We start from the raw sequence: 144,179 nt of genomic DNA, 5'->3' as shown, positions 1-144,179 counted from the left end.
AATTCCAAGTCAGGGATGACATACTAGCAGTGGCCTCTCCCACATAAAACTTGCTATCGGTCTAGTAAAGTAGTCAATTGCTTAGGGACAATTTTGCGACTCCTACCACCACTTTTCCACACTCGCTATACTAACTTTATTGCTTCTTTACCTAAACAGCCCCTAGTTTTTATTTCCGTACTCTTTATATTCTTGTAAACCTATCCAACAACACCTACAAAGTACTTCTAGTTTCATACTTGTTTTAGGTGAAGCGAACGTTAAGCATGCGTAGAGTTGTATCAGTGGTTGATAAAACTTGAGGGAATATTTGTTCTACCTTTAGCTCTTCGTTGGGTTCGACACTCTTACTTATCGAAAGAGGCTACAATTGATCCCCTATACTTATGGGTTATCACTCCTCCGAAGGGGAATATGAGTTGGACAAAGACGAGGACATTGCGGTGCTCATGGTTCTCCACATGCTGAAGAACAGCGGCCAAACCATGGGGGCTATGGTTCTGGTCATGTGGTTATTTCCAGAGAAGGCTAGATGGGCACAACAAGCTCATGATGGATTATTTCTGTTCAAATCTGATGTATCTAGAGCGATACTTTTAACGCCAGTCTCAAATGGCTCTGGATTTGTTCCTCCACATTGCCAACTCTGTCCAATATCATGATCGATTCTTCTTGCAGAGAAATTGTATCGGAGATCTTGTACATATCACCATCCAAAAGGTAACTTCGTCCGCATAATGGCATATGGTATTTTCTGCAAATTTGATTGATGACCATGCAATGGGTGATAGCACTTCCAATCAGTGTGTGAAAGAATTTGAATGGTGATTGTTGAAGTGTTTGGTCTAGAGTATTTTCAGAGCACCCAATGCTCAGGACACTCACATGCTTCTAGACATGAACAAAGCATCTTGGGTTTTCATGTATGCTCGACTCAACTGATTGCATGCACTGGAGGTGGAAGAACTGCCCTGCGCGTGACATGGCCATGTGAACTGCCCTGTGATTTTGGCATGTGACATCAATGTGCCCCACCGACCACACTCTTTTGCACGGTTAGCCAATCGAGAATCACCACGGGTGGAGTTACAAGCAAATGGCCACACAAACAACATGTGCTATTACCTAACGGACGGGATATATCCAAAGTAGAAAACCTTTGTGAAGCCTTCCAAGCCCCCAAGATAAGAAACAACTTCAATTACATAATGCTCAATCAGATGCTAGGAATGATGTGGAGTGGGCATTTGGGATTTTGCAAGCCCAATTTTCTATCGACGTGTGAGGACTGGCTCCATTTTGGGATCAAGAAATCCTTTGATACACCATGACTGTCGCTCCGATCTTGCACAATATGATCATTGAGTATGAGCGAGGCCAAGAATTTGGTTCACTCCTACTATGAATTCATGGGAAGGGCGGCGCATCCAATTAGAAGGGAAGATTGCATCCGATTTTTCTTCAAGCTAATCATCAAATTTGAGATGTGGATGATCATGAAAATCTTCAGCAAGATCTCACCAAGGAGCGATGTATGCATAATGACCAACAAAACAATTAGGTCTACCTCTATGTTTTCATGAGTGTGATGAAGTTTATGTTATCTTTGATGAACAATTTGTGTTGAATTTGATGTTGTGGACTGAGTGTGTAATAATTTTCTATTGTTTCAGATTAATTTGACATGAGTTTAATATAATTTAATTTGGTATTCTGAAATTTGTGTGGTAGATGAAGAATGCCAAATTTAAGGCATGTGAAAAAGCAAAGTAAAAAATAAAAATGTTGCTGCCCAAAAAGTTTTTTCCTCGTCTAAATGCATTTTTAGGGTACTAAATTTTACATCTGTTGAAGATGCTCTAAATAGAACTCCCAAAACGAGCAGCTAAGATTTTTTTTAGACAACCGTATCTTCTAAACAGGATTCTGTTGTCTACGAATTTTGCTTCAAATAGAGATAACGTATCTTTTTTTTTTTTGGAGCAATAGAGACAACGGTTTTTTTTTAGCAATAGGGACAACGTATCTAAGAAATTTAAAGGGCAATGCCTGTTTGTTAACTATTTTGGGCCGTGAACTGGCCCAGTATCTAGGTTCTTTTTTTTTCGAGAGACCTTAGGCTTTAAACTTGCCCACAAGAACTGGGAAATAGGCCCAGTTGTCAGGGCTTCACGACTGAAGAACAACAGCAGCGTGGAGAAGAGAAATGGCCGAGAGGTGGAGGTCGCCGGCAGCGGCGGCGGAGGCTTCCTCGCCACCGACGCGTTACTCCGATGAGATTCCTCCATCGCCGTCGCGCTCCGTTCGGAGGTAAGTCAGCGTGTGTGCTCGATCTTAGATCCGATCAAACCCTACCATGCTCGATCTTAGATTCGATTTCGTCACGGAAATGCATATGCATTCAGAGGTCGCAGGTCTTTACTTTGACAAATAGGCCAGCTGCTGCAGACAAAACGCTTAGTTCTCTTAGAATCGAACTGAACACTAATTCTCTTCTCTTCCGCTGAATATGCGTATGAACTGACGGATTGTTTGAAGTGCTAGTGTTCAAAATGTTCAGCAAAAAAGGAGGAGATTTTCAAGATAAATATCAGATTTATTTCGCTTAATTTTAATATCATGGTTTTTTAAAATGTTCAGAATAAAAGAAGGAAATATTTTGCTTAAATATCTATTATACCATGAATTTTTTTAGTCCAAAAATTGTTAATTTGTGCTCCATCCTGACTGAATGGCGCTTCATCCTAATGCATGGAGTTGGTAATACAGCAGCCAAATGTTTTGTGAAACTCTGGTGTGCACGAGGGCTGGGTAACGAGCATGATCTGTTGTAGGATTTTTATTTCGTGTTCAAAGGAGACTGGCACCTTCACCTGCAGGATCTCTGGATGTACCCCAGCACATTCTGTTCCGCGCAAACATGGCCTGCTGCCCTGCCAGTTTTTTCTGAAAAAAGTTCTTTGTTTCGACACACAGAGCAGAGACTTCTGCAACTTGGTTATGAGTTGCTTATCATGGCAGTGGTCGCTTGTTTGTGCCAGCTTGGGTTTATGAGTTGGTTAACTCGTTTCATCTGTTTCAGAAAGTAGAGGAACCAGAAAACATTTTTTTGTAGGTGCTTGAGCTTTCTTCTTGCGACAAGCTGACGATTTGGTAATGATATGTCATATGTTTTCGCAGATAAGATTGACAGCTTTCTTGTGTTCATCGGTTTACTTGGATCTGAGGACTAAATCAATAGCAGGTACATGTCTTATTTACTTGGATGCATATCCCTCACCCTCACATGCTAGCTGTTTCCTGTGCTACTCATTTCTTTGGGATTGAATATGTAGTTAAAATATTAAAGGAATCTTCTATAAATTTGAAGTGCTAGCCCAAGCTCATTGGCCAAAAAGGTTGAAAACGTTTTATTCTCAAAATTTTAACCAATGTGTCAGGAGCTGTCCCTATGCTTTATAAGGAATAGTAAAACACTTGTAATTCATTCAGTTTACTATTTGCGCAGGAGAAAAAAAACAGTGAAATAAACACATGATATCTACGGCATTAACCAAAATAAGTAAAAAAAACACAAACAAGGCACAATGGAGTATGTAAGATGAATCTCTTGCCCTGTCAACTCCTGGTGCATCATTCCAGTGATTTGAGCAACACGGCAGCAGGTCTAATGAACCCTATAATGTGTATAGCAAATTGTGGGATGGAAAACGATTTTCTAAAATGCAGTGGTTGGGGCATGATTGATTGGAGCACGCTAGTAGAATAATTCAAGGACAAAAAGAATACATATAAGGTGGTTGTGCATTTCTAATGCAAGTTGGATTTAGTTGACTGTGTTTAATTATGTATCAAGCGAATCAGATTGAAAGTCATCGGCCGAGTTTTGTCTTGCTCGAACTGGTGTCGAATATGTGCTAGGGTTGAGGTTGGACTTAGCTGAATATGCTAGGTTTGGTTTTTGAGTCGAACACATATTCCCAGGTCTAACCTATAGAGTTACTGGTCGTAGCCAAAATAACTATACAAAATTGGCAGGCAAGACACAAAATCACGAGCGGGGTGGTCCTGACGCCTATGGCAGGGATGACTGGCTGTGGCGGGAATTTTTTTCCCTTGGTGTAGTTTGTCAATCTACTGCATGAGGAGGAACATCCATAGTCATGGCCTGAGAGCCTTCGTACAGTCTCGTTAACAAATATCGGCTCGTCATTAACTATTCAGCAATGATATGGTCACAATAATTCTGACGTGTGTCACCACACAAACTATTTTACTAAGCAAGAAGATATAAAATTGACCACCAAGCGTGGACAAACTACAACTAAGCAAGAGGATAGGTCTTAAATTGACCACCGGGCAAGCGACCTAGCTAGTCTTGTCTGGCCAAACAAACTATAGGAATGGAACCGATTCCAAGTGGACATGTGGGCGGGCCCTCAGTTCCAACTAGCAATATCGTGCACTGACCCTAGACTTGGTAATATATAAGTTAGTTGCTGGATGATATAAATTGAAGCCAGAGCTTATCAGTTCGATGGCAAAGTAGCAAATGGCCTCCATACCCATTAACGAGGTAGCTACAGAAGCATCATCCACTGAGCGTCTGGAGAGCCAGAGCCAGGGCAGTGGTAATGGCAGCTCTGCAGGCGCCGACCCAAAACTGTACGAGTTCAAGGAACAGCTCCTGCTGCTGGCGACTCTGGTTGCGACGGTGACCTACGTCGCAGGGCTGAACCTGCCAGGGGGATCCTGGCAACAGGATGGCTCAGGGGGTTACATCGTGGGCGACCCGATCCTCCGGGATACGCACTACCGCCGGTATCTCGCCTTCTACTACTGCAACGCCACCGCGCTGGCGACATCACTCGTCATCTCCCTCATCCTCATCATCCTGCCTAGGAAAAGCACATCCTGGACAGTGGTGTTGCGGGCGGTGATGGCGCTCGACCTACTTGGCCTCATGGGGGCCTACGGCGCTGGGAGTAGCCGGGATACATTCACCACCGTCTACTCGGGGGTGGCCTTCTCCTTTCTGGTATACGTCATCCTCGCTGTCTTCTTCTCATACCTCTGGCTTATGGCCAGGAACAGGGCCAGCAACAATGGTGATGATAATTCCCGCTCCGACCCCATTCCCGTCAATGGTTACAATAATGAAATCATCTCTGACCTCATTCCCATCCTCACCAATGATGATGGTAATGAAATCCAATCCGACTCCAACCGCATACGCCCCATTGGTTTTGATAATGAAATCAACTCTGACCCCACCTCCATCCCCATCCTCACCAATGGGGTTGAGAATGAAATCCAACCCGACTCCATCCACATCCCCACCAATGGTGTTGAGAATCAAATCCAAGCCAACTCCATCCGCATCCCCGCCAATGCTAATGGTAGTGGTGCCCAATCCAGCTCACCCTCCAGGAAGCATGACAAAGAGAAGATCGACTTGTTGATGCTACTCGCAACCTTCGTGGTCACCATCACATACGTGGCCGGGCTTAGCCCGCCTGGTGGGTTCTGGAGTAGCACCCAGGACGGCCACCATCCGAGTGATCCAGTGTTACAAGCACGTGGGAGATTCCGTGCTTTCTTCATTTGCAACACCACCTCGTTTGTTGCATCCCTGCTCATCATTGTGTTGCTCCTGGAGAAGAAGCTGAGCAAGACCATTTCCGTGCGGTTCGTGGCACTCTATGGGTTGATCGCCGTCGCTCTACTAGGCCTCATGGGGGCATATGCTGCTGGGAGCTGCAGGGAGGCTGACAACACCATATTTGTCCTTACCCTCACCATTGCGGTTCCTGTCTGCGTATGCCTCCAGCTGTTGATTACTTACACCATTGGTTGGAAACGATGTGCGGATGTGCATAGTTCTGTCTTAGCATGGTTCAAGAAGCATGTCAGCATTCCTCGAGGTATGCCTAGCTACCCAACCATATGTTACTCCATTTACAAATGCTTACCGTTTTCATGTTTTGGGTATTGGCATGCGAGCACTTCGATATGGAGATGCACGATCTCTTAACACAATTTTCTTTTGGCATTAATTTCTACTCCATCTATAAACTAATATAAGAGCGTTTAGATTACTAAAATAGTAATCTAAACACTCTTATATTCGTGTATGGAGGGAGTATTTATAAAATTTAATAGAACTATGTGCATAGAAGTCCTTTTACCACTGTCGTCTGTAGTTGTACCCACGTGTATTTCATACAATTTAGGGAATATCTAGCATAAACTAAAGTATCTATATTCTCACATAAAAGTATCTAACAATATGTATGTATTATAGACACTGTCTGTCTGGTGGCATGTCACATACTTCTTTGTGTACAAATACCAAAGTACCACAGCCCAGATTTTTACGGCCGACGCATGCACGACACTAGCTAATCAATGTTATTTTAAATTTCTCCGGAAATAAGGAACTTGAGATCCTACCATCGTATACATGCCGTCCAGAAAATATCATGTGTGAAGCTATTCCGCTTCAAAATATGCCAAAACTAGGAGCTCACTTGAAATTTTGTTAGATAGTTCATTTAGTGCTATCTTAAAAATAGTATAAGCACATAATCAAATGGTAATATAGATTACCCAGATATGGTCTAACTACATCTAAAGTGAAATTTTCATGTGTATATTGTGCGATCACATTCAAACAATGTAACAATGAGTTTTTAGAATCTATTATTTATATTATTTTTGTTTATCTATTTGTTAGTTAATTAGTTGACTTTTCTGATCGAAAAATGCATGCAGGCACCAGCAGACGCAGGGACATCCTACACGAAGAAAACACTCGCTATCTTGTTATGCTTCTTGCTACTCTTGTTGTGACCATCACCTACCAAGCTGGACTTGATCCACCAGGCGGCCTCTGGGAAGACGATCATGATGGGCATAAGATAGGCCATCCAGTGCTCCAACTAACACATCCAACTCGTTATAGAGTGTTCTTCTACAGTAATTCGGCAACTTTCGTCACATCCTTGGTCGTCATCATGATGCTCCAGAGCAGGTTTTTGCTCAAGCGACACACACTTGAAGCAGCTCTGGTGCTGGACCTTTTCGGCCTCATCACTGCCTATGGCGCTGGGAGCACCAGGGATGTAAAGACATCCATCTACATTGTTGCCTTGGCGGGGCTTGTCCTCGTCTACGTCATCGTCCATATCACCATAAGAGACCATGATCCTGAGCCGGCGGATGATGCCGCAGTGAAAGATTTGGATAGCAAGCGCAAGTTGCTACTTCTGGCTGCCATCTTGGCTGCTACTCTCACGTACCAGGCAGGTCTCACCCCACCTGGTGGCTTCTGGTCATCAGATGATGAGGGGCTCGGACGTCGTTCGGGCTTCCCGGTACTCCTCGACAATTACCCTCGACGTTACGAAGCATTCTTCTACTGCAACTCATTGAGCTTCATGGCATCCGTAACCCTAATCCTTCTTCTCGTAAATCCGAAGCTATATAGGCCAGGGATACGTTGTTATGCGCTCTATGTGTGCATGGTTGTTGGCATGTTTGGCCTTATGGGTGCATATGCTGCTGGAAGCTCGCGCCATCTCAAGACCTCCCTCTATGTATTAACCTTGGTTGGTGCAGTGTTAGCCTTCATAGCCTCACAGGTAGCAATTTTCTGGATCATCCGTCATAACCAAGCTGACTCACCGCAAGCTGATCTACCAGACAGGCAACTCAGACAAGGTGAAGATGGAGAAGCAGATGATAACAGCAACAAAGAGAAATATATGCTTGAATACTTGATGTTGCTAGGAATCCTGGCTGCAAGTATGACATACCAGACTGGTTTAAAACCACCAGGCGGCCTGTGGCAAGACAACGACAATGGACACTCTGCTGGCAACCCCATCCTCCATGACATTAACAAGCACCGGTACCATGCTTTCTTCTACAGCAACTCCACTTCCTTCATGGCCTCGATCGTGGTAGTCGTCATGCTGCTTCCATTGACGACATTTCACAATCACAATCTGCCACTTTGGCCGATGCATACGGCCATTCTACTGGATATGTTTAGCCTCCTTGTGGCCTATGCAGCAGGCAGTAATAGAAAGTGGGAAACCTCCAGAAACGTCATCCTTCTCATCATCCCAGTGCTGGCCTACATTGCAGTCTATGCAACAATGTCAGTCTTCTACCATAGGAAAGACCAAAGTGCTAGCAATGAGAATACCAATTCCGACGCCAGTGATACAGTGAACGACACCACAACATGATATGAGGTGCTTCTTTGTCTGATCGGATTCATCAAGGGGAACATCGTAAAGAAACATGTGGAAGGAACTATTTGTGTGTAAATTTACGATGTAGTTCATGACAAATTGAATCCAAGTGATCACTTAGGCTCAACCCTGAGCACCCTATGTGTATTTGAGATATTGAGTTGGTTATTCAAATCTTTTACCATATTCTTATATTGCATGCATGGACATATCCGTGAACTAATATTGAGAACAACTGTACAGTGACATTTGCCCATAACCTAAAAGAAGTGTTCACAAAACTGTGAACAATGAAAGAAACCAGAAAAATCCAGGAAACAGAAACCCAAATACAACACACCCTGAAATGTGTGCTCCTCCCTAAAGGGAGTGCCGCATGCATGATGTCGCTTCGAGAGCATGCCGTTACTCCCGCTCGCACCCTATGGCAGTCATCGACATCCTGTGAGACATCGGAAACAGCCACAATTAACCTCTCCCTTCTGCTGTCAGGCAAATCATCGCTGCCGACGTGCTGTTGTGGCACTGGAGATGCTCTTCTTCAATCAATTAAGTTATTTTAATGGCCTGGATGCAGAGTTTACCAGTGTCGTGGTGATACCATCTGCCCCATGTTCCCCAAAAGTTCGGATGGGCCGGCTTCATACCCACCATAGGACCTTCTAAAAAAATAAGGAATGATCAATTGCTGTTACAAAACACTTTTTTTAATACCTAGCTTTTGCTAGTGGATGTGGATGTCAAACATCCATTGATCCAGCAATTCCTCAAGTAGTTCGCTAATGATTCAAATCAACTAACTCATGGATCGTGCATCTACGTGTTGTAAATGACAAGCATGCTTGTTCTAAATTGTGTAGAATTTGCCTGTACCACTGAATATGCATTTTGATCAATAGAATGCAGAAGTTGTTCTTACAGACAAATGGTTATTTGATTATCTGTGCTAACCTAATTTCACGTATGGAAGGCGAAAATAAATCCACACGCAGACCACCGCTCATATGATACAAAAACATCGGCCTGCTGCCTTGACAATCCAAACTTAAATTCCTTATAAACAGCGCATGACAAAAGGGTTGGCCAGCTAAGATAGACATTACATCTACTACCAAATATAATGAGCTCAATTAATCCGCGTGCCGATCTAGCTATCAAATGAATTAAATACGGTCATCTACAGTTTAATTTCAAGTGTGTCAGTATGTGCAAGCTTGATGAGCTAAGCATCTACAGAATATATTAATAAAAAAAACAGGTTTTCAAATAATATCACCAACTGGTAGCTAGATGTCATCTCGACGGGCAAGTTGCCATACATATATGCCAATTTGTAAGCTAAGCATCTTCATATAACAAATGTCTTGTCTTCTTGTGTAAGCATATATTTAAATCATTTGACAGCTCGACTATTGCTGTCGACAACATGCAGCTAGTAGATAAGCAGTGATTCTTTGCAACAGTTGACTTGAATTTGTTAAGAGTCTCAGGCCAATGAAACAATCTGCCGGCCGACCGGGTCAGTCGGTTCTTTTTTCTTTTATTTCTTTGAATCATTCGCTTTTTAATTTCAACTTGTAATTAGTCTCCGTCGAATGCCCGCAATGAACTGGGTGGGTGGGTGTTTAATTTGTGCTCAAGTCGGTGAATGGAACACACAAATTAATCCACAAAATGAGTACAATGATAGCTCAATTTGGTGGGCTCAATTCGGCCCATGAGTACGATGGTAGCTGTCTAGTTTCAATCTTGTTTCTCGTTTGCTCTGCTTTGTTGGTTAGTGCAGGATACTGACAAGTGACCAATATTGCAGGCATGGTCTTGATCTCTTAAAGAAAGGATAGTTATGCTACGTGATGATCGCATTATCACAAGCCAAAAACTGTTCTTCTACCCCTTTTTTCCTGTTGGATTGGAAGATAATCACAAGCCAGAATAACAAAGCTCTCATGCAAGCGGTCTAGGGACCAACAGTACTAGGCAAGTCAGCAACAAGAATGCAGCTTCACCGAGGCATCAAGGGTGGCTGGGGTGGCACCGCCGCGGCCGACACCAGGAACAACGTCACGATCATCCATCTGGTCACCTCCAGCGGCTCCTCCGCATACGCGAGCAGTGAGCACAACCACCGGAGCGAGTATTTCAGTTGTTTACCGACGTCAATTCGGGTTTTCAGAACACACAAATTAAAATTGTGCATATGTAAAGCAGTTTGTAACAGGGGACGGGATACACATTTTCTAACAGCACCATCATAGCATAGCAGTCTGAGAGAAGATGTTCATGTTCTCACAGACACATTAATGCCATTTCCTCTCGGAAGGACCCCAAGGGTAGAGTACAGACTACTGAATCTCAACCAACATGCTACTGACACTAGTAGAAAAAAGGCCATTTGTCCCGGTTCATAAGGGCCTTCTGTCCCGGTTTTGAAACCGGGACTAAAAGGTCGTTACTAATGCCCTAGGCCTTTAGTCCCGGTTCTTAAATGAACCGGGACAAATGGGCCTCCACGTGGCCGCTACGGCTAGCCCAGGCAGGAGGGCCTTTAGTCCCGGTTGGTGGCACCAACCGGTACCAAAAGGCATCCACGCGTCAACAGCTGGCAGGAGCTGAGGTTTTTGTTTTTTAAAAGGGGGTGGTTTAGGGTGTAATTTAGGGTGTGTAACCTAGCTAACAGAGAGAAGTGTCCTCTTTTATTTCCGTGCTTGGTTTACCAACGCTACTGCTATGCCTAAACATGGCTTAGATTAAAGTGAAGGCAACATGTGGTCCAGTTTGGATTAATACTACTTTCGACATGCACCTTATGCTTGTTGCCTTCACTCTTCATGCCCGCATCATGCATCATCGTAATAATAAGTCCAACTAATCATCATCATACAACTTCTACTCGTTATTAATAACAACTCATACGATCATCATCCTGATAGTCATCGAACCAACCCTACTTAATAGTTCTAGGCACATGATCATCAGTATTAGGTAGGACCTAAATACCCTCTTTAAGGTAAAATAGCATAAAATAATATAGACCCTGACTCTCCGTTATGGAGAATGGAGATCATCCTGTCTCCAATTTTTGCGCTTCGCTTCCATTTGCTTCCAAGAACTTCCTTACGACTGTCCATACATTTTTTTTTCATTCTTTGATTTTCATGTCTCCACTTTTTTTAGAAATCCGGTATGGACAGTTGAGATTCGTAGGATGACCTGGCCGTATGTTCAAAACATCAAGGCGACCATGCTCATACATCAGATGAGGCACACAATCATTCGGGATTATCTGTTGAAAAACATAGTAATAACTTCGTAGTTAGCAATGATGTACCAGTTTTAGAAGTATGCAAAAGATGCAAGGATGTCGTAATAGTAAAAAATCTTACCAGGGTATCTCCATGGAAGTTACTGTTATTCAACACGTGCACTAGTGGCACGTATTGACCATAATGTTGAGGAGTTTGATTGTAGTGTTGGGGAAAGTTGCAGAAAATAAAAAAAATTCTACGGTTTCACCAAGATCTATCTATGAGTTCATCTAGCAACGAGTGATCGGAGTGCATCTACATACCTTTATAGATCGCGAGCGGAAGCGTTCAAGAGAACGGGGTTGAGGGAGTCGTACTCGTCGTGATCCAAATCACAGGAGATCCTAGCGCCGAACGGATGGCACCTCCGCGTTCAACACATGTACGGAACGGATGACGTCTCCCGCGCCTTGATCCAGCAAGGAGGAGGGAGAGGTTGAGGAAGATGGCTCCAGTAGCAACACGACGGCGTGGTGGTGGTGGAGAGGCAGTACTCCGGCAGGGCTTCGCCAAGCTCTACGGAGGAGGAGGAGGTGTTGGAGTGGGAGAGGGAGGCGCCAGGGGCATGGTTTCGCAGCCCTCCCTCCCCCCCCCCCACAATATATAGGGTGCCTAGGGGGGGCGCCGGCCCTAGGAGATCCAATCTCCTAGGGGGGCGGCGGCCAAGGGGGTGCCTTGCCCCCCAAGGCAAGGGTGGCGCCCCCACCCCTAGCGTTCCCAACCCTAGGCGCATGGGGGGCCAAGGGGGGGCACCAGCCCACTAGGGGCTGGTTCCCCTCCCACTTTAGCCCATGGGGCCCTCCGGGATAGGTGGACCCACCCGGTGGACCCCCGGGACCCTTCCGGTGGCCCCGGTACAATACCGGTGACCCCCGAAACTCTCCCGATGGCCGAAACTGCACTTCCTATATATAATTCTTCACCTCCGTACCATTCCGGAATTCCTCGTGACGTCTGAGATCTCATCCGGGACTCCGAACAACTTTCGGGTTACTGCATACTCATATCTCTACAACCCTAGCGTCACTGAACCTTAAGTGTGTAGACCCTACGGGTTCGGGAGACACGTAGACATGACCGAGACGGCTCTCCGGCCAATAACCAACAGCGGGATCTGGATACCCATGTTGGCTCCCACATGCTCCTCGATGATCTCATCGGATGAACCGCGATGTCGAGGATTCAAGCAACCCCGTATACAATTCCCTTTGTCAATCGGTACGTTACTTGCCCAAGATTCGATCGTCGGTATCCCAATACCTCGTTCAATCTCGTGACCAGCAAGTCACTTTACTCGTACCGTAATGCATGATCCTGTGACCAGACACTTGGTCACTTTGAGCTCATTATGTGCATTACCGAGTGGGCCCAGAGATACCTCTCCGTCATACGGAGTGACAAATCCCAGTCTCGATCCGTGTCAACCCAACAGACACTTTCGGAGATACCCGTAGTATACCTTTATAGTCACCCAGTTACATTGTGGCGTTTGGTACACCCAAAGCACTCCTACGGTATCCGGGAGTTACACGATCTCATGGTCTAAGGAAAAGATACTTGACATTGGAAAAGCTCTAGCAAACGAACTATACGATCTTGTTCTATGCTTAGGATTGGGTCTTGTCCATCACATCATTCTCCTAATGATGTGATCTCGTTATCAATGACATCCAATGTCCATAGTCAGGAAACCATGACTATCTGTTGATCAATGAGCTAGTCAACTAGAGGCTTACTAGGGACATATTGGTGTCTATGTATTCACACATGTATTACAATTTCCGGATAACACAATTATAGCATGAATAAAAGACAATTATCATGAACAAGGAAATATAATAATAATCCTTTTATTATTGCCTCTAGGGCATATTTCCAACAGTCTCCCACTTGCACTAGAGTCAATAATCTAGTTACATTGTGATGAATCGAACACCCATAGAGTTCTGGTGTTGATCATGTTTTGCTCGCGGAAGAGGTTTAGTCAATGGATCTGGGACATTTAGATCCGTATGCACTTTGCAAATTTCTATGTCTCCATCTTGAACATTTTCACGGATGGAGTTAAGCGACGCTTGATGTGCCTTCTCTTCTTGTGAAACCTGGGCTCCTTGGCAAGTGCAATAGCTCCAGTGTTGTCACAGAAGAGTTTGATCGGCCCCGACGCATTGGGTATGACTCCTAGGTCGGTGATGAACTCCTTCATCCAAATTGCTTCATGTGCTGCCTCCGAGGCTGCCATGTACTTCGTCACCTCCATAAACGAGAAACATGTCCTTAGTCCTTTTCAGGTACTTCAGGATATTCTTGACCGCTGTCAAGTGTTCCTTGTCGGGATTACTTTGGTACCTTCCTACCAAACTTACGGCAAGGTTTACATCAGGTCTGGTACACAGCATGGCATACATAATAGACCCTATGGCTGAGGCATAGGGGATGACACTCATCTCTTCTATATCTTTTGTCGTGGTCGGACATTGAGCTGAGCTCAATTTCACACCTTGCAACACAGGCAAGAACCCCTTCTTAGACTGATCCATATTGAACTTCTTCAATATCTTATCAAGGTATGTGCTTTGTGAAAGACCTATGAGGCGTCTTGATCTATCTCTACAGATCTTGATGCCTAATATATTAGCAGCTTCTCCAAGGTCCTTCATTGAAAAACTCTTATTCAGGTAGGCCTTAATGATGTCCAAAAGTTCTATATTATTTCCCATCAAAAGTATGTCATCTACATATAATATGAGAAATGCTACAGAGCTCCCACTCACTTTCTTGTAAACGCAGGCTTCTCCATAAGTCTGCATAAACCCAAACGCTTTGATCATCTCACCAAAGCGAATGTTCCAACTCCGAGATGCTTGCACCAGCCCATAAATGGATCGTTGGAGCTTGCATACCTTGTTAGCATTCTTAGGTTCGACAAAACCTTCCGGCTGCATCATATATAGTTCTTCCTTAAGATAACCGTTAAGGAAAGCAGTTTTGACGTCCATTTGCCATATCTCATAATCATAGTATGTGGCAATTGCTAACATGATTCGGATGGACTTCAGCTTCGCTACGGGAGAGAAAGTCTCATCGTAGTCAACCCCTTGAACTTGCCGATAGCCCTTAGCGACAAGTCGAGCTTTATAGATGGTAACATTACCATCCGCGTCCGTCTTCTTCTTAAAGATCCATTTGTTTTCTATCGCTCGCCGATCATCGGGCAAGTCTGTCAAAGTCCATACTTTGTTTTCATACATGGATCCTATCTCGGATTGCATGGCTTCAAGCCATTTGTGGGAATCTGGGCCCGCCATCGCTTCTTCACAGTTCGATGGTTCACCGTTGTCCAACAACATGATTTCCAGGACAAGGTTGCCATACCACTCTGGTGTGGAACGTGTCCTTGTGGACCTACGAAGTTCTGTAGAAACTTGATTTGAAGTACCTTGATCATCATCATTAATTTCCTCTCCAGTGGATGTAGGCACCACAGGAACATTTTCCTGAGCTGCACTACTTTCCGGTTCAAGAGGTAGTACTTCATCGAGTTCTACTTTCCTCCCACTTACTCCTTTCGAGAGGAACTCTTTTTCCAGAAAGGATCCGTTCTTGGCAACAAAGATCTTGCCTTCTGATCTAAGGTAGAAGGTATACCCAATGGTTTCCTTAGGGTATCCTATGAAGACGCATTTTTCCGACTTGGGTTCAAGCTTTTCAGGTTGAAGTTTCTTGACATAAGCATCGCATCCCCAAACTTTTAGAAACGATAGCTTAGGTTTCTTCCCAAACCATAATTCATACGGTGTCGTCTCAACGGATTTAGACGGTGCCCTATTTAAAGTGAATGTGGCTGTCTCTAGAGCGTATCCCCAAAAAGAGAGCGGTAAATCAGTAAGGGACATCATAGATCGCACCATATCCAATAGAGTGCGATTACGACGTTCGGACACACCGTTACGTTGTGGTGTTCCAGACGGCGTGAGTTGTGAAACGATTCCACATTTCCTTAAGTGTGTGCCAAATTCGTGACTTAAATATTCTCCTCCACGATCTGATCGTAAGAACTTTATTTTTCGGTCATGTTGATTCTCTACCTCATTCTGAAATTCCTTGAACTTTTCAAAGGTCTCAGACTTGTGTTTCATCAAGTAGACATACCCATATCTACTCAAGTCATCAGTGAGAGTGAGAACATAACGATATCCTCCGCGAGCCTCAACGCTCATTGGACCGCAAACATCAGTATGTATGATTTCCAATAAGTTGGTTGCTCGCTCCATTGTTCCGGAGAACGGAGTCTTGGTCATTCTGCCCATGAGGCATGGTTCGCATGTGTCAAATGACTCATAATCGAGAGACTCTAAAAGTCCATCAGCATGGAGCTTCTTCATGTGCTTGACACCAATGTGACCAAGGCGGCAGTGCCACAAGTATGTGGGACTATCATTATCAACTTTACATCTTTTGGTATTCACACTATGAATATGTGTAACATCACGTTCGAGATTCATTAAGAATAAACCATTGACCATCGGAGCATGACCATAAAACATATCTCTCATATAAATAGAACAACCATTATTCTTGGATTTAAATGAGTAGCCATCTCGTATTAAACGAGATCCCGATACAATGTTCATACTCAAACTTGGCACTAAATAACAATTATTGAGGTTTAAAACTAATCCCGTAGGTAAATGTAGAGGTAGTGTGCCGACGACGATCACGTCGACCTTGGAACCATTCCCGACGCGCATCGTCACCTCGTCCTTCGCCAGTCTCCGCTTATTCCGCAGCTCCTGCTTTGAGTTACAAATATGAGCAACGGCACCGGTATCAAATACCCAGGAGCTACTACGAGCACTGGTAAGGTACACATCAATTACATGTATATCACATATACATTTAGTGTTGCCGGCCTTCTTGTCCGCTAAGTATTTGGGGCAGTTTCGCTTCCAGTGACCCTTCCCTTTGCAATAAAAGCATTCAGTCTCAGGCTTGGGTTCATTCTTTGACTTCTTCCCGGCAACTGGCTTACCGGGTGCGGCAACATCCTTACCGTCCTTCTTGAAGTTCTTCTTACCCTTGCCTTTCTTGAACTTGGTGGTTTTATTGACCATCAACACTTGATGTTCCTTTTTGATTTCTACCTCTGCTGATTTCAGCATTGCAAATACTTTAGGAATGGTCTTTTCCATCCCCTGCATATTGTAGTTCATCACAAAGCTCTTGTAGCTAGGTGGGAGCGACTGAAGAATTCTGTCAATGACAGCCTCTTCCGGGAGTTTATTTTCCAGCTGAGTCAAGCGGTTATGCAACCCAAACATTTTGAGTATGTGCTCACTGACAGAACTATTTTCCTCCATCTTACAGCTGAAGAACCTGTCGGAGACTTCATATCTGTCGACCCGGGCATGAGCTTGGAAAACCATTTTCAGCTCTTCGAACATCTCATATGCTCCATGTTTCTCAAAACGCTTTTGGAGCCCCGGTTCTAAGCTGTAAAGCATGCCGCACTGAACGAGGGAGTAATCATCAGCTCGTGACTGCCAAGCATTCATAACGTCTTGGTTCTCTGGGACGGGTGCGTCACCTAGCGGTGCTTCTAGGACATAATCTTTCTTGGCAGCTATGAGGATAATCCTCAGGTTCCGGACCCAGTCCGAATAGTGGCTGCCATCATCTTTCAACTTGGTTTTCTCTAGGAATGCGTTGAAGTTCATGTTGACATGAGCGTGGCCATTTGATCTGCAAGACATTTATGCAAAGATTTTTAGACTAAGTTCATGATAATTAAGTTCATCTAATCAAATTATTTAATGAACTCCCACTCAGATTAGACATCCCTCTAGTCATCTAAGTGAAACATGATCCGACTCAACTAGGCCGTGTCCGATCATCACGTGAGACGGACTAGTCATCATCGGTGAACATCTTCATGTTGATCGTATCTTTCATACGACTCATGTTCGACCTTTCGGTCTCTTGTGTTCCGGGGCCATGTCTATACATGCTAGGCTCGTCAAGTTAACCTAAGTGTTTGCATGTGTAAATCTGTCTTACACCCGTTGTATGTGAACGTTGGAATCTATCACACACGATCATCACGTGGTGCTTCGAAACAACGAGCTGTCGCAACGGCGCACAGTTAGGGGGAACACTTTCTTGAAATTATTATGAGGGATCATCTTATTTACTACCGTCGTTCTAAGTAAATAAGATGCAAAAACATGATAAACATCACATGCAATCAAATAATAGTGACATGATATGGCCAATATCATATAGATCCTTTGATCTCCATCTTGGTGCTCCATGATCATCTTGTCACCGGCATGACACCATGATCTCCATCATCATGATCTCCATCATCGTGTCTCCATGAAGTTTCTTGCCAACTATTACTTCTACCACTATGGCTAACATGTTTAGCAATAAAGTAAAGTAATTTACATGGCGTTTCTCAATGACACGCAGGTCATACAAAAAATAAAGACAACTCCTATGGCTCCTGCCGGTTGTCATACTCATCGACATGCAAGTCGTGATTTCTATTACAAGAACATGATCTCATACATCACGTATATATCATTCATCATTCATCACAACTTTGGCCATATCACATCACAAAACACTTGCTGCAAAAACAAGTTAGACGTCCTCCAATTGTTGTTGCAAGTTTTACGTGGCTGCAATAGGGTTCTAGCAAGAACATTTTCTTACCTACGTTAAAGCCACAACGTGATTTGTCAACTTCTATTTACCCTTCATAAGGACCCTTTTCGTTGAATCCGCTCCAATTAAAGTGGGAGAGACAGACACCCGCTAGCCACCTTATGCAACTAGTGCATGTCAGTCGGTGGAACCTGTCTCACGTAAGCGTACGTGTAAGGTCGGTCAGGGCCGCTTCATCCCACAATACCGCTGAAGCAAAATAAGACTAGTAGTGGCAAGAAGGTTGACAACATCTACTCCCACAACAAATTGTGTTCTACTCATGCAAAGAGAACTACGCATAGACCTAGCTCATGATGTCACTGTTGGGGAACATTGCAGAAAATAAAAAAAATTCTACGGTTTCACCAAGATCTATCTATGAGTTCATCTAGCAATGAGTGATCGGAGTGCATCTACATACCTTTGTAGATCGCGAGCGGAAGCATTCAAGAGAACGGGGTTGAGGGAGTCGTACTCGTCGTGATCCAAATCACCGGAGATCCTAGCGCCGAACGGATGGCACCTCCACGTTCAACACACGTACGGAACGGATGACATATCCCGCGCCTTGATCCAGCAAGGAGGAGGGAGAGGTTGAGGAAGATGGCTCCAGCAGCAACACGACGGCGTGGTGGTGGTGGAGAGGCAGTACTCCGGCAGGGCTTCGCCAAGCTCTACGGAGGAGGAGGAGGTGTTGGAGTGGGAGAGGGAGGCGCCAGGGGCATGGTATCGCAGCCCTCCCTCCCCCCAACAATATATAGGGTGCCTAGGGGGGCGCCGGCCCTAGGAGATCCAATCTCCTAGGGGGGCGGCGGCCAAGGGGGTGCCTTGCCCCCCAAGGCAAGGGTGGCGCCCCCACCCCTAGGGTTCCCAACCCTAGGCGCATGGGGGGCCAAGGGGGGGCACCATCCCACTAGGGGCTGGTTCCCCTCCCACTTCAGCCCATGGGGCCCTCCGGGATAGGTGGCCCCACCCGGTGGACCCCCGGGACCCTTCCGGTGGCCCCGGTACAATACCGGTGACCCCCGAAACTATCCCGATGGCCGAAACTGCACTTCCTATATATAATTCTTCACCTCTGGACCATTCCGGAACTCCTCGTGACGTCCGGGATCTCATCCGGGACTCCGAACAACTTTCGGGTTACTGCATACTCATATCTCTACAACCCTAGCGTCACCGAACCTTAAGTGTGTAGACCCTACGGGTTCGGGAGACACGTAGACATGACCGAGACGGCTCTCCGGCCAATAACCAACAGCGGGATCTGGATACACATGTTTTCTCCCACATGCTCCTCGACGATCTCATCGGATGAACCACGATGTCGAGGATTCAAGCAACCCCGTATACAATTCCCTTTGTCAATCGGTACGTTACTTGCCCGAGATTCGATCATCGGTATCCCAATACCTCGTTCAATCTCATTACCGGCAAGTCACTTTACTCGTACCGTAATGCATGATCCTGTGACCTGACACTTGGTCACTTTGAGCTCATTATGATGATGCATTACCGAGTGGGCCCAGAGATACCTCCCCGTCATACGGAGTGACAAATCCCAGTCTCGATCCGTGTCAACCCAACAGACACTTTCGGAGATACCCGTAGTATACCTTTATAGTCACCCAGTTACGTTGTGACGTTTGGTACACCCAAAACACTCCTACGGTATCCGGGAGTTACACGATCTCATGGTATAAGGAAAAGATACTTGACATTGGAAAAGCTCTAGCAAACGAACTATACGATCTTGTGCTATGCTTAGGATTGTGTCTTGTCCATCACATCATTCTCCTAATGATGTGATCTCGTTATCAATGACATCCAATGTCCATAGTCAGTAAACCATGACTATCTGTTGATCAACGAGCTAGTCAACTAGAGGTTTACTAGGGACATATTGGTGTCTATGTATTCACACATGTATTATGATTTTCGGATAACACAATTATAGCATGAATAAAAGACAATTATCATGAACAAGGAAATATAATAATAATCCTTTTATTATTGCCTCTAGGGCATATTTCCAACATGTAGATATTGTAATTCTCAAGATCAGTATAAAATGCGATCAGATGATTTTTCTCCTGATAAGTTAATTCGCAGTCATTGGTGTAGTGGGTTTTGTCTACCATCTTCCCCACATTCTTTGAAGAATGAAAATAAGCTGTTAACATTTTGAAATAAACAATATAAATTAGTTAATTACTATGTTTGAGAAACTCACATAGCAGTAGAATTGGAAGCATATCAACAAGGACCCAAATATCCAGATTGTTTTGCTCGATTTCAGGATCACCAAGATCCATGGTGACAAGCATATCCTCATGAAAACCATACATACTGAAAAGTGATTCCCAATTTTTGCAACCAAAATGGGTTTACGCTCTCAGAATTGTACCGTTTTACTTTGAAATCCATACCATGATGGGTCCTTAGGTGAATTTTCTTTGTTTCGAAATTTTCATGGTCTTCAAAACCCATCCTCTCCAAGACATAGCGTCTTGCATAGCATGGGATAAGCTAGTCGAATTGTAAAAGATGATAAGTACACGGTGAAATATATAGTTGAAGTCGTGCTTAATTACGAAAAAAAACGTGTCGTCGTTGCGTACCATTTCAACGTCGAAGGTCTCCTCGAGCTTAATGCTGAAGCGTCGATCTTCGTCCAGCTCAATGAACCTGTCGCACAGACCTCGGTCGTCGTGGCACCAGTCGCACTCCCCTGGGAGACTTTCGTCGTCCGAGTACGACATTTCCTATGTTCATAATTCAAATATTAAACGTCTACAATTAAATATATGTACTAAAAAACCTAAGTTAGATCATTATTATTCATCATGGGTTGACTATCGGTTTGTCGAGTCTTTTCTTGAAAACTCTAAGCTCATGTGGTGTATACATTCGACCGTTAGTGATGGTCGCTCCTCCATTCATCCACGAGTGCATTACACCAAAATGTCTAGCACACGGGAATGAAGGAAAAGCGACCCCCACAACAATAGTCGGGATTCTTCGTCCTCTCATATATATATATGGTGGAACTCTCCCTCTCTGACATTTGCTTGCTTGCTTGCTTGCTTGCTTGATGGGTCGTCCTTGGCGTTGATGAATGAAGACAAGGGAAGAGATGGAGGTCCATCGTGGGGGCTGGACATCAAGGGGGTCCTCGTCCTCCTCCTCCGTCGGGTCCGTCCTGCAACCAAGCCAAGCCAACCCATCCCATCCATCAGAGAAATGCATCAGGGAAGGGAAGAGGAGGGGAGGGAAGAAGAGGAAATCGATAGAGGGGGCGGACCTTGGATGCTGCTGCTGCTTGTCCTTGTGGTGGAGGAAGAAGTTGCACAAAGAAAGATCCATGGCGTCCTGGGCGGGCAGAGGAAGCTCTGCTCCATAGCGCCTGCCTACCTACACAGAGGAGACGAGACGGGGCGAGGGTCAAAGAGGGAGAGAAGAAGAAGGAGGAGGAGGAGGAGGAGGAGGGACCATACCATAGCAAGCACCACCGTTGAGGCCCTGTGGCTCCAGTCGGCCGATCGCCATTGCCGGCGGCTAGGGTTTCCGGCGCGAGGACGGAAGGCGAATCTGATCGCGGGATGAGCAGCTGGAGCGGATCCGCGTCCACCGTCCAGGGCGAGAGGGGGAGGGGCCGCCGGCGGCGGCGGGGTTGGGAGCGACGCCGGAGTTGGGCGGCAGCATCGAGAGGGAGAGGAGTTGGACTTGGGTGGGGAGAAGACAGACTTCCCACAAGCTGCGGCCTCCTCTCCCTCCCTTGGCTTGGTTTTGTTTTGTTTTGAAACAAAAATAATAAAATCTCTCTCTTTCTCTCTCTCTCTCGTCCCGTCCGTGCCGGAATTTTCGCCAAAGTCAAAAGTTGTTGGCGCGAACTGCCTGCTTTTGAGTTGAGCGAGCGCGCGCCCGGAGGAAACCAATTCGACGCGGGGCGACGGGCCAAGACCCCTCATTGGCCAGGCGCCGGCTCCCACGGATCATGGGTTGCCTGATTCTTGTCAACCATCCATTCATTTGCCTCCCTTTCAGATCCGACGGCAGGCACCACATGTCACGCGGATCTTGCTTCTTGCTCTCTAATCTATACAAAAAAATACCGATGACCAACTCTAGCCTGATTAGGTTTCTTCAAGCATGCATTGTTATTATTTGTTTATTATTATCGGGCAGATAAAACGAGTTTGGCAGTATAAATAAATGTATGACTTTTTAATCGCAACCGCTATTTCTTTTCCCGTCACGTGGGACCCACCCATCAATGGAATGGGTTAACATTTACTATTGTTTTTCTCCTCCTCTGCCGAAAAATGACAGCTGTGCATGAGCCGATCGGCAACGCCAAACTCTCGGCGTCCTCCGGCTCCGATGCACATCCTGTTTTCGCCATCATGCATGGAGCACCCGGTGGCACGGCGAACTGATGGGCGTTGCATGTGTGACATTGGATTGCCGCATGTTCCGCAACCCAGGTAAACCAAGGCTAGGTTTGGCAATGGGTGCGTCGGGAGTAATAATTCACTAAAGACGTCTTTAGTTGCGTGGTTAACAGGCCAAGATCTCTCTCTCTCTCTCTCTCTCTCTCTCTCTCTCTCTCTCTCTCTCTCTCTCTCTCTCTCTCTCTCTCTCTCTCTCTCTCTCTCTCTCTCTCTCTCTCTCTCTCTCTCTCTCTCTCTGATTGGCCACGCTCCACCTCTTGATCACGACAAACAACAACGACCTGGCGTGCATGAGGTACTAGATAGCTCGCGACGACGACCACGAGGGTTGAAACATATACATGCGGACCAACCCGTTGTTTGGTTGGATGGTCAGGAGGGATGGGGGGATGCATCCCGGGCCCAACAGGGTTCAAATCCTGGTGCTCTTATTTATAGTGAATTTGATTATTTAAGGATTTCCGTTAAGTTCGGTGGGAGGAGACGTTGTGGTTGTCAGCGACGAAGGCGAATGTGTCCACTTGATGAATCTGAAGATGATGTGTCGGCTCGGTCTCTCAGAGGGGTTCATATGGGTGGGATGTGAGTGTATGAGCGTTCTGCGTCCACACTGTGTTGTGTTTGGCGTTCAAAACGTACGTACGCGTCATGTGTCCACGAACGAATGAATTCGGTGGTTGCGTTCAGTTCAATTAAAAAAAAGTGATTTTTTTTCTTAGCCGAAAAAGAAAAGAGAGAGAGAGAGAAGTTGGGGCGCATGACGACGGTCCGATCGATCGTGCACGTGCACGGCAACACAAAGAAAAGAAGAGGTGTACTCCATCCAAAAGAAAAGGGAAGGTTTTTATCAAAAAAAAGGGAAGAAAAATGAAGAAAACGAACGGTTTTAACGTGCGGAGCCGCGACTTGTTGATTTTGGTTTTCTTTTTTGAAGCAAGTTCGCTCGCGTCGCGCCTTCGTCAGTTTGGAGCTCCAGTCCGGCTCGCCATATCTCCAAGCCGGGAGATGGCCTGCGCCTCGCTCGGACGTCAACGGCTTGAACGCGGCGAGCGAGGAGCTCCTCCTTGGTCTCCACGGCGTGGAGCTCGGGCGAAACAGCGAGCGGTCGTGGACCGGCTGGGCTCCCGGGGCGAGCCTGCCCGTCCGCGCGAGCTCCGACAACCCGCCGACGAGCCCGAGCATCGCGTGGCCGTCACCGAGCAGGTGGTTGTGACCCCACGCCACAGAGAAGCCACCGCACGCGAACGACACCAGCTGCACCGACAGCGGGACGTCGCCGCCGTACGGCAGCGGGATCTTACTTATTGACAAGTCCATGCTGCTAAAGTCCATGGTTGTTGCACCTTCCGCCAGAGCGACGTCGGCCACGCCGACGATGAGCTCCGCACCTTGATTGTTGCAATGGATCTCGGGGAGGCCTGTGCGGGGATTGGCCACGATGCGCCCAGCATGGGCAAAATAGTAGTTGAGCAAGGGCGGCAACCCGGACTCGAAGGCCGCAACGACGGCGTGGAAGCCGCCGGCTGGAGGTCTCGGGTATATGCACACCAGTGACACCGGGAACGCGCCATGGAGAAGGTCAATGTTGGACGTGCTCCTTGATGGAAGAGTCGGAAGCCGAAACGAAGCGCCGGCTCATGACTCGGACATTCAGATCATGGCCCTTGTTGACGAAGGTGGCCATTACCACTCCAATATGCGTGTGCTTAGTGCTAATTAAGGCTTGGCAAACTACATATCTTTACTCATAATGGACGAGTTGGTTGAATAGTCCCACCATTTTCAACCGGTTTATTTTCAACCAGTTATTTTTCGTCTGGTTTTTTTTGTCCCACCTCCCACCACCCCCTTCCATCGGTTTTCCTCCTCTCTCGTTTGGCCGGCAATATCCAACGTATTTATGGTAATCAATCACAATTAATCCACGCATGGAAAGGCTATAAACTCAGAAATCTCATCAATCCAAATATGGTAAGGTCATGACTCAGAAAATTTTGAATATAGTAATTATATGGTAATAAATTTAAATTATCCTAAAGGCTATCAATCCAGGTATGGTAAGGCCATAATCCAACGTATTTATGGTAATCGATCACAATAAATCCACGCATGGAAAGGCTATAAACTCAGAAATCTCATCAATCCAAATATGGTAAGGTCATGACTCATAAAATTTCGAATATGGTAATTATATGGTAATAAATTTAAATTATCCTAAAGGCTATCAATCCAGGTATGGTAAGGCCATAACTCAGAAAATTTCGAATACGGTAATTATATGGTAATAGATTTCAATTACCTCAAAGGCTATCTCTACTCGTAATGGAGGAGTCTGCGGTCGTGATGGTCGGTTTCGTACTTTCGTTCGTCAGTCGTTGTCCCTTCCAATTATTTCGTCGCACACGAAAAAGGAAACAGATCCCGTTTTCCGATCCTCTCCAAACCAAATCAATGATGGGGCACCCCTCAAAAGAAAACCAACGCCCACATCCTTTGGGACTTCCAGCGAGAGGTCTAACCTCTGCTCGCACGCAGCCCGCCGCCTCTCCCGTTGCAGAATGCCGCCGTCCTTTCGATGGCTCGCTGCCACCGCCACCGTCCCGCTCGCTGCTGGCCACCTTGCTCGGCGCCTCCCAACGCCACCTCCCCTGCCTCCGTAATGGCGAAGGGTCCGATTCCATGGACACGGATCTGGTAGAGTGGTAGTGTTGAGAGGAGACCAAAGAAGGAGTAGGCGAATCAAGAAGCGGCAGTTGCATCAAGTCAACTCCAAGTCACAGGTACACTAATTATTTGGATTTTTGTCAATCCTCCTGATCGTGCTTACGCATTGGATGCAACTTTTGCTTGGCCAGGTGAATTGAAACTGATTTGCGACTGGAAGTAGTAAACCAATATAGCTTCATAGTTTTGGCGTACTCAGATGAAGCGACAGGTTAAGCAAACATGCAGTTGCAGAAGTGTCTTGGCTGCTGGTCGTGTGGGGTTAATTAGCGCATGCATTGGCACAGCCATCCAGCTGCAACGGCGTGCTTTTTGTTTGGAAAATTTTCTTTGGTCAAATATGAGAATGCTCTTGGTGACCAAAATGCACTACTTCTCAATCTCTAGCTGGTTTACCTGTGTGATGTGTAAGTTTAGCTAACATGATGTTAAAATTGTAAGACAAGATCCTCAAAACCATGTTTACTATTTCAACAAAATTAAAGAAACTACCAGGATAAGCAATGCCTTGCTTGGTGCTGATTTCCCAAAATTAGCAAAAAAAAAAAAAAAACCAAGTACATAAAAATTTGGATGTGCTCCGAGAGTCAAAGCGAGGAGCGAAGACCCAGAAACAATTAATGTGGAGATAAGGAAACCTGCGGAGGAAAGGAAAATAACAATTTCCCATTAAGTTGCCATATATTTAACTTCAATGGTTGCAGATCCACTGTTTATTTGTCTCTAGGTTCCTTGTGGCGGTATTCTTCAGGGTGACAATTTCGTTGCTTATAGTATAGTACTAAAAACCCCAGTGGGATTATATGACTGTCATATATATAAATGAACTGTTTGTTAAAAACACACGCACAAAAGTGGAGCTTCTTAGAGGAAGTCATTATCTAATATATATACTATTAAAGAAATGTTGCTACATTGCCATTTCACACACAACCATTAATGCAAAAACAATTTAAAAACCAAGTGCTGAATCAATTTCAAAATCAAGCCATTAATGTAATTAGTTAGTCAGGCAGTTAATTATGTGTGCAATTAATTAGGTCTATTTAAATAAGCATTTTTTTGCATTGAATCAATTCAAAAACCGAATCCTTAATTCAACTAATTAATTATACATCCAGTTAATTAGGATTGTGTACAATTAGAAATAGGGATTTTTTGAATTAGACAAATAATTAGTTAAATAGGCAAACAATTAATAGGCATTGAGATAATTAGGCATGCCGTTAATTAGGCATGTTATTAATTAATTAGGCAGACAGTTAATCGTGCCGAATCAGTTTGAAAGCGTTTGTGGGCGAGGACGGCCAGTAGCTAGGCTATCGCTGCCATTGGTGACTGCCAACATGCTCTCAACGACATGGTTGGCCAGCGTTTGCCAACATAGATAACAACCACCACGCCTCGTGACATGAGCGACCAAGCATTCGTAAAAGATGGATGATGACCGTCGTCCACACACTGATGGTTGCCAAAATGTTTGTGGTCGAGGATAACAGATGCCATAGAACAAGGTCAACAGTCGCGTACTTGAGGACGACCAAGCACTAATGGTCGAGGGTTCCGACCGCACCTGCTAGGACGATGGTGATGACCTACGACAATCGGTCACACGCCACCACTACCACTCTTTAAATATTATTTCATCCCGTAGCAACCCACGGGTATTTAGCATCATATATGTGAGATCACTTCGCTAAAAGACAGATATAAGTTTTTTCTCGATCTCCTTTCATAATAAAATAATATATTACTTCATAACAAATTGCTAATCCCCATGCTATATTATTTATTATTATCATTATCTCTACTATTAATTGACAGTCACAAGTTTTCTATGGGCGTATGCATACGCCCGCTCTTGCGGAGGGACGTCGTGCACGACACCATGAAAGATGTCATGGTTGGGTCTAACCCTGGCGCGATGCTCGAGAATGCCAGGGAGTGGATCACGGCATCAAGGACGACCGTGACGGGAGGTGGCTCGTCAGACCGCCATGTGGACGCGGTCATATTATATTTTTTGTCAGTCAAATAAAAAGCTAGACGGCTACATTCTCAAATCAAATGTGTCCATTTAAATGTCAAGAAATTTATTAAGGAAATGTGTCCTACATTACTCGGTAGTCATCGTCATAGTCGTTTGGTAGCAGCCATTCATGCGAAAATAATTTAGAAATCGAGCACTAAACCAATTTGGAAATCAAACCATTGATGCAATTAATTAGGTCCATTTGAATATGAATTTATTCGCACTGAATCAATTTAAAAATTGAGTTATTAATGCAATTAATTAATTTGTTAGCCAATGCTTACAGATAATTAGAAGTAGGGATATTTCCAATTAGTTAGATAATTAATTGATTTGGTTGGCAATTAATTAGGCATGTAGAGAAATAGGCAGGTCATTCATTTTTTGTGTACTTAATTAATTAAGCAAGCAATTAGTCATGGCGAATCATTTTGAAAGCGCTTGTGGGCAAAAACAATCAACGGGCTCTCAGTTACATTGCAAAGCACCGAGCACCGCTTGCCAACATGGACAACGACCACCATGCGCTCGCGACATGGGCGACCTAGCATTCACCAAGGTGGATGAAGTCTATGCTCCGCGGGATGTCCACTCGATGACGGTGGCTGAAATGTTCGCGGGTGAGGACAACATGACACAACACTGGCTAGGTGGTTCATGCTATAGTAAAAAGGAAGAGTGTTCCAAAAACAAGAAGGAAAAAGAACTGAAGCCAAAGTGGTGCATGGTGTTGGAGAAAGTAAGAGTGTTCCAAATAATAAGAGAAAAAAAAAGAAAGAGTATTCTAGGAAATAAGTAGGAACGAGAACTAAAGTTGCCGAGGAATGAGAAAGAAGAAGATGAGGCATCGATGATGAACACATTAATGTTGACGTGGTGCTGGTTGGTGCCAATTAAACGGATTGGCGAAGAGGCATGGAGTAGAAGACGTAGGGAAATATGAAGAAGAGAAAAACGACAATTATCCCTTCTAGCATATGTGGGATGGAGGTGGAGCTTATTGGTGACTAGGAAAGATCTCTATAGTTATTTGTTGTTTTGTGTCAATAGTATGTGTTAGTTTAACCCACTCTATTATATCGTAAACAAGAAAATTTCATCCTTACTGCAATGCATGGCGAAGATGAGTTGGCTGTCATATGCTTTTAAAGGAGGTGGCGCCAGTGAGACAAAAAACGATAAATGTCTCGCTACGGCGGAAAATCGGTCAAGAATGAGGGGTTCCGACAGAAAAAGGGAAGGTGCGTCATTGGATAGGGTTTTTGTGTTGAACCCGGATGTTACAGATATTGCGGATAGCCCGTAGCAACGCACGGTCATTCTGCTAGTAACAAGATGGGATGGAGCAGCAAGTTGTTGGTACAGTCCATTAATCATTCTTCAGATTTCAACAACCTTAACTATGAGTCTTAAAAAACACATTCTTAACTATGAAAGTCAGCTCTCTTGGATCACTAATTGTAATTGGATGTTTTTTTCTAGCAAAGGAGATTCAGATCTATAAAAATTCATTAGAAGTACAAAACATCTCAAACGTAATAAAAATTGCATCAAGATCTCTGGACCATCAAACGACCAGTAATCCACACGCCGCTCTCGCTGCTCCCCTTCATAAATCGGAATCTTAACTATGAAAGTCAGCTCTCTCGGATCACAAATCTGGATGAAGAAAAGTATTGACTTGACTAAATTAAAACTTCTCTCAAATCTTTGTATAGTATTTATTAAGACGAGACAATCTCTAACTAGATCTGGAATTGCTCACCGCATCTTCACTCGGCATATAAAATATTCCTTTCATAAATCGGAATCTCAACTATGGAAGTCAGCTCTCTCAATCACAAATCGGGATCAATAAAAGTAGGTATCGACTTGACTAAACTAAAACTTCTCTCAAGTCTTTGTATAGTACTCCCTCCGTTCCTTTATCTAAGGTGCATTTTTTTCAGCTCGGTGACCAAGGCAGCAATTTTTGGAGCATCTGGGACAATACTACCCCTGGTATTAGCTTAGCGTTGGAAATCAATTAGGTGAGCTTCCACTGATTTGGCCGCTGCATGCAGATACGCTGCCGGCCTTGCATGGCACATGCAATCCCCGTATCCCAAGAAATCAGCGATGCAAATAACTCTGTTGCCTCCTATAGGAAAATGAGCTCGCGCGGCAGAGAGAAAAAGGGAGGGAAGTCACTTGGCGCCAACAGAATGCAGATTTTAAAATATGTTCTCGTGTACAAAATGAGTCAACTCCCCATGGTTTTCTTCATTTCCCCCTTCTTCCAGTACTTGGCCAACAGAAAACATGGTTGATCTAGACTTGCATCCAGCACCTAATTGGGATTCAATTGAGGAGAACGAAGACCGGGTCTGTGATCTTGGATACGACTATGACTGGCTAGCTTCCGATGACTCCGACGACGGTATGTTCTTGTGCAATCTCACCTTTTTGCAGTAATACTAGCAGGATAATTTTTTATTGCGGGCTCCATGTAGAAGTTGAGCATTCCCTCCATGACGGCAATGGATGCGAGCATGATCGACTTCATGCCAGCAAAGAAGCCGACGATGAGGCGGACCTCCTTGAACACAGGCGAGCTGCTTCTGCGGAGCACGGGCGACTTGACGTACGCACGCCGGCGGAAGACGCGGGGCGCGGCCAATGCGCCGGCGGGCACGGACGCGGGCACGGCCAAGGCGCAGGCGGGCGCGGACGCGGGGACGGCCACGGCCAACGCGCCGGCGGGCGGGGACGCGCGCGAGGCCAACATGCAGACGGATCCGGCCATGCAGTGGACGCAACGCAGGCTTCACAGGTATACGTACTGTATGTATTCCATACTCCTTGAACCAGATCATGTACTCCAGGGTAGTACTTGAACCGTTGTGTCACCATCTCTGCTCAGGTGGATCACCGAGGCGCTGGTGGACGAGGCCACGCAGAGGATGGAATACAGTGCAAGCCGCCGGTGAATCCAGCAGAGAAGTGGTGGCCAGTGTCCTTTTGCACGATGGTTTCACTCAGAAGTAGGAAGACCTTCTATCCTGGGGCGATCCGGCTTGGTACAACCAGGGCCTATCTCTTCGACAGCGAACATGTTCTTATAGATTCTCGTGCGCGCCGGACCGGTGAAGTATTCATCCAGGGATCGGTTGTCATGTTCCCCTGCCATCTTGCGAACATCACCACCGGTGACCAAGGAGTTGATGCGGCAGGTTCTATGTGCGCACACGACTCAGGCCATGGAGAAGATGCTGCTGGTGGATGCGATGGCTCGGAAGTGGAAGAAGCTGCCAGTATGCACGCGGGCCTCGGACGTGCTCGTGGTGCACATGATGTCGTGCTTAAACGCGTGCGTGCGGCGCTACTTGCTGGTCCTGTCGTCGGGCGTGGCCGTGGAGGTGACGACAATGCCGTCGGGGACGCCAGTGACGCTCGACGTGGTCGTCGACGCTTGGGCTTGGCTGGTCGCAGCAGAATGCGCCCGGCTCTGACGAAGTGGCAAGGCGGCCTTACCGAAGTTGTTCCATCTTCGCTAAATGGCAGCAGCAATGATGCAACCAGCCCTGCCGACGTTAACCAAGGTGACTGTACAGAAAGTGTTCCATCTTCAGTAAATGACAGCGGCAATGATGCAACCAGCCCCGCCGGCAACGTTAACCCATGCATCCGTGTGGAGTTGAACAAAGGTGTTGTTCCAGAGAGTGACCCTGGAGTACAAGCTGAAGTAGCTGACACCGGCAGCAACAATGGTTAGTCTTCTGCATGAGTTATTTCTGTAGAGAATGTTAGTTCTTTTTAGCTGAAAGTAATTCAGTTCTTGTTCTGAATATTCTGTAGGCTCAAATGCTAATAAAAAAAAGAAGCGAAGATGGTACCCAGACCATTAAAAGCAAGAAATTTATGCTATGCTATTAGAGCGGACAAATCAAGGCGTACTAAACCAAGGGGTGGTTGACGAGGTGGCAGAGCTTTGTCAAGTTAATTACCGGACTGTTCAAAACATATGGTCGAGAGGCAAGAAAGCCGGTGGTATTCATGGAGTAGCAAACAAAAGGGTGAAAACTTGTGGCCGCAAGAAGATACCGTTTGATTCAGATGCCATAAAAAAGATTGAATTGAGCAAAAGAACTACGCTCAAAGATCTTGCTAATGAGCTTCAAATGGCGAAGACAACTTTATGGAGAAGGTTGAAGGAGGGCAGACTGAAGCGCCATACAAATTCAATTAAATCCACATTGACTGATGACAACAAGGTGGGTCGGATTCGGTTTTGTTTATCCATGTTGGATGAGCTAAGTGTGCCTGAAGAACCTAGATTTAAAGGCATGTACAATGTCATTCACATTGATGAGAAGTGGTTCTACCGCACTAAAGGTACCCAGAACTACTACTTGGCACCTGATGAAGAAGAACCCTATCGCAGCACACAGAGCAAGGGATTTATCGAGAAAGTGATGTTCTTGGCAGCAGTAGCAAGGCCTCGTTATGATGATCATGGTGTCATGACTTTTGATGGCAAGATTGGAATTTGGCCGTTCACATATCAGGACTTTGCAAAGAGGCGTAGCCCTTACCGAGAGAGGGGGGAAGAGGTAACCAAGGTTTTGCCGTCGGTGACGAAGGATGTCAGTAGAGATTATATGGTGAACAAGCTGCTACCTGCCATCAAGGCTTTGTGGCCGGCTTCGGAACGCGGACGCATAATATACATTCAGCAAGATAATGCAAAGACCCATATTGCTGTGAATGACAGTGTGTTTTGTGCAGCGGCACAGGCGGATGGATGGGATATTAGGCTTACATGTCAGCCGCCGAACTCACCTGATTTGAACATTCTTGACTTAGGATTCTTTGCTGCACTTCAGGCTTTTTTTGAGAAGATGTCCCCCGGTAAAATTGCTGATATTGTTGCAAAGGTGAAAAAAGCATATGACACCTACCCGGCTGAGAGAAGCAACCGTATTTTTCTTACCCTTCAGTCATGCATGTGCGAGGTACTGAAGCAGAAAGGAGGTAACCGGTACAAGGTTCCGCACATGAGGAAGTCATTTCTGGCGGCACTCGAAATGCTTCCGGACGTAGTACCCTGCGATGCTGATGTTGTAATTGCTGCTATTGAAGCCCTTCCAGATGCTTGATGTACTTCTTGTGGCTTGTTATCAGTAATAATCTTAGCAACTTCATTACTTATACAGTCATGAATTTAAACATACTCGTACTGTACTTGTAGCCTTATTCATCTCTATTCCTAATGTCTGAGTTGGTAGAATTGCGTCCACGGTTTATTTTCGACCGGTTTATTTTTGACTGGTTTATTTTCGACTGGTTTATTTTGGTCTCACCTTCCATCTTCATATCCTCATGTTGATTTTTTCACCATCCCAATAAGAACTTTCTTAACATTTGCAAACTTTCCTAACCAGGCACGTCACAAATAGGCAGGTACTAATATCACCTTACAAACAATAAAACTTTATTTTCATGAAAATTAATTCAAAATCCTAACTTTCCTAATGCATCGATTGTTACCTTTCCTAATCTCTACTCCCAGAGGAGGAGTCTGCGGTTGCGATGGTCGGTCATAGGTTGTCGTTTTGTTCGTTCGTATCTCCCCCCCTCGCCGAAGCCCATCTCTTCATGTTTTCTTTTTCTCTACTACTCCTAACGGACGAGTTGGTTGAATAGTTCCACCACTTTCTTCTGGGTTTTTTCATTTCACATCCCATCACCATATCTTCTCATGTTGAATTTTTTACCCTCACAATAAAAAACATTTCTAACCTTTCCAAATTTCCTAACTAGACACGTTGCAAACAGACATGAACCGATAGCATGTTACCAATGAATAAAATTCAGTTTCATGGCAATTAATTCAAAACCCTAACATTCCTAATGCATTGACCTTTGCCTTTTCTATAATAATACTCCTTAAGGAGGACTCCGTATGTAGTTCGTTGGTACTCCCCCGTCGATCCCGGCACAGCCCCACCGATCGATCGAAGGCTCTTTCCGGCCCTGTTCTATCTTGGCAAGTTCTGACTCAATCAATCGAGCCTTAGCGAGATTTGGTAATTGGTACTAATTGAAATCGTTGACAAGAGATCTCCTCTTCTCAAAAAATAAGAGATCTCCTTCCTTCACTCCCGTAATATCCTCCTTTGTTCCTCTTCTCCCTCCCGCATGATCCTCTCCTCTCCTGTCGCCTAAGCGCTTTCTCTCTCTCTGTCTCTCTCTCTCTCCCCCAAAACTGTCGTCGGACTCATCCCGATCTCCTCCTGATTTTTCGTGAGAAGTAAACCTCGTTCATTCCCATCCCCCGACCATGAGCAGACGAGTGCCGCCTCCGCCAGCCGCCGTCGTCGTCGACCACCTCCTGGTGTTGCCATCATCAACTACCTCGCCGTAGACCACGAAGCTGTAGGACTGGAGGGAAGGAGGAGCAGAGGAGGGAGCGCCGTGTCTACAGTTGCCCGCCATCGAGTCGAGGGTCGACCGCTGCCATCTCCTCCTTCCCGTCGTCGACTACCTCCTCGCCGGCTCGCCGCTGTCGATTAGAGACGACCGCCTAGCTGGAGTAGGCAGAGGATGCGCCTACGCCTGTGCGCCATCTCCCCTACACCTGTTCGATCTCCTCAGTCCTCTCCTCTGTTTGAGTTTAGTCATGAAAAGGACTCAATGCCAAGGACCTGGACAGGAAAGGAAGATGTACGTGCAATAGCAAAGGAGGCGAAGTCTGCTGTACAGGACTCTCGCCTTTCTTGATGACAAACAATATATCCCTTTGTTTTATTGTTAAGTGCTCTTACACTTACATAGCAGGCTCTCAAACTTCTGTCTGTATTAGCCATCATTCGCTGGGATGACAAGCCAGATAGGATTGAAAACATTCTGACTTCCACACTTCTAGATGGTTCTGTTGAATCAAAGAGTTCAAGCGCTTCTTCTGGTGACCCACTTGCTTCAACTACCTGGGACGGGGTACCTTCGTGTTTATTTGATCTCCATGCAGCAAAAAGTGGAATTGCTTATACCGAGGATCCCGTCACTTTGCCAAACAACTGAAACAGGTTCATCCAGAACATACGCTTATTACTCCAGCTCAGTGCAAGTTAGTGTGGAAGCAAAATTTTCAACAATTAGTACTGAATTATTAGAAGTTAGTACTGATCTATTGAGTGTTGAATACACAATTCTTAAGCTTGTCATTGTAAACCTATTGCAAAACTTGCTTATCTATTGTCGATTCCAATTTTTTTTGAAAAAAGATTCTGAATGCTCAGAATTTATCTCATATATGTTGTATTCTTGGTCCATTTGTTTTACAAAACATAAAAAATTGGTCTGTTTGTGCAGGACGTCGGTAAACACCGGCGTAAGAAGAGCAGGCTACTAGCGAGAGTCGTCCAAGAGGGAAGAGAGAGGGAGGAGGAAGATACGTCCGTGTGCGCGGGTGCTACTGGTTAATCTGTGTAATACTCCAGTGGACTGTCTGCTAATGCTAGATTGTGCCTCGCATCTATTCTTTATATATAAACCATTTATCTGAACTCTTCCGTTACTACCTGATGAGAAAACTAAGATGTGCAGATGCATGGTGTTTATCTTATGTCCATACTGTTTTCAGTTAGCTTCTAAGAATAGGGTATAATACATTAGAAAATATTACATCGTGCAGGCATCCAACTTGGAATGACTCATGAATTCTGCTGAAAATACACTCGCTCTAATTAACCTTCCAATGGAATTGTTTGAGTTTCTGCTGGGATCGCACAAATGGCCTGCTACTCTGTGTTCATTGTGTTGTTTGATGAGCACTTGGGTGCTTTTTCTGGCCCAGGCGCCCAGCGGAGCAAGTGCCGGAGCCCGAGTGGCCTACTAAACTATGTTTTCTTAGCTCTACTGATTAGCGTCGGTGAACTAAGATTAATCTGGATGTGTGCAAGATATGTATTGTTTAGCAAGAGGAATTGTAGTTATTAAATTGTTTTGTGCCATCTGAAAGGGAAAATGATATTGTCATTCGAGGAAGCTAACATTCTTTCTCAAAAGTGCAGGGTTTCCTTTGTTTTTGCTTGGCCACTAAACTGCACGCCACTATGTCCTTTGTATGTTCTTTTGAAGAATAGATGTTTCCTGCTTACTGTACATCATGCTACGACTACACGCATGTGGTAAGTTGTTTAGCAAGAAGGCAACTCAAATTACTTTCAGTGCTCTTCAGTGCAGATCGGTAAGTTATTTATCTTACTTTCACTTTTAAATTGTTTGCTGAATCACTACATGCATGTGGTCCCTACTGCATTTCTCTTAATTATAAGATGTTATCATTAGGTTTTGAGAGTGGATTTTCTACTCTAGGGTGTACTACACCTGAGTATGCAAACAATTGGAAAAACGTGATCAAACAAAGTCGAAAATATCTGAAAATTTTAGACATTAGACTTTATCACACATTTCATGGTTTTGTAACTTATGACTTGGAAGTTTTTTGGCATGAAAGTGGCAAAGTCCTTTCATTTTCCTTCTGTACTGTAACATTTGACAGAAAGTACCCTGTCCGTTTCTTTTTAGTCCGCATATAAGATTTGGTCAAAGTCAAACTTTGTAAAGTTTGACCAACTTTGTAGAAGAAAATATCAACATCTACAATACTAAGGCTATATAGTATGAAAATTAATTTTATGATGCATCTAACAATATTGATCTAATATTGTGAATCTTGATATTTTTTTCTATAAACTTAGTCAAAGTTAACAAAGTTTGACTTTGACCAAATTTTATATGCAGACTAAAAAGAATGGAGGGAGTATGTGTTGTGTTGTTCTCACTGGGCTGGCACAGTTACAGCCAAAGGCTATGTTTACAAAAAGAAATTAATGATTCAAAGAAGAGGAGCAGAGGGTGTACGATATTTACCTCAAGGTGATGAATCACTGAATCGAGGGACTTATTTTTCGGTGACGCCAGCAGGCCATTCCATTTCCTGCATTTCCTCTTCAGTATGCTGACCCCGATCTCCAAAATTTTGGATGCTTATTTAGTAGTCTATTTAAATGGGCAATTGTATTTACCGGTTGGTACACGTTTTCTTTCAATATGCACTCTCATATACTTTTTCTGTTCTGGAAAGTGATTTATTGATGGCACATGGGAATCATTGAAACAATGTTTTCTCATCAAGGATTGGACTGTGTTCTCATTGTAGAACATAATTTATTATGTGAGGCATTTGCCATTGCAACATCTTGTGCATGGTATATTTTTTCCACTAAACTGAACATAAATAAATGACATCTGCTTGGGCAATAGGTCGTGCAAGCATCGCCTCCTCCCGGTGTTCGGCACTCCTGGAGGAATTGAGCGCCAGTGTGGTCGAGCCACATAGAACACCAACAAGTGACAACAATACACCATCCCGTAAGTTATTTTGGCTGATGTTTCGATAAATTTGAAAGTGGAGATCTGCATGTGTATATAACATATTCTTGTCCTTGTGGAAATTCAAGTTGCTATTCTTCATAGCATTAAACACGCCGAATTTTACAAGAATATTGATAGAAGGATTCTATAAATTTATTTATGACTTTATGATCTTGTTTTTATTATAGTTTATGGTTTAATTTGTACCTTGCAAATTGTGCAAGTAAAATATCACTTATTTAAGAGCCAGAGAGTGTTGTTAAAATGTGGCTGATTACCTTTTAAATGTTTTACAGGATTCATTGATATATGTGTATACTTCCATGTCTACTTGATTCTTTTATACAGAGTCTGGGGAATGACAAGAACGTGGCTTGGTTTACATGATGTTCATACTACGGATTGTGGAGGCATGGTTTCCGTCAAGGAGTGGTGGCGCAGCAACGCTTCCGGGAGGTCGCAATCTCGAACGGCCCTTGTTTTCCTTATGCTTCTTATCTATTGGGAAATCTAGAACGAGCGAAATGCTCGGGTGTTCCGGAACAACGCGATTCCGTCCGGTGTGCTTGTGACACACATAGAAGCGGAGGCATCATTGTGGTGCCTTGCCGAGCGAAATATCTGTGTAATAATGCTGCGAGAGCGATGCTTGTAATTTGGCCTTTGACCTAGATTCTTAAAACCTTCTTATTATTCAACGAAATGCCAAGCATTTTGACTTCTTTTAATAAAAAATATGGACCCAGATGGAGCGAAATGTTTAATATGTGCAGAAATGTATTCTCTGATGGCTGGTTTTTAAAGATGTCTTATAAAGTTGTGAACTTCTACGAGAAAAGGCTTGTGAGTGGAATTAATGAGTATGGCGCTTGTGATGCATCCTCCATAGGTCTTTCGCAATCAATCATTCTTCTGTTATTATGGGTAAATGGTTGTCCAAATTCGAAATACACAACATATTTTAGGTTGCATACATCTGTGTGTTACAATCTATTTCTGTCATATGTTTTCAGCTGTTCCATTGTATGCATGCACATTTGAAGGCATAAATTAATGTTGGCTGGTTGCCTGAGAAGTAGAAAAGGCTAAAATCTCGAGTTGTATGAAGCATGGTTGTTTTCTTGAAGTTTCTGAAGGAATGTATACCATTGACTGAGAGGAATCATTCATTCCATTAGATGGGAGTAGAGCACTCTTAGAGGGAATTCGGCAGAGTGTAAGTACACATGAGAGGTGTGTTTTTATTGATAGAGGAAGGGCGAGAGCACGACACTTCTACGGGGAAAAAGAAAGAAAATGGAATAAAAAGATGAAAAACTAAAGAGAAAAAATGCTATGATCCCATGAAAAGATGTCGGCCACCAGCGCTTATTAATGGGCATAATTGGATTAGGAGTTCAGATAAGATATGCTTCTTAAAGTATATGCATTATAGCCCGTAGCAACGCACGGACTTCTACTAGTAATCTCAGTGAACTTGTTCTTTGTTTTCTGATGCTTATTACTCCATGCCATCAAATAATCTTAAAAGAACTTGTTGTTAATTTTTTTGGTGATTTTTATTACTCCATGACTTCGACTTATCTATTGCTTTGAGAGTAGAACATTGCAAGTAACAGTAACCAACAAAATGAGCTTCATTCATGCCAAAGTATGATGTCACTTAACAAACTCATGCAATAAAAAAAAGACTTTGGGCACATTGACAATTTATGAAATCACACCAAATATTTAGTGCTAAGCGGAGAGTAGTTGTGTTACTGATTATGTGGTCATTTCTTCATCATCTTTGGATCATACGATGTCATCAAGGACTTCAGTATGAAATCCCTATATGATTCCATTCCTGGGGGTACCGAGTCCGGCATTGAATCTGGGGCATAAAATCGTTCCACACGCACTTCACTTGCTCTGGCAGCTTGCATTGCTTCAAACTCTGAATCGATGGTCTCGACATCGCTATCGACCTCATCATTCTTGATGGCCTTGTCATCTACCGCGTTACTCTTATCGTTCTCCTCGCCATATTGGTGCTCCCCTTGATCGACGCCTCCAGTTGTGTCGCTAAAAGTTAGAACAAGGCATGTCATACTAGTACATGTACAGATATGATGGATAAGAGCAAACGTATAAGTGGGACTAACCAAAAATCGGTGATGTTATTTGACATGACGGATATTCCGTACATACGGCAAAGGACAGTGCGCCGAGCATTGCTTGACATGGCATGCTTGAAGAGGCCGATGCGGCGTATGGTTCGGACACCACGCAGTTCACGACCTCGTTGACGGTGGCGATTCCGGCCTTGGAAGAAGTTACAGACCGGATGTCGAGCAGCATGTGTGCGCAATAACCCGGCTTGTTGGACATCGCCGTTGTCGGCCGTGGCCACATCATGCAAAATCTGGTCGGCGAGCTTCACGTCGGACAACAGAGGCGACGAGTCCTCGGCGAGACACCGGCCGTGGTCTTGCACCTCACTAAACAGGCCCAAGGACTCGTCAGTTTCTTCCACCTGACTGAACAGTTCCATAGCGGGATCATCCTCTTGGATAAAAACATGCAGCAACGAGTTGAACCTATCTTCCTCTAGCGTGAACGGATCCATGGTGGAAGAGAAAAGGCGTCCGTTCAGAAGTTTTGTTGGTGTGATGCTTTCTGTTCTCAGGAAAATGCTTAGATCAGGTAGAGAAAATTGTTCTATACGCTCTCAAAGAGGAAACAATAAAATAATGGGATTGCATGGGACGGGAGGATATACATTTTCCTAATTAATGATGGTTCCCTTTTTTTCACAACAAAACGCATTAAGTGCTTGGCTTGATTTTAGCATCAGGATGATAGCTACCATGTATGTCGGCCGTGGAGGGGTAAAAGAGGGATTAAGTGAGATTACAACAAATACACCTTACATTGTGAATTTTTTGTAAAAAAAAAAATGCACCTTAGATAAAGGAACGGAGGGAGTAGTATTTATTAAGACGAGACAATCTCTAACTAGATCTGGAATTGCTCACCGCATCTTCACTCGGAATATAAAATATTCCTTTCATAAATCGGAATCTCAACTATGGAAGTCAGCTCTCTCAATCACAAATCGGGATCAATAAAAGTAGGTATCGACTTGACTAAACTAAAACTTCTCTCAAGTCTTTGTATAGTATTTACTAAAACAAAAAAAACTCTTAACTAGATCTCGGATTGCTCGCCGCATCTCTCCACCGGGCATATAAAATATTCCCTTCATAAATCAGAATCTTAACTATCAAAGTCGGCTCTATCAGATCACAAATCGGGATCAAGAAAAGGATCGACTTGACTAAATTAAAACTTCACTCAAGTCTTTGTATAATACTCCCTCCGTTCATTTATATAAAGTGTATTTGTTTTTTGATAAAATTTCATAATGTAAGGTGCATTTCTTCTAATTTCTCTTAATTTTGTTTTTAGCTCTCTAAGTAAAAAAGGAAAGTAGCTCTCCCGATTGCATGTATTTCTCCATGTGCAAAAGAAGAAAAGTATCCCTCTCTCGATTGCGTGTATCTTTTTTCCTGGACTAATCAATTTACTTGCCACTAACCAATGAATTTGCCAAGGGTAATTTCGTTCTAAATTGTCTATAATTCCATGCCTATGTCTCCATGCCAAAAATTATACACCTTACATAAAGGAACAGAGGGAGTATTTATTAAGACAAAACAATATCAAACTAGATCCGGGATTGCTCACCGCAGACAAATAAAATATTCCCTTCATAAATTGTAATCTTAACTATGAAAGTCAGCTCTCTCTGATCACAAATCGGGATCGAGAAAAGTATCGACCTGACTAAATTACAACTTCTCTCAAGTTTTCGTATAATATTTATGAAGACAAAACAATCTCTAACTAGATCTGGGATTGCTCACCACATCTCCACCGGCCATATAAACTATTCCCTCCATTTTCATTTACTTCACATATTAGATTTTCTTGACGAAAAGCCTAAGGCCATATATTAAGTATCATAGGTCCTTACAAACCTACCTATATAACTGTTGGAATTACTGAGCTTTAGCCCATTATTATATTTAATAATTCCTAGGGAAAATTCCTAAAGGCCAGTATGACACATTCATGCAAGGCAAAGGGTGTGGAAAGTTTAGTCCCATCTTGCTAATGGATGGTGTGGGAGACTAACATATAATGTTGTTCCATAGACCACATGCAGGAAAAGAGGGAGTATTTATTAAGACAAAGCAATTTCTAACTAGATCTGGGATTGCTCACCTCAGGCATATAAAATATTCCCTTCATAAATTGTAATCTTAACTATGAAAGTCTGCTCTTTCGGATCGCAAATCGGGATCAAGAAAAGTATCGACTTGACTAAATTATGCCAAAAATTATACACCTTACATAAAGGAACAGAGGGAGTATTTATTAAGACAAAACAATCTCTAACTAGATCTAGGATTGCTTGCCGCATGCATATACAATATTCCCTTCATAAATCGTAATCTTAACTATGAAAGTCAGCTCTCTCGGATCACAAATCGGGATCGAGAAAATATCGACTTGACTAAATTTAATCTTCTCTCAAGTCTTCGTATAATATTTATGAAGACAAAACAATCTCTAACTAGACCTGGGATTGCTCACTGCATCTCCACTGGGCATATAAAATATTACTTCCATTTCATTCATATTAGATTTTCTTGACAAAAAGCCTAAGGCCATATATTAAGTATGATAGGTCCTTACAAACATACCTATATAACTGTTTGAATTACTGAGCTTTAGCCCATTATTATACTTAATTATTCCTAGGGAAAATTCCTAGAGGCCCATATGACACATTCATGCATGACAAAGGGTGTGGAAAGTTTAATCCCTCCTTGCTAGTGGCTGTTGTGGGAGACCAACATATAAGGTTGTTCCATACACCATTAAGAGCTTGAAAAGAAGACATATACATGTGTGTGTGTGGTCCTCCTCAGCCGTCTGCCTTGCGACGCATGTGTGTCGTGTTTCGTCATTAGGCTGAGTCTGGCTTGAAACTATGCAACATGTACAACCTTAACTTTATCACAAAAGAAAAAGAAATTGCAACGATTTTGGCTCTAGTGGGAAGCGAATCTGAACAGTCATCCATTTTCTATGAGCAATCAATTTCTATAGAACCAATCATCCAAATGTATTGCAACCAATTTGTGTTGCAAAGCGCGACGTATTAGCTAGTCAATGAAATCCAACAGTCATGATTTGATGAGAATACATATTGATGGTCCGATTTTTTTTGATTAACTAGATGATACCCCGCGCGTTGCTGCGGAACTTCTTGCCCTCTATAAGCGGCACAAAGGAAAGTGTGTACGAATAAAATATTGATATTTATGTTGAATGAATACAATTTGGAATAAGTTTATAAAGACTTGGCACTATCATGGCATGACTGTCCTCAATATTCTGGTTAACATTTAAGACGATTGAAATAATTTTGGTATACTTAGTTGGCTCGTAGTAGTGGATTAAAAAGAGACATTTATTCACCTGTACAGGAAATATTAAATTTATCTAGCCGAGTCGTAATCACTGAAAAATGAAATTCAGGGATATGCCCATATGATAAGAGAGGTAACGCATACCAAGTAAGAACTGAGCAACCATCTGATATCTTATTTATTTGCAGCACCAAGATTTCGTACAGTTTCTGGTGTGTTAAATCAAGTTCAACCATCCATGTACCATAGCAATTTGTGCTTTATTGTTCTGATATAAGAAATCTGATAGAACAATTTGACAACAATCCAAGAGACCAACAAATAAAGATGCATTGTGAGATTGCAAATAATACAAACACGTTCACTATCTATGAACATAATAATTACAAAAAGGCAGTGGATAATCAACAATCCTATATGATAACCTCATAGTGAAGCAAGATGGTAGAGGAATTTGGAATGGAGCCATGGAGAAATGAGGAACGTAGTGCCAGCAGAAGGGCGTGATGGCATGTAGTAGAAGGCAAAAGGGATTCCTCATTTGTCGTGCCCAGCATCACTTGTAGGAGGAACACAGTCAGACCGTGCGGGGGTGTGAGACCAACAAAGGTGATCAAGGGGTTATCTACCTGATCACGGACAAAGTCCTCAGCACGGTCAATGTATTGCAGACTTGTTCTTGAAGTCATTGGGAGTGGAAACGCCACAGGCAGTACACAACATCGTTCGTAGAGCGCATCTGACTTGAGGTCACACTGTCATTCGTGCATGAGGTCCAGCTTGTGCCCCAACACGATTTCCAGTGCCTTGATATTATTCTATGTACCGTTAAACACATCAGCAAAAAAAATTGATGTCCTATTCAATCTATAGCACTACGAACCTGAGCATGGGAGGCTGTAGGTAGCTGTTAGAATAATCCAAACATACGACAGTTACGATTAGGTAAGTTTGACCAGAACGCGTCCGAGTTGGATTTTGCATGACACGTTCGAGTAGTAGTACCAAGTATTTGAGTCTGTACGTGTAGAAGTTGGAGTTGGAGTCATGTTATGGCTTGTGATCAAGCTTGCCGGTGATTAGATTAGGATAGAAATTATGTTAAGAGTCCGGATAGATTTCTTGGTGCGTCCGTATTGGAAGCCTTGTACGAGTCGGATAGCTAGATGGTGCGTGAGACTGTGTATATATATACACTAGGTCGCGTGAGTTTTGTAATACCGTGAGTAGAGAAAACCAGAGAAAAGCAATAAAGAGGAATTTAGAGGGTACGAGACGTACCCTTGGCTAAAAGTGTTTACCGCATGTGTTCGTGGTGTTTGATGTGATCGATCCTATGAAAGAATTTCCAACAGTAGCATCATCACCTAGGAGCGCCGGATCTTGGGGAGCCTTTAGGAGCTGATTCGTTCCAACCTCTTGGTCATGTTGCAGGCATACACCGCGTCTGCTACTTGTTCTTCAGTAACCAACTCTATTGTGCGATCAATGCCTCAAAATTCAAAGCGGAACTATATCAAAATTACCTCAAGTACAATCAAACTAACAAAGAAGGCCATGATAGTGAGATCTGGGGAATCAGGACCTGGATGAGGTGTTGGTGGCAGTGAGGGAAACGTGATCCGAGAAGAGACCTTGGAGAGGCGGAGAAGAGATCCTTGGGAGGCATGGTGCGATGGCGATGATGGTGCTCGGGGAGGTTGATGTTGAACTTCAACTTTTATGCACGTTGGTGGTAAATCCAGTGGTACCAGCAGTACGAGCAATTGATTCCAACACGAAACTTAATACTGTAGATCTTTTAAAGGGATGTGGATACCCAGCTTTGGTGTGGGCGGCTTAATAGGGAGGCCCATCAGGGAGAAGATGAAGAGAGAAACAAAGGTCTATCGGTTGCAAAATGGAGGAGATGAAAAGGAAGGACGTTTGGAATGCCTTGTGTGGAGGAAGAAGTAATGAAAAGATGTAAATGGCGGTGATTATCACCAGAAACTTAAATGTTACTGGCGTTCCACTCTTGGGGAAACGATGACGTTTTTTTTCTTAGGAAGAGACGCATTGGCTTTTTTCTCTGTGGTTGTGCTCTGATTAGTTGTTACGTGTGGAAATTAACTACTGGTCGGACCAGGGCTGCTGACATGGCACATGTGATGTGGTGGCATGGTGGCATGTCAAGGGAAATGAACTAATGGACCTACTTGATGATGTGGATAGTTTGCATGTCAAGAGAAATAAGATAGTGGGGATAAACTATTTAGGGCATCTCCAGCCGTTGGCCCCCCCAGGACGCATAAAAATCGCCCCTGGGGGCGAGCCGGCGATGCAGTCGGCGCTGGGGTGGGTTTGCGCCCAGTCGTCGCCCCCAGGCGCCGAAATTGGCCCACTTTGCAGCCCAATTTCGGCGAATAAACGGCCCATATGGGCGAGAATAGGCCCATATTCGGCGTGGTTTCGCCGTGTCTAGGCGTTCAATTATCAACACAATTATTTCTTATCACATATTTCATCACAGAAAAATCAAATACTTCAACAAAATACTACAACAACAAATAATTCAATACAAATTATATTGTTCAACAAATAAAAACTCGTATTTCATCACGAGGCGTCCCCCTTGAACCTCCATAGGTGCTCAATCAGATCTTTCTGCAGTTGATTATGCACCTGTGGGTCTCGAATCTCCTGACGCATACTGAGATAGGCAGTCCAAGTTGCCGGTAGCTGGTGATCAACTTCGGCTAGAGGACCCTGCCTGTAGTATGGTTCAGTGTTAATCACTGGGTCTTCTTGCTCGCTCTCGATGATCATGTTGTGCAAAATGACACAACAAGTCATGATATCCCACATTTGATCTTTCGACCAGGTCTGAGCGGGGTACCGAACAACAGTGAATCGAGATTGGAGCACACCAAATGCCCGCTCGACATCCTTCCGGCAAGCCTCCTGAACTTTCGCAAACCAGGCGTTCTTGCCTCCTGGCACAGGGTTTGAGATCGTCTTCACAAATGTCGACCATCTTGGATAGATGCCGTCAGCTAGATAGTACCCCTTGTTGTATTGGTGCCCATTGATCTCGAAGTTCACCGGAGGAGAATGGCCCTCAACGAGCTTGGCGAAAACAGGAGAGCACTGCAGCACGTTGATGTCATTGTGAGTTCCTAGCATACCAGAGAAGGAGTGCCAAATCCAGAGGTCCTGTGTGGCTACCGCCTCAAGCACCACACTGCAACCGCCTTTGGCGCCTTTGTACATCCCCTGCCAACCAAATGGGCAGTTCTTCCATTTCCAATGCATGCAGTCGATGCTTCCAAGCATCCCAGGAAATCCTCTTGCTGCATTCTGGGCTAGGATCCGAGCAGTGTCTTCTGCATTGGGTGTTCTCAAGTATTGTGGCCCAAACACTGCCACCACTGCCCGACAGAACTTGTAGAAACACTCTATGCTGGTGGACTTGGCCATGCGCCCATAGTCGTCGAGTGAATCACTTGGAGCTCCATATGCAAGCATCCTCATCGCTGTCGTGCACTTCTGGATGGAGGTGAATCCAAGAGTGCCAGTGCAATCCATCTTGCACTTGAAGTAGTTGTCGAACTCCCGGATGGAATTCACAATCCTGAGGAAGAGCTTTCGGCTAATCCGATAACGGCGCCGAAATGTTCTCTCGCCATCAAGTGGAGCATCGGCGAAGTAGTCGGAGTAGAGCATGCAGTAGCCTTGCAGACGATGCCGGTTCTTTGCTTTCACCCGCCCCGGCGCCGAGCCACCTCGCCGCGGCTTTTCACTGCTCGCCAGCAGCTGGGCGAGGGCGGCGAGCACCATGAGATGCTCTTCTTCCTGGACGTCGGCCGCGGCTTCCTCCTCCAGTAGCGCGGCGAGCTCTTCCTCCTCGTCCGAGTCCATCGCCGAGGCAGGCAAAACACCGAACACCTTGTGCTCGGTGGGCGTGTACCCGCCGTTAAACCGCGCCTTCGCGGCCGGAAACGGCGGCCGGAAACGCCCAGCTGCTGCGGGAGGGGCTGCCGCGGCGAAGTGCTGCTATTTTCCGGCGGGGAATGGCTATCTAGCGGAGTAGGGCGGCGGCCGTCGCTGGGATATAGCTAGTGGTGGCCCAGGGCACGGGGGGTGCGAGGCGAGTCGGGGGAAGAAAATCTTGACTTTTCCCCTGTCGGTGTGGGCCAGGCGTGCTTTTCCCTAGCGCCGAAGCCCCCAACGGCTCCCCAGCGCGCCGGGTTCGGCCTGTGACCGCCGGGCGGAAAAAAGATCCGAACCGGCGATTTTCGGCGTCCTGGGGGCGCGACTGGGCCGTTTTTTCGGCGCCGGCGCCAAAAAAGTGGCCTGGGGGGGCCTGTTGGGGGCGCGGCTGGAGATGGCCTTAGGTATTATAGATGTGGAACTTTCCATCGAATTTATATTTTCATCCGTATTACGCATTTATTGTTGACTTATATGAATTTAAAGAGGGACAATGTTGTCCACCCGGGTGATCTTTATTTAGCAAATTAGTAAAGAAGGGTGTTCTGCTCATTTTCCTACTTTGTACAGACAATTGAAACAATAAATTGTCCTACTTTGTACAGACAATTGAAACAATAAATTGCTTCTTATAGAAAGAAGAGCAATTTGTTTCGATTTTTGTAAATAAAGTGAGATGCGCTGGCATCTATGAAATAGTAGCACAAAACGGCCGGCACTTAATATTTCGATCTTATCTCAGTTCCACTTTTTAATAAGATGTTATGTTAGACTTTGATCCGTCTCGACCAATGGAGGAAAGAGCAAGACTGCACAGGGTCATCAAATATACAAATTGTTTAATTATCTATGTAATAAGGGTGGCAACCTGCTTTTCTACAAAGAAAGATAACCCTGGCCTCTGCATGATGTGATGCACACATTCATCTTTATTGTACGAAAATATCAAACATCTGGCACAAAGAAGAAAACATAATAACGAATAAGTACGGCAAAGCACAACAGGCCAAAAACAGGATTACATTACTCTTACACATAAAATGTTACCTTTTTATGGAGAATAAACTACTAATGGCTCGCCAGATAAACTAATTGATTTTAGGGTTAATTGGATTCATACCACTGCAATTTTCACCAGTTGATTCCATGGAGCCGCTGATCCCCGAGACACCTTGAGGTCGAGTTGATTCCGCCAGCCGTCAACAGCGCGCTGCCCGTCCACGCCCCGTCGGCGGCCTCGCGCTCCCCGACCGTGTCACTCATCGCCCGACCTGCCCGAGCTCCAGCCACATCTCCGCCCCATCGAAGCTCCGGCCCCGACGAACTCGCCGTCTCTGCCCGTCGCGTTCACAATCCCCGACAAGCTCGCCACCACGCCGCACTCCGCCGCCCGGGACGAGCTCGCTCACCATGCTGCATCCGCCTCTAGAGTGCGCCCAAGTCCCCGGCCCCGTCGTGTTCTTCGCACCACTACGACCTCCGCCCGTGGAAGCTCGCGTGCGTGCGTTGTGTTTCCGGCCGACGGCGGAATCGCTGTGTACGTGCGTGTGAGCCAATGAAGGCCAAGATCAATCTGTGCTTGAGAGCATCTTGCCGGTGCTAGGTGCGTGCGGGTTCGATCTGGAGCGGAAGTCAGCTTGCTAGCTGTGTACGCCGGAAGTACTCGGCGGCTGGGCAAGAGAAATCGCGTTTTTCAATAACAGTTCGAGACAATTACAAAAAACCATCATATTTGGAGCATCGATTGCAGAAAAGCACCTAGTCCTTAATTTTGTGTAAAAATCACCGCGTTTCTAGTAATTTTTTTGTAAATTGCACTGACCAGGTGATTTAGCCTGACCGACCACTTTCTGACAAGTGGGGCCGGATTATAAGGAGATGATTTGGTAAAAAGTTGACCTACACCTCCCTGGATTTCACAAAGACACCCTTATTCGAAAAATGAAAAAAGCAATCAGCCCCCCTCCCACCCCCGCCGCCTTCCTCCTCTGAGGTGGTGGCTGGCCACGGCGAGGCAGCCTCCGGCGGGACGGCCTCCCTCCTCCCTGGCCTTGCCTCGTGGGCGGGGCGGCATCCCTCCTCATCTCTACGTCGCGCCTCGCCTCGCCGAAGCGGAAGGGTCACGACGTGCAGGAGCTCGTCCTCGCCGGAGCGGAAGGGTCACGATGGCGGCCCAGAGAATCACGGCGGCCTCGTCCGTGGTCGGGGGCTGGAGGCGCGGCCACGGCAGGGCAAGGCGCCGCCGGCGTTCAAGACCACGAGCAGCAATCGAGCTCGCGCTGCTAGCTCTGGACGGCAGGGCCACGGCCGGCGCCCTGGCCGGCTGGCCCAAGGTGCTCGCCGCCCAACTGCACCACCGCTGCGGCCTGGGCCAAGGTGCTTGCCGCTTCCTTTCAGCTGGCGGCAGCAGCGAGGCGGCGTGCAGCGCGGCCGCAAGCAGCAGCGCGCAGCTCAGGCACGAATAGGAGCGGCGGGGCGCAAGCATCAGCGGCGGGGCACAAGCAAGCTGCGGCCACAAAGCACAAGACTGGAGCAAGCAGCGTCTTTGGACGTTGACCTCCGAAGCCGCTGGAGCACGAGCACTCGGTGGCCGGCGGCAGGAAACCGACGGCCAGCGCGCCTCTGGCCGGGGGGTGGGGGCTGATTGCTTTTCTGTTTTAGATCGAGGGGTGTGTGTGTAAAAATTTTGCTCTTACAATCTGGCCCCACTTGTCAGAAAGTGGTTAAATGGAACAAATCACCTGATCAGTGCAATTTGCAAAAAGTTGACTGGAAACGCAATGATTTTTGCACAAAATTAGGGACTAGGTGATTTTCTGCAATCGATGCCCCAAATATGGTGGTTTTTTGCAATTAACTCATAACAGTTCGGTGGGCACATGAATAGTATGGTCGGTACTGAAATACACATTGGAATACAAGTCTTTATTGATCCGTTATTCTATTAAGTCAAGATAATGGCGTATATAGAGGTATGGAAAAGTTGTAGTGGCATATTTCCAGCTCTGGCTTTTGTAATGGCGTTTTCCATCTTCTGAAAGTTGCAGTGGCATGAATCCAATTAACCCTTGGTTTTATCCCGTTCTATCATCTGTAAAAGGCTTCACCCAAAGCTAAGGGCAGCTTCTCCGTACGCTGCAGGGAGGCAATCCGTAACATCTTGAATTTTACGTGTTGAATTGTTTAGATGAAAACGGATATCACAAACAATGCAAGTTAAATAAATTGGACTGTCTAACAACTAGTCGGCTGATTTTCAGTTGAGCTTAGGCCGTTTTTAGCCAATGTAGTGTTGCCACCAGTCCTGATTTGTTTCAGTACCGTCCGGAAATAATCGACTGATTTGAGCTCCCCACGTGCTAGCGGGCCGGGTTCCCCTTCATAGCTACTCCCTCTGTCCCATAATATTAGAGCGTTTTTTATACTAGTGTAATGTCAAAAACGTTCTTATATTATGGGACGGATGGAGTACAAATTTACCCCAGCCAACCCTGGTACGAAAAAACGCTCAACGCTCAACCCAGGGGCGCTGGATATCCAGGGCTAGGCCAGATGTCCGTCCGGTGCTGACTTCGATCAGCATCGGTTCGGGACTCCTCGCACCAGATTTCCGGGGATGCGCCAGATGTCAATTCCAACAATTGGTATTAGATCAAGGTTCGACTGAAGTTGCGCTTGCCCCGGGGTGGCATCTACTTGCGCCTTGGGGCGGGCCATATAGTCGTTGGGTGGTACAACGACGAGGAGGAGCGGGCGATGAAGTTGTTGGGTGATGCAGCGGTGAGGAGGATCAGGCGATCGTCGTTCGGCGGAGCGACAAGGAGGGCGACGGCAGGCTGTCGTCGGGAAGACACTGGAAGGAGATCGTTGATGGGAGAGGTGGTGTCGATGTGCGGCGCTGGAGTTCATCAAGATCATCGTACGGGGGAGTCGGATGAGTCAAGGAGTCGTGCGAGTTTGCACGGTCAGTCGTCGTTGCGTCTATGAGTCGTCGTCGTGTCCAAGTGCTTGTCTTGGTGATGATTCTTGGAGTTGAAGCGGTGTGCACGGTGTTCCGTGAGTCATGTCCATGTCCTCGTGGAGCGTCCTGGTTGCGGCCAGTGTGGGTTCGGTGTTATGCCGAAGGCGGACGATGGTGGCGAAGCCATCGTAAAGCGAGGAGGTGTGCGAGCAATGGAGAGTGGATCTATTGCAGGCAAGTATAAGGAGTATGGTGTGGACCGAGTGCAAGACAACGGCCAAGCAATGGCGGTGGCACAACATTGTAGAGCAAGGAGGTTTTGCATGTTTCCAGGTGGGTCGTACTCAGTGTACGGATATGACAGTTGAAAATCAAGTTCGGCGTGTAGTGAGACAGTAACCAGTTAAGTTGATGACTTGAAGATTGATAGTGCGTCCAATCTTACACGTTGCACGCGTAGATGCGACCGTGTTGGCAGGTAGTCCGGATCATCCGTCGGAGTTTGGATCAACAAGTCATGGATCAACAACGAGTCAAGATCAGAAGGAGCACAAAGAGATGACATGCCAAGATTAGAGAGAGATTGTTAGCATAATCTTAAATAGTGTCAAGTCCAAGTAGTATTTGTGTTAGTGCAGGAAGTCCTTACGTGAGTAGGAGTTAGTAGTACTAGTCCGGTTTGGACTAGATCGATCAGGTAAGTTGTCTTTTAGCCTAGGCTGAGTCCGGTTTGTACTATTAAGTACTAGTACGTGTAGGTCTAGGACAAGTTGAGTCGGTTAGCTATAGGCTTAGTTTGTGTATATACGCGGCTGGCCGTGAGTCTTTAACGAAAAAGGCTTTCGCCCCCGCTATATTGATATAGCAACCGCCTGATACAATAAAGAGTCCAATGCTGGGGCAAACAACACAAGCATGCCCAAAAAAAACAAAAGAGAAAGAAGAGAGAAAATAATGTCCGCAGCGTCGGATCGACGAAAACGATGATAACCCAAAACCGTTGCGCCCACCGGAGATGTACCACCTCGCTCCAGGCACCTCGAACCTCCGCATACCAAGCAGCACCTTCAGGAAGGAACACGACGACGACGACGACGCTGCTGCCCGGACAGGTCCTAGGATTTCCCCCGGTACGCGGAGAGGCGTGGGGAAGGGGAAGACCCGACGCCCTTCAGGAAGGAACGATGGCGCCCACGGGCGTCACCGCGTCGGGGCCGGCAAGCCGGCCCGTATTTCTCCCATCCGCCAAACACCCACAACCCCGAACGGTCCGACGCGCACCACCAGACAAGCCACCCACGAACGTGCGCCACCACGGACTTGCCATCATTACCGCCGCTTCACCGTGGTCATCAAAGCGAGACCGACAAGGACGAGAGGGAGCAGCCGGGAACGAGGAACGGCAGCGAGAGCAGCCACGCCGGAGGACACAACCTCCACCGCCATCGGCGGTCACCGACCGGACGCGGCAAGGGGAGCGTACCAGGCCCTCGAGGCCCGGCCAAGCCCAAAAGGGGCTCGTGAAGCACCCGTCGCCGAGCTGCAGTAGACGTGCCGCCGTCTCCACCACCCCCCGCACGAGCCGCACCACCACCCAAAATTTGTAACATTGAGATCGTGTGGTGAAGAAAACAGAAAATAAAAAGAGGGAAATCAAGGGTACGAGACGTACCCTCGGCTATCAGTTTTTCGTGCACGTGTTCATCGTACTATGATGTGATCGATTCTGTAGGCGAATCCCAACACGGACCTTGCCTATCTGTCCTGCTCTAATCCAGGCACACAGCAGCTGCCCTGCCTATAATAATAAACTAAATAATCAGAGCTAGTGTTTGGTCAGTCTTCTCATGTTCACGGTTCAGCTGCCACGCCACTGGTTTCTAAACAATCAAATGTTTACCCAAGACTTGTTCAAAAAAATTCTGGAGCATATTGAGGACAGATTATGGATGGACAATACTGCTCCTCCCAAAATAAAACTACTGTTTTGGGTACCGCCGTGAGGCTCTTTGCTCACAAACTGTAATTTGCAAAGCAAAACTAATGAAAACCACATAGTTAATTACATATATATGGCTGGTGCATATTTCATCGACATAGATCTGCAGAACATGGATAACAACATATACAACCTATGAATACTAGAAATTATGTCTAGAAAACAGCACGAGTGCTAGTAAAAATATAGTGGCAGCAACAAATGAATACTAGAAATTATGTCTAGAAAACAGCAAGAGTGCTAGTAAACGAAGTGAATCTGCATTCACAAAAAATAGCACGTCTCCAAATCAGGTTCATCCATTCTATGGTATTCCCCAAGAACCGATTGTCATGATGGCCAGCAGTTTCCACTTGTAAAATCCTTATAAGGTACCGAAATGGCGTCGTAGCATGCTTCATGGCCTATGTTATATTGACTACAGAGCCCCCAAAGAGCATTGCACTCTGATATTTGCAGCCTATGAGCATCAGGGTGTATCTCTTCTCAGCCTCACTTTGCGGCATATAGAGGCCACCACCATTGGACTTGGAAAGATGGTGTGATTGCCAGTTGCGGCAGAACAGCGTCAGCATCATAACCAGTAGCAGCATCTTGCGTGGTGTACTCCGTTGCACCTCCCATGTTTTCTCTGCAGCTGAAATGCATATATAAAGCACTTCAAAAACTGCAAGCGTATATATGGAGAACATGTAACATGGTAACTTAAATAAAAAGGAGTTTGTTGCTTGCTGAACTAACCAGCTATCAGCATGATCACTTCACAGTTCGGGAGCTCTTGGATTGTAGAGGCACCATGAACTAGCTCTCTTCGTAAGATTAATGATTCCATGGTTCCAATTTCACTCGAGATTATTCACTGTCCTTGGCCGCAGTTGCTAAGATGTTTGTTCACTTCAGTCTTCAGTTGGACACGCTCCATGCTCAAACTTTAAATAGCAAGCAGAGTTACTCCAGGCCCTTCTAGATATTAAGAATTTTGACATTTAAAAACAGTAAAGTGATGTTTATCTTTAACTGACAAACACCAAGATTTTCTCTCTCTGCTACTAAATGTATTATATGAAAGAAAAGCTCAAAGGAAACTGAAGAAAAGCAACAACCTGCTGGCTGTTATATGACGGTTGACACTATAGATAATCCTTACATGTGCAATCGGGTATGTGGAAACGGAGGGCCATATCGTCACCAGCAACAAGTGCAAACGAGCAATACCTCCTGTTACAGAGAAACAAATATCGTCAGAAACCCATACCGAATCGAGTGAAACAAACCGAGGGGTATTTGATAGAATGGGTACATAGATGCAAACAAGGCCAGCAGGTAGCACGGGGCAATCGAATTCGTCATTCAGCGTAGAACATCTGTGCTGCTTGAGACAAGATATTAAACAAAAGATGAGAGGGATAGATTGTAAGTGCATATATACAGGACATCATCGGTTGAGTTTATAGCTACTACTACTGAACGGAAAAGAAAATTAGCTGACCTGTCGGCATGACCACCGGTCATGAGCCCTCCCTCTGCTGAGGACTCCAGTTCGCTAGAGCACCACTGAGGTTGCAGTGGCAGTGGCAGTATTATTTTTAAAGGTTGCACTAGCAGTGTCACTAGAGCACCACTGAGGCACCATTAGTGCCTGAAAGAGTACACATATACTACCATTGTCATCACTGTACTTTAAGTACTACACATATACGACCATTTGTGCACCACGCAGGCACCAGTTATTTTCTGACACTGTAAAGGTTAACCAACGACGTACCAGAAAGGTTCGTTTGTAGAAACACACTAAACAAATATCAGACCAATTTGAGGTTCCATATATCTTGCCTTTTTAGAGACAGTGGTATGATCAAAGAATGCAGGTTGTACGTGCACCACGAAGTTGATCATGACGTGCTCCAGCTTGACCCAGCTATAGGTGACAACTCTAGCAATATCATGTCAAATAATTGACTAGCACGAGAAAACAGACTTAACGGATCAAAGATATTGGATCCCTACCGGAGAAGACGTCAACCAGTGTTGGAAACTTTGAGAATAAGCGGCAGGAACAATAAGCCCAAGAAAGAAATGAGCGGCATTTTATCGATCACCAAGCATCGTCGTCGTCGTATTTGCAGGAGCAGAATTCGTCGTCGTCACAGTCTTGGCTGGTACGAGAACGAAAATACGTGAGTATGCGCACGTTCAGTTGTGCAAAGCGTATGAAAGGGCATCATCAGTTGAGCTGATAACTAGCTAGCTACCGCTACTGAACCAAAGAGAAATTAGCTGACCTTTCGTTCCCCGTCACGACCACCACCTGCGAGGAGCTCTCGCTAGTTGTTGCAGGCCCGGGATGGAGAGATGATTCCTCCGCTTGTACTGCAGTTGTGTATGTATCCAGGTCGTGGTGGCTCCAGTCCTCCTGCAGTCGCAGCACCGGATGGTTGGGATGCGCCTCCATCTCACCTTGCAGCGCACCAAGCTTTTCCACTTGACCATCGTAATAAAGGAAAATCTCGGTGAGCTCGGGAAGGTGTTTGATACCAGCAATCCCTGATTTCAACGAGCTGAATCTGATTTCTATCATTTCCAACTTGGGCGAGGTGCCCTCCTCAAATACCAACTCTATCAGTTCCCTCAGGCAGAAAATATCAATTCTCCTGAGATTTAGGAATGTTCCTGCTCTGAAAACCAGTTTCTCCCCAACATAAGAATACTGATAAGGCTTCATGTGACCAAAACGAAGGAGCAAGAGCTTGGGCAGTGCACGTAGTAGTTTCATGCTTTTATCTCCATCCTTGAAATTGCTCGACCTTAAGTGAATCTCCACCAAATTTACCAGATCCCCAAACCAGTCAGGTGTCTCCCCAAGATCTCCATCCAAAGTCAGCTTCCTCAAGAGAGGGGGAGGGGAGAGAAGAATGGTGGAATGACTCTCGCATCTATTCCATTCAACACAGCTGTTACATATACACGGAGGCACGAAGCCGAACTCCCTACATGCAGGGAGTGGATGGCGTGAGTGGGGTTACAGGCGGAAGACTAGGGCCTAATTACAACAGCCATCTCATCTCATACAATACAGGTACATGCAACGGTACAAGTCAACAGTACAATTCAACACCCCCCCGCAGTCCGAACGTTGCTCGGCAAAACGTTGAGACTGGACCGAAAATCACAGAAGACCGTTGAGGGCAGCCCCTTGGTGAAAATATCCGCAAACTGCGACGTGGTCGGAACGTGAAGCACCTTGGCTTCACCAAGAGCCACCCGATCGCGGACAAAATGAAGATCAATCTCGACATGTTTCGTCCGTTGATGCTGCACAGGGCTGGACGAGAGATACACCGCACTGACATTGTCGCAATAGACGACGGTGGCGCGTGTGGGAGGTCGCCGGAGCTCAACGAGAAGTTGTCGTAACCAACAAGATTCGGCCACGCAGTTGGCCACGGCTCGGTACTCGGCCTCCGCACTAGAGCGTGACACCGTATGTTGTCGTTTAGACGACCAGGAGATCAAGTTAGAGCCCAAGAACACACAAAAGCCAGATGTTGATTTGCGGGTGTCAGGGCACCCGGCCCAATCGGCATCACTGTAAGAGATCAGCTCGTGCGAGGAGTCACGATGAAGCTGGAGGCCGAAGTGAGCAGTGCCACGAAGATAACGTAAGACACGTTTGATCAACTGAAAATGGGTGTCGAGCGGGGCATGCATGAAGAGGCAAATCTGCTGGACAACATAGGTGATATCTGGCCGAGTGAGTGTAAGATACTGGAGAGCGCCGGCCAGACTGCGGTATTTCGAGGGATCGGAGTAGGGTGTACCACCGGACAAGGAGAGTTTGGAGCTAGTGTCAATCGGTGTAGAAATGGAGTGGCAGTTCAGCATGTTGGCACGATCCAAGATCTCGAGAGCATATTGCTCCTGGGACAAGAAGAGCCCAGCAGCGGTGCGGTGCACGGTGATGCCAAGGAAATGGTGAATATCGCCAAGATCGCTCATAGAGAATTCCTTAGCGAGAGACTCGACGAAGGAAGTGAGGAGGGAGGTGGAGCTAGCTGTCAGGATGATATCATCAACATACAAGAGCAAGTAGGCCATGGCATCCCCTCGATGAAGAATGAAAAGGGAGGTGTCACACTTGGAGGAGACAAAACCGAGCGAGTGAAGGTGGCGTGTGAAGCGGAGGAACCATGTCCGCGGAGCCTGCTTAAGACTATATAAGGATTTGTTGAGGCGACAAACGTGTGTGGGATGAGCAGAATCAACAAAACCGAAGGGTTGCTGACAGTAGACAGTCTCAGCGAGGTCGCCATGGAGGAAGGCATTCTTGACGTCCATCTGCCGTATGGGCCAATTGCTCGCCGTGGCGAGGCTGAGGACCACACGGATCGTGGCGGGTTTGACGACGGGGCTGAAGGTCTCCCCATAATCAACACCCGGCTGCTGCGTGAAGCACCGAACCACCCACCGCGCCTTGTAGCGCGCCAAGGAGCCATCCGGATGTAGTTTGTGCCGAAAAATCCACTTGCCCGTCACCACATTAACACCTGCACGACACGGCACCAAAGACCAAGTGTCATTCCGAATTAGTGCATTAAACTCGTCTAACGTAGCGTCATGCCAATGGGGTTCCTTGAGAGCCGCACGGTAGGAAGAAGGAAGTGGAGATGGTGTGGTGGTGACGGATAAGTCGAAGTGTTGTTTGGTCATGGCAAAGCCAGTTTTCCGGCGCGTGACCATCTGATGCGGATTGGCGTGCGGGGTGACGGGAACAGCGCGTGGGGGAAGATGTCGCAATGGAGGAGACAGGTGTGGAGCCGGCGAGTGGGGAGCAGGCGTCAATCCCGAGGAAGAGCTGCTCTCGGACAAGGTGGTGGGGAGGGATCCCGGAGTGAGAGCCGCGGCCCGAGGCATGCAGCTGGTGGGTGTACGTGGGCTGCATGGAGATGCATGGGTGGCGGGCCCCACAGGACTGGGTGGGGGCGATGCAATAGGGTGGAGGGGTGGTTGTGGGGGTGGGTGGGCCAGGTGAAAGCGACCGGTCGGGACGCGTGGCAGTTGCGGAGCGGCGGGCGGCTGACGAGCGCGTGGGGCGGCCCAGTACGAGGTGAGCGGGTCGAGAGAGATCGCGGTGGGTGCGGCAGGTGGGTTGGGATCTTCTACGGCCGGCTCTGTAGCAGGGTCATAGGGAAAACAAGATTCATCAAAAATAACATGACGAGATGTGATGACCTTGCGGGTGGACAAGTCGAAACACCGATAGGCTTTTTGCTTGCGTGGATAGCCGATGAACACGCATCTGGTGGAGCGGGGCGAGAGTTTGTGCGACGCGGTGGCTGAGGTGTTTGGGAAACATAAGCAGCCGAAGGTGCGAAGGTGGTGGTATGTGGGGTGTATACCGTAAAGAAAAAAATGGGGCGTAAAGAAGTGAACGGCGCGGGAAGGGCGAATGTTGAGCAGTGTAGTGGCGGTATGGAGCGCTTCGACCCAAAAGGGCGGTGGTAGGTGTGCTTGAAAGAGTAGCGTGCGGATGACATCGTTGGTGGTGCGGATGAATCGTTCTGCCTTGCCGTTTTCGGGAGAGGTGTGCGGACACGTGAGACGGAAAGCGATGCCATTGGAAGAGAAGAACTCACGAAGACTAGTAGTGAGAAATTCACCGCCGTTGTCACACTGCAAACATTGCACAAGCACATGGAATTGAGTAAGAATAAACGCAAAGAAACGCTGCAAAGTGGCGCAAGTATCTGATTTAGCGCGGAGAGGAAAGGTCCAAGAGTACACTAGTAGAAAACGGGCCTATTGTCCCGGTTCATAAGGGCCTTTTGTCCCGGTTCCAGAACCGGGACTAAAGGGTCGTTACTAATGCCCTGACCCTTTAGTCCCGGATCTAACCAGAACCGGGACAGATGGACCTCCTCGTAGCCTGCGCGCTGAGCCCAGGCAGGAGGGCCTTTGGTCCCGGTTGGTTCCACCAACCGGGACCAATAGGCCTCCACGTGTCAGCATTTCTGTGGCTGGGTTTTTTGTTTTTTTGAAGGGGGGGGGGGGTTTGGGGGGTTAATTTAGGTGTTTCATATATTGTGTTAGCTAGCTATAATTAATAGAGAGAAGTGTCCTCTCTTATGTCCGTGCTTGGTCGACGCTACGTACTATACATACGTATAGAGAGGACTAGACACGCTAGCTAGCTAGTAAGCAAACGAAGGAAATAGAAGATCGTCATGCATGAACATATGTGCATACAGAGAGAAGTGATATCGACCACCTCTCCTTCTCCGAGAGATTGGTCAAACAACAAGTTCTCATATATCTATCCGACACTACCGGCTACATATATACAATAATTATCTCTTACAAATATAATCATACGGACGCATGGTCCACATAGTATTCTCCGTCTTCAGCGATCACGTGGTCAAGAAAGAATGCCGCCAATTCCTCTTGAATTGCTCGCATGCGAGCTGGTGCTAGGAGTTCATCCCGCTTCCGAAACATCTAATTTGAAGAAGGGGGTCAATACACACACACACACACACACACACACACACACACACACACACACACACACACACATATATATATATATATATATATATATATATATATGAATGAAACTCAACACAAATGATGGTAATAAAATAAAATTGTGAATATTGTTATTTACGCACTTCATATTGTTCGTCAGAGTACCCGCCCCGCTCACAAGTCGTGTGGCGGATGGACTCGCAGACGTAGTATCCACAGAAATCATTCCCTTTTTCCTGCCACAACCACTTTACAAGAAATAGAGGTCAATCAAACTGATAAGCAAGAATGCTAAATGGTATTGATGAAACTAGCGCTTGAATTACTAGGAGATACGCGGAACATGCTACTATAGTACTTACTTTCGGGTGTCTAAATTCCAGCTCCTTCGGCAGTCCCAGAACTTTTCTGGTGAATTTTCTCCAAACCCTGCCGGACAAAGAAAACAATTACTTGATATCAGGAAATGAACAAAGTTGCTAATATGGTGGATAATGATCGATTTAACTTACTTCTTGAGGATTTCAGTCATGTCCGCATACTCCTGGGGATCTTTTCGTTTAGAGTCCAAGACAGTTACTACTCCCTGCTCAAGCCTAATCTCTAGGAGAATATAGTGGTACCTGCGCACGCATGCATAACTCATCAATTACATTACTATAACCTGGACTAATATGTAAGGGAAACCGAATATGCACAAGACAGTAAAACTCATTTGAAGTTGTAAGGAAAGAGTATTATATCTTTGTTTTCATTTATTTTGAATGATCGTAGCAAGTTGGCCTCGGTATCTTCGGGACGATGTTCAACCTCAGTTGCATCTATGAGATATGTGTTAATGAACCCAATATCACCGATTTGTCTTTTCTTCAATTCGGCGATCTTCAATCTGCATAATATAGTGAGGATAATGATAAATGCATGCAATGAAAGAGATGAGCTATATAGAGAGACTTAATGACAGAAGTACTAGTACTTACAGACAGTAGCAGGTGACCGTTGTTTTATCGAGGGCCAATTGATTGAAAAACTGATAGAACTCCTCAAATGGAATAGGCAACAGTTTAATTCCAATGAGGTCATGCTCCGGTTTAACTCTCGCATACAAAGTACTCCTCCCCCCAGACTCTCTGCAGATTTTCAAGTACCAATTATGCAATCTTCGCATCATCGTTGTTAAAGATTTTTCATCTTTGACGAGAGGCTTCCCGTACTCGTATCTGTGTATCTGCACCTCCATGGGATCATAATGTACATCGTCGGGCAGGTAATCGTCAACATTTCAATAACCGGGCACCATCCTCGGATCGACGATGTCGCTAGGCACCTTGAGCGGGGGGCACGATTGCTTCGCTTGTTCGCCGAGCTGGGCAATTTGTTTCCCAGCTGCTCGTCGTTCTTTCAGCCTTTGATCACTGACTGTACTTCCCGACCGCTCCGCTTCGGCCCATGACTTTGCAATAATGCACTCATAGTTGCCTTTGCGCGAAGACTTGGGTGGTTTCACTGGTAGAAAAAGGGCCTATAGTCCCGGTTCGTAAGGGCCTTTAGTCCCGGTTCCTGAACCGGGACTAAAGTGTCGGTACTAATGCCCTGAACCGGGACTCAAGGGCGCGGCCACGTGGAGCTCCACCTTTAGTCCCGGTTGGTAACACCAACCGGGACTAAAGGAAATTTTATGATTTTTTTTGAAATTTCTTTTGATTTTTTTTTTGATTTTCTTATTTTCAAATTTCTGAATTATTTTAACCTCTAGTCTGTAATCACCACACCTCATCACTTCTCAATTTATCCTCTAATCACCCCTCATCATTCCAAATCATCTAACTTCCCGAACGGTCACCCATCCTCCCACTCCCCCAGCCTGAGCACGCTTAACTTCCGGGTTCTATTCTCCCTCGCTCCAAGTCTGCACTTGTTGTTTTCCTGACAATAGTAAGATGTCAATCCTATTAACCTTCAGGAATTTTGCTTGAGCATGAAGTGACACATTTCACTGTTTGAGTTTGAAACTATTGTTTTAGAAAACAATAATTATTTAGTAACACTAATATTTCTTGAATAATTAGTTTGACCATTGTTTGACCACAGTTTGACCAGATTTGACCAAAATTGAAATAACTAAAATAATTATTTAGTAGCACTAATATTCTAGAATAATTAGTTTGACCATTGTTTGACCACAGTTTGCCCACTGTTTGAATATTTTTCAATTTTTTCCACTCTAGATCTTAAAAGCCCCGCAACTTTTTTTCTATTAGGTTTTTGAGGATTTTGCAAATGTTTAACGGGGTTCCCCCCGTTAAATTCGGATGTAACTTTTCGTGTAGATGATTTTTCATATAAAAAACTTTTTCATCCGAGTTAGTATGCAAAAGTTATGCCCATTTTTACAAATTTCAGAGAGATTTTGCAAATAAAGTCAAAATTCACATTTGCAAATTTTCCCAACAACTGGACCACATATCACATGAGAAACTTATTTTCTTTTATTTTTTTGACATTTCCATTATTTTCTTTTATTTTTTTGAAACTGAAAAGGCGATCCACGGGGGGGGGGGGGGTAGAGTTTGAAAATGGGACCTTTAGTACCGGTTCGTGGCACGAACCGGGACTAAAGGTCTCAACCCCATTAGTCCCGGTTCGTGCCTCAAACCGGGACTAAAGGTCTAATCTTTAGTCCCGGTTTGAGGCACGAACCGGGACTAAAGGTCATCGCACCCTTTAGTCCCGGTTCATGTCTTAAACCGGGACTAAAGGGCCCGAGTGAACCGGGACTAATGCCTTAGCCGCACGAACCGGGACCAATGCTCACATTAGTCCCGGTTCTAGATTGAACCGGGACTAATGGGCTGAGCCGGCCTGGACCATAGCCCTGTTTTCTACTAGTGTTTTGCCAGGGCAGCCAGAGTGCGCTTCACTTTCACCGGATCTACCTTCTCCTCCGGAGGTGGATGTCTCTTTGCTTTCAACCCTTGAAACCAGTCATCCACTTCGGTTCGCGCGATCTTCGCGTTCTCCTCCGGGGTCCTCTCGTATGGTAACTTCTGTGGACTCTTCAGAGAAGGACCGAATCTGTATGTCCTCCCGCCTCTGGCTGTACTGCTAGACGCCGGCCGAACAAACGGAGCGGTTGTCTTGTTTACTTGCTTACGAGGCGGAGGAGAAGGACTACGACGCGCCGGAGCAGCTGCCGGAGCGGCGGCGGGTCTCTTCCGCCCTTGCTGACGAGGTGGAGAAGGAGCAGGCTAGCTGCTCGGGCGCGCCGGCGCAGGCGGACAAGGAGGCGGAGTGCCGCCACGCGCCGGAGAAGGAGCCGGCTGAGGGCCCTGATCGTCACTCGCCGGAGGAGGAGGCGGAGTGCCCTGGCTCGCCGGAGGAGGAGGAGGAGGCGGAGGCGTCCAGTTCGGAAGGTTGATGAGCTCCTTCCGCCATAGGCATGGAGTCTTCAGAGAAGAACCCAGCCGAGTCTCCCCTTGTCCGGTAGGGTGGTCAAGCGGGAGGTCCTCAAATCCCTCCGTTATTTCATCCACCATCACCTTAGCATATCCTTCTGGAATCGGCCGGCAGTGAAAAGTTGCGCCAGGTTCATTAGGAAAAACAGAGCCAACAGCCGCCTTGACCTTCATATTAATCCATTGCATCATAAGGTGGCAATTTTGAGCCTCCGTGATAGCATCCATGGGATAGCTAGCAGGAGCCGTCAAGACAAGCTCCGGCTGAAGCAGCTCGGTGGAAGCCACGCTGCTTCTTCGCTGAGATGGCGGGGTAGCTTCAGGGGAAACTTCGGCAAGTCACTGGCTGCGATTTGCTTCTCGTTCCTCTATCTCTTCTACCCTTGCATGCAGCGCCTGCAGTTCGGTCTGCTGCAATTTTTTCCTCCTCTCGTGGCTTTTGTAACTGCCTGCGTCCGGAAACCCAGCCTTCCACAGAATGGAGCCTGGCGTGCCTCGTGTCCGTCCAGGGTGCTCAGGATTTCTGATGGCCTTTGTGAGCTCGTCGTTCTCTCTGTCTGGAAGGAACGTCCCTTTCTGCGCTGCAGCGATATAGTACCGAAGCTTCTTCAAGGGTATGTCAAGTTGCTCGTCCGTCCAAATGCACTTCCCTGTTACAAGGTCCAAGGTTCTGCCAGCCCCGAAGAACCAAGTCCGGCAACGGTCTGGCCAGTTCGTTGTCTCTGGTTCGATCCTTTTTTCAACCAGATCATTCTCAACCTTGGCCCACTTAGGCCGGGCTACGAGGTAGCCACCTGACCTCGTGCGATGGTGAAGCTTCTTCTTCGCAGCATTTTTCTTGTTTGTCGCCGACATCTTCTTACTCTTTTCTGATGTCTTGTTGGCCACAAATGCGGGCCAGTGATCTCTGATCTTCTCATATCTGCCCTTGAATTCTGGTGTCTCTTTTTTATCGACAAACCTGTTCAGCTCGTTCTTCCACCTCCTGAATAGGTCTGCCATCCTCTTAAGAGCAAAAGACTTGATTAATTGCTCTTTAACTGTCTTCTCCGGATCATCCTCTGGCGGTAGGGTGAAATTTGACTTCAGCTCAGTCCAAAGATCATTTTTCTGCATATCATTGACGTAAGACACCTCAGGGTCTTCTTTAGCCGGCTTTAACCATTGCTGGATGCTGATCGGGATCTTGTCCCTAACCAGAACCCCGCACTGAGCAACAAATGCGTTATTTGTTCGGATGGGTTCAATCGGTTGGCCGTCGGGCGCGATTGCTATGATCTCAAACCTTTCATCCAAGCTCAACTTTTTCTTCGGGCCTCGTCTCTTTACCTCAGTTGTGCTCGATCCGGAGGGCTCGAATAAAGAACAAAGACTTAATTAATATGTGTACATACCAAAACAATGAATGCATCAATTAGCTAATCAGCACAGGCTTAACTAATATATATACCTGGCCGGACTCGGTTCGGTCACCGGAGCCGTCATCATGGTCTCCTTCTTGCACCGGCATTGGGTCATCGGAGCCGTCCTCATGTTCTTCTTCTTGCACCGGCATTAGGTCACCGGAGCCAGCTTATTCACCCTCTCCTTCCAGACCATCGGTGTCGTTGAGAAACAACGAGACGACATCACTTCCTTCTGCGATTATGTCCCTCAACAACACTTCTTGTGCTTCGTCTCGGGCGGTGTCCATAGTTTCTACAAATATTTACAACATGGCAATTATTATTCAAACATGACAGATGGATATATTAGTGGCAAACGTAGAACTAGCTAGCTAATCATAGTAAGGAATCATATATATTAATTAGTGGCCTCAACGCTACTTCTCTAGGGTTTGGGGTGGCCTCGACAACGCTTCAAGGGTTTGGGGTGGCCTCGAGAATGCTTCAAGGAGGGGGTAATATCGACCCTCCCCCCACGTGTTGAAGCTATCGGGAGGGGGTATATCGACAACGACGACACTACATCTATGTCCCTCGACGACCCTCGTTCCCGATAAAAAAAAGAGGAAGAAGAAAAAAAAAGAGGAGAAGAAAGAATAGAGGACAAGAACTCCTCTATTCTTTCTTCTCCTCTTTTTTTCTTCTTCCTCTTCTTTTTTTATCCTCTTCTTCCTCTCATGTTCGAGAGGATCGCCGAGGGGTCGGGAGGTTGCCTAGTGTCAAAGGATTCAACAAAACTATGTCTTCATCATTAGGCGAAAGTAACACGTGCATGATGGTACGAAGCTCTCCAAAGTTATTTTGGAACGGAGTCCCGTATAGGATAATTCGCTTTTTGGTACAAAGTTCAGCAAGAACCTTCCAAATATCGTTCTTTGGAAGGCCTTTGCTGAAATTCATACAAAAAGGCAAATTATCCTATCCGGGACACCATTCCAAAATAACTTTGGAGGACTTCGTCATGCCCTGGTTACTTCCGGCTAATGATGAAGCCATGGATTTCTTCAATACTTTGACACTTTGAAACCTCTCTCGACCCCTCGGCGATCCTCGACCCCTCGAACCCTCGACGACCCTGGAACCCTCGACCCCTAGACGACCCTGGAACCCTCGACCCTCGATCCCTCGACCCTATAGAACCCTCGAACCCTCGACCCTGAAACCCTCGACCCTTGACCCCTTAACGACCCTCGACCCTCTACCCTAGTTCCCGACCCTCGACCCCTCGGCGATCCTCGACACCCTCGTTCCCGATAAAAATTAAGAAGAAGAAGAAGAAGAAGAAAAAAGGAGGAGAAGAAGAAAGGAATAGCTAGAGGAGAAGATCGAAGAAAAAAAAGAAGAAAAAAAAGAGGAGAAGAAGAAAGGAATAGTGGAGAAGAAGAGAAAATAGAATATTCTATTTTCTCTTCCTCTCCACTATTCCTTTCTTCTTCTCCTCTTCTTTTTCTTCTTTTTTCTTCTTCTTATTTATTTCTCCTCTTCTTTTCCTCTCCTCTTCTTCTTTCTTTCCTCTTCTTATTTTCTTCTTTCCTATCCTTCTTTTTCTAAAATTGTAACTTTTGCATATATAAAACTTTTCTAAAATTGTAACTTTCTATATATGAACAAAAAACTTTCTATGAACAAAAAAACATTTTTAACATATATATTTAGCAAATTCTAGCCACATACATCACATACACATATACATTATAGCCACATACACATATACATCACATATGAACAAAAGAATAAACTAATAAAATAAAAAAAACATATTGCAACATATGAACAAAAACATATAGCCACATACATACACATACATTATATATATATGAAAAAAAATTAAACTAATAAAAAAAGTGGTGGCGCCGGCGGGGCAGAGGGGCATGGCGGCAGCGGTGGCGCCGACGGGGCAGGGCAGGGCAGGGGCGGCGCACGGCAGCCGCACAGGGCAGGGGCAGCGGCGCGGCGGCCGCGCAGGACAGGGGCGCAGGGGCGCGGGACGGGAGGGGCTGTGCTCACAGGGGGCGGCGGCGACGGCGAAGGCGATCAGCCTGACGGCGTCGGTGGCGGCAGCGACGGTGAAGGCGAGTAGCCTGACGGCGTCGTTGGCGATGGCGACGAGGAGGAGCAGGGGCGTCGGGCGGCGACGGCGACGAGGAGGAGAAGGGGGCATCGGGGGAGAGGTGGGTGATTTGGTCGAAAACTACTAAGAGTTGTATATATAGCAAGAGCATTGGTCCCGGTTCGTGAAACCAACCGGGACCAATGCCCCCCTTCAGCAGCCCAAAGGGTGGGAAGCGGCGGCCTTTGGTCCCGGTTGGTGGCACCAACCGGGACCAAAGGCCTTGTGCTGCCCCGCGCCCAAATGTTTAGTCCCACCTCGCTAGTTGAGAGGGAGCCGCACCTATTTATAAGGTGCGGTGCGCCTTCCCTCTCGAGCTCCTCTCTAAAGCAGGCTTTCGGGCCTAACCGTGCAATCTGTGCCTGTGGGCCTACTGGGCCTCCCACGGGCCTGAATCCTGGCCCATGGTAGGGTTTCTAGTCGTATTCAGGCCGTGGGTGCCCAGTAGGTGGCACTTTTTTTGTTTTTTTTTGTTTCTACTTACAACAAAATACTTATTGTTGCTATATTTAATTTTTTTTCCAGTTTTTTGTTTTGTTTTCTGCATTATTTATTTTCTTTTGTTTTTTGCTTTATTTTTTTAATTCTTTTTGCTTTTAATTTTAGAAAAATTATAAACTTTCTCTTAGTGCCATTAGTTTTCAAATTTGAAAACACTTTTTTTGTTTTTTTGTTTTCTTTGTTGCTTTATTTATTTATTTTGTTTCTACTTTCAACAAAATACTTATTGTTGCTATTTTTATTTTTTTCCAGTTTTTTCGTTTTGTTTTCTGTATTATTTATTTTGTTTTGTTTTTTGCTTTATTTTTTAATTCTTTTTGCTTTTAGGTCAGCAAAATTATAAATTTTCTGTTAGTGCCATTAGTTTTAGAAAAATTATAAACTTTCTGTTAGTGCCATTAGTTTTCAAATTTGAAAACACTTTTTTTGTTTTTTTTAGTTTTTTTGTTGCTTTATTTATTTTATTTTGTTTCTACTTACAACTTAATACTTATTGTTGCTATTTTTATTTTTTTTCCAGTTTTTTTGTTTTGTTTTCTGTATTATTTATTTTGTTTTGTTTTTTGCTTTATTTTTTAATTCTTTTTGCTTTTAGGTCAGCAAAATTATAAACTTTCTGTTAGCGCCATTAGTTTTAGAAAAATTATAAACTTTCTGTTAGTGCCATTAGTTTTCAAATTTGAAAACACTTTTTTTGTTTTTTTGTTTTCTTTGTTGCTTTATTTATTTTATTTTGTTTCTACTTACAACAAAATACTTATTGTTGCTATTTTTATTTTTTTCCAGTTTTTTTGTTTTGTTTTCTGTATTATTTATTTTGTTTTGTTTTTTGCTTTATTTTTTAATTCTTTTTGCTTTTAGGTCAGCAAAATTATAAACTTTCTGTTAGTGCCATTAGTTTTAGAAAAATTATAAACTTTCTGTTAGTGCCATTAGTTTTCAAATTTGAATAGTTAAAATTTGAACATAGATGCACCTATAGAGAAAATTCGACCTAAATTCATAGTTTTCAAATGAACTCTGAAAAAGTTGGAATAGCATACTCGTCTGTTACAAATTTGGCATGGTATCATCATAATAGTTGCGGGAGAAAGTCTTCACTTTTTCTTCCATTTGCTTATTGCACCGTAACCATGGATAATCTTCAGCGTTTATCAGGGTGCTTGGGTCAGCCTTGACATTGAAGGGAGGAATTTCATGAAACCTTTCATAATCTTCAGACATGTCTGTCTTGCCCTCCACTCCCAGGATGTCCCTTTTTCCTGAAAGAACTATGTGGCGCTTTGGCTCATCGTATGATGTATTCGCTTTGTTATCTTTTCTTTTTCTCGGCCTGGTAGACATGTCCTTCACATAGATAACCTGTGCCACATCATTGGCTAGGACGAACGGTTCGTCAGTGTACCCAAGATTTTTCAGATCCACTGTTGTCATTCCGTACTGTGGGTCTACATGTACCCCGATTCCTGACAGATTGACCCATTTGCACTTAAACAAAGGGACCTTAAAATCTTGTCCATAGTCAAGTTCCCATATGTCCACTATGTAACCATAATATGTGTCCTTTCCCTTCTCGGTTGTTGCATCAAAGCGGACACCGCTGTTTTTGTTGGTGCTCTTTTGATCTTGGTTAATCGTGTAAAATGTATTCCCATTTATCTCGTATCCTTTGTAAATCAATACAGTCAAAGATGGTCCCCTGGACAACAAGTACAACTCATCACAAACAGTGTTGTCACCTCTGAGACGTGCTTCCAACCAACTGCTGAAAGTCCTAATGTGTTCACATGTAATCCAGTCGTCGCACTGCTCCGGGTGTTTGGAGCGCAGACTGTTCTTGTGTTCATCGACATACGGGGTCACCAACATAGAGTTCTGTAGAACTGTGTAGTGTGCTTGAGACCAAGAATGCCCGTCCCTGCATATTATTGAGTCCTCTCCTAGCGTGCCTTTTCCAGTCAGTCTCCCCTCATACCGCGATTTAGGGAGACCTATCTTCTTAAGGCCAGGAATGAAGTCAACACAAAACCCGATGAAATCCTCTGTTTGATGGCCCATGGATATGCTTCCTTCTGGCCTAGCGCGGTTACGGACATATTTCTTTAGGACTCCCATGAACCTCTCAAAGGGGAACATATTGTGTAGAAATACGGGCCCTAGAATGACAATCTCGTCGACTAGATGAACTAGGACATGCGTCATGATATTGAAGAAGGATGGTGGGAACACCAGCTCGAAACTGACAAGACATTGCGCCACATCACTCCTTAGCCTTGGTACGATTTCTGGATCGATCACCTTCTGAGAGATTGCATTGAGGAATGCACATAGCTTCACAATGGCTAATCGGACGTTTTCCAGTAGAAGCCCCCTCAATGCAACCGGAAGCAGTTGCATCATAATCACGTGGCAGTCATGAGACTTTAGGTTCTGGAACTTTTTCTCTGGCATATTTATTATTCCCTTTATATTCGACGAGAAGCCAGTCGGGACCTTCATACTGAGCAGGCATTCAAAGAAGATTTCTTTCTCTTCTTTCGTAAGAGCGTAGCTGGCAGGACCTTCATACTGCTTCGGAGACATGCCATCTTTTTCGTGCAAACGTTGCAGGTCCTCCCGTGCCTCAGGTGTATCTTTTGTCTTTCCATACATGCCCAAGAAGCCTAGCAGGTTCACGCAAAGGTTCTTCGTCACGTGCATGACGTCGATTGAAGAGCGGATCTCTAGGTCTTTCCAGTAGGGTAGGTCCCAAAATATAGATTTCTTCTTCCACATGGGTGTGTGTTCCTCAGCGTCATTCGAAACAGCTAGTGCGTCGGGACCCTTTCCAAAGATTACGTGTAAATCATTGACCATAGCAAGTACGTGATAACCGGTACGCATGGCGGGCTTCTTCCGGTGATCTGCCTCGCCTTTGAAATGCTTGCCTTTCTTTCGACATTGATGGTTGGTTGGAAGAAATCGACGATGGCCCAGGTACACATTCTTCTTGCATTTGTCCAGGTATATACTTTCAGTGTCATCTAAACAGTGTGTGCATGCGTGGTATCCTTTGTTTGTCTGTCCTGAAAGGTTACTGAGAGCGGGCCAATCATTGATGGTCACGAACAACAACGCCTTTAGGTTAAATTCCTCTTGTCTGTGCTCATCCCATGTACGTACACCGTTTCCATTCCACAGCTGTAAAAGTTCTTCAACTAATGGCCTTAGGTACACATCAATGTCATTGCCGGGTTGCTTAGGGCCTTGGATGAGAACTGGCATCATAATGAACTTCCGCTTCATGCACATCCAAGGAGGAAGATTATACATACATAGAGTCATAGGCCAGGTGCTGTGATTGCTGCTCTGCTCCCCGAAAGGATTAATGCCATCCGCGCTTAAAGCAAACCATACGTTCCTTGGGTCCTTTGCAAACTCATCCCAGTACTTTCTCACGATTTTTCTCCACCGCGACCCGTCAGCGGGTGCTCTCAACTTCCCGTCTTTCTTACGGTCCTCACTGTGCCATCGCATCGACTTGGCATGCTTTCCATTTCTGAACAGACGTTTCAACCGTGGTATTATAGGAGCATACCACATCACCTTCGCAGGAACCCTCTTCCTGTGGGGCTCGCCGTGAACATCATCAGGGTCATCTCGTCTGATCTTATACCGCAATGCACCGCATACCGGGCATGTGGTCAGATCCTTGTATGCACCGCGGTATAGGATGCAGTCATTAGGGCATGCGATCTTAGAGGGCATACGACCTTCTTTGCTGCATATGTACTGTCAGGCAAGTCGTTATCCTTTGGAAGCTTCTTCTTCAATATTTTCAGTAGCTTCTCAAATCCTTTCTCAGGCACAGCATTCTCTGCCTTCCACTGCAGCAATTCCAGTACGGTACCGAGCTTTGTGTTGCCATCTTCGCAATTGGGGTACAACCCTTTTTTGTGATCCTCTAACATGCGATCAAACTTCAGCTTCTCCTTTTGACTTTCGCATTGCGTCCTTGCATCGACAATGACCCGGCGGAGATGATCATCATCGGGCACATCGTCTGGTTCCTCTTGATCTTCAGCAGCTTCACCCGTTGCAGCATCATTGTGCACATCGTCCGGTTCCTCTTGATCTTCACCAGCTCCCCCCGTTGCAGCATCACGGTATTCAGGGGGCACATAGTTGTCATCGTACTCTTCTTCTTCGTCGTCTTCCATCATAACCCCTATTTCTCCGTGCCTCGTCCAAACATTATAGTGTGGCATGAAACCCTTGTAAAGCAGGTGGGTGTGAAGGATTTTCAGACACCGTATTCCCACATTTAGTGCATGGACAATACATAAAACCATTATGCTTGTTTGCCTCAGCCGCATCGAGAAACTCATGCACGCCCTTAATGTACTCGGAGGTGTGTCTGTCACCGTACATCCATTGCCGGTTCATCTGCGTGCATTATATATAATTAAGTGTCCAAATTAATAGAAGTTCATCATCACATTAAAACCAAAGTACATACATAGTTCTCATTTAACAACATATAGCTCTCCAGAGCATCTAATTAATTAAACCATACATTGAAACTATGTAAAACATTTAAATGCGAAAACAAAGACGAACATAATCGCAACCAAGGTAACAATTGATCCAACGGCATAATGATACCAAGCCTCGGTATGAATGGCATATTTTCTAATCTTTCTAATCTTCAAGCGCATTGCATCCATCTTTATCTTGTGATCATCGACGACATCCGCAACATGCAACTCCAATATCATCTTCTCCTCCTCATTTTTTTTATTTTTTCCTTCAAGAAATTGTTTTCTTCTTCAACTAAATTTAACCTCTCGACTATAGGGTCGGTTGGAATTTCCGGTTCACATACATCCTAGATAAATAAAATATATGTCACGTTGGTCCGCATAATTTTCATAAACAATAAATGAACCAATAGTTATAAAGATAATATATATACCACATCCGAATCATAGACAGGACGAGGGCCGACGGGGGCGGATACCAAAACCATCGCACTATATAAGATGCAATAATAAAAGTAAGAAAATGATACAAGTATCTATCTAAACATACAAGTAAGAATATTTTTCCTTTCAGAAAGAAGATAAGAACAAGAGGCTCACCACGGTGGTGTCGGTGATGAGATCGGCGCGGGTGATTGACGACGGTGAAGACGGGGGTGGGGCGTGACGGACCGCTAAATCTAGACAAATCTCGAGGAAAATGGAGCTTTGAGGTCGAGCTTCGAGAGGAGAAAGCTTAACTAGTGTGGCTCGGGCATTTCATCGAACACCTCATGTGCATAGGAGGTGAGCTAGAGCACCACACAAACCCCTCCCCTCGCCGGCCAGAGAAAAACAGAGCACTGGAGTGCTCTGCTCGCGGGCGAGGGTATATATAGGCACCTCATTGGTCCCGGTTCGTGGCATGAACCGGGACTAAAGGGCAGCCTTTGGTCCCGGTTCAGGCCACCAATCGGGACCAATGGTGGTGGGCCAGGAGCCAGGCCCATTGGTCCCGGGTCGTCCCACCAACCGGGACCAAAAGGTCCAGACGAACCGGGACCAATGGCCCAGCCGGCCCCCTGGGCTCACGAACCGGGTCCAGTGCCCCCTTTGGTCCCGGTTCTGGACTGAACCGGGACTAATGGGCTGAGCCGCCCTGGACCATTGCTCCCTTTTCTACTAGTGGTAATGAGTATAGTCATCCAAAATAACAAGATAATATTTGTAGCCTGAAAAACTAACAATTGGAGAAGTCCACAAGTCACAATGCAAAGGCTGAAATGGTGTAGTGGTATATGTTGTCGAAGTGGAGAAGGGAAGGCGTGTGTGTTTGCCCATCTGACAAGCAGTACATAGTGGAGACTTGGGAGGTTTATTACATTTGGAGGAAATATCAAAGGGAAAATGAGCTAAAGAAGAAGAGCCCGGGTGCCCGAGCCGTTTATGCCAAAGATCCGAAATCGCAAAAGCACAAGCCGCCGGTGTAGCGCCGCCATGGTCGCCGAAGAAGTGGTAGAGCTCGTCACCACTATTGGACCTCAGAAGCACCTCCTTGGTGTGAAAATCCTTCATGGAAAAGCCAACGGGATCAAATTCCACAGAAACAAGATTATCACGTGTAAACTTTCGTACAGAGATAAGGTTTTGCACAACATTGGGAGATAACAGAATGTGAGTAAGGTAGAAGGGGCGAGGAGGGAGCCGAGTGTTACCGATGGCGATGACAGGGAGACGAGCCCCATTACCGACGATGATATGACGAGTATTATGCGCTAAAAGGGAATGAGACTCGAGCAAGGTACCTGGGTCGCCGGTGACATGCGAGGACGCGCCGGTGTCCATGATCCAGTCTGCATGGGGCGGGTAGCCGTGCCCCTAGCTGGGCGCGGCGTGGAACATCGCGGTCGCATCCCACGAGTAAGGCGAGGCAACGGCGTACGGAGGTGGTGGAGGCAGGGTCGGAGCAGTGGTGTACGCAGAGTAGGCGTGATGAGGTGCGCCTGGACGCGGACCGAGGACGCCCGCGGAGTTGGGTGGAACCCACAGGGAGCGCGGCGGCGGGAAGGGCATGCCCATGGGCGCGAAATAGCCCAACCACGGCTGTGGCCCGCGGCCGCCGCCAGCGGGATCGCCGCGACCCCGTCCACGGCCGCCACGCCCGCGGGTGCCGCCGCCCGGATGACCGCCGCCTGGATGACCACCACGGCCGCCGTTGCCACCACTCGGACGACCACCGCCAGGAGGGCCGCCAGGAGGAGCACGGTCACCGCGGTCGGCACCGCGGCCGCCACGCCCGTCGGCGCCCCGTGCGTCGTCGTGGAGGACGGCCAGCACCTGCGGGCCCTCGGTGCGCGCGCGCTTGTCGATGGCGAGCTCGGCGAGGACCAAGCGCGACCGCGCCTGGGCGAACGTGGGCAGCGGTACAATGGACTGGATGATGGCGGCCGGCAGCTCGAACTTCTTGCCGACGCCGTCGAGCATCTGCAGGGTCAGGGTGCGGTCGGTGACTGGTTCCCGGACGTCAGCGAGGGCGACGGCGATGCCTGGAGGCGGCGGCAGTATTCATTGATGGTGAGGTCACCGCGGACGCATGCCTGGAACTCCTGACCGAGGTGCATCGCGTGCTCGGCCTCGTTGGCGAGGAAGTACTCGTGAAGGCGCTGCCAAATGGTGTAAGCGGTGGAGTCGGGTGGAGCGACGTGGTCGAGGAGATCACCTTCGATGGTGGAGAAGAACCAGAGGCGGATAGTGTTGTCGTCGTCGCGCCACTGTGGATCGGAGAGGCGCGCCGCGGCCCCGGCCTGGACGTGCGTCTCCGCATGGTACCGCGCGAAGAGGAGGTTGAGGTAGTTGCGCCAGCGGGTGAAGTTGGTCCCATCCAGGGCCAACTTGAAGTCGACGACCCCGGCGATGCTCGGAGGGAGGCCGCCGGGAGGGGGAGTGGTGGTGGGCACAAAGAGAGGGATCGGGGGAAGGGGGTTGGGTGGGGATGCAGCGAGAGGCAAATCGCCGGAGTTGGTGAGATCTGGGGTGAGCGACGCGCGGGGACGCTCAGCGGCGGCTGCAGCGGCGGCGAGTTCCTCGGCAGAGGGGTTGTGGCCGAGGCCGCCGTCGACAGGAGAGGGAGGTGGGCTGGTCGACATGGGAAGGAGAGAGACCTAAGCTCTGATTACCAAGAAGAATGGTGGAATGACTCTCGCATCTATTCCATTCAACACAGCTGTTACATATACACGGAGGCACGAAGCCGAACTCCCTACATGCAGGGAGTGGATGGCTTGAGTGGAGTTACAGGCGGAAGACTAGGGCCTAATTACAACAGCCATCTCATCGCATACAATACAGGTACATGCAACGGTACAAGTCAACAGTACAATTCAACAGGGAGGAAATAGACTGCAACAACCACTCGAGTGACGCACCTCTTCTCTGATAAATACGGTCCAAACAAACACAAAGAGACGTGAGGGAAGTGAGCTTCTGAAGGGACGTGCAGAGTATCTTGCTCTTTCGCTTGCTGGCCCCTACTGTGACACTTAACTTTCTTAGCTTTATAAGCTCGCGGAGCTCTTTAACTGCTTTCCTACTAGTCCGCTCAGTGTCCACGACCTCTAGTATCACTAGCTCCTTTAGGTTGCTGATCCCTTTGGGCACCCTCACACCTCGAGAGTTGGACAAACGACCAGTCCATGCAATGTGAAAGATCATCATAGTGGATGGACGCTCATCCGGACTAAATAAAGGAGTGAACAAAATAGGGATATAGAATGGTGACATCAACCAGACCAGAGGGTAAAGTAAGTACAAACTAGTTACAAGACCATGCTTGCTACATCGGAGGCTACGAAGGCTTCGTAGTTTAGTGATCTCAGATGGAAGCGATGTGATGTTACCATGTCTCATATCCAAAATCTGCAAGCCTTGTAGTTTCCCTATGGATCTTGGGAGCTTGTAAACACATGAACCCCAATGAAGCTCGAGATTGACATATTTCAAATGACATAATGACCCTATATTGTTTATATCTTTTTGTTTGATTTCAAAACGGGCATCATGTAGATCCAAGATTCTAAGCATCCTAAAGTCGGGCGAACAAAGCGAAGGTGCCGGCTTCATGGGTCTCTCACCAAGCACAGTCAATGACCGGACATGGCTCCAATCCATGCCTTTATTCGGGCTCCAACTGCCTTGGTATGCTACATGACGGAAGTTATCCCCTGCTATGCCGGTTACATTATCCCACGCCGAGCATGCAAAATTTTCATCTCTAGAAATTGAGATCATGACATCGCGAACGATATCATGAACTCGGCAGCTCTTCACGGTTCCCTCTATGTTCACTCTTGATGACTAAATCATGCTTCTCTTCATTAGGTCATTAAAATAACTATTCCCAACATCCTCGATGTTGACCCCATCCCTGGCTATAACAAACCCCTCAGCTATCCATCTTTCTACCAAACGCCTCCTTCTGATTTCAAAATCCTCTGGGAAAATGCTTAAATACATAAAGACTGACTTAAGATGAGAAGGCAAGTAGTTGTAACCAAGAGTTACCATCCTCCTCATTGCTTCAAGGCTTCTGTTTTGCTCAAGCTCTGAGGTGATTTGGTTATAAATACGTTGCCACTCGCTGACCGCTCTGGTGGCAAGCATGCCTCCTATAGTGAGTATAGCTAGGGGTAAACATCCGGACTTTTTAACTATCTTTGGAATTACTTTCCTCATATCCTCGTCATTTTTCATGCCTTCCACACCTTTTCTACTCTTCATTAGTAGCAAATTTAAGGCATCTTCCGTTTCTAGGGGTTTATGGTGGTACACAAATGGCCTAGAAGATTCAAGGGTACATTCCTCAAGTAAACTAACATCTCGTGTTGTTACCATTATCCGGCTACCTTTGTTGTTTCCAATAGGAAAAGCAATACTTTTGATCCAATTCCAATCCTTTGTTCCACAAATCATCAAGAACAACAAAGTACCTCTTCTCAAGTAGCTCTTTCCTCAGATAGTTGGCGAGATTCTCTTCTCGCACTGCATCCCCTTCAAGTTGGTTCTTGAGTGCTTCATGGCCAAAAAGTTCTCTGATTATAACTTTGAGAAACTCCATCCTAACAAATGACTGCGAGATAGTGATCCAAGCACAACATGGAAAGTATTTTATACTTTCGTAAACCTTTGTAGTAAGAGTAGTCTTACCCAGACCACCCATGCCGACCACGCAGACTACCTGCACAGGGCCATTGTTGGCATTCATATTTATAAGATTCATCAACTCTTGTTTAGGATTGGAGAATCCCACAAGTTCAGCTTCATCGATATTGCTAGCTGAATGGCTACGAATATCTTCCATGCAAGAATCCCTCTCATCGATAGTTCTACTGATTTGGTTCTTCTCAATAAGGTTGTAGCGTCTGTTCCTGCTACTCACTTCTTCGACTCTTGATTTGAGATCACCGATCTGCATAGCGATCCGATGGCGATCTTTGAGCTTCACCAACTTCCGCGACAAGCTTGGACTTGCCACATGAACCATGAATTCATTAAGACAATCTTCAACATTGTAGGACATATCCCTTACTTGCTTCACCCACACCTTCAGTAGCACGTCTTTCTCCTTAATTTCTTCAGCGACCAGCAGGAATGCTTGCATCGTCTCTAGCTCATCTTTGATAAACCTGCCAAATCAGACAACGGTTCGGAAGGAAACCTAGAACAATGCTCAATGGCATTATACAGCTCTAACACACACACAAGAATTTATGGAGAAACCTGCACCGGCTTGAACAGATTTTAGGCAAAATCAAATCAGAACTTAATTGTGTAATGCTAACAGTAAAGTGAAGGTGTTGTTTATGTTGATAGCATTCATAAATCGAACCAAGTGTTCCCCTAACACTAATAGAAAAAGGGTCAAATGTGAAGCACATTAGTGCCGGTTTGTATTTGAGCCGGCACTAATGTATACATTAGTGCCGGTTCCAACGGCTAGCCGGGCCGCTTTCATTAGTACCGGTTCGTGGCGAACCTTTAGCACCGGTTCGTGCCACGAACCGGTACTAATGAGAGTGGTGGCAGGATGTTGTCAGAATGGGGCCCCTCCAGCCCCTTTAGTACCGGTTCGTGCCACGAACCGGTACTAAAGGCCGTCCTATATAAACCCTTCGTCCACCAGCACTCTGTTCTTCCCCCTTTTCCCTCTCCCTCTCCTCTGTTCTTCCCTTCTTCCTCTCGAGTTCATCACAAAATTTTCCCAAAATTTGTCAAGATTTGAAGGCCCTCATCCATTCAAATGATCACAAAGGTTAGCAACTTTGTCCTTTCATCTCTCATTGCTAGATTAGCTCTTGCATTGGTTTATATAGTGATTAATTTGTGAGTTTAGTAATTTGGGAGGATATATATATGTGCTAGTATTTGATTTATATGCAATTTGAGGTCAAAAATAACACTTAGTTTGCATATGTAGGTGTGGTTTACTTAGTGCCTTCTAAATCTCCATCGTAGCCACTGTCGATCGCCCGCACCGTCCCGTCGCCGGCACCACCTTGTGGTGAGCCTCTTGTTCATGAAATTTTATATAAAAATTGATGTTTGTGTGATTTGGATATATAGTTACTCGTATAATTATCTTACCCGTATGTTGTTTGTTATACATATAGTGCCATGGTTTTGATATCCGTCCCCGTCGGCCCTAGTCCTTGTTATGATTCGGATGTGGTATGTATATTCTCTTTTAAAACTAGTTGCATTTCGTGTTTATGACAAATTATGCCCATCAAGTTGACACAGAAATTGTTTCTAGGAGGTATGTGAACCGGAAATTCCAACCGACCCTATTGCCGAGAGGTTAAATTTAGTTGAAAGAGAAAACGAGTACTTGAAAGAAAAATTGAAAAGAATTGAGGGGGAGAAGATGGAATTGGAGTTGCATGTTGCCGATGTCGTCGATGATCACAAGATCAAGATGGAGAAAATGCGCTTGAAGATTAGAAAGATTAGAAAATATGCCATCGATAGTGAGGCTTGGTATCATTATGCTGTTGGATCCATTGTTACCTTAGTTGCGATCTTGATCGTATTTGTTGTTGCATTTAAATGCTTTAGCTAGAGAGTTATTTGTTTGTTGCATTTAAGTGTTGTATGCACTTTATGTATGAACTTGTATTAATTTGGTCTATTCGGTGTTGTGTAATGAAGATGAGCCGGCAATGGATGTACGATGACCGATGCTCTCCCCAGTTCGTTGAGGGCGTGCATACTTTTTTGCTTGCGGCTGAGGCAAACAAGCGGGCGGATGGTTTTATGCCTTGTCCATGTGCTCGCTGTAAGAATGGTCACAATTACTCTACGTCAAGAACCATTCACGTCCACCTGTTTAAGTCCGGTTTCATGCCCCATTATAATGTTTGGACCAAGCACGGAGAAATAGGGGTTATGATGGAAGACAATGAAGAAGAAGAGGACGACGACAGCTATCCTGGCCATGGGTTCCCTGAATACGACGATACAACAATGGGGGAAGAAGCTGAGCCGGTAATGCGGGAAGAAGCTGAGCCGGCAATGCGGGAAGAAGCTGAAGAAGAGGCATCAGATGAGCCCATTGATGATCTAGGTCGAGCCATTGCCGATGCAAAGAGAAACTGCACAAGTGATTTGGAGAAGAAGAAGTTGCAGCGCATGTTAGAGGATCACAAAAAATTGTTGTACCTGAATTGCGTAGGTGACAAGAAAAAGCTGGGCACCACACTGGAATTGCTGCAATGGAAGGCAGAGAATGGTGTATCTGACAAGGGATTTGGAAAGTTGCTGATAATGATAAAGGATATGCTTCCAAAGGACAACGAATTGCCCGAGAGTACGTACGAAGGAAAGAAGGCTGTCTGCCCTCTAGGGTTAGAGGTGCAGAAGATACATGCATGCCCTAATGATTGCATCCTCTACCGCGGTGAGTACGAGGATTTGAACGCTTGCCCGGTATGTGGTGCATTGCGCTATAAGATCTGCCGCGATGACCCTGGTGATGTCGAGGGCCGGCGCCCCAGGAAGAAGATTCCTGCCAAGGTGATGTGGTATGCTCCTATAATACCACAGTTGAAACGTTTGTTCCAAAACAAAGAGCATGCCAAGGCAATGCGATGGCACAGAGAAGACCGTAAGAAAGACGGAAAGTTGAGAGTACCCGCTGACGGGTCGCAGTGGAGAAAAATCGAAAGAAAGTACGGGAAGGAGTTTGCAGATGACGCAAGGAGCGTATGGTTTGGTCTAAGCGCAGATGGCATTAATCCTTTTGGGGAGCAGAGCAGCAACCATAGCACCTGGCCTGTGACTCTATGTTTGTATAACCTTCCTCCTTGGTTGTGCATGAAGCGGAAGTTCATTATGATGCCAGTGCTCATCCAAGGCCCTAAGCAACCCGGCAACGACATTGATGTGTACCTAAGGCCATTAGTTGAAGAACTCTTACAACTGTGGAATGGAACAGGTGTACGTGCGTGGGATGAGCACATGGGGGAAGAATTTGACCTAAAGGCATTGCTGTTCGTGACCATCAATGATTGGCCTGCTCTCAGTAACCTTTCAGGACAGACAAACAAGGGATACCGCGCATGCACGCACTGTTTGGACGATACCGACAGTATATATTTGGCTAATAAGAATGTGTACCTGGGACATCGTCGATTTGTTCCGAGCAGGCATCCCGTAAGAAAGAAAGGCAAGCATTTCAAAGGTGAGGCGGATCACCGGACGAAGCTTCGCCACCGTACTGGTGCTGATGTACATGATATGGTCAAGGATTTGAAGGTGGTCTTTGGAAAGGGTTCTGGTGCACAACCTGTTCCGAATGACGCTGACGGACGCTCACCCATGTGGAAGAAGAAATCTATATTTTGGGACCTGCCCTATTGGAAAGACCTCGAGGTCCGCTCCGCAATCGACGTGATGCATGTGACGAAGAATCTTTGTGTGACCCTGCTTGGCTTCTTGGGCGTGTATGGGAAGACAAAAGATACACCTGAGGCACGGGAGGACCAGCAACGTATGCACGGAAAAGACGGCATACATCAGGGTCATGCAAGCTACGCTCTTACCAAAGAAGAGAAGGAAATCTTCTTTGAATGCCTGCTCAGTATTAAGGTACCGTCTGGCTTCTCGTCGAATATAAAGGGAATAATAAACATGGCAGAGAAAAAGTTCCAGAACCTAAAGTCTCATGACTACCACGTGATTATGACGCAACTGCTTCCGGTTGCATTGAGGGGGCTTCTACCGGAAAACGTCCGATTAGCCATTGTGAAGCTATGTGCATTTCTCAATGCAATCTCTCAGAAGGTAATCGATCCAGAAATCATACCAAGGTTACAGAATGATTTGGTGCAATGTCTTGTCAGTTTCGAGTTGGTGTTCCCACCATCCTTCTTCAACATCATGACGCACGTCCTAGTTCACCTATGCGAAGAGATTAACGTTTTGGGTCCTGTATTTCTACACAATATGTTCCCCTTTGAGATGTTCATGGGAGTCTTAAAGAAATATGTTCATAACCGTGCTTGGTCAGAAGGAAGCATCTCCAAGGGCCATCAAAATGAGGAGGTCATTGAGTTTTGTATTGACTTTATTCCTGACCTTAAGCCGATTGGTGTTCCTGAATCGCGGCATAAGGGCAGACTGGATGGAAAAGGCACACTAGGAGGGGAACAAATAATATGTATGGACGGACATTCTCTCACTGAAGCACACTACACAGTTCTACAGAATTCCGCCTTGGTGGCTCCGTATATGGATGAACACAAGAATTTGCTACGCTCCAAACACCTGGAGCAGTCTGATGACTGGATTACACGTGAACAAACCAGGAGTTTCGCCAGCTGGTTGCAAGCACGTACCATGCATGACACCTCTATTGAAGATGACCTGTACTTGCTGTCCCAGTTACCATCTTCGAAAATAATGACTTTCAAAGGGTATGAGATAAATGGTAATACATTTTACACGATCGCCCAAGATAAGAAGAGCACCAACCAAAACAGTGGTGTCCGCTTTGATGCAGAAACCAAGACGGGAAAGGAAACATATTATGGTTATATACAGGACAATGGGAACTTGACTATCGACGTGGTTTGAAGGTCCCTTTGTTTCGGTGCAAATGGGTCAATATGACACGAGGCGGTGTAACGGAAGACCCGCAGTACGGAATGACAACAGTGGATCTCAACAATCTTGCGTATGCAGACGAACCATTCGTCCTAGGCAATGATGTGGCACAGGTTTTCTATGTGAAGGACATGTCTACCAAGCCAAGAAAAAGAAAAGATAAGGAAGCGAATGCATCGTACGATGAGCCAAAGCGGCACATAGTTCTTTCTGGGAAGAGAAACATCGTGGGAGTGGATGACAAGACAGACAAGTCAGAAGATTATGAAAAGTTTGATGAAATTGCTCCATTCACAGTGAATATTGACCCGAGCATCCCGTTAAATGATGAAGATTTTCCATGGCTACGACGCAAAGGGACACACGCGAAGAAAAAGTTTCACACCCAAAGATCTGGGATGTGATCGGCTTAACTATCATCACTTTCTTCTGTGTTTCACACCCAGGAGGGAATCTCTGTAATAGTTAGGGTAGCTAGTTATGTGTTTTGGCATTTGAAACGCAAAGAAATTTTATGTGCAAGCAAATTCTTTCATGCATTTACTGATTTTTTCAGCTAAATGACCCTGAAATTGAAAAGCATTTCAAATGAACTCAGAAAAGGATGAAAGTTGGCATGGTATCATAATTTCACCCACATAGCATGTGCAAACAAGTAGAGAGGGTTACCGCAAAAACTGGATGCACTTCGTGTACAAAATGGACAATCTGTTTCGAAGTATCAGGGTTTCGGACAAAAACTCATCCGTTAGAAAGGCATTTCATTTTTAAATAACTTAAGCATTACCAAATTGAATATAATGATAAAACACACTAATATTAAACATAAAAAAGAATCACTGAAAAATGTATTTTTAAAGTTAAGTTATTCACAAACTAGTGATTCACACAAATTTCAAATAATTCAAAATTTAAACTATTCAAATTTAAAAACTACCGGCACTAACTGAAAGTTTCTAAAAACTATCAAAAATATTCACAAAGAAACTCTAAATACAGCAAAAAACAACTAAAAATAAATAAAACAAAATAAGTAAAGCAGAAAAGAAAAAACTAAATAAAAAAAGGCCACCTACTGGGCCACAACGGCCTACATACGACTAGAAACCCAACCTGTGGTTGGGCCAGGATGCAGGCCCGCAAGCCCAATAGGCCCCACAAGGCAGAGTAGCAGAGGTAGGCCCAGAAGGCCTGCTTTAGAGAGGAGCTCGAGACAGCAGCGGTGGCGGGGCTTATAAGCAGGTGTAAGCGCCCTTCGGCTAGCGAGGTGGGACCAAACTTCTGCGCCCCTCGCCTGGCAGCGCACCCCCTTTAGTACCGGGTCGTGGCACCAACCGGTACTAAAGGGGGGGCCTTTAGTACCGGTTGGAGCCACCACCCGGTACTAAAGGGGGTCGCTTCCCGCCGCTTGGGCTAGCCAAAACAGACCTTTAGTACCGGTTGGTGGCTCCAACCGGTACTAAAGGTACCTTCTATATATACAACACTTCGAAAAATTTCATTCTCCCCCTCTGTTTCTTCCCGATCGATCGACGCCTCCCCCATCCTACGCCGCCCCCGTCGCGCGCCGTTGCCGTCGCCGCCCCCATCCTCGTCGCCGCCCTCATCTCCGTCGCCGCCCCTGTTCCCGTCGCCGCCCCCGTCGCCGTCGCCGCCCTCATCTCCGTCGCCACCCCGGGCCCGTCCCCGTCCCCGGCGCCGTCCCCGCGTCGCCGCCCCGTCACGCCCCGGGCCGTCGCGTCGCCGTCGCCGTCGCCCCGCTGTGAGCTCTCCCCCTCTAACCCCTCTCCCTCGCCCCCAGTGGCCACCATGGGTGCCCCCCCGAGCCCATATACACACACACAAGCATGCATGATGAACACACACACACGCACATAGAAGTTGTTTTTTCTGTTTTTAGTGTTAGATGCTTAGTGTTTAATTAGTATGGAATAGCATATAGAATTTTGACATATGCAATGCTTAGTGTTAGATGCTTAGTGTTAGATGCTTAGTGTTTTTAGTGAGCCCGGATATAATTAGTGTTTAATTAGTATGGATTTTTTTATATAATGTTGTTTTTCTATTTTTAATGGATGTATAGAAGTTGTTTTTTCTGTTTTTAGTGTTAGATGCTTAATTAGTATGAAATAGCATATAGAATTTTGACATATGCAATGCTTAGTGTTAGATGCTTAGTGTTAGATGCTTAGTGTTTTTAGTGAGCCCGGATATAATTAGTGTTTAATTAGTATGGAATTTTTTTATATAATGTTGTTTTTCTGTTTTTAATGGATGTATAGAAGTTCTTTTTTCGGTTTTAAGTGTTAGATGCTTAATTAGTATGAAATAGCTTATAGAATTTTGACATATGCAATGATAGCATAATTAGTGTTACATTTGCATATAGTATTTTGTTGTCGACGATGCCCGTCCCGCATCCTCGCCGTCGACACGTCCTGCTTCAGAGGACCCATGTCCGGGACTGGGCTCTGCCGGGCTGGCACTGGGAGGTGCTACCTTCAGGGGCGCGACGCTTGGTGAGGAACCCGGCCCCGGGTCCCGTCGTCGACCCTCATCTCCTTTGGTGGCATTCGCATGGGCCACTTTCGGTGCGGAGGGAGCCGGCCCCGCCGGAGGTGGTACGTCGCCGTGTCAGGGAGGAGGATGAGCACGTCCATCGCTACATGGCTGCTATGGACGTCAGGTTCTCCAATACCTGGCAGGTTCTTTGGGGAGATCACCCAAGCTATGATCCAGTGATGGTTCCTTCACTTTGGTTGTCCACCGCCTAGATTACTCTCTAGTATTCGATCTTTATTAGCTAGCTAGCTAGCTAGTGATGTATTCGATATATAATATTCGAGATGATTTATTCGAGATTATATATATTATTTGAGATGATGTATTCGACGAGATTATATCTATTATTCGAGACGACGTATTCGAGATTAAATCTATTATTCGAGACGATGTATTCGAGATTATATCTATTATTGGAGACGATGTATTCGAGATTATGTCTATTATTCGAGATTATACTAAATTGTTTTATATTTCTTTTGGCATAGTTAAATAAAAGCTATGGCGGACAATACCGACAGAGAGAGAGAACAGACCATGTTCGATATCATACGCGGGCCAGATGATGATCAGAATGAAGAAGATTTTGACGGCTCCGAATTTCTAAACAACACCGGAGAGGGTGATATGATATTCGACCGCGACGACTGAGAAGATGAAGTCATGAACTACGACGAAGAACATGTTGATCCTGAAACAACAAACACCGGCGAGGTATATATATTTATATAAGCAGGAATCTGGTGATCATCGCATGTTTTAAATGAGTTGAAGATATATTAACGAATCGATCTTTCTTCTTTTAGCCATCCGGATCGAGCAAATCTTCAGGCAAAAGGACGAAACGAGGCCCGAACAAAAAGTTGAAGGAGGGCGTAAAGTACAATATTGAGGCATTGAAACCTAATGGCGAACCATTAGCGCCTAAGAAGATTGCGGACAAGTTCGTTCGTCAGTGCGGAGTTCTTGTGAAGGACCAACTCCCGATCTCCCTTCAAGAATGGAGAAAGCCAGCAAAGCCACGTCCAGATGTTACTTTTGTCGACGAGAATAAAAAAAACTACTTTGGGATACTCTCATGGAACATTTCACCCTACCAGATAATATCACAGAAGCAGATGTGCGGAAAGTCAAGGACGCTGCTTTTAGGAAGATGGCAGTTGCATTCAAGAACCACAAGAGAATGACGTGGGAGAAGTACGTCAAGGGAGGAAGGAAGACTCCAGTATTCAAGGGGATACTAGAGAATCAAAGTGCTCATTGGGACGATTTCGTGAAATTCAAGGATTCAGAATTAGCTAAGGAACAGTCGAGAATAAACAAGGCCAATGCCGAAAAAAAGGATAAGTTTTATAAGCTGGGGCCAGGTGGCTACGCAGTGGCAATGCCTAAGTGGGATAAGTCTGAGAAAGAGATGGAGGATGCAAGTGTCACTCCGGTTACTAAGAGCTGGCCCCCCAGGTGCAGGACTTGGTTCTATGCGCATGGGGGGGAGTTGGACCCGAAGACAGGCAATGTTTCGACGAAGGCATGTCTGAACGGAGCCGACGATGCGCTACTTGTTGCAATAGAAGAGGCTCGATCGGGGGTGTTCCAGCCCAACAGAGAGAACGACGAGCTTACGCGTGCCCTGGGAAATCGTGAACACCCGGGAAGAACACGAGGCAAGGGCGCTATTCCGTGGTACGAGGGGTTTTCGGACTGGAATGCCGACTACAGAACCCGTGCGAGAAAGAAGATTGCGGAGGACGAGAAGAGGAAGATGGAGGAGGAGCAGATGAAGCGGGACTATGAACGCCTTCAAGGCCTAGAAGCAAGTTAAGCGGAATTGGCAGCTAAATTCCAGCGGCAGCAGGAGCAGATCGACTCACTTAGCCAGCAAAGGGGGTCTCAGCAGCTGCAGCAGCTAGTGGATGATCCAGCATTGGATACCACTGTTGGGGAACGTAGCAGAAATTCAAAATTTTCCTACGTGTCATCAAGATCTATCTACGGAGAGACCAGCAACGAGTAGAAAGAGAGTGCATCTACATACCCTTGTAGATCGCTAAGCGGAAGCGTTCAAGTGAACGGGGTTGATGGAGTCGTACTCGTCGTGATTCAAATCACCGATGATCCTAGTGTCGAACGGACGGCACCTCCGCGTTCAACACACGTACAGCCCGGTGACGTCTCCCACGCCTTGATCCAGCAAGGAGAGAGGGAGAGGTTGAGGAAGACTCCATCCAACAGCAGCACAACGGCGTGGTGGTGGTGGAGGAGCGTGGCAATCCAGCAGGGCTTCGCCAAGCACCATGGGAGAGGAGGAGTAGGGAGAGAGGTAGGGCTGTGCCAGAACTTCGTGTATAGCTCCCATGCGCCTCCCCACTATATATAGGGGTGGAGGGGCTGGTTTCTTGCCCTCCAAGTCCATTGGGGCGTTGGCCAAGGTGGGAGGAAAGAAATCTCATTATTTCCTTCCCCACCGATTGTTATCCCCCCTTTTTAGGGATCTTGATCTTATCCCTTCGGGATATGATCTTATTCCTTCTAAGGGGGGATCTTGGTGCGCCTTGACCAGGGGTGTGGGGCCTTTCCCCCACTACCCACGTTCATGTGGGTCCCCCCATGCAGGTGGGCCCCACTCCGGAACCTTCTAGAACCTTCCCGGTACAATACCGAAAAATCCCGAACATTTTCCGGTGGCCAAAATAGGACTTCCCATATATAAATCTTTACCTCCGGACCATTCCGGAACTCCTCGTGACGTCCGGGATCTCATCCGGGACTCCGAACAACATTCGGTAACCACATACAAGCTTCCTTTATAACCCTAGCGTCATCGAACCTTAAGTGTGTAGACCCTACGGGTTCGGGAGACATGCAGACATGACCGAGACGTTCTCCGGTCAATAACCAACAGCGGGATCTGGATACCCATGATGGCTTCCACATGTTCCACGATGATCTCATCGGATGAACCACGATGTCAAGGACTTAATCAATCCCGTATTCAATTCCCTTTGTCTATCGGTATGTTACTTGCCCGAGATTCGATCGTCGGTATCCAATACCTTGTTCAATCTCGTTACCGGCAAGTCTCTTTACTCGTTCCGTAACACATCATCCCGTGATCAACTCCTTGGTCACATTGCGCATATGATGATGTCCTACCGGGTGGGCCCAGAGATACCTCTCCGTTTACACGGAGTGACAAATCCCAGTCTCGATCCGCATAAAACAATAGATACTTTCGGAGATACTTGTAGTGCACCTTTATAGTCACCCAGTTACGTTGTGACGTTTGATACACCCAAAGCACTCCTACGGTATCCAGGAGTTACACGCTCTCATGGTCGAAGGAAGAGATACTTGACATTGGCAAAGCTCTAGCAAATGAACTACACGATCTTTTGTGCTAGTCTTAGGATTGGGTCTTGTCCATCACATCATTCTCCTAATGATGTGATCCCGTTATCAACGACATCCAATGTCCATAGCCAGGAAACCATGACTATCTGTTGATCACAACGAGCTAGTCAACTAGAGGCTCACTAGGGACATATTGTGGTCTATGTATTCACACGTGTATTACGATTTCCGGATAATACAGTTATAGCATGAATAAAAGACAATTATCATGAACAAGGAAATATAATAATAATACTTTTATTATTGCCTCTAGGGCATATTTCCAACAGTCTCCCACTTGCACTAGAGTCAATAATCTAGTTCACATCGCCATGTGATTAACACTCACAGGTCACATCGCCATGTGATTAACACTCACAGGTCACATCGCCATGTGACTAATACCCAAGAGTTTACTAGAGTCAGTAGTCTAGTTCACATCACTATGTGATTAACACTCAATGAGTTTTATGTTTGATCATGTTTCTTGTGAGAGAGGTTTTAGTCAACGGGTCTGAACCTTTCAGATCTGTGTGTGCTTTACAAATCTCTATGTCATCTCCTAGATGCAGCTACCACGCTCTATTTGGACCTATTCCAAACAACTGTTCTACTTGGAGCTATTCTAAATTATTGCTCCATTATATGTATCCGGTCTCTCTACTCAGAGCTATCCGGATAGGTGTCAAGCTTGCATCGTCGTAACCTTTACGACGAACTCTTTTACCACCTCCATAATCGAGAAAATTCCTTAGTCCACTAGTTACTAAGGATAACTTTGACCACTGTCCTGTGAGCCATTCTTGGATCACTCTTGTACCCCTTGACTGACTCATGGCAAGGCACACTTCAGGTGCGGTACACATCATAGCATACTGAAGAGCCTACGTCTTAAGCATAGGGGACGACCTTCGTCCTTTCTCTCTATTCTGCCGTGGTCGAGCTTTAAGTCTTAACTTCGTACCTTACAACTCAGGCAAGAACTCCTTCTTTGACTGGTCCATCTTGAACACCTTCAAGATCATGTCAAGGTATGTGCTCATTTGAAAGTATTATTAAGCATTTTGATCTATCCTTATAGATCTTGATGCTCGATGTTCAAGTAGCTTAATCCAGGCTTTCCATTGAAAAACACTTTCAAAATAACCCTATATGCTTTCCAGAAATTCTACGTCATTTCTGATCAACAATATGTCAACAACATATACTCATCAGAAATTCTATAGTGCTCCCACTCACTTCTTTGGAAATACAAGTTTCTCATAAACTTTGTACAAACCCAAAATTTTGATCATCATCAAAGCATACATTCCAACTCCGAGATGCTCACTCCAGTCCTTAGAAGGATTCCTGGAGCTTTGCATACTTATTAGCATCTTTTGGGATTGACAAAACCTTCCGGTTGTATCACATACAACCTTTCCTCAAGTATAACGTCGAGGAAACAATGTTTTGACATCCTATCTGCAAGATTTCATCAATCATGCAGTAACTGCTAATCCAATTCCAACAGACTCTTAGCATCGCTACGAGTGAGAAAACCTCACCGTAATCAACTCCTTGAACTTGTCGGAAAATATCTTAACGACAAGTCGAGCTTTCTTAATGGTAATTCTTACCATCATTGTCTGTCTTCCTTTTAAAATCCATCCGTACCCAATGGCCTTACGACCATCAAGTATTTCTTCCAAAGTCATGGATCCGTTCTCGGATTTTATGGCCTCGAGCCATTTATCGGAATCCGGGCCCACCATTGCTTCTCCATAGCTCGTAGGTTCATTGTTGTCCAGCAACATGACTTCCAAGACAGGATTACGTACCACTCTGATGTAGTACGTATCCTTGTCATCCCACGAGGTTTGGTAGTGACTTGATCCGAAGTTTCATGATCAACATCACAAGCTTCCACTTCAATTGGTGTAGGTGCCACAGGAACAACTTCCTGTGCCCTGCCACACACTAGTTGAAGAGACGGTTCAATAACCTCATCAAGTTTCCACCATCCTCCCACTCAATTCTATCGAGAGAAACTTTTCCTCGAGAAAGGACCCGATTCAAGAAACAATCCATATTGCTTTCGGATCTGAATTAGGAGGTATACCCAACTGTTTTGGGTTTCCTATGAAGATGCATTTTATCCGCTTTGGGTTCGAGCTTATCAACCTGAAACTTTTTCATATAAGCGTCGCAGCCCCAAACTTTTAAGAAACGACAACTTAGGTATCTCTAAACAATAATTCATACGGTGTCATCTCAACGGAATTACTTGGTGCCCTATTTAAAGTGAATGTGGTTGTCTCTAATGCCTAACCCATGGACAATAGTGGTAATTTGATAAGAGACATCATGGTACGCACCATATCCAATAGGGTGCAACTATGATGTTCGGACACACCATCACACTATGGTGTTCCAGGCGGTATTAATTGCGAAACAATTTCCAAAATGTCTTAATTGTGTGCCAAAGCTCGTAACTCAGATATTCATCTCTATGATCATATCATAGACATTTTATCCTCTTGTCACAATGATCTTCTGCTTCACTCTGAAATTACTTGAACCATTCAATAATTCAGACTTGTGTTTCATCAAGTAAATATTCTCAACATCTACTCGAATCATCTGTGAAGTAAGATCATAACGATATTCACTGCATGCCTCAGCACTCATTGGATTGGACACATCAAAATGTGTTACTTCCAACAAGTTGCTATCTTGTTCCATCTTACTGAAACCGAGGCTTTTCAGTCATCTTGCCCATGTGGTATGATTTGCATATCTCAAGTGATTCAAAATCAAGTGAGTTCAAACGGTCCATTTGCATGGAGTTTCTTCATGCATATATACCAATAGACATGGTTCGCATGTCTCAAACTTTTCAAAAATGAGTGAGTCCAAAGATCCATCAACATGGAGCTTCTTCATGCATTTTATACCGATATGACTTACGTGGCAGTGCCACACATAGGTGGTACTATCATTACTATCTTTTGGCATGAACATGTGTATCACTACGATCGAGATTTCAATGAACCATTCATTTTAGGTGCAAGACCATTGAAGGTATTATTCAAATAAATAGAGTAACCATTATTCTCTTTAAATGAATAACCGTATTGCGATAGACATAATCCAATCATGTCTATGCTCAACGCAAACACCAAATCTCGATGGTAGAGGGAGCGTGCGATGCTTGATCATATCAACATTGGAAACACTTCCAACACATATCGTCAGCTCACCTTTAGCTAGTCTCCGTTTATGCCGTAGCTTTTATTTCGAGTTACTAACACTTAGCAACCGAACCAGTATCTTATACCCTGGTGCTACTAGGAGTACTAGTAAAGTACACATTAACATAATGTATATCCAATATACTTCTATCGACCTTGCCAGCCTTCTCATCTACCAAGTATCTAGGGTAATTCTGCTCTAGTGACTGTTCCCCTTATTACAGAAGCACTTAGTCTCGGGTTTGGGTTCAACCTTGGGTTTCTTCACTGGAGCAGCAGCTGATTTGCCGTTTCATGAAGTATCCCTTCTTGCCCTTGCCCTTCTTGAAACTAGTGGTTTCACCAACCATCAACAATTGATGCTCCTTCTTGATTTCTACTTTCGCGGTGTCAAACATCGTGAATACCTCAAGGATCATCTTATTTATCCCTGATATGTTATAGTTCATCATGAAGCTCTAGCAGCTCGGTGGCAATGACTTTGGGGAAACATCACTATCTCATCTGGAGGATCAACTCCCACTCGATTCAAGTGATTGTTGTGCTCAGACAATCTGAGCACAAGCTCAACGATTGAGCTTTTCTCCCTTAGTTTGCAGGCTAAGAAAATCGTCGAAGGTCTTATACCTCTTGATGTGGGCACGAGCCTGAAATCCCAATTTCAGCCCTCGAAACATCTCATATGTTCCGCGACGTTTCGAAAACGTCTTTGGTGCCTCTACTTAAACCATTTAATTGAACTATCACGTAGTTATCAAAACGTGTATGTCCGATGTTCGCAACATCGAAAACGACGTTGGGGTTCAGCACACTGAGCGGTGCATTAAGGACATAAGCTTTCTACTGATCGCATAATCGCTACTATCAACTCTCAACTATATTTTCTCTAGGAACATATCTAAACAGTGGAACTAAAGCGCGAGCTTACGACATAATTTGCAAAAGGTCTTTTGACTATGTTCAGGATAATTAAGTTCATCTTATGAACTCCCACTTAGATAGACATCCCTCTGGTCATCTAAGTGATCACATGATCCGAGTCAACTAGGCCGTGTCCGATCATCACGTGAGACGGACTAGTCATCATCGGTGAACATCTTCATGTTGATCGTATCTACCATACGAATCATGCTCGACCTTTCGGTCTCCGTGTTCCGAGGCCATGTCTGCACATGCTAGGCTCGTCAAGTTAACCCTAAGTGTTTTTGCTATGTAAAACTGTCTTACACCCGTTGTATGTGAACGTAAGAATCCATCACACCCGATCATCACGTGGTGCTTAGAAGCGACGAACTGTAGCAACGGTGCACAGTTAGGGGAGAACACTTCTTGAAATTTTGTAAGGGATCATCTTATTTACTACCGTCGTCCTAAGCAAACAAGATGCATAAACATGATAAACATCACATGCAATCAAATAGTGACATGATATGGCCAATATCATTTTGCTCCTTTTGATCTTCATCTTCGGGGCTCCATGATCATCATCGTCACCGGCACGACACCATGATCTCCATCATCATGATCTCCATCATCGTGTCTTCATGAAGTTGTCACGCCAACGACTACTTCTACTTCTATGACTAACGCGTTTAGCAATAAAGTAAAGTAGTTTACATGGCGTTCTTCAATGACACGCAGGTCATACAATAAATAAAGACAACTCCTGTGGCTCCTGCCGGTTGTCATACTCATCGACATGCAAGTCGTGAATCCTATTACAAGAACATGATCAATCTCATACATCACATATCATTCATCACATTCTTCTTGGCCATATCACATCACATAGCATACCCTGCAAAAACAAGTTAGACGTCCTCTAATTGTTGTTGCATGTTTTACGTGGCTGCTATGGGTTTCTAGCAAGAACGTTTCTTACCTACGCAAGACCACAACGTGATATGCCAATTGCTATTTAACCTTCATAAGGACCCTTTTCATCGAGTCCGTTCCGACTAAAGTGGGAGAGACTGGCACCCGCTAGCCACCTTATGCACCAAGTGCATGTCAATCGGTGGAACCTGTCTCACGTAAGAGTACGTGTAAGGTCGGTCCGGGCCGCTTCATCCCACAATACCGTCGAAACAAGATTGGACTAGTAACGGTAAGCATATTGAACAACATCAACGCCCACAACTACTTTGTGTTCTACTCGTGCAAAGAATCTACGCAATAGACCTAGCTCATGATGCCACTGTTGGGTAACGTAGCAGAAATTCAAAATTTTCCTACGTGTCACCAAGATCTATCTATGGAGAGACCAGCAACGAGTAGAAAGAGAGTGCATCTACATACCCTTGTAGATCGCTAAGCGGAAGCGTTCAAGTGAACGGGGTTGATGGAGTCGTACTCGTCGTGATTCAAATCACCGATGATCCTAGTGCCGAACGGACGGCACCTCCGCGTTCAACACACGTACAGCCCGGTGACGTCTCCCACGCCTTGATCCAGCAAGGAGAGAGGGAGAGGTTGAGGAAGACTCCATCCAACAGCAGCACAACGGCGTGGTGGTGGTGGAGGAGCGTGGCAATCCAGCAGGGCTTCGCCAAGCACCATGGGAGAGGAGGAGTAGGGAGAGAGGTAGGGTTGTGCCAGAACTTCGTGTATAGCTCCCATGCGCCTCCCCACTATATATAGGGGTGGAGGGGCTGGTTTCTTGCCCTCCAAGTCCATTGGGGCGTTGGCCAAGGTGGGAGGAAAGAAATCTCATTATTTCCTTCCCCACCGATTGTTATCCCCCCTTTTTAGGGATCTTGATCTTATCCCTTCGGGATATGATCTTATTCCTTCTAAGGGGGGATCTTGGTGCACCTTGACCAGGGGTGTGGGGCCTTTCCCCCACTACCCACGTTCATGTGGGTCCCCCCATGCTGGTGGGCCCCACTCCGGAACCTTCTAGAACCTTCCCGGTACAATACCGAAAAATCCCGAACATTTTCCGGTGGCCAAAATAGGACTTCCCATATATAAATCTTTACCTCCGGACCATTCCGGAACTCCTCGTGACGTCCGGGATCTCATCCGGGACTCCGAACAACATTCGGTAACCACATACAAGCTTCCTTTATAACCCTAGCGTCATCGAACCTTAAGTGTGTAGACCCTACGGGTTCGGGAGACATGCAGACATGACCGAGACGTTCTCCGGTCAATAACCAACAGCGGGATCTGGATACCCATGATGGCTCCCACATGTTCCACGATGATCTCATCGGATGAACCACGATGTCAAGGACTTAATCAATCCCGTATTCAATTCCCTTTGTCTATCGGTATGTTACTTGCCCGAGATTCGATCGTCGGTATCCAATACCTTGTTCAATCTCGTTACCGGCAAGTCACTTTACTCGTTCCGTAACACATCATCCCGTGATCAACTCCTTGGTCACATTGCGCATATGATGATGTCCTACCGAGTGGGCCCAGAGATACCTCTCCGTTTACACGGAGTGACAAATCCCAGTCTCGATCCGCATAAAACAATAGATACTTTCGGAGATACCTGTAGTGCACCTTTATAGTCACCCAGTTACGTTGTGACGTTTGATACACCCAAAGCACTCCTACGGTATCCAGGAGTTACACGCTCTCATGGTCGAAGGAAGAGATACTTGACATTGGCAAAGCTCTAGCAAATGAACTACACGATCTTTTGTGCTAGTCTTAGGATTGGGTCTTGTCCATCACATCATTCTCCTAATGATGTGATCCCGTTATCAACGACATCCAATGTCCATAGCCAGGAAACCATGACTATCTGTTGATCACAACGAGCTAGTCAACTAGAGGCTCACTAGGGACATATTGTGGTCTATGTATTCACACGTGTATTACGATTTCCGGATAATACAGTTATAGCATGAATAAAAGACAATTATCATGAACAAGGAAATATAATAATAATACTTTTATTATTGCCTCTAGGGCATATTTCCAACAGTCTCCCACTTGCACTAGAGTCAATAATCTAGTTCACATCGCCATGTGATTAACACTCACAGGTCACATCGCCATGTGACTAACACCCAAGAGTTTACTAGAATCAGTAATCTAGTTCACATCACTATGTGATTAATACTCAATGAGTTTTAGGTTTGATCATGTTGCTTGTGAGAGAGGTTTTAGTCAACGGGTCTGAACCTTTCAGATCCGTGTGTGCTTTACAAATCTCTATGTCATCTCCTAGATGCAGCTACCACGCTCTATTTGGAGCTATTCCAAACAACTGTTCTACTTGGAGCTATTCTAAATTATTGCTCCATTATATGTATCCGGTCTCTCTACTCAGAGCTATCCGGATAGGTGTCAAGCTTGCATCGTCGTAACCATTCACGACGAACTCTTTTACCACCTCCATAATCGAGAAAATTCCTTAGTCCACTAGTTACTAAGGATAACTTTGACCGCTGTCCTGTGAGCCATTCTTGGATCACTCTTGTACCCCTTGACTGACTCATGGCAAGGCACACTTCAGGTGCGGTACACAACATAGCATACTGAAGAGCCTATGTCTTAAGCATAGGGGACGACCTTCGTCCTTTCTCTCTATTCTGCCGTGGTCGAGCTTTAAGTCTTAACTTCGTACCTTACAACTCAGGCAAGAACTCCTTCTTTGACTGGTCCATCTTGAACACCTTCAAGATCATGTCAAGGTATGTGCTCATTTGAAAGTATTATTAAGCATTTTGATCTATCCTTATAGATCTTGATGCTCAATGTTCAAGTAGCTTAATCCAGGCTTTCCATTGAAAAACACTTTCAAAATAACCCTATATGCTTTCCAGAAATTCTACGTCATTTCTGATCAACAATATGTCAACAACATATACTCATCAGAAATTCTATAGTGCTCCCACTCACTTCTTTGGAAATACAAGTTTCTCATAAACTTTGTACAAACCCAAAATTTTGATCATCATCAAAGCATACATTCCAACTCCGAGATGCTCACTCCAGTCCTTAGAAGGATTCCTGGAGCTTTGCATACTTATTAGCATCTTTTGGGATTGACAAAACCTTCCGGTTGTATCACATACAACCTTTCCTCAAGTATACCGTCGAGGAAACAATGTTTTGACATCCTATCTGCAAGATTTCATCAATCATGCAGTAACTGCTAATCCAATTCCAACAGACTCTTAGCATCGCGACGAGTGAGAAAACCTCACCGTAATCAACTCCTTGAACTTGTCGGAAAATATCTTAACGACAAGTCGAGCTTTCTTAATGGTAATTCTTACCATCATTGTCTGTCTTCCTTTTAAAATCCATCCGTACCCAATGGCCTTACGACCATCAAGTATTTCTTCCAAAGTCATGGATCCGTTCTCGGATTTTATGGCCTCGAGCCATTTATCGGAATCCGGGCCCACCATTGCTTCTCCATAGCTCGTAGGTTCATTGTTGTCCAGCAACATGACTTCCAAGACAGGATTACGTACCACTCTGATGTAGTACGTATCCTTGTCATCCCACGAGGTTTGGTAGTGACTTGATCCGAAGTTTCATGATCAACATCACAAGCTTCCACTTCAATTGGTGTAGGTGCCACAGGAACAACTTCCTGTGCCCTGCCACACACTAGTTGAAGAGACGGTTCAATAACCTCATCAAGTTTCCACCATCCTCCCACTCAATTCTTTCGAGAGAAACTTTTCCTCGAGAAAGGACCCGATTCAAGAAACAATCCATATTGCTTTCGGATCTGAATTAGGAGGTATACCCAACTGTTTTGGGTTTCCTATGAAGATGCATTTTATCCGCTTTGGGTTCGAGCTTATCAACCTGAAACTTTTTCATATAAGCGTCGCAGCCCCAAACTTTTAAGAAACGACAACTTAGGTATCTCTAAACCATAATTCATACGGTGTCATCTCAACGGAATTACGTGGTGCCCTATTTAAAGTGAATGTGGTTGTCTCTAATGCCTAACCCATGGACAATAGTGGTAATTCGATAAGAGACATCATGGTACGCACCATATCCAATAGGGTGCAACTATGATGTTCGGACACACCATCACACTATGGTGTTCCAGGCGGTATTAATTGCGAAACAATTTCCACAATGTCTTAATTGTGTGCCAAAACTCGTAACTCAGATATTCATCTCTATGATCATATCATAGACATTTTATCCTCTTGTCACAATGATCTTCTGCTCCACTCTGAAATTACTTGAACCATTCAATAATTCAGACTTGTGTTTCATCAAGTAAATATTCTCAACATCTACTCGAATCATCTGTGAAGTAAGATCATAACGATATTCACTGCATGCCTCAGCACTCATTGGATTGGACACATCAAAATGTGTTACTTCCAACAAGTTGCTATCTTGTTCCATCTTACTGAAACCGAGGCTTTTCAGTCATCTTGCCCATGTGGTATGATTTGCATATCTCAAGTGATTCAAAATCAAGTGAGTTCAAACGGTCCATTTGCATGGAGTTTCTTCATGCATATATACCAATAGACATGGTTCGCATGTCTCAAACTTTTCAAAAATGAGTGAGTCCAAAGATCCATCAACATGGAGCTTCTTCATGCATTTTATACCGATATGACTTACGTGGCAGTGCCACACATAGGTGGTACTATCATTACTATCTTTTGGCATGAACATGTGTATCACTACGATCGAGATTTCAATGAACCATTCATTTTAGGTGCAAGACCATTGAAGGTATTATTCAAATAAATAGAGTAACCATTATTCTCTTTAAATGAATAACCGTATTGCGATAGACATAATCCAATCATGTCTATGCTCAACGCAAACACCAAATCTCGATGGTAGAGGGAGCGTGCGATGCTTGATCATATCAACATTGGAAACACTTCCAACACATATCGTCAGCTCACCTTTAGCTAGTCTCCGTTTATGCCGTAGCTTTTATTTCGAGTTACTAACACTTAGCAACTGAACCGGTATCTTATACCCTGGTGCTACTAGGAGTACTAGTAAAGTACACATTAACATAATGTATATCCAATATACTTCTATCGACCTTGCCAGCCTTCTCATCTACCAAGTATCTAGGGTAATCTGCTCTAGTGACTGTTCCCCTTATTACAGAAGCACTTAGTCTCGGGTTTGGGTTCAACGTTGGGTTTCTTCACTGGAGCAGCAGCTGATTTGCCGTTTCATGAAGTATCCCTTCTTGCCCTTGCCCTTCTTGAAACTAGTGGTTTCACCAACCATCAACAATTGATGCTCCTTCTTGATTTCTACTTTCGCGGTGTCAAACATCATGAATACCTCAAGGATCATCTTATTTATCCCTGATATGTTATAGTTCATCACGAAGCTCTAGCAGCTCGGTGGCAATGACTTTGGGGAAACATCACTATCTCATCTGGAGGATCAACTCCCACTCGATTCAAGTGATTGTTGTGCTCAGACAATCTGAGCACAAGCTCAACGATTGAGCTTTTCTCCCTTAGTTTGCAGGCTAAGAAAATCGTCGGAGGTCTTATACCTCTTGACATGGGCACGAGCCTGAAATCCCAATTTCAGCCCTCGAAACATCTCATATGTTCTGCGACGTTTCGAAAACGTCTTTGGTGCCTCTACTTAAACCATTTAATTGAACTATCACGTAGTTATCAAAACGTGTATGTTCGATGTTCGCAACATCGACAAACGACGTTGGGGTTCAGCACACTGAGCAGTGCATTAAGGACATAAGCTTTCTACTGATCGCATAATCGCTACTATCAACTTTCAACTATATTTTCTCTAGGAACATATCTAAACAGTGGAACTAAAGCGCGAGCTTATGACATAATTTGCAAAAGGTCTTTTGACTATGTTCAGGATAATTAAGTTCATCTTATGAACTCCCACTTAGATAGACATCCCTCTGGTCATCTAAGTGATCACATGATCCGAGTCAACTAGGCCGTGTCCGATCATCACGTGAGACGGACTAGTCATCATCGGTGAACATCTTCATGTTGATCGTATCTACCATACGACTCATGCTCGACCTTTCGGTCTCCGTGTTCCGAGGCCATGTCTGCACATGCTAGGCTCGTCAAGTTAACCCTAAGTGTTTTCGCTGTGTAAAACTGTCTTACACCCGTTGTATGTGAACGTAAGAATCCATCACACCCGATCATCACGTGGTGCTTAGAAGCGACGAACTGTAGCAATGGTGCACAGTTAGGAGAGAACACTTCTTGAAATTTTGTAAGGGATCATCTTATTTACTACCGTCGTCCTAAGCAAACAAGATGCATAAACATGATAAACATCACATGCAATCAAATAGTGACATGATATGGCCAATATCATTTTGCTCCTTTTGATCTTCATCTTCGGGGCTCCATGATCATCATCGTCACCGGCACGACACCATGATCTCCATCATCATGATCTCCATCATCGTGTCTTCATGAAGTTGTCACGCCAACGACTACTTCTACTTCTATGACTAACGCGTTTAGCAATAAAGTAAAGTAGTTTACATGGCGTTCTTCAATGACACGCAGGTCATACAATAAATAAAGACAACTCCTATGGCTCCTGCCGGTTGTCATACTCATCGACATGCAAGTCGTGAATCCTATTACAAGAACATGATCAATCTCATACATCACATATCATTCATCACATTCTTCTTGGCCATATCACATCACATAGCATACCTGCAAAAACAAGTTAGACGTCCTCTAATTGTTGTTGCATGTTTTACGTGGCTGCTATGGGTTTCTAGCAAGAACGTTTCTTACCTACGCAAGACCACAACGTGATATGCCAATTGCTATTTACCCTTCATAAGGACCCTTTTCATCGAATCCGTTCCGACTAAAGTGGGAGAGACTGGCACCCGCTAGCCACCTTATGCACCAAGTGCATGTCAATCGGTGGAACCTGTCTCACGTAAGAGTACGTGTAAGGTCGGTCCGGGCCGCTTCATCCCACAATACCGTCGAAACAAGATTGGACTAGTAACGGTAAGCATATTGAACAACATCAACGCCCACAACTACTTTGTGTTCTACTCGTGCAAAGAATCTACGCAATAGACCTAGCTCATGATGCCACTGTTGGGTAACGTAGCAGAAATTCAAAATTTTCCTACGTGTCACCAAGATCTATCTATGGAGAGACCAGCAACGAGTAGAAAGAGAGTGCATCTACATACCCTTGTAGATCGCTAAGCGGAAGCGTTCAAGTGAACGGGGTTGATGGAGTCGTACTCGTCGTGATTCAAATCACCGATGATCCTAGTGCCGAACGGACGGCACCTCCGCGTTCAACACACGTACAGCCCGGTGACGTCTCCCACGCCTTGATCCAGCAAGGAGAGAGGGAGAGGTTGAGGAAGACTCCATCCAACAGCAGCACAACGGCGTGGTGGTGGTGGAGGAGCGTGGCAATCCAGCAGGGCTTCGCCAAGCACCATGGGAGAGGAGGAGTAGGGAGAGAGGTAGGGCTGTGCCAGAACTTCGTGTATAGCTCCCATGCGCCTCCCCACTATATATAGGGGTGGAGGGGCTGGTTTCTTGCTCTCCAAGTCCATTGGGGCGTTGCCCAAGGTGGGAGGAAAGAAATCTCATTATTTCCTTCCCCACCGATTGTTATCCCCCCTTTTTAGGGATCTTGATCTTATCCCTTCGGGATATGATCTTATTCCTTCTAAGGGGGGATCTTGGTGCGCCTTGACCAGGGGTGTGGGGCCTTTCCCCCACTACCCACGTTCATGTGGGTCCCCCCATGCAGGTGGGCCCCACTCCGAAACCTTCTAGAACCTTCCCGGTACAATACCGAAAAATCCCGAACATTTTCCGGTGGCCAAAATAGGACTTCCCATATATAAATCTTTACCTCCGGACCATTCCGGAACTCCTCGTGACGTCCGGGATCTCATCCGGGACTCCGAACAACATTCGGTAACCACATACAAGCTTCCTTTATAACCCTAGCGTCATCGAACCTTAAGTGTGTAGACCCTACGGGTTCGGGAGACATGCAGACATGACCGAGACATTCTCCGGTCAATAACCAACAGCGGGATCTGGATACCCATGATGGCTCCCACATGTTCCACGATGATCTCATCGGATGAACCACGATGTCAAGGACTTAATCAATCCCGTATTCAATTCCCTTTGTCTATCGGTATGTTACTTGCCCGAGATTCGATCGTCGGTATCCAATACCTTGTTCAATCTCGTTACCAGCAAGTCTCTTTACTCGTTCCGTAACACATCATCCCGTGATCAACTCCTTGGTCACATTGCGCATATGATGATGTCCTACCGAGTGGGCCCAGAGATACCTCTCCGTTTACACGGAGTGACAAATCCCAGTCTCGATCCGCATAAAACAATAGATACTTTCGGAGATACCTGTAGTGCACCTTTATAGTCACCCAGTTACGTTGTGACGTTTGATACACCCAAAGCACTCCTACGGTATCCAGGAGTTACACGCTCTCATGGTCGAAGGAAGAGATACTTGACATTGGCAAAGCTCTAGCAAGTGAACTACACTATCTTTTGTGCTAGTCTTAGGATTGGGTCTTGTCCATCACATCATTCTCCTAATGATGTGATCCCGTTATCAACGACATCCAATGTCCATAGCCAGGAAACCATGACTATCTGTTGATCACAACGAGCTAGTCAACTAGAGGCTCACTAGGGACATATTGTGGTCTATGTATTCACACGTGTATTACGATTTCCGGATAATACAGTTATAGCATGAATAAAAGACAATTATCATGAACAAGGAAATATAATAATAATACTTTTATTATTGCCTCTAGGGCATATTTCCAACAGTCTCCCACTTGCACTAGAGTCAATAATCTAGTTCACATCGCCATGTGATTAACACTCACAGGTCACATCGCCATGTGACTAATACCCAAGAGTTTACTAGAGTCAGTAGTCTAGTTCACATCACTATGTGATTAACACTCAATGAGTTTTATGTTTGATTATGTTGCTTGTGAGAGAGGTTTTAGTCAACGGGTCTGAACCTTTCAGATCCGTGTGTGCTTTACAAATCTCTATGTCATCTCCTAGATGCAGCTACCACGCTCTATTTGGAGCTATTCCAAACAACTGTTCTACTTGGAGCTATTCTAAATTATTGCTCCATTATATGTATCCGGTCTCTCTACTCAGAGCTATCCGGATAGGTGTCAAGCTTGCATCGTCGTAACCTTTACGACGAACTCTTTTACCACCTCCATAATCGAGAAAATTCCTTAGTCCACTAGTTACTAAGGATAACTTTGACCGCTGTCCTGTGAGCCATTCTTGGATCACTCTTGTACCCCTTGACTGACTCATGGCAAGGCACACTTCAGGTGCGGTACACAGCATAGCATACTGAAGAGCCTACGTCTTAAGCATAGGGTACGACCTTCGTCCTTTCTCTCTATTCTGCCGTGGTCGAGCTTTAAGTCTTAACTTCGTACCTTACAACTCAGGCAAGAACTCCTTCTTTGACTGGTCCATCTTGAACACCTTCAAGATCATGTTAAGGTATGTGCTCATTTGAAAGTATTATTAAGCATTTTGATCTATCCTTATATATCTTGATGCTCAATGTTCAAGTAGCTTAATCCAGGCTTTCCATTGAAAAACACTTTCAAAATAACCCTATATGCTTTCCAGAAATTCTACGTCATTTCTGATCAACAATATGTCAACAACATATACTCATCAGAAATTCTATAGTGCTCCCACTCACTTCTTTGGAAATACAAGTTTCTCATAAACTTTGTACAAACCCAAAATTTTGATCATCATCAAAGCATACATTCCAACTCCGAGATGCTCACTCCAGTCCTTAGAAGGATTCCTGGAGCTTTGCATACTTATTAGCATCTTTTGGGATTGACAAAACCTTCCGGTTGTATCACATACAACCTTTCCTCAAGTATAACGTCGAGGAAACAATGTTTTGACATCCTATCTGCAAGATTTCATCAATCATGCAGTAACTGCTAATCCAATTCCAACAGACTCTTAGCATCGCTACGAGCGAGAAAACCTCACCGTAATCAACTCCTTGAACTTGTCGGAAAATATCTTAACGACAAGTCAAGCTTTCTTAATGGTAATTCTTACCATCATTGTCTGTCTTCCTTTTAAAATCCATCCGTACCCAATGGCCTTACGACCATCAAGTAGATCGTGGTAACATTTAAAGGTCAGAGACGAATCTTGCACGGAAGACTGCACAGGTGTTACTATCATCGTCATTGAATCTTTACCTAATAATAAAGGACGAAAGCTTTCATAGTTCTTCATCTGTCATCACTTTATATCCGTTAATTTTGTGTTAACATAAGGATCAATGGCTCAGATTCGTTCTTTTTTTCGTCGGTCGTTTAGTTGCACGGAACGTTCTTTACATTGTACGAAACCTTAAAAAAATCAGCCATTGGTCCACAACGTTCGACTGGGACACGTCCACCGATTGAAAAATAAAATCCTAAAATCTGCTCGAGAGAAAAATAATCAGGACGGTGCGAGGATGAAACGGAACCAGGACGGAGGACACCCCCGGACGGCGGGATCAAGGACATTGCTCAAATAACGAGAGCTCAAATCGAGAGAAAAATAATCAAATCGAGATCGATGTCGTTTTCCAATTCGAGAGAAAGATGGAGAGAAGAAAAAGATCAGATCAAGATCGATGCCGTCGACGGAGACAGATGACACGGGAGAGCGCATGTGGAGAGGCCGGGCGATCACCAGACGAGCCGCCGGGAGCCACGACGCAGGGATCCACGCCGGGTGGCCGTCGCGTCATGCGCCGGCACTGCCGATCAAGGTCATGGGCGAACGATTGAGGGTGTCGGTGGTAGCCTCCATCGCGCACTCACTCTCCAGCCTTTCCTCCTCTCTATGTTTCATGGATCTGTCGGTGGTAGTGTGTGCGTGGCATGCGGTGGCGGCGATTGCGCGTGCTTGGCATGTGGCGGGCACACCAGCGATTCCTTGGATGCCCCTCCCCGCTGATGTCCTGAACCTCCTGTGCCGCTGATCTCCATGGCCATGAGGAAGCTATCTGCAAAAAAGCCATCAGTACCGGAGGAAGACGCCGACGTGGAGGTGTTGTTGGAGATGTCGAAGGAGCTGAAGGAGGAAGCCAGCAAGCTCTTCAGCCGGAAGGACTACGAAAGTGTATCCTTCGAGTAAGACAAGGCAATCCAGCTCCTCCCCCTTGGCCACATCAAGTGTATGTGAGAAGGTTTCAACACAAAAGATGCAAGTGTACTGAGATGGTTTCTGCGTAGTCGCTTTCGTGATTTGCAATGGCTTGAAATTAATTCACAGTGCCAAAGTGGTAATGCTATCTTTGCATTGAATTGTCAAATGTCAATGCAATTCTTACAGACTGCCTAGAGAACTCGTACAATTGCTACAACTCACACTCAAAGGAGGGGCGCAACTTCAGCAGAGGAAGACAATAATGTAAACAGTTATTCTCCAGCACACGTGCGATACAACGCCATTGATGTCTGCTGATACCCATGGTAGCCTCCCTGATCCACCAGCAAGAGCGCCTACAGTCGCAAAAAAAATTTAGATCTCACAAAGCTTTGTATTGTGGGATCCGAAATTGCTGTACGTTGGATATTCTTTCCGAACAAGTCCCCGGTGACTTATTTGGGCAGCCGGCCGGGCCACGTGGGCCATTGGTCCCGGTTCGCCTGGACCTTTTGGTCCCGGTTGGTGGGACGAACCGGGACCAATGGGCCTGGCTCCTGGCCCACCACCATTGGTCCCGGTTGGTGGCCTGAACCGGGACCAAAGGCTCCCCTTTAGTCCCGGTTCATGCCACGAACCGGGACCAATGTGGTGCCTATATATACTCTCGCCCGCGAGAAGAGCACTCCAGTGCTCTGTTTTTCTGGGCCGGCGAGGGGAGGGGTTTGTGGTGCTCTAGCTCACCTCCTATGCACATGAGGTGTTCGATGAAATGCCCGAGCCACACTAGTTAAGCTTTCTCCTCTCGAAGCTCGACCTCAAAGCTCTATTTTCCTCAAGATTTGTCTAGATTTAGCGGTCCGTCTCGCCCACCGCCGTCGATCACCCGCGCCAATCTCATCACCGACACCACCGTGGTGAGCCTCTTGTTCTTATCTTCTTTCTGAAAGGAAAAATGTTGTTACTTGTATGTTTAGATAGATACTTGTATCATTTTCTTACTTTTATTATTGCATCTTATATAGTGCGATGGTTTTGGTATCCGCCCCCGTCGGCCCTCGTCCTGTCTATGATTCGGATGTGGTATATATATTAATCTTTATAACTATTGGTTCATTTATTGTTTATGAAAATTATGCGGACCAACGTGACATAGATTTTATTTATCTAGGATGTATGTGAACCGGAAATTCCAACCGACCCTATTGTCGAGAAGTTAAATTTAGTTGAAAAAGAAAACAATTTCTTGAAGGAAAAAATAAAAAAAATTGAGGAGGAGAAGATGATATTGAAGTTGCATGTTGCGGATGTCGTCGGTGATCACAAGATCAAGATGGATGCAATGCGCTTGAAGATTAGAAAGATTAGAAAATATGCCATCCATACCGAGGCTTGGTATCATTATGCCGTTGGATCAATTGTTACCTTGGTTGCGATTATGATCGCCTTTGTTTTCGCATTAAAATGTTTTACATAGTTTCAATGTATGGTTTAATTAATTAGATGCTCTCGAGAGCTATATGTTGTTAGATGAGAACTATGTATGTACTTTGCTTTTAATGTGATGATGAACTTCTATTAATTTGGACACTTAATTATATATAATGTACGCAGATGAACCGGCAATGGATGTACGGTGACAGACACACCTCCGAGTACATTAAGGGCGTGCATGAGTTTCTCGATGCGGCTGAGGCAAACAAGCATAATGGTTTTATGTGTTGTCCATGCCCTGATTGTGGGAATACGAAGTCTTACTCTGACCGGAAAATCCTTCACACCCACCTGCTTTACAAGGGTTTCATGCCACACTATAATGTTTAGACGAGGCACGGAGAAATAGGGGTTATAATGGAAGACGACGAAGAAGAAGAGTACGATCACAACTACGTGCCCCCTGAATACCGTGATGCTGCAACGGGGGGAGCTGGTGAAGATCAAGAGGAACCAGACGATGTGCCCAATGATGCTGCAACGGGTGAAGGTGCTGAAGATCAGGAGGAACCAGACGATGTGCCCGATGATGATGATCTCCGCTGGGTCATTGTCGATGCAAGGACGCAATGCGAAAGTCAAAAGGAGAAGCTGAAGTTCGATCGCATGTTAGAGGATCACAAAAAAGGGTTGTACCCCAATTGCGAAGATGGCAACACAAAGCTCGGTACCGTACTGGAATTGCTGCAGTGGAAGGCAGAGAATGCTGTGCCTGAGAAAGGATTTGAGAAGCTACTGAAAATATTGAAGAAGAAGCTTCCAAAGGATAACGAATTGCCCGACAGTACATACGCAGCAAAGAAGGTCGTATGCCCTCTAGGATTGGAGGTGGAGAAGATACATGCATGCCCTAATGACTGCATCCTATACCGCGGTGCATACAAGGATCTGAATGCATGCCCCGTATGCGGTGCATTGCGGTATAAGATCAGACGAGATGACCCTGGTGATGTTCACGGCGAGCCCCACAGGAAGAGGGTTCCTGCGAAGGTGATGTGGTATGCTCCTATAATACCACGGTTGAAACGTCTGTTCAGAAACGGAAAGCATGCCAAGTCGATGCGATGGCACAGTGAGGACCATAAGAAAGACGGGAAGTTGAGAGCACCCGCTGACGGGTCGCAGTGGAGAAAAATCGTGAGAAAGTACAAGGATGAGTTTGCAAAGGACCCAAGGAACGTATGGTTTGCTTTAAGCGCGGATGGCATTAATCCTTTCGGGGAGCAGAGCAGCAATCACAGCACCTGGCCGGTCACTCTATGTCTGTATAACCTTCCTCCTTGGATGTGCATGAAGTGGAAGTTCATTATGATGCCAGTTCTCATCCAAGACCCTAAGCAACCCGGCAACGACATCGATGTGTACCTAAGGCCATTAGTTGAAGAACTTTTACAGCTGTGGAATGGAAACGGTGTACGTACGTGGGATGAGCACGGACAGAAGGAATTTAACCTAAAGGCGTTGCTGTTTGTGACCATCAATGATTGGCCCGCTCTTAGTAACCTTTCAGGACAAACAAACAAACAAAGGATACCACGCATGCACACACTGTTTAGATGACACTGAAAGTATATACCTGGACAAATGCAGGAAGAATGTGTACCTGGGCCATCGTCGATTTCTTCCGACTAACCATCATTGTCGAAAGAAAGGCAAGCATTTCAAAGGCGAGGCAGATCACCGGAAGAAGCCCGCCATGCGTACCGGTGATCACGTACTTGCTATGGTCAATGATTTACACTACGTAATCTTTGGAAAGGGTCCCGACGCAGTAGCTGTTTTGAATGACGCTGAGGGACACGCACCCATGTGGAAGAAGAAATCTATATTTTGGGACCTACCCTACTGGAAAGACCTAGAGGTCCGCTCTTCAATCGATGTGATGCACGTGACGAAGAACCTTTGCGTGAACCTGCTAGGCTTCTTGGGCGTGTATGGAAAGACAAAAGATACACCTGAGGCACGGGAGGACCTGCAACATTTGCACGAAAAAGACGGCATGCCTCAGAAGCAGTATGAAGGTCCTGCCAGCTACGCTCTTACGGAAGATGAGAAAGAAATCTTCTTTGAATGCCTGCTCAGTATGAAGGTCCCGACTGGCTTCTCGTCGAATATAAAGGGAATAATAAATATCCCCGAGAAAAAGTTCCAGAACCTAAAATCTCATGACTACCACGTGATTATGACGCAACTGCTTCCGGTTGCATTGAGGGGGCTTCTACCGGAAAACGTCCGATTAGCCATTGTGAAGCTATGTGCATTTCTCAATGCAATCTCTCAGAAGGTGATCGATCCAGAAATGGTACCAAGGCTAAGGAGTGATGTGGCGCAATGTCTTGTCAGTTTCGAGCTGGTGTTCCCACCATCCTTCTTCAATATCATGACGCATGTCCTAGTTCATCTAGTCGACGAGATTGTCGTTCTGGGGCCCATATTTCGACACAATATGTTCCCCTTTGAGAGGTTCATGGGAGTCCTAAAGAAATATGTTCGTAACCGCGCTAGGCCAGAAGGAAGCATCTCCATGGGCCATCAAACAGAGGATGTCATCGGGTTTTGTGTTGACTTCATTCCTGGCCTTAAGAAGATAGGTCTCCCTAAATCGCGGTATGAGGGGAGACTGACTGGAAAAGGCACGCTAGGAGCGGACTCAATAATATGCAGGGACGGGCATTCTTGGTCTCAAGCACACTACACAGTTCTACAGAACTCTACCTTGGTGACACCGTATGTCGATGAACACAAGAACAGTCTGCGCTCCAAACACCCAGAGCAGTGCGACGACTGGATTACATGTGAACACATTAGGACTTTCAGCAGTTGGTTGGAAGCACATCTCAGAGGTGACAACACTGTTCGTGATGAGTTGTACTTGTTGTCCAGGGAACCATCTGTGACTGTATTGTTTTACAAAGGATACGAGATAAATGGGAATACATTTTACACGATTGACCAAGATCAAAAGAGCACCAACCAAAACAGTGGTGTCCGCTTTGATGCAACAACCGAGAAGGGAAAGGACACATATTATGGTTACATAGTGGACATATGAGAACTTGACTACGGACAAGATTTTAAGGTCCCTTTGTTTAAGTGCAAATGGGTCAATCTGTCAGGAGGCGGGGTACATGTAGACCCACAGTACGGAATGACAACAGTAGATCTGAAAAATCTTGGGTACACTGACGAACCGTTCGTCCTAGCCAATGATGTGGCACAGGTTATCTTTGTGAAGGACATGTCTACCAGACCGAGAAAAAGAAACGATAAGGAAACGAATACATCATACGATGAGCCTAAGCGCCACATAGTTCTTTCAGGAAAAAGGGATATCCTGGGAGTGGAGGGCAAGACAGACATGTCTGAAGATTATGAAAGGTTTCATGAAATTCCTCCCTTCAATGTCAAAGCTGACCCAAGCATCCTGATAAACGATGAAGATTATCCATGGTTACGGCGCAATAAGCAAATGACAAAAGCGAAGAAAAAGTGAAGACTTTCTCCCACAACTATTATGATGATACCATGCCAAATTTGTAACACACGAGTATGCTATGCCAACTTTTTCAGAGTTCATTTGAAAACTATGAATTTAGGTCGAATTTTCTCTATAGGTGCATCTATGTTCATTTTTTTAGTAAAGTTAATCACAATCTTGTGATTCACACAAATTTCAAAGAATTCAAATTTTAACTATTCAAATTTGAGTTTATAATTTTTCTAAAACTAATGGCACTAATAGAAAGTTTATAATTTTGCTCACCTAAAAGCAAAAGGAATAAAAAAATAAAGCAAAAAGCAAAAGAAAATAAATAATACAGAAAGCAAAACAAAAACAAAAGCCCGTCCCTCTCTGCGTTGTTGAGCTCCTCTCAAAGTGAAAAAAATGCCTATAATATTTGTTATGACTAACTAAAATTACCAAATTGAGTATAATGATAAAACACAGTAATATTAAATAGCAGGAAAAACAATGACTCAAAAATCAATTTTTATTGTAAAGTTATTCATAAACTAGTGACATAAAATAAAAAAGAAATCACTACAAAACTATAAGTATTTAGTTCTACGTAGAAATGAAAAAAATAGCAAAAAAATGCCACCAACTGGGCCACCACGGCCTGAATACGAGTAGAAATCCAACCATGGGCCAAGATTCAGGCCCGCAGCAGGCCCAGTAGGCCCACAGGCATTGCAGTGACAGATTAGGCCCGAAAGCCTGCAGTTGAGAGGGGCTCGAGAGGGTGGGCGCAGCAGCGCTTATAAACCACTTCCGAGCCCTCTCAACTAGCCAGGTGGGACTAAACTTTTGGGCGCGGGGCAGCACAAGGCCATTGGTCCCAGTTGGTGGGACGAACCGGGACCAAAGGCCTGGGTATATAAGCAGGACTTAGGAAATTTTCAGTTTCTCATCGACCAGTTGCCCCACGGCCCGCCCGACGACGCCGAGCACATCGACGCCGCCAGGCTGCCCCGACGCCGTCCGCCGCCCCTGCCGTCGCCCCCGACCGCGCCGTCGCCGTCGCCCGTGCCTCGCCGTCGCCGTCGCCGTCGCCGACGTCGTCCTCGAGCCCGCGCACCCCTGCCCTCGCCCCCGAGCGCGCGCGCCTCCGCCGTCCCCGAGCCTTCCTCGTCGCCGACGCCACCACGCGGTGAGCGCCGCCCCGTTCCCCTGCTCCTCCCCCTGTACTGGCCGCCGATGCCGCCGCGCGCTGCCATCGCGCCGCCGCACGCCACTGCCCTTTTTTTAGTTTTTTTTCATATGTGTATGTATATTGTATATGTGTATGTATAATGTATATGTGTATGTGTATGTATAATGTATATGTGTATGTGTATGTATATGTCTATGTATAATGTATATGTGTATGTATATGTGTATGTGGTTAGTTTAATATTTTTTGTTCATTGAAATTTTGTTCATATATATATATATATATATATATATATATAAAGCTTTTTGGTCATAGAAAGTTTTTTGTTCATATATAGAAAGTTAGAAGAAAATTTAGAATATGCTAAAATTTAGAAGAAAAAGAAGGATAGGAAAGAAGAAAATAAGAAGGGGAAGAAAGAAGAAGAGGAGAGGAAAAAGAGGAGAAATAAATAAGAAGAGGAAAAAAGAAGAAAAAGAAGAGGAGAAGAAGAAAGGACTAGAGGAGAAGAAGAAAAAATAGAAATTTCTATTTTTTTCTTCTTCTCCTCTATATCTTTCTTCTTCTCCTCTTTTTTTTCTTCTTTTTTTCTTCGATCTTCTCCTCTATTCCTTTCTTCTTCTCCTCTCTATTCCCTCTCCCGATAACTTCAACACGAGGGGGGGTCGATATACCCCTCGGATAACTTCGACATGAGGGGCGGTCGATGTATATACCCCCTCTCGACTGTGATAATAACTTATACCGCGGGAGCACCCCCCCGACCCTCTCGCTCGACCAAAACTCTCGAGGACACCCAAACCCTAGAAAAAAACGATGTCGGTCTCCTACCCCCTCCCGCCGCACCCCTACCCGACAAACTCTCTCGAGGCCACCCCAAACCCTTGAAGCGTTGTCGAGGCCACCCCAAACCCTAGAGAAGCAGCGTCGAGGCCACTAATTAATATATATGATTCCTTACTATGATTAGCTAGCTAGTTCTATGCGTCGAGGCCACCCCAAACCCTAGAGAAGCAGTCTCCATTTGTCATGTTTGAATAATAATTGCCATGTTGTAAATATTTGTAGAAACTATGGACACCACCCGAGACGAAGCAAACGAAGCGATGTTGAGGGACATAATCGCAGAAGGAAGTGATGCCGTCTCGTTGTATCTCAACGACACCAATGGTACTCTGGAAGGAGAGGGTGAAGAAGCTGGCTCTGGTGACCTAATGCCGGTGCAAGAAGAAGAACGTGAGGACGGCTCCGGTGACCCAATGCTGGTGCAAGAAGGAGACCGTGATGACGGCTCCGGTGACCGAACCGAGTCCGGCCAGTTATATATATTAGTTAAGCCTGTGCTGACTAGCTAATTGATGCATTCATTGTTTTGGTATGTACACATATTAATTAAGTCTTTGCTCTTTTTTCTAGCCCTCCGGATCGAGCACAACTGAGGTAAAGAGACGAGGCCCGAAGAAAAAGTTGAGCTCGGATGAAAGGTTTGAGATCATAGCAATCGCGCCCGACGGCCAACCTATTACCCATCCGAACAAAGAAGGCATTTGTTGCTCAGTGCTGGGTTCTGGTTAGGGACAAGATCCTGTTGGGAACGCAGTAATTTCAAAAAATTTCCTACGCACACGTAAGATCATGGTGATGCATAGCAACGAGAGGGGAGAGTATGATCTACGTACCCTTGTAGATCGCAACGGAAGCATTGACACAACATAGAGGAAGTAGTCATACGTCTTCTTCCCGATCCGACCGATCCAAGCACCGTTACTCCGGCACCTCTGAGTTCTTAGCACACGTACAACTCGATGACGCTCCCCGGGCTCCGATCCAGCAAAGCTCCGGGGATGAGTTCCGTCAGCACGAAGGCGTGATGACGATGATGATGTTCTACCGACGCAGGGCTTCGCCTAAGCACTACAACGATATGATCGAGGCGGAATATGGTGGCAGGGGGCACCGCACACGGCTAAGGAACGATCACGAGGATCAACTTGTGTGTCCTAGGGTGCCCTCTGCCTCCGTATATAAAGGAGCCAAGGGGGAGGGGGCGGCCGGCCAAGGAGGGCGCGCCAGGATAGTCCTACTCCCTCTAGGAGTAGGATCCCCCCCCCAATCCTAGTTGGAATAGGATTCCTTGAGGGGGGGAAGAGAGAGAGGGGGGCCGGCCACCTCTCCTAGTCCTAATAGGACTAGGGGAGGGGGGAGGCATGCGGCCACCTTGGGCTGCCCCTTTCTCCTTTCCACTAAAGCCCACTAAGGCCCATATAGCTCCCGGGGGGTTCCGGTAACCTCCCGGTACTCCGGTAAAATCCCGATTTCACCCGAAATATTTCCGATATCCAAACATTGGCTTCCAATGTATCAATCTTTATGTCTCGACCATTTCGAGACTCCTCATAATGTCCATGATCACATCCGGGACTCCGATCAACCTTCGGTACATCAAAAATGCATAAACTCATAATAACTGTCATCATAACGTTAAGCGTGCGGACCCTACAGTTCGAGAACAATGTAGACATGACCGAGACACGTCTCCGGTCAATAACCAATAGCGGGACCTGGATGCCCATATTGGCTCCTACATATTCTACGAAGATCTTTATCGGTCAGACCGCATAACAACATACGTTGTTCCCTTTGTCATCGGTATGTTACTTGCCCGAGATTCGATCGTCGGTATCCAATACCTAGTTCAATCTCGTTACCGGCAAGTCTCTTTACTCGTTCCGTAATACATCATCTTGCAACTAACTCATTAGTTGTAATGCTTGCAAGGCTTATGTGATGTGCATTACCGAGAGGGCCCCGAGATACCTCTCCGACAATCGAAGTGACAAATCCTAATCTCGAAATACGCCAACCCAACATCTACCTTTGGAGACACCTGTAGAGCACCTTTATAATCACCCTTTTACATTGTGACGGTTGGTAGCACACAAAGTGTTCCTCCGGCAAACGGGAGTTGCATAATCTCATAGTCATAGGAACATGTATAAGTCATGAAGAAAGCAATAGCAACATACTAAACGATCGGGTGCTAAGCTAATGGAATGGATCATGTCAATCAGATCATTCACCTAATGATGTGACCTCGTTTATAAAATAACAACTCTTTGTTAATGGTTAGGAAACATAACCATCTTTGATTAACGAGCTAGTCAAGTAGAGGCATACTAGTGACACTAAGTTTGTCTATGTATTCATACATGTATTATGTTTCCGGTTAATACAATTCTAGCATGAATAATAAACTTTTATCATGATATAAGGAAATAAATAATAACTTTATTATTGCCTCGAGGGCATATTTCCTTCAGTCTCCCACTTGCACTAGAGTCAATAATCTAGATTACACAGTAATGATTCTAACACCCATGGAGCTTTGGTGCTGATCATGTTTTGCTCGTGGAAGAGGCTTAGTCAACGGGTCTGCAACATTCAGATCCGTATGTATCTTGCAAATCTCTATGTCTCCCACCTGGACTAGATCCCGGATGGAATTGAAGCGTCTCTTGATGTGCTTGGTTCTCTTGTGAAATCTGGATTCCTTTGCCAAGGCAATTTCACCAGTATTGTCACAAAAGATTTTCATTGGACCCGATGCACTAGGTATGACACCTAGATCGGATATGAACTCCTTCATCCAGACTCCTTCATTTGCTGCTTCCGAAGTAGCTATGTACTCTGCTTCACATGTAGATCCCGCTACGACGCTTTGTTTAGAACTGCACCAACTAACAGCTCCACCGTTTAATGTAAACACATATCCGGTTTGCGATTTAGAATCGTCCGGATCAGTGTCAAAGCTTGCATCAACGTAACCGTTTACAATGAGCTCTTTGTCACCTCCATATACGAGAAACATATCCTTAGTCCTTTTCAGGTATTTCAGGATGTTCTTGACCGCTGTCCAGTGATCCATTCCTGGATTACTTTGGTACCTCCTTGCTAAGCTTATAGCAAGGCACACATCAGGTCTCGTACACAGCATCGCATACATGATAGAGCCTATGGCTGAAGCATAGGGAACATCTTTCATTTTCTCTCTATCTTCTGCAGTGGTCGGACATTGAGTCTGACTCAACTTCACACCTTGTAACATAGGCAAGAACCCTTTCTTTGCTTGATCCATTTTGAACTTTTTCAAAATCTTGTCAAGGTATGTGCTTTGTGAAAGTCCAATTAGGCGTCTTGATCTATCTCTATAGATCTTTATGCCTAGTATGTAAGCAGCTTCACCGAGGTCTTTCTTTGAAAAACTTTTATTCAAGTATCCCTTTATGCTATCCAGAAATTCTATATCATTTCCAATCAGTAATATGTCATCCACATATAATATCAGAAATGGTACAGAGCTCCCACTCACTTTCTTGTAAATACAAGCTTCTTCGAAAGTCTGTATAAAACCAAATGCTTTGATCACACTATCAAAACGTTTATTCCAACTTCGAGAGGCTTGCACCAGTCCATAAATGGATCGCTGGAGCTTGCACACTTTGTGAGCTCCCTTTGGATCGACAAAACCTTCCGGTTGCATCATATACATCTCTTCTTCCAGAAATCCATTCAGGAATGCAGTTTTGACATCCATTTGCCAAATTTCATAATTATAAAATGCAACAATTGCTAACATGATTCGGACAGACTTAAGCATCACTACAGGTGAGAAGGTCTCATCGTAGTCAACCCCTTGAACTTGTCGAAAACCTTTTGCGACAAGTCGAGCTTTGTAGACAGTAATATTACCGTCAGCGTCAGTCTTCTTCTTGAAGATCCATTTATTCTCAATTGCTTGCCGATCATTGGGCAAGTCAACCAAAGTCCATACTTTGTTCTCATACATGGATCCCATCTCAGATTTCATGGCTTCAAGCCACTTTGCGGAATCTGGGCTCACCATCGCTTCTTCATAGTTCGTAGGTTCATCATGATCTAGTAGCATGACTTCCAGAACTGGATTACCGTACCACTCTGGCGCGGATCTCACTCTGGTTGATCTACGAGGTTCAGTAGTATCTTGTTCTGAAGTTTCATGATCATTATCATTAACTTCCTCACTTATTGGTGTAGGTGTCGCAGAAACAGTTTTCTGTGATGTACTACTTTCCAATAAAGGAGCAGGTACAGTTAGCTCATCAAGTTCTACTTTCCTCCCACTCACTTCTTTCGAGAGAAATTCCTTCTCCAGAAAGTTTCCGAATTTAGCAACAAAAGTCTTGCCTTCGGATCTGTGATAGAAGGTGTATCCAATAGTTTCCTTTGGATATCCTATGAAGACACATTTCTCCGATTTGGTTTCGAGCTTATCAGGTTGAAGCTTTTTCACATAAGCATCGTAGCCCCAAACTTTCAGAAACGACAACTTCGGTTTCTTGCCAAACCACAGTTCATAAGGCGTCGTCTCAACGGATTTTGATGGTGCCCTATTTAACGTGAATGCGGCCGTCTCAAGAGCATATCCCCAAAACGATAGCGGTAAATCAGTAAGAGACATCATAGATCGCACCATATCTTGTAAAGTACGATTACGACGTTCGGACAGACCATTACGCTGTGGTGTTCCGGGTGGCGTGAGTTGCGAAACTATTCCACAATTTTTAAATGTACACCAAACTCGTAACTCAAATATTCTCCTCCACGATCAGATCGTAGAAACTTTATTTTCTTGTTACAATGATTTTCAACTTCACTCTGAAATTCTTTGAACTTTTCAAATGTTTCAGACTTATGTTTCATTAAGTAGATATACCCATATCTGCTTAAGTCATCTGTGAAGGTGAGAAAATAACGATATCCGCCACGAGCCTCAATATTCATCGGACCACATACATCTGTATGTATGATTTCCAATAAATCTGTTGCTCTCTCCATAGTGCCGGAGAACGGTGTTTTAATCATCTTGCCCATGAGGCACGGTTCGCAAGTACCAAGTGATTCATAATCAAGTGGCTCCAAAAGTCCATCAGTATGGAGTTTCTTCATGCGCTTTACACCGATATGACCTACACGGCAGTGCCACAAATAAGTTGCACCATCATTATCAACTCTGCATCTTTTGGCTTCTACATTATGAATATGTGTATCACTACTTTCGAGATTCAATAAGAATAGACCACTCCTCAAGGGTGCATGACCATAAAAGATATTACTCATATAAATAGAACAACCATTATTCTCTGATTTAAATGAATAACCGTCTCGCATTAAACAAGATCCAGATATAATGTTCATGCTCAACGCTGGCACCAAATAACAATTATTTAGGTCTAATACTAATCCCGAAGGTAGATGTAGAGGTAGCGTGCCGACTGCGATCACATCGACTTTGGAACCGTTTCCCACGCGCATCGTCACCTCGTCCTTAGCCAATCTTCGCTTAATCCGTAGTCCCTGTTTCGAGTTGCAAATATTAGCAACAGAACCAGTATCAAATACGCAGGTGCTACTGCGAGCATTAGTAAGGTACACATCAATAACATGTATATCACATATACCTTTGTTCACCTTGCCATCCTTCTTGTCCGCTAAATACTTGGGGCAGTTCCGCTTCCAGTGACCAGTCTGCTTGCAGTAGAAGCACTCAGTTTCAGGCTTAGGTCCAGACTTGGGTTTCTTCTCTTGAGCAGCAACTTGCTTGCCGTTCTTCTTGAAGTTCCCCTTCTTCTTCCCTTTGCCCTTTTTCTTGAAACTAGTGGTCTTGTTGACCATCAACACTTGATGCTCCTTTTTGATTTCTACCTCTGCAGCTTTCAGCATCGCGAAGAGCTCGGGAATAGTCTTGTTCATCGCTTGCATATTATAGTTCATCACGAATCTCTTGTAGCTTGGTGGCAGTGATTGGAGAATTCTGTCAAGGACGCAATCATCTGGAAGATTAACTCCCAATTGAATCAAGTGATTATTATACCCAGACATTTTGAGTATATGCTCACTGACAGAACTGTTCTCCTCCATCTTGCAGCTATAGAACTTATTGGAGACTTCATATCTCTCAATTCGGGCATTTGCTTGAAATATTAACTTCAACTCCTAGAACATCTCATATGCTCCATGACGTTCAAAACGTCGTTGAAGTCCCGATTCTAAGCCGTAAAGCATGGCACACTGAACTATCGAGTAGTCATCAGCTTTGCTCTGCCAGACGTTCATAACATCTGGTGTTGCTCCAGCAGCAGGCCTGGCACCTAGCGGTGCTTCCAGGACGTAATTCTTCTGTGCAGCAATGAGGATAATCCTCAAGTTACGGACCCAGTCCGTGTAATTGCTACCATCATCTTTCAACTTTGCTTTCTCAAGGAACGCATTAAAATTCAACGGAACAACATCACGAGCCATCTATCTACAATCAAACATAAACAAGCAAGATACTATCAGGTACTAAGTTCATGATAAATTTAAGTTCAATTAATCAAATTACTTAAGAACTCCCACTTAGATAGACATCCCTCTAATCCTCTAAGTGATTACGTGATCCAAATCAACTAAACCATGTCCGATCATCACGTGAGATGGAGTAGTTTCATTGGTGAACATCACTATGTTGATCGTATCTTCTATATGATTCACGCTCGACCTTTCGGTCTCCGTGTTCCGAGGCCATATCTGTATATGCTTGGCTCGTCAAGTATAACCTGAGTATTCCGCGTGTGCAACTGTTTTGCACCCGTTGTATTTGAACGTAGAGCCTATCACACCCGATCATCACGTGGTGTCTCAGCACGAAGAACTTTCGCAACGGTGCATACTCAGGGAGAACACTTCTTGATAATTTAGTGAGAGATCATCTTATAATGCTACCGTCAATAAAAGCAAGATAAGATGCATAAAAGATAAACATCACATGCAATCAATATAAGTGATATGATATGGCCATCATCATCTTGTGCCTGTGATCTCCATCTCCGAAGCACCATCATGATCACCATCGTCACCGGCGCGACACCTTGATCTCCATCGTAGCATCGTTGTCGTCTCGCCAATCTTATGCTTCCACGACTATCGCTACCACTTAGTGATAAAGTAAAGCATTACATCGCGATTGCATTGCATACAATAAAGCGACAACCATATGGCTCCTGCCAGTTGCCGATAACTTGGTTACAAAACATGATCATCTCATACAATAAAATTTAGCATCATGTCTTGACCATATCACATCACAACATGCCCTGCAAAAACAAGTTAGACGTCCTCTACTTTGTTTGTTGCAAGTTTTACGTGGCTGCTACGGGCTTAAGCAAGAACCAATCTCACCTACGCATCAAAACCACAACGATAGTTTGTCAATTTGACTCCGTTTTAACCTTCGAAAGGACCGGGCGTAGCCACACTTGGTTCAACTAAAGTTGGAGAGACAGTCGCCCGCAAGCCACCTATGTGCAAAGCACGTCAGGAGAACCGGTCTCGCGTAAGCGTAAGCGTAATGTCGGTCCGGGTCGTCTCGTCCAACAATACCGCCGAACCAAAGTATGACATGCTGGTAGGCAGTATGACTTATATCGCCCACAACTCACTTGTGTTCTACTTATGCATATAACATCAAACCATAAAACCTAGGCTCGGATGCCACTGTTGGGACTGCAGTAATTTCAAAAAAATTCCTACGCACACGCAAGATCATGGTGATGCATAGCAACGAGAGGGGAGATTATGATCTACGTACCCTTGTAGATCGCAACGGAAGCGTTGACACAACATAGAGGAAGTAGTTGTACGTCTTCTTCCCGATCCGACCGATCCAAGCATCATTACTCCGGCACCTCCGAGTTCTTAGCACACGTACAGCTCAATGACGCTCCCCGGGCTCCGATCCAGCGAAGCTTCGAGGATGAGTTCCGTCAGCACGACGGCGTGATGATGATGATGATGTTCTACCGACGCAGGGCTTCGCCTAAGCACTACAACGATATGATCGAGGTGGAATATGGTGGCAGGGGGCACCGCACACGGCTAAGGAACGATCACGAGGATCAACTTGTGTGTCCTAGGGTGCCTCCTGCCTCCGTATATAAAGGAGCCAAGGGGGAGGGGGCGGCCGGCCAAGGAGGGTGCGCCAGGAGAGTCCTAGTCCCTCTGGGAGTAGGATTCCCCCCCCCCCCAATCCTAGTTGGAATAGGATTCCTTGAGGGGGGGAAGAGAGAGAGGGGGGCCGGCCACCTCTCCTAGTCCTAATAGGACTAGGGGAGGGGGGAGGCGCGCGGCCACCTTGGGCTGCCCCTTTCTCCTTTCCACTAAAGCCCACTAAGGCCCATATAGCTCCCGGGGGGTTCCGGTAACCTCCCGGTACTCCGGTAAAATCCCAATTTCACCCGGAACATTTCCGATATCCAAACATAGGCTTCCAATATATCAATCTTTATGTCTCGACCATTTCGAGACTCCTCGTCATGTCCATGATCACATCCGGGACTCCAAACAACCTTCGGTACATCAAAATGCATAAACTCATAATAACTGTCATCGTAACGTTAAGCGTGCGGACCTTACGGTTCGAGAACAATGTAGACATGACCGAGACACGTCTCCGGTCAATAACCAATAGCGGGACCTGGATGCCCATATGGGCTCCTACATATTCTACGAAGATCTTTATCGGTCAGACCGCATAACAACATACGTTGTTCCCTTTGTCATCAGTATGTTACTTGCCCGAGATTCGATCATCGGTATCCAATACCTAGTTCAATCTCGTTACCGGCAAGTCTCTTTACTCGTTCCGTAATACATCATCTTGCAACTAAATCATTAGTTGTAATGCTTGCAAGGCTTATGTGATGTGCATTACCGAGAGGGCCCCGAGATACCTCTCCGACAATCGGAGTGACAAATCCTAATCTCGAAATACGCCAACCCAACATCTACCTTTGGAGACACCTGTAGAGCACCTTTATAATCACCCTTTTACGTTGTGACGTTTGGTAGCACACAAAGTGTTCCTCCCGCAAACGGGAGATGCATAATCTCATAGTCATAGGAACATGTATAAGTCATGAAGAAAGCAATAGCAACATACTAAACGATCGGGTGCTAAGCTAATGGAATGGGTCATGTCAATCACATCATTCACCTAATGATGTGACCTCGTTAATCAAATAACAACTCTTTGTTAATGGTTAGGAAACATAATCATATTTGATTAACGAGCTAGTCAAGTAGAGGCATACTAGTGACATTAAGTTTGTCTATGTATTCACACATGTATTATGTTTCCGGTTAATACAATTCTAGCATGAATAATAAACTTTTATCATGATATAAGGAAATAAATAATAACTTTATTATTGCCTCTAGGGCATATTTTCTTCAGATCCCGATCAGCATCCAGCAATGGTTCAAGCCGACTACAGAAGTCCCTGAGGTGTCTTACGTCAATGATATGCAGAAAAATGATCTTTGGACTAAGCTGAAGACAAATTTCACCCTGCCGCCAGAGGATGATCCGGAGAAGCCAGTTAAAGAGAAATTAATCAAGTCTTTTGCTCTTAAGAGGATGGCAGACCTATTCAGGAGGTGGAAGAATGATCTGAATAGGTTTGTCGAGAAAAAAGAGACACCAGAATTCAAGGGCATATATGAGAAGATCAGAGAAGACTGGCCTGCATTTGTGGCCTACAAGACATCGGAAAAGAGTAAGAAGATGTCGGCGACAAACAAGAAAAACGCTGCGAAGAAGAAGCTTCACCATCACACGGGGTCAGGTGGCTACCTCGTAGCCCGGCCTAAGTGGGCCAAGGCTGAGAATGATCTGCTTGCAAAAGGGATCGAACCAGAGACAATGAGCTGGCCAGACCGTTGCCGGACTTGGTTCTTCGAGGCTGGCGGAACCTTGGACCCTGTAACAGGGAAGTGCATTTGGACGGATGAGCAACTTGACATACCCTTGAAGAAGCTTCGGTACTATATCGCTGCAGCGCAGAAAGGGACGTTCCTTCCAAACAGAGAGAACGATGAGCTCACAAAGGCCCTCGGAAATCCTGAGCACCCTGGACGGACATGAGGCACTCCAGGCTCCATTCCGTGGAAGGCTGGGTTTCCGGACAGAGGCGGTTACAAAAGCCAGGAGAGGAGGAAGAAAGTGCAGCAGTCCGAACTGTAGGCGCTTAAAGAAAGGGTACTCGGGATAGAGGAACGAGAAGCAAATCGCAGCAAACGAACTGCCGAAGCTTCCCCTGAAGCTACCCCGCCATCTCAGCGGAGAAGCAGCATGGCTTCCACCGAGCTGCTTCAGTCGGAGCTTGTCTTGATGGCTCCTGCCAGCTATCCCGTGGATGCTATGACGGAGCCTCAAATTTGCCACCTTATGACGCAATGGATGAATATGAAGGTCAAGGCGGCTGTTGGCTCTCTTTTTCCTAATGAACCCGACACAACTTTTCGCTGCCAGCCGATTCCAGAAGGATATGCTAAGGTGATGGTGGATGAAATAACGGAGGGATTTGAGGACCTCCCGCTTGACCACCCTACCGGAGAAGGGGAGACTCAGCTGGGTTCTGCTCTGAAGACTCCATGCCTATGGCGGAAGGAGCTCATCAACCTTCCAAACTAGACGCCTCTGCCTCCTCCTCCTTCGGCGAGTCAGGGCACTCCGCCTCCTCCACCGCCTCCTCCTCCGGCGGGTGACGATTAGGGCCCTCAGTCGGCTCCTTCTCTGGAGCGTGGCGGCACTCCGCCTCCTTCTCCGCCTGCGCCGGCGCGCCCGAGCAGCCAGCCTCCTCCTTCTCCGCCTCGTCAACAAGGGCGGAAGAGACCCGCCACTGCTCCGGCAGCTGCTCCGGCGCGTCGTAGTCCTTCTCCTCCGCCTCGTAAGCAAGTCAAGAAGACTGCCGCTCCATCTGCTCTGCCGGCGTCTAGCACTACAGCCAGAGGCGGGAGGAAATACAGATTCGGTCCTTCTCTGAAGACTCTAGAGAAGTTACCATACGAGAGGACCCTGGAGGAGAACGCGAGGATCGCGCAAACCCAGGTGGACGACTGGTTTCAAGGGTTGAAAACAAAGAGACATCCACCTCCGAGGGAGAAGGTAGATTCGGTGAAAGTGAAAAGCACTCTGGCTGCCCTGGCAAAACCACCCAAGTCTCCGCCGAAAGGCAACTATGAGCGCATTATTGGAAAGGCATTTGCCGAAGCGCAGCGGTCGGGAAGTACTGTCAGTGATCAAAGGATGAAAGAACGACGAGCTGGGAAACAAATTGCCCAGCTCGGCGAACAAGCAAAGCAATCGTGCCCCCCGCTCAAGGTGCCTAGCATCGATCCGAGGATGGCGCCCGGTTATAACAATCCTAACGATTACCTGCCCGACGATGTACATTATGATTTCCTGGACGTGCAGATACACAGATACGAGTACGGGAAGCCTCTCGTCAAAGATGAAAGATCTCTAACAACGATGATGCGAAGATTGCATGATTGGTACATGAAAATCTGTAGAGAGTCTAGGGGGAGGAATACTTTGTATATGAGAGTTAAACCGGAGCATGACCTCGTTGGAATTGAACTGTTGCATGTTCCATTTGAGGAGTTCTATCAGTTTTTCAATCAATTGGCCCTCGATAAAGCAACGGTCACCTGCTACTATCTGTAAGTACTACTACTTCTGTCATTAAGTCTCTCTATATAGCTCAGCTCTTTCATTGCATGTATTTATAATTATCCTCACTATATTATGCAGATTGAAGATCATCGAATTGAAGAAAAGACAAATCGGTGATATTGGGTTCATTAACACAAATCTCATAGATGCAGTTCAGGTTAAAGATCATGCCGCGGAAACCGAGGCCAACTTGCTACAATCATTCAAAATAAATGAACACAAAGATATAATACTCTTTCCTTACAACTTCAAGTGAGTGTTGTCTTGTGCATATTCGGTTTCCCTTATATATTAGTCCAAGTTATAGTAATGTAATTGATGAGTTATGCATGCGTGCACGGTTTCCACTATATTCTACTGGAGATTAGGCTTGAGCAGGGAGTAGTAACTGTCTTGGACTCGAGACGAAAAGATCCCCAGGAGTATGCGGACATGACTAAAATCCTCAAGAAGTAAGTTAAATCGATCATTATCCACCATATCAGCAAATTTGTTCATTTCCTGATATCAAGTAATTGTTTTCTTTTGTCTGGCAGTGTTTGGAGAAAATTCCGCACAAAATCCCCGGGACTCCCGAAGGAGCTGGAATTTAGATACCCGAAAGTAAGTACTGTAGTACCATGTTCCGCGCGTCTCCTAGCTATTGATTCAGGCACTAGTTTCATCAATACCATTTGGCATTCTTGCTTATCTGTTTGATTGACCTCTATTTCTTGTAAAGTGGTTGTGGCAGGAACAAGGGAATGATTTCTGTGGATACTACGTCTGCGAGTCCATCCGCCACACGACCTGTGAGCGGGGCGGGTACTCTGAGAAACAGTATGAAGTGCGTAAGAAATAATATTCACAATTTTTGTTTATTACCATCATTTGTGTTGAGTTTCATTCATTCATATATATATATATATATATATATATATATGTATTGACCCCCTTCTTCAAATTAGATGTTTCGACAGCGGGATGAACTCCTAGAACTAGATCGCATGCGAGCAATTCAAGAGGAATTGGCAGCATTCTTTCTTGACCACATGATCGCTGAAGACGGAGAATACTATGTGGACCATGCGTCCATAATTTAAGAGATTATATTTGTAAAAGATAATTATTGTATATATGTAGCCGGTAGTGTGGGACGATAGATATACGAGAACTTGTTGTTCGACCAATCTCTCGGAGAAGGAGAGGTGGTCAATATCACTTCTCTCTGTATGAATATATGTTCATGACGATCTTCTGTTTCCTCCGTTTTCTTACTAGCTAGTTAGCGTGCCTAGTCCTCTCTATACGTATGTATAGTACGTAGCGTCGACCAGGCATGGACATAAGAGAGGACACTTCTCTCTATTAATTAGCTATCTAACGCAATATATGAAATACGTAAATCAACCCCCCAAAAACCCCAACCCCCCCCCCCTTAAAAAAACCAAAAACCCCAGCCACAGAAATGCTGACGCGTGGAGGTCTATTGGTCCTGGTTGGTGCCACCAACCTGGACCAAAGGCCCTCCTGCCTGGGCTCGGCGCACAGGCCACGTGGAGGCCCATCTGTCCCGGTTCTGGTTTGAACCGGGACTAAAGGGTGAGGGTATTAGTAATGACCCTTTAGTCCCGGTTCGGGAACCGGGACTAAAGGCCCTTACGAACCAGGACAAAAGGCCGGTTTTCTACTAGTGTTAGCACTTGATCGTTTAGTATATTGCTATTGTTTTCTTCATGACTTATACATGTTCCTATGACTATGAGATTATGCAACTCCAGAATACTGGAGGAACACTTTGTGTGCTACCAAACGTTACAACATAACTGGGTGATTACAAAGGTGCCCTACAGGTGTCTCCGATGGTACTTGTTGAGTTGGCATAGATCGAGATTAGGATTTGTCACTCCGATTGTCGGAGAGATATCTCTGGGCCCTCTCGGTAATGCACATCACTATAAGCCTTGCAAGAAACGTAACTAATGAGTTACTTACGGGATGATGCATTACGGAACGAGTAAAGAGACTTGCCGGTAACGAGATTGAACTAGGTATAGTGATACCGATGATCGAATCTCGGGCAAGTAACATACCGATGACAAAGGGAACAATGAATGTTGTTATGCGGTTCGACCGATAAAGATCTTTGTAGAATATGTAGGAGCCAATATGGGCATCCAGGTTCCGCTATTAGTTATTAACCAGAGAGGTGTCTCGGTCATGTCTACATAGTTCTCGAACCCGTAGGGTCCGCACGCTTAACGTTCGTTGACGATATAATATTATATGAGTTATGTATGTTGGTGACCGAATGTTGTTCGAAGTCCCGGATGAGATCACGGACATGACGAGGAACTCTGGAATGGTCCGGAGATATAGTTTGATATATGGGATAATAGTGTTTGGTCTCCGAAAGGGTTCCGGAATTCACCGGAAGGGGTTCCGGATGTTTCCCGAAATGTTTGGATACGAGAACACTTTATTTGGGCTAAAGGGGAAAGCCCATGAGGCTTTTGAAAAGTGCAAAAGGAAGTTTTGCGGAGACCAGAGGCTAGATGCCAGGAAACCTGGCGTCTAGGGGGTAGATGCCGGGAACCCTGGCGTCTAGCCCTGGAGTCAGAGAAGGACTCTTGCCTTTCGGGCAAAACCGACTTGGAGGAGGCTTTTACTCCAAGTTTCGACCTTAGGCTCAACATATAAATAGAGGGGCAGGGCTAGCACCAAAGACACAATAAGAAACACCAAGCTGTGTGCCGGCAACCCCGTCCCCTCTAGTTTATCCTCCATTGTAGTTTTCGTAGTGCTTAGGCAAAGCCCTGCGAAGATTGTTCTTCACCAACACCGTTACCACGCCGTCGTGCTGCCAGAACTCATCTACTACTTCACCCCTCTTGCTGGATCAAGAAGGCGAGGACGTCATCGAACTGAATGTGTGCTGAACGCGGAGGTTCCGTATGTTCGGTACTTGCTCGGGACGGATGGTGAAGGTGTACGACTACATCAACCGCGTTGATAAACGCTTCCGCTTTGTGATCTTCAAGGGTATGAAGATACACTCCCCCTCTCGTTTCTATGCATCACATAGATAGATCTTGCGTGATCGTAGGTAAAAATTTTGAAATACTGCGTTCCCCAACAGTGGCATCCGAGCCAGGTCTATGCGTAGATGCTATATGCACGAGTAGAACACAAGTGAGTTGTGGGCGATAATAGTCATGTTTCTTACCAGCATGTCATAATTTGATTCGGCGGTATTGTTGGATGAAGCGGCCCGGACCGACATTACGCGTACGTTTACGCGAGACTGGTTCTACCGACGTGCTTCGCACACAGGTGGCTGGCGGGTGTCCGTTTCTCCAACTTTAGTTGAATCGAGTGTGGCTACGCCCGGTCCTTGTTGAAGGTTAAAACAACACATATTTGACGAAAAATCATTGGTTTTGATGCGTAGGTAAGAACGGTTCTTGCTCAGCCCGTAGCAGCCACGTAAAACTTGCAACGGCAAAGTAGAGGACGTCTAACTTATTTTTGCATGGCATGTTGTGATGTGGTATGGTCAAGACATGATGCTAAATTTTATTGTATGAGATGATCATGTTTTGTAACGGAGTTATCGGCAACTGGTAGGAGCCATATAGTTGTCGCTTTATTGTATGCAATGCAGTCGCCCTATAATTGTTTTTTACTTTATCACTAAGCGGTGGCGATAGTCATAGAAACAATAGTTGGTGAGACGACAACGATGCTACAATGGAGATCGAGGTGTCGCGCCGGTGACGATGGTGATCATGACGGTGCTTTGGAGATGGAGATCAAAGGCACAAGATGATGATGGCCATATCATATCACTTATATTGATTGCATGTGATGTTTATCCTTTATGCATCTTATTTTTCTTATTTCGGCGGTAGCATTATAAGATGATCTCTCACTAAATTTCAACCTACAAGTGTTCTACCTAAGTATGCACCATTGCGAAAGTTCGTCGTGCCGAGACACCACGTTATGATCGGGTGTGATAAGCTCTACGTTCACATACAACGGCTGCAAGTTAGTATTGCACACGCAGAATATCTGGGTTGGCGTATTTCGAGATTAGGATTTGTCACTCTGATTGTCGGAGAGGTATCTCGGGGCCCTCTCGGTAATGCACATCACATAAGCCTTGCAAGCATTACAACTAATGAGTTAGTTGCAAGATGATGTATTACGGAACGAGTAAAGAGACTTGCCGGTAACGAGATTGAACTAGGTATTGGATACCGACGATCGAATCTCGGGCAAGTAACATACCGATGACAAAGGGAACAACGTATGTTGTTATGCGGTCTAACCAATAAAGATCTTCGTAGAATATGTAGGAGCCAATATGGGCATCCAGGTCCCGCTATTGGGTATTGACCGGAGACGTGTCTCGGTCATGTCTACATTGTTCTCGAACCGTAGGGTCCGCACGCTTAACGTTACCATGACAGTTATTATGAGTTTATGCATTTTGATGTACCGAAGGTTGTCCAGAGTCCCGGATGTGATCATGGACATGACGAGGAGTCTCGAAATGGTCGAGACATAAAGATTGATATATTGGAAGCCTATGTTTGGATATCGGAAATGTTCCGGGTGAAATCGGGATTTTACCGGAGTACTGGGAGGTTAACGGAACCCCCCGGGAGCTATATGGGCCTTAGTGGGCTTTAGTGGAAAGGAGAAAGGGGCAGCCCAAGGTGGCCGGCCCCCTCTCTCTCTTCCCCCCTCAAGGACTCCTATTCCAACTAGGATTGGGGGGGGGGATCCTACTCCCAGAGGGAGTAGGACTCTCCTGGCGCGCCCTCCTTGGCCGGCCGCCCCCTCCCCCTTGGCTCCTTTATATACGGAGGCAGGAGGCACCCTAGGACACACAAGTTGATCCTCGTGATCGTTTCTTAGCCGTGTGCGGTGCCCCCTGCCACCATATTCCACCTCGATCATATCGTTGTAGTGCTTAGGCGAAGCCCTACGTCGGTAGAACATCATCATCGTCATCACGCCGTCGTGCTGACGGAACTCATCCCCGAAGCTTTGCTGGATCGGAGCCCGGGGAGCGTCATCGAGCTGTACATGTGCTAAGAACTCGGAGGTGCCGGAGTAACGGTGCTTGGATCGGTCGGATCGGGAAGAAGACGTACGACTACTTCCTATACGTTGTGTCAACGCTTCCGTTGCGATCTACAAGGGTACGTAGATCATACTCTCCCCTCTCGTTGCTATGCATCACCATGATCTTGCGTGTGCGTAGGATTTTTTTTGAAATTACTGCGTTCCAAACACTGGGTGCCAAACCCGCTGCAGGAGCAACGCCAGATGATATGAACGTCTTGCAGAGCAAAGCTGATGACTACTCGATAGTTCAGTGTGCCATGCTTTACGACTTAGAACCGGGACTTCAACGATGTTTTGAACGCCATGGAGCATATGAGATGTTCCAGGAGTTGAAGTTAATATTATCAAGCAAATGCCCGGATTGAGAGATATGAAGTCCCCAATAAGTTCTACAGCTGCAAAATGGAGGAGAATAGTTCTGTCAGTGAGCATATACTCAAAATTTCTGGGTATAACAATCACTTGATTCAACTGAGAGTTAATCTTCCTGACGATAGTGTCATTGACAGAATTCTTCAATCACTGCCACCAAGCTACAAGAGCTTCGTGATGAACTATAACATGCAAGGGATGGATAAGACAATTCTCGTGCTCTTCGCAATGCTAAAGGCTGCGGAGGTAGAAATCAAGAAGGAGCATCAAGTGTTGATGGTCAACAAGACCACCAGTTTCAAGAAAAAAAGGTAAAGGGAAGAAGGAAAACTTCAAGAAGAACCGCAAGTAAGTTGCTGCTCAAGTGAAGAAGCCCAAGTCTGGACCTAAGCCTGAGACTGAGTGCTTCTACTTCAAAGGGGCTGGTCACTGGAAGCGGAACTTCCCCAAGTATTCGGCGGATAAGAAGGATGACAAGGTGAACAAAGGTATATGTGATATACATGTTATTGATGTGTACCTTACTAATGCTTGCAGTAGCACCTGGGTATTTGATACTGGTTATGTTGCTAATATTTGCAACTCGAAACAGGGACTACGGATTAAGCGAAGATTGGCTAAGGACGAGATGACGATGCGCGTGGGAAATGGTTCCAAAGTCGATGTGACCGCGGTCGGCACGCTACCTCTACATCTACCTTCGGGGTTAGTTTTAGACCTGAGTAATTGTTATTTGGTGCCAGCGTTAAACATGAACATTATATTTGGATCTTGTTTGATGCGAGACGGTTATTCATTTAAATCATAGAATACTGGTTGTTCTATTTATATGATTAATATCTTTTATGGTCATGCACCCATGAAGAGTGGTCTATTTTTGTTGAATCTCGATAGTAGTGACACACATATTCATAATATTGAAGCCAAAAGATGCAGAATTGATAATGATAGTGCAACTTATTTGTGGCACTGCCGTTTGGGTCATATTGGTGTAGAGGGCATGAAGAAACGCCATTCTGATGGACTTTTGGAATCACTTGATTATGAATCACTTGGTACTTGCGAACCATGCCTCATGGGCAAGATGACTAAAACTCCGTTCTCCGGAACAATGGAGCGAGCAACAGATTTGTTGGAAACCATACATTCTGATCTATGTGGTCCAATGAATGTTGAGGCTCACGGCGGGTATCGTTATTTTCTCACCTTCGCAGATGATTTGAGGAGATATGGGTATATCTACTTGATGAAGCATAAGTCTGAAACATTTGAAAAGTTCAAAGAATTTTAGAGTGAAGTGGAAAATCATTGTAACAAGAAAATAAAGTTTCTATGAACTAATCGTGGAGGAGAATATTTGAGTTACGAGTTTGGTCTTCATTTGAAACAATGCAGAATAGTTTCGCAACTCACGCCACCCGGAACACCACAGCGTATTGGTGTGTCTGAACGTCGTAATCATACTTTACTAGATATGGTGCAATCTATGATGTCACTTACGGATTTACCGCTATCGTTTTGGGGTTATGCTTTAGAGACGGCTGCATTCACGTTAAATAGGGCACCATCTAAATCTGTTGAGACAACACCTTATGAACTATGGTTTGGCAAGAAACCAAAGTTGTCATTTCTTAAAGTTTGGGGCTGCGATACTTATGTGAAAAAGCTTCAACCTGATAAGCTCGAACCCAAATCGGAGAAATGTGTCTTCATAGGATACCCAAAGGAGACTATTGGGTACACCTTCTATCACAGATCCTAAGGCAAGACATTTGTTGCTAAGAATGGATCCTTTCTAGAGAAGCAGTTTCTCTCGAAAGAAGTGAGTAGGAGGAAAGTAGAACTTGATGAGGTAACTGTACCTGCTCCCTTATTGGAAAGTAGTTCATCACAGAAATATGTTCCTGTGACTCCTACACCAATTAGTGAGGAAGCTAATGATGATGGTCATGTAACTTCAGATCAAGTTACTACCAAACCTCGTAGGTCAATTAGAGAAAGATCCGCACCAGAGTGGTATAGTAATCCTGTTCTAGAGGTCATGTTACTTGACCATGATGAACCTAGCTATGAACTATGATGAAGCGATGATGAGCCTAGATTCCGCGAAATGGCTTGAGACCATGAAATCTGAGATGGGGTCCATGTATGAGAACAAAGTGTGGACTTTGGTTGACTTGTCCGATGATCGGCAAGCCATCGAGAATAAATGGATCTTCAAGAAGAAGACAGACGCTGACGGTAATGTTACTGTCTACAAAGTTCGACTTGTTGCGAAAGGTTTTTGACAAGTTCAAGGAGTTGACTACGATGGGACCTTCTCACCCGTAGCGATGCTTAAATCCATCTGAATCACGTTAGCAATTGCTGCATTTTATGATTATGAAATTTGGCAAATGGACGTAAAGACTACATTCCTGAATGGATTTCTGGAAAAAGAGTTGTATATGATGCAACCTGAAGGTTTTATCGATTCAAAGGATGCTAACAAAGCGTGCAAGCTCCACCGATCCATTTATGGACTGATGCAAGCATCTCGGAGTTGGAATAAACATTTTGATAGTTTGATCAAAGCATATGGTTTTATAAGGACTTTTGGAGAAGCCCGTATTTACAAGAAAGTGAGTGGGAGCTCTATAGCATTTCTAATATTATATGTGGATGACATATTGTTAATTGGAAATGACATAGAATTTCTGGATAGCATAAAAGGATACTTAAACAAGAGTTTTTCAATGAAAGACCTCGGTGAAGCTGCTTATATATTGGGCATCAAGATCTATAGAGATAGATCAAGACACTTAATTGGACTTTCACAAAGCACATACCTTGATAAAGTTTTGAAAAAGTTCAAAATATATCAAGCAAAGAGAGGGTTCTTGCCTGTGTTACAAGGTATGAAGTTGAGTCAGACTCAATGCCCGACCACTGCAGAAGATAGAGAGAAAATGAAAGGTGTTCCCTATGCTTCAACCATAGGCTCTATCATGTATGCAATGCTGTGTACCAGACCTGATGTGTGCCTTGCTATCAGTTTAGCAGGGAGGTACCAAAGTAATCCAGGAGTGGAACACTAGACAGCGGTCAAGAACATCCTGAAATACCTAAAAATGACTAAGGATATGTTTCTCGTTTATGGAGGTGACAAAGAGCTCGTCGTAAATAGTTACGTTGATGCAAGCTTTGACACTGATCCGGATGACTCTAAGTCACAAACCGGATACATGTTTATATTGAACGGTGGAGCTGTCAGTTGGTGCAGTTCTAAGCAAAGCATCGTGGCGGGATCTACGTGTGAAGCGGAGTACATAGCTGCTTCGGAAGAAGCAAATGAAGGAGTCTGGATGAAGGAATTCATATCCGATCTAGGTGTCATACCTAGTGCATCTAGTCCAATGAAAATCTTTTGTGACAATACTGTTGCAATTGCCTTGGCAAAGGAATCTAGATTTCACAAGAGAACCAAGCACATCAAGAGACGCTTCAATTCCATCCGCGATCAAGTCAAGGAGGGAGACATAGAGATTTGCAAGATACATAGGGATTTGAATGTTGCAGACCCGTTGACTAAGCCTCTCTCACGAGCAAAACATGATCAGCACCAAGACTCCATGGGTGTTAGAATCATTACTGTGTAATCTAGATTATTGACTCGAGTGCAAGTGGGAGACTGAAGGAAATATGCCCTAGAGGCAATAATAAAGTTGTTATTTATATTTCCTTATATCATGATAAATGTTTATTATTCATGCTAGAATTGTATTAACCGGAAACTTAGTACATGTGTATACATAGACAAACAGAGTGTCACTAGTATGCCTCTACTTGACTAGCTCGTTGAATCAAAGATGGTTAAGTTTCCTAGCCATAAACAGAGTTGTCATTTGATTAACGGGATCACATCATTAGAGAATGATGTGATTGACATGACCCATTCCATTAGCTTAGCACTTGATCGTTTAGTATATTGCTAATGCTTTCTTCATGACTTATACATATTCCTATGACCATGATATTATGCAATTCCCGAATACCGTAGGAACACTTTGTGTGCTACCAAACGTCACAACGTAACTGGGTGATTACAAAGGTGCTCTACAGGTGTCTCCAATGGTACTTGTTGAGTTGGCTTAGATCGAGATTAGGATTTGTCACTCCGATTGTCGGAGAGATATCTCTGGGCCCTCTCGGTAATGCACATCACTATAAGCCTTGCAAGAAACGTAACTAATGAGTTAGTTATGGGATGATGCATTACGGAACGAGTAAAGGGACTTGCCGGTAACGAGATTGAACTAGGTATAGTGATACTGACGATCGAATCTCGGGCAAGTAACATACCGATGACAAAGGGAACAAGGTATGTTGTTATGCAGTTCGACCGATAAAGATCTTCATAGAATATGTAGGAGCCAATATGGGCATCCAGGTTCCGCTATTGGTTATTGACCAGAGAGGTGTCTCAGTCATGCATACATAGTTCTCGAACCCGTAAGGTTTGCACGCTTAACGTTCGTTGATGATATAGTATTATATGAGTTATGTATGTTGGTGACTGAATGTTGTTCGGAGTCCCGGACGAGATCACGGACATGACGAGGAACTCTGGAATGGTCCGGAGATAAAGCTTGGTATATGGGATAATAGTGTTTGGTCTCCAAAAGGGTTCCGGAATTCACCGGAAGGGGTTCCGGATGTTTCCCGAAATGTTTGGATACGAGAACACTTTATTTGGGCTAAAGTGAAAAGCCCATGAGGCTTTTGGAAAGTGCAAAAGGAAGTTTTGCGGAGACCAGAGGCTAGATGACAGGAACCCTAGCGCCTAGGGGGTAGACGTCGGGAACCCTGGCGTCTAGCCCTGGAGTCCGAGAAGGACTCTTGACTTTCGGGCAAAACCAACTTGGAGGAGGCTTTTACTACAAGTTTCGACCCTAGGGCTCAACATATAAATAGAGGGGCAGGGCTAGCACCAAAGACACATCAAGAAACACCAAGCCGTGTGCCGGCAACCCCGTCCCCTCTAGTTGATCCTCCGTTATAGTTTTCGTAGTGCTTAGGCGAAGCCTTGCGAAGATTGTTCTTCACCAACACCGTCACCACGCTGTCGTGCTGCCGGAACTCATCTACTACTTCGCCCCTCTTGCTGGATCAAGAAGGCGAGGACGTCGTCGAGCTGAACGTGTGCTGAACGCGAAGGTGCCGTACATTCGGTACTTGATCGGGACGGATCGTTAAGGTGTACGACTACATCAACCGCTTTGATAAACGCTTCTACTTTGCGATCTTCAAGGGTATGAAGATACACCCCCCTCTCGTTGTTGTGCATCACATCGATAGATCTTGCATGATTGTAGGTAATTTTTTTGAAATACTGCGTTCCCTAACACGGACTCCACACGAATATGAGTTAGAGCAGTTTCTACCCGATCTGCTGCCAGCACCTGGATACCTCACCACTACAATGAGCAATGGGATGCACTCAAGGATCGTTCCCTGGCACATACCTCGGCATGCCACTTTCAGATAGGAAGCTGCGTAGGGTGGACCTACAGCCAACAATTGATCACCTAGCTGGTAACAATAGTAGAAAACACGGCTTTGGTCCAGGCCGAGCCAGCCAATTAGTCACGGTTTAGTCATGAACCGGGACCCATGGGGGCATAGGTCCCGGTTCGTGAGGCCAGGGGTTCGGCCGGTCCTCGTGTGGCATTGGTCCCGGTTCATCTGGCCCCTTTGGTCCTAGTTCCAGACATGAACTGGGACCAATGGGCCTCACTCCTGGCCCACAACCATTGGTCCCGGTTCATGGATGGAACCGGGACCATTGAGATGCCTATATATGCCCCCTCGCCCGCGAGCAGAGCACTCCACTGCTCTGTTTTTCTGGCCGGCGATCAGAGAGCTTTGTGATGCTTTAGCTCACCTCCTATGCACATGAGGTGTTCGATGAAATGCCCGAGCCACACTTAAGCTGTCTCCTCTCGAAGCTCCTTGTCCAAGCTTCATTTTTATCAAGATTTGTCTAGGTTTGGCGGTCTGTCCTGTCCCGTCCCCGTCCTCACCTCCGTCGATTGCCTGCGCTGATCTCGTCGCTGGCACCACCTTGGTGAGCATCTTGATCTTATCTTCTTTCTGAAAGAAAACAGTTCTTACTTGTATGATTTAGATATGTACTTGTGTAATTTTCCTACTTTTATTATTGTTTGTTATTATATAGTGCGATGGTTTTTGGTATCCGCCTTCGTCGGCCCTTGTCCTGCCTATGATTCGGATGTGGTATATATTATCTTTTATAACTATTTGGTTCATTTAGTGTTTATGACAAATATGCCGACCAACGTGATATAGATTTTTTTTATCTAGGAGGTATGTGAACCCAAAATTCCTATCGACTCTATTGTCGAGAGGTTAAATTTAGTTAAAGAAGAAAACAATTACTTGAGGAAAAAATTGAAATAAATTAAGGAGGAGAAGATGATATTGGAGTTGCATGTTGTGACCCTATTGTCCGGGACTAAAGGCCCTCCTGCCTGGGCTCGCCGGAGCGGCCACATGGAGCCCCACCTGTCCCGGTTCGTAAACGAATGGGACTAAAGGTGTTGGGATTTAGTCCCGAGCCTTTAGTCCCGGTTCCAGAACCAAGACAAATGGGTCTCTGGAACCGGGACAAATGGGCCTTTTTCTACTAGTGTAAATGCCCCAGTTGGAAGATCGACTCGATAAATCTGATGGGGAGAGTGGTACTGGTTCGAGTAGTCCTACCGGTGATGCCAACCTTTCAGATGATTGCAATACCACAAGCGAAGTGGCTAGACCAGAAGATTGACAAGATCCGTAGGCCTTTCTTGTGGGCCGGCAAAAGCTCTGCCTCAGGCGGAAAATGCCTTGTAAATTGGGAATCAATCTGCAGACCGATTGAACTTGGGGGACTGGGCATTCCAAACATCAAGTACCAAGGCGCAGAGCTGCAAGCTCGCTGGCTTTGGCAGCAAGCCAAGTTCCCGAACAAGTCGTGGATGGGACTGCCTTTCCCTTCTGATAAGTTATCCAACAACATCTTCACCGCGAGCACGGTAATTATCGTCGGATTCGGAGCCAACATTTCCTTCTGGCACAGTCATTGGTGGGGAGGTACACCGCTCAAAGACCAATTGCCTCATCTGTACTCTCACAGCAGAGGACACAAGCTATCGCTCATGAGGGCGCTAGCTGACCGCAAATGGATCACGTGTATCAAGGATTACCCGACCACTCAGGTGTTGGTTGTACACATATGGAATATCACCGCACAAGTCAACCTCTCGCCAACACAACCTGATGATATCTGGTGGAAGTGGACAGCTCATGGGCAGTACTTGGCTCGAATAGCCTACCAAATGCTTTCCCAGGAAAGGATCAGGACTTACCACAACATGCTCATCTTGTCTTCTCGGACCCCTCCTAAATGCCAAATACATGCATGGCTCGCCATCCAAGCGCGTTGCAGTACTGTTGACCAACTTGCGAAGAAGAACTGGCCTCATACACCAACCTGCATATTGTGCCATCAGCAACCGGAGACTGCCCTAAACTTGTTTGCTCAGTGCCAGTACTCCCGATTGTTGTGGCAGATGATCCTCCAACATTTCGATACCGAATCACCCCGCCAAGAGCTGACGAGCTCTCCCTTGAAGATTGGTGGTTCTACTCCGTCCGGACTCTCTCCAAACAAGCAAGAATGAAGGTCAATTGCCTCGTCATTTGCGCCTGGTGGCACATATGGAAGGAGAGGGACGCCCGGATATTTGAGCACCGGGCAACTGCGGTCACTCAGGTTTTGCTCCCTGATCAATGAGGAGCTCCGATAGTGGTGCACGGCTGGCCTTGTCGGAACGATGTGGATGCCGCCGGACTAGGAGCAGCACATCCACGACTTAACCTGGCCCTAGGCCTACTAACTCTCCTAATTGACCACTATGTATTTAGCCTCTAACGATTCGGGCCCTGTAACCCGGCCGTCTTGGCCCTCTCTTATTGAAATGAAATCAGCAGTGGCTGTTTTTCGTCAAAAATAAAATAAAATAAACAGGGGTACGAGTAAATATATGTGTTCGCGTGCTTGAATACATTACATTAATGGTAGGTGGGCTGCTATGGGGGGCTAAAATAGATACTACTCCCTCCGTCCGCGAATAAGTGTACTTCTAGTTTTTGTCTTAGGTTAAAGTTTTAAAACTTTAACCAACTATATACAAAAAAGTCATAACATATATGACATCAAATCGGTATATTATGAAAGTGCATTTCAAAATAGATCTAACGATATTAATTTAGTGTCATAAATGCTAGTACTTTTTTCTATAAAGTTGATCAAAATTTTAAAACTTTGACCTAGGACAAAAGCTAGAAGTACACTTATTCACGAACGGAGGGAGTAGGTAGGTGCGCTGCTATGGGGGACTCAAATTAACGGCAGCAGTGCTGTCACCGCCGGGGTCGACGCCAGGAGCGCAATGTCATGTCCATGCATCTTGTCACCTCCAGCGCCACCGTATGTCCGTATCACTGCTGGAGCGAGTTGATCAGTACCATAGGTTAGAGGGTGCTTGGATATGTTTTAGTCTCATGACTAAAAGTAGTGGGACTAAAACTTGCTAGTCTCACCCATGCTTGGATCCAAATACTAAAAAGACTAAAATCAAGTTAATAAGCATTTATTATCCTTCAAACCCTCCAATCCAGAACTCGCCTGTGATAAAGGAGAAGAGTTAAATGAGGAGAGAGATGACTAATCCATATTTTAGTAGGGGTACCTCTGACTAAAAATTTTTAGTCTCAAGACTAGTTTTAGCGCCCCTCTTTAATTAGGGGTGCTTGGAACTTTAGCCTCTTAAAGAGTCTATTTTTAGTTAGACTAAAATAAGTCTCTTGGATCCAAGCATCCTCTTAGTATTCTGCTGGCGTTCTTAAAGCAGTGTGTAACAACAAATACTCGTTCTGTAACAACAGCATCCTATATAGTCTGGCTCTAAGAGAAGATTTTTTCAGACACATTAATGTCATCGCCTGATCACAAGGATGCCACGAGTACAGATTCCTGATTACAAGGATGCCAGTACAGACTTGGCATCACCCCATACTCAATCTCAACCAACAAGACAAACGAGGAAACTGCATTTTAATTGCAAAGTGAAACCAATGAAAACCTTAAAGTTGATAGCAGGCTCATATGATGTTACATGTGGAAATAGGAAGCAGCCATATTTAGCTAATTAAGGAACTGAGTTCCATTGGCTTGCATAGTAGCATGTCTTCCTATTCTTCAGTCACAAGGAATTACAGAACATAGTAGAAGCAGATCATGCAATGATCTGGCAAACAGTGCAAGATGCAGCCATCTGATGTTCCAGGGACTAGAAGCTATTGGACACCAAGAGAATAGATTTTGACATCAACTTGACATCAACCATCTAACCTATGAGACTAAAATGAATTGAACTGATCGTCGTTTAGGAAAGGGAACGAGGGTCACACGGTGTTTTTCAACCCTCAATTAGTGGCGTCACAGCTGTAGAAATGATGTTGTTGCTTGCTCCAATGACGCCGGAAGATTAAAACTTCAGAGGAATACTGCGTGAAAAGTTGCACAGGTGTTTGTATCATTGTCACTGAATATTTTTTGTATGGCCGCAACTCAAGAAACAGAAGTTTTAAAGAAAACCTATCAAAAAGTTCCGCACATAGAGAACACAGAGCCTCTGTTGCAGTGCCGATTCATCTTGTAATTATGGACGGTAGGATGAACATTGCAGCAAGTGTTCTCATTAAATCTCGGTCACACGGGGAAACCTTAAAGAAGCCTTGATATAAACAGGGGTGTAAATATATGTGTCCGTAAGCTGAAAATATTATCAGGAATTGTAAGTGCATAAAACAAAATTATTTTGCTTTTGTCACGGAATGGCAATTGTGATAATTGTCAAAAGCTAAGAGTGGCAAAAGTGAAATGTCAAAATCAAGAATGGCATAAGGAAAATTGGCAAAATCTAGAGTAACAAAAACAAAATTTTCCCTAATCTTATATGATGGCTAAAAAATTAATGAGATCATAGATGTTGCTGAACTGACCATTTATCAGTATGATCCCTTCACAGTTGACACTTCAAATTATCAAGGCATTGCGAACTCGAAAGGGGTCCCTCAGATTCCAGATCCACTTCACATCAATACATCATGGTCAGTTCAGTACTTGAGTCCGGCTCCATTCACAACAGGAGATGCTAAAATCTCATAGTTGCTCCAGCTTGAACAGAAATAATATCTCATAGTTTCTCCTGGACACCAAGATTTTTGGAAAAAAACATTCTTTCAAAAAATTAATCATTTGTTCAATGCTCCAAATTATGTCAGGTTAAAGTACGTAATGTTTACCGTGAAAAAGGACTTGATTGGAGCATATTTAAAGAGCTCATACATATAAGAAATCCTATACGTTGTGCAACTAGATGAATTTAACACGAAAAAGAAGCTAGAACTTTCCATTTCTAAAATATGGATACTAAAACATGCTGGGAAATGGAACTATATTTGTACGAAGGCTAATTTTCCAGGGGCTGGAAATGGAATGGTAAGGAATACAGAAACTCTGCTCTGACAGGCAAGCACTTGAAAACTGTTTGAGCAAACAAAAACACTAACAAACATAGCAGAAATCAGTTGGAGGGAAACAAGCAATGGGAGATTTGAGCTAGTTGTACCAGCCAGCATGCTGAAGACTCCAAGGCTAGAAATAGGTACAGCCACAGAGGTGTTGAAGCTTTTGGCATCGGTATGAATTGTATGTGTACACTACATCATCTTGGCTGTTATAACAACAAGACAGAGAAAGATTTCTGAATGAAGAAAGTAGCAATTAGCATCTCATTTGCTGTCGACTAGTACTGAACGAAAGAGAAGTTAGCTGACCTGTTTATGCTCTTCGTCGGCATCGGCATTCTTCAGAGCACAATCTGACACAGTAAGCAGGTGTCGTCATTCTACAGTTATGATTTAGTGCAAAGTATAGTATGGCATCATACAGAGTACTCCATTTGTATCTTCCTCTTTTCCTGGACTCCCAACTAAATCTGAATGCAGCATATATAGAACTAGTTCATTTCATCAATCTGAGATCTAACAGTTTGCCACCCGGGTGTGTGTAAATATATGCGTTCACAATGTTGAATATATTGCCAGGAACTGTAAGTACAGTACATGTAACATGGTGGCTGCATAAACTGAACGAGATGTGGCGTGCTGCACTGACCACCCGGGTCCGAGTCTCCTTAAATCCAAGTGTGTGCTATGCCTATATGTAATCAGGTGCAGCTTAAAAATGCGTGGGCATGTACTGAAAGGAACAAGGTAGCTAGAAATCCGATCGACTAAATTTGGGAGAAACTAAATCGAGCCAACAGAAAAAAGAAACAGAGCAAGATTTGAGCTGTACCTGCACAGTCTTACATGGTGGAACTGGCATGAGACTTGCTCAGATTCAGTCAGCAGGAATTGTAAGTGTAAAGCAGATCATCTTGGCTGTTACACACAAAAAGAAAAGACAGAGTACAAATTAATTAGCACATCACACTCCATAGTACTACTAGTTGAATGAAAGAGAATTGATTAGCTGACCTGATGTTTGTGGTCACCACTGCATAGGATCGTGAGCTCCCTCCCGCTGATGATTCCCCCGTTGCTTCTTCCACTTGGACGACGACGTCCCCCTGGTCGTGCTCGTTTCGGTCCATCTTCAGTCGCAGCACGGGACTGTTGGGGTGTGCGTCCACTTCACTTTGTAACATAGCAAGCTTTGCCACTCGACCTTCGTCGCCAAGTGCTATCTCCTTGAGATTTGGAAGCTGGTTGACTCCAATAATTCCTGATGCCAAATTGCACACAGCGATATCTATCATTGCCAGCTGGGGTGAGGTGCCATCCTCAAATTTCAACTCACTCAGTCCCACCAGATCACAAATACCAACCATCTTGAGATTTGGGAATGCCCCCGTTTTAAACGCCAACTTCTCCCCAATATAAGAGCTGGGTCCAAGACGAAGGTGCATGAGGTTGGGAAGTGACCCTAGTATTTCCATGATTTTACCTTCTTCCTTTATTACACTGGCCCCTAAGTAAAGCTTGACCAAATGCATCAGATTGCCAACCCAGCCAGGAATCTCTCCAAGGAATCCACCCAACTTCAGACTCCTCAACAGGGGAGGAGGAGAGGAAACAACATGCACCCACCCGAGTGACCCAGCCACTTCAAGGGAGCGGAGGCAAGTGAGCTTCTGCATGGCATCACACAGTAGCTTGCATTTTTGCTTGCTGGCCCCTTGTGTAACCACGCTCAGTTTTCTCAGCTGCACAAGCTCACGTAGCTCTTTAATTGCTTTGCAACTAGTTCGGCTGATGTCCACAACCTCTAGTATTTGCAACTCTTTCAGTTTGCCAATTCCTTTTGGCACCCTCACACCATCTGACTCTGTCCAACGGCTAGACCATCCCATGTGAAGCTCAGCAACTAGCTTGGCGCGCTCACTAGGACCAAACAAAGGTGTGAACAGAATTGGCACTAAAATTGTGCCCGTCAAGCAATTCTCGAGGCCATCCGAGTCAAAGATATCATAGGAATTTCTTCTGGTACAACGGAGACTATGTAGACTCTTGAGTTTACAAATCTCAATTGGCAGTTCTGTAATATAACTGTCTCTAATGTTCAAAGTGCGCAAGCCTTGTAATCTCCCTATGGATCTAGGAAGTTTATAAATATTTGAATATCCTGGAGGATCAGAAAAATTCAGATACTTCAAGTGGCGAAACAATCCTATGTTGCTAATATCCTTCTGTGTGACTTGAAACTGTGCATTCTCTAGATCCAAGGCCCGGAGCATTCTCATGTCAGGTGAACAAACTAAAGGTGATGGACCCAATGATCTCTCACCAAACACAGTTACTGACCGGACGTGGCTCCAATCCATATCTATCTTTTGGCACAAGCTACCATGGTATGCTACATGTCGGAAGGTCTCCTCCATAGCACCAGTTACATTATGTCCCGCCACATACACAAAATTTTCATCTCTAGAAACTGAGATCATGACATCACGCACAATATCATGGACTCGACAGCTCTTCACAACTCCTTCTATGTTCACCCTTGATGGTTGAAGCATGCTTCGGTTGATTAACTCATTAAAGTAACCTTTTGCCACATCCTCAATGTTCACCCCAGTCCCACCCCTAATCAACCCCTCGGCAATCCATCTTTCTACTAGACGCCTCATCTGGATTTCTGAATCCTCGGGAAAGATGCTTACGTATAATAAACATGGCTTAAGATGAGATGGCAAGTGGTTGTAACTCAAAGTAACCATCATCTTCATAGCTTCAAGGCTTGGGTTACTCTCAAGCTCAGACGGGAGTTGGTTATAGACGTGCTCCCACTCTTCTATCTTTTTAGTGGCAAGGATCCCTCCAATTGTGAGTATGGCCAGTGGTAAACAACCACACTTTTTAACTAGTTTTTCAACTATGCTCTTGAAGTTTTCATCTTTGTCCATGTCTTCAAATATTTTCCTACTCTTTTTTAGTAGCAAATTTGTGGCCTCGACTACCTCCAAGGTTTTAAGGTGGTAGACAAGGGATTCAAGAGTACATTCTTTTGCTAAGCCAACATCACGTGTTGTTACTATTATCCGACTACCTTTCTTGTTACTATTAGGAAAAACAATATCTTTCATCCACCTCCATATATCTATTGTCCACAAGTCATCAAGAATAATAAGGTACCTCTTATCCTTAATCTCCTTATTGAGATACTCGGCGAGGTCCTTTGCTTGTACCACCTTCCCTTCAAGTTCTTTCAACAAGTTCTTCAGTGAATCTCCACCGAGAAGTTGCCTGATCATATCCTTGAGCATTTCTATCTTGAAAAATGACTGTGAAACTGTGATCCAAGCACAACAAGAAAAGTTATTCACAATATCTTCCTTACTTTCGTAAGCTTTTCTTGCTAGAGTAGTCTTGCCTAAACCGCCCATGCCAACGACACATATAACTTTGGCATCACCATCTCTAGTGTTGACATCCATCAGCTTAATCAACTCCTCCCTAGGCTTCCTAAAGCCCACAAGTTCTGCTTCATCAGTGTTGCTTGCCGAGTGATTACGTACATCTTCTATGCAAGAAACCTCCTTATCACTAGTCATTGAGGCCTCTATCTTGATCAAATTGTAGCGTGCATTCCTGCTGCTCACTTCTTCAACTCTTGATTTCAGGTTGCGAATTTGGATAGCAATCCTACGACGATCTTTGAGCTTCCTAAGACGTTTCCTCAGGCTTTGACTCCTCACATGGACCATAAATTCATCAAGGCAATCTTCGATATTGTAGGACAGATCCCTTACTTGCTCTGCCCACACCTTCAGCAGCATGTCTCTATTCTTCGTTGCTTCAGCACCTGCCAAGAATGCCTGCATCGTCTTTAGCTCGTCTTTGATGAACCTGCCAAGCAAATTAAAGTGAGATCGAGAACAACCACTATTGTCATTTTGTAGCTGGTGGTATGCGTGCGACAATGGATGAGAAAATTTGCTACATCCATGAATAACGGAAAAATCAAACAATGGGAATGGGATCTAAAATATTCTTAACAAAACCTATATATTTCCTAGATTGTGTATTACTAAGCTGATGTATGACTTATAACCAATTAAAAGAGTCATGGCGCAAATGGATGCATGCGTACACATAAGCCAGCTGGCAATAGTTTAGACTGAAACTTAGTTTTTGGATTGATTTTTGAATTGGTTTCTATAGGTTTGGTCTCTATTGGTTTGAGATGGAAACCAATTCGGTTTGGTTTGGGTTGTGCCTAAGAATGGACTGGATAGGTTTTGGTTGGGTTCAGATTTCTCATTTCAAAATAAGTGCAAACTATGGTTTGAGACCAAGTTAATCGATTAGTCTGAGCCGCCAATTCCCCCTCCAGCCAAACTTCCGAGACGCCATCGAACTTTGCTGTTGCTGCCCACACACGCTGCAAAGACGATTCACGTACATACGTATTCTATACACGGCAAGACGTGCACGTCTGGCTACAGAGTCGATCAACCTGCTTGTGTGCTAGCTTCCTTGGGCTAGCTTTGCACTTGTTCGTGTTTGCTCTCGGGAGGATCCAAGCTTCTAGTGCTTTAAATCGAACAGCCATTGCGGCCTACCGGAGCCCATCCTCGCCATGTCTGATATAATTCATGACGTGCCTTCTCATATGGCTTTGTCCACGGTTTGAATCTGTGGGTTCAATCCAAAAGTTGGAAACAGTTTGGACTGGGTCGGATGAAGAGCATGTATAATTCGGTTTGGTCTAGATTCTAGCTGAAACTATCTGGGTTGGTTTGGTTTGGATGTGCGGCGTGTATTCCTATAGATTGGACTGGTTTTAGTTTGGATCTCAAACTATTCCCAGGTTTACCCACATACCAGATATCCTTCTGCACACCCATCACCAAGCTCAGCTCGGCGGCCGCGGCAGAAGCGGCCTTGCTGATAGCGCCCCCCAGCATGGACCTCGCCATGCTTACCACCGTCTCGGCCATGTCCGGTTGTGGCTGGATCCTCGCAGAAGACTTCTTCCCTTTCTTTGTGAAAGACCGTCACAAAGTTGAGCTTACAGCCTCACACTTGGTGGATGTCGAGGACAAAGGACTGGGTGCGGCAAGAAATGCAAGGTTGCATTGCTGTTTTCGTTGTACCATACAGGCAAACCACAGTGCTGCTATAGGGAAAGGGGATTGCTGAGTTTGGCCCTAATAGGCAGACACGAGAATAGGCAAGTAAGCCGGATCTGATCGCATGCTTTAGGCCGGTTCCCCCAAAATTGAGATGGTTAATTAGTCGGGGAATGGTCTTAACAACACACGATGTACCCGAGGTGCACTCTAAAGCATATTCTATACTTGAATAAACTTTGACAGCTAAGTATCTTCATATAAAAATTATCGACGTTGCTTGCAGCTAGGTGGCGCCTCGTCGACATCAAATTAGTACACATAAACTTTGTCATTTTGTGGCTCAATTATGGATGCATTAGCTAGCGGCGATTATCACAACTAACTCCAATGGGAATTTCTATGGAGAGACTAGCTCCACCAGCTGGCCGGCCGGGTCTTGTTTAAGAGAAAATACAATAAAGTGAGTGTAGGTAGGAGAGAGAAGAGAGGCGGGTTTAAAACTCAGCCCATCTAGCTTTTGTATGCTAAACAAAATAAGCACCAGTTAGAACTCACCCCATCCACCATGTTCTCCGTAACAATACACGGTCGATCTGCTCCGTGAGCTTAGACGTTAGCACATCCTTTCCTCTAGATAAACTTATAAGCCTCTTACTTTTATCAAATATCAAGTGGGTCGCTGGATGACATCTCAACAAGCAATTACTAGATGTTCCGTGGGCGTTAATTAATTCATAATACATATTAATTTTACAATTTGGTAACTCAATTGTTTCTAAAATCATCAATTACCGTGAACTTAGCTAACA

At 45.3% G+C, this 144,179-nt stretch overlaps 2 protein-coding genes, 1 long non-coding RNA gene and 1 pseudogene across 3 annotated transcripts; 2 read left to right on the top strand and 2 right to left on the bottom strand.

The window, feature by feature from the left end:
- Positions 1–4,552: 4,552 nt before the first annotated feature.
- Positions 4,553–8,313, top strand: LOC123152840 (uncharacterized). Its single transcript, XM_044572254.1, has 2 exons — positions 4,553–5,924; positions 6,775–8,313. The coding sequence occupies exons 1-2, from the start codon at positions 4,553–4,555 to the stop codon at positions 8,253–8,255; spliced, it is 2,853 nt and encodes a 950-aa protein (XP_044428189.1). The 3' UTR covers positions 8,256–8,313.
- Positions 8,314–36,208: 27,895 nt separating this feature from the next.
- LOC123147938 (uncharacterized) lies at positions 36,209–37,425 on the top strand. The gene is made up of 3 exons (XR_006473558.1): positions 36,209–36,412; positions 36,800–36,907; positions 37,259–37,425. It is a non-coding gene; the product is annotated as an uncharacterized lncRNA (long non-coding RNA).
- Positions 37,426–54,420: 16,995 nt separating this feature from the next.
- Positions 54,421–103,230, bottom strand: LOC123152839 (disease resistance protein RPM1-like; annotated as a pseudogene).
- A 35,907-nt stretch (positions 103,231–139,137) lies between these two features.
- LOC123152838 (disease resistance protein RPP13-like) lies at positions 139,138–143,235 on the bottom strand. Its single transcript, XM_044572253.1, has 4 exons — positions 143,120–143,235; positions 140,633–142,141; positions 139,271–140,176; positions 139,138–139,174 (listed from the first exon to the last, which is right to left on the bottom strand). Exons 1-4 carry the CDS (start codon positions 143,233–143,235, stop codon positions 139,138–139,140), a joined length of 2,568 nt encoding a protein of 855 aa, XP_044428188.1.
- Between the last annotated feature and the right edge of the window lie 944 nt (positions 143,236–144,179).

This window comes from Triticum aestivum, chromosome 7A (assembly GCF_018294505.1).
Source record: "Triticum aestivum cultivar Chinese Spring chromosome 7A, IWGSC CS RefSeq v2.1, whole genome shotgun sequence".
NCBI lineage: Eukaryota > Viridiplantae > Streptophyta > Magnoliopsida > Poales > Poaceae > Triticum > Triticum aestivum.
The sequence above is the reverse complement of the archived record's forward strand: the minus strand, read 5'-3'. Positions and strand labels throughout refer to the sequence as shown.

Coding starts and splice junctions, on each gene's coding strand:
- LOC123152840 (XM_044572254.1), top strand. CDS start 4,553: ATGGCCTCCATACCCATTAACGAGGTAGCTACAGAAGCATCATCCACT. Junction 5,925..6,774: donor GCATGTCAGCATTCCTCGAG/GTATGCCTAGCT, acceptor AAATGCATGCAG/GCACCAGCAGACGCAGGGAC.
- LOC123152838 (XM_044572253.1), bottom strand. CDS start 143,235: ATGGCCGAGACGGTGGTAAGCATGGCGAGGTCCATGCTGGGGGGCGCT. Junction 142,142..143,119: donor GGTGTGCAGAAGGATATCTG/GTATGTGGGTAA, acceptor TTTGCTTGGCAG/GTTCATCAAAGACGAGCTAA. Junction 140,177..140,632: donor GTAGCATACCATGGTAGCTT/GTGCCAAAAGAT, acceptor GTTTGGTCCTAG/TGAGCGCGCCAAGCTAGTTG.